Source organism: Brachyistius frenatus, unplaced genomic scaffold (genome assembly GCF_029030835.1).
Source record: "Brachyistius frenatus isolate BFR_SWC_R1_liver_20210118 unplaced genomic scaffold, ASM2903083v1 Contig_36, whole genome shotgun sequence".
Lineage (NCBI taxonomy): Eukaryota > Metazoa > Chordata > Actinopteri > Embiotocidae > Brachyistius > Brachyistius frenatus.
The window spans coordinates 1,280,240-1,382,441 of NW_027210635.1; the positions used below are offsets into that span (position 1 = coordinate 1,280,240).

The 102,202-nt window shown below is 41.9% G+C and overlaps 4 protein-coding genes across 5 annotated transcripts; 1 reads left to right on the forward strand and 3 right to left on the reverse strand.

The window, feature by feature from the left end:
* Positions 1-4,761: 4,761 nt before the first annotated feature.
* LOC138622348 (bMERB domain-containing protein 1) lies at positions 4,762-13,987 on the reverse strand. Its single transcript, XM_069701070.1, has 6 exons — positions 13,724-13,987; positions 11,117-11,237; positions 8,214-8,287; positions 6,894-7,008; positions 6,030-6,100; positions 4,762-5,450 (listed from the first exon to the last, which is right to left on the reverse strand). The coding sequence occupies exons 1-6, from the start codon at positions 13,800-13,802 to the stop codon at positions 5,332-5,334; spliced, it is 579 nt and encodes a 192-aa protein (XP_069557171.1). The 5' UTR covers positions 13,803-13,987; the 3' UTR covers positions 4,762-5,331.
* A 1,138-nt stretch (positions 13,988-15,125) lies between these two features.
* mfsd6l (major facilitator superfamily domain containing 6-like) lies at positions 15,126-18,525 on the reverse strand. The gene is made up of 2 exons (XM_069701234.1): positions 18,418-18,525; positions 15,126-17,603 (listed from the first exon to the last, which is right to left on the reverse strand). The coding sequence occupies exon 2, from the start codon at positions 17,550-17,552 to the stop codon at positions 15,696-15,698; it is 1,857 nt and encodes a 618-aa protein (XP_069557335.1). The 5' UTR covers positions 17,553-17,603; positions 18,418-18,525; the 3' UTR covers positions 15,126-15,695.
* An 894-nt stretch (positions 18,526-19,419) lies between these two features.
* Positions 19,420-27,518, reverse strand: LOC138622436 (phosphoinositide 3-kinase regulatory subunit 5-like). The gene is made up of 17 exons (XM_069701241.1): positions 27,180-27,518; positions 26,709-26,809; positions 26,550-26,618; positions 26,283-26,421; positions 25,150-25,219; positions 24,875-25,052; positions 24,618-24,783; positions 24,428-24,496; positions 23,474-24,309; positions 22,860-22,985; positions 22,165-22,299; positions 21,978-22,071; positions 21,693-21,769; positions 21,493-21,586; positions 21,315-21,394; positions 21,114-21,232; positions 19,420-20,070 (listed from the first exon to the last, which is right to left on the reverse strand). The coding sequence occupies exons 1-17, from the start codon at positions 27,304-27,306 to the stop codon at positions 19,923-19,925; spliced, it is 2,628 nt and encodes an 875-aa protein (XP_069557342.1). The 5' UTR covers positions 27,307-27,518; the 3' UTR covers positions 19,420-19,922.
* A 5,453-nt stretch (positions 27,519-32,971) lies between these two features.
* Positions 32,972-75,618, forward strand: ntn1b (netrin 1b). 2 transcript variants are annotated; one of them, XM_069701242.1, is made up of 7 exons: positions 32,972-33,222; positions 33,386-34,430; positions 58,565-58,753; positions 62,813-62,962; positions 64,158-64,211; positions 66,877-66,951; positions 72,577-75,618. In XM_069701242.1, the coding sequence occupies exons 2-7, from the start codon at positions 33,416-33,418 to the stop codon at positions 72,894-72,896; spliced, it is 1,803 nt and encodes a 600-aa protein (XP_069557343.1). In that variant the 5' UTR covers positions 32,972-33,222; positions 33,386-33,415; the 3' UTR covers positions 72,897-75,618. The 2 variants fall into 2 exon arrangements, with proteins under 2 accessions (XP_069557343.1, XP_069557344.1); XM_069701243.1 differs by having other exon boundaries at positions 32,972-33,197.
* The last annotated feature ends 26,584 nt before the right edge of the window (positions 75,619-102,202 follow it).

Consider the following 102,202-nt stretch of genomic DNA (forward strand, 5'->3'; position numbering starts at 1 on the left):
AGAGTTCTTTTACACTCTAGTATGGCTAAATTTACTTAACTGAAGGATCTAAATATTTCTTCCACCTGTGCAATAACTGCATAAGACAACAAGCCAACACTTATAGCTCCCCTTTCTATATTGTTCTTTAGATGGAAGGAGCCAAATAGTGTTAACACGGGTGGGGAAGGTGGTGGGACCATGCAGATACATTTGCATGGCAACTGAGAAAATGTAAGAGAACTGTAAAGTTTGACAGAAAATATGTTTGATTGGCCTGAGGAAGTGACATTCTCTGTAAACCTACATGCTTGTGTGGACTCTGCCACATGGGGGTGCTGTTTGATTTTGTATTCCACCAGGTTTTACTACCTCAGATGACTTCCAGTTAAGGCTGGACTGCTACCAGAGCAAAACCACAAACTTCAACAGGGACCCAGGACACCAGGCAAATTTGTGCTCATTAATTTGCAAGTTTGATTGGGAGTATGTTACAGTACAAGATCAATTAACAGTCCTGATTCTTTACCTGATCTCGAGGTCCTGTCCTGAAAAGGTTATCTGTGTCAAAATCTAGTTTTTAAGACTTTATTATTTCAATATTTTTGTATATTCCTAAATTAACTGGTGATTAATTGAACTTTCACACAGTAAACCTGAGGTCAGGTAATACATCAACACAGAAACACCAATTGCACAGCAAGTGGAAATAACAGAAACCAAACAGGAGCCCTGCAGTCTACATTTTGCCTCACGTAAATCATTCTGCTTTTACTTAAAGTACACAAACACACCTGAACTCTTTAAGACCTCTAAATATTCACCATGTGTCAATATCACACATACATTCCAAACAACTTCCAAACCCTCCACGGCAGGACCAAAATATAATAATAACCTTTCTCTCATTTTCAGGAAATAAACGACTGTTGTCTTACAGAAATGGCACTTGAAGCGACACTGGGGAAATACATTTGTTGTGTTTGACCATGGGCGTGCTGGTGTGAGTGTGTGACTCAGACACTGTGACTCACAGCCCAACAGAAATGATAGTTTTTACTCTCACGGCTGATGCACAACCCACTCGACTGTTTACACCAGCAGATGATACAGTTCTGCCCATTAAAAAGAATCACATGTAGCATAATGTGGGTGGTTGGACAACAGATACAAATGCAGAGAGTGTCTCTTCCTTCATAAAAACGTGTGATCATTTTTACCTTCAAAGCCTCGTCTAATCAGACAGGCAGTGTTTGATGTCTGAGCAGAAACAGCAGTGAGCCTGTGGTTTGTGAGAGAAAAAAAGACAGTTTGTCTGAGGAAGTTGCTGTAAAATCCTTTTCATAATCTTGTGGTGAAGGAACCTTCACTGCCTATACAGTGATGCTGCAGCGTAGCTGCAACCACTGTGCACAACAGGCCTGTTGCTATGCTACCATTGAGGTATGAAGACAAATGTATGTGATGACCATCCCTGTAACATATTAATGGGAATAAAACAGATATCTCTGTTGATCCCTGTTATTAAGAGTATTTAGTCATGTTAATCTTACTTGTGTCTGTATTCATACTTTTTGCTGTCAAATAATATCAACTTCAGCTGTCTAACACATTATCTGTATCTCTATCTGTAGCTGTGCTGATGATACACTTCTTTATGTGTCCTCTTATACCACAGCACCACCTTAATGGACTCTTTAGATGCATTTTTAATATTAGCGCCTGGATGTTGCAAAATGTTTTACAGCTCAACTAGAACCAAACGGGAGTTTTAGCTGTTCATCTTCAGGGCTCACAAAGAATACTCTCAGAGCCAATCTAACATGAAGCAGACCAGACTTTTTCATGCTGACATATATCTGGTCGACCCCCAAAAAAATTATAAATTAGAACTGCAACACAAAATTAAATTCATGGCTCACACGTAGTGATAATATTGATAAAATTGCCATTAATATCATTAAACAACTCGTAACTGTATTAATAAAGAGCTGACAGTTTTCTAAAGAGTAAACTGCTAAAACTATTTCCAACTGTGTCATGGCAAACATATTAACTCGATAAATGAATATGGTCCAAAATAAAGTCTCCATTTGTTGTTGTGGTTCTCTTGGTCACAGCTACAACCTGTAAACCCACATTCTCAATGTGAATGATACTGGTTTATGTTGGTTATCATTATGTTTCAAAGGTATATAAATCATGTTAGTGCTAAGGTTAACTAATACACAAGTGACTGGAAATGGCAGGTTGGTGTTAATCCAGCAGGTTGAAATGTCAGTTATTACATCATCAATGTCAATTTGATAAACATCACCTGGGAACATGAACAGATTTCTTTCAGTTCAGCAGCTGATCTCTGTCTGGCAGGTCGTATTTCTTCTTCTGCAGATATTCGGCCACAGCTCTTTGTTGCATGACACTAGAGAGAACATGCATGCATCGAATGTAAAGTGGGTATCTTCAGAAAGGTAAAAGCCTGTCAGTCAGCAGCCATCAGTGTTGATCCAATTAGTTACTGTTACTCTAAAGAAATTTGGGTTTTTAAATATGCTGTATGAAAGTGCACTTGCATGTCAATGAAATCATCTAAGACAGACCTGCCACAAGGAATCCAACATCAAAACTCCTTCATGTCAAAGATCTGTAAAAAAACATTCTTTTAACTTTTGTCAGCATTCATTCCCACCACTTTTCACTTTATTTACCACTATTCAGCCCACATTTCCTTTTCTCCTTAATCTCTTCTCTGGTACCACTCTGTTGTGTTCCCTCTCACAGCTCACTGTGGCTGACATATACACACACAGGAATCTCTTGTTTACTTTCCCCTGGAGTAAATGTCAGATGATTTCCAGAGGGACAAAACAAAGTGCTGCAGGGTGGTGCAGCCTTTCCTATACGCAAGGACACAATTAGTTTGGTTTGCTTGCTCTATGACTGGAGATTATTTAGTACTGTTAGAAGAACTTTGGAGTCAATGCTTAAAAAAAAAAGAAAAAAGAAAAAAGAAAAAAAAAGAAAAGAAAAGAAAGGAAGGAAGCACATAATAGGCAAAGCATAATATAACCTTTCCAGGGACTGTTTAATGTCTCAGCGAACGCTTCGTACAGGAACGAGCAGCTCGTCTTTTTCACTGGCACCTAATTAGAGTGTGTTGGCAGTAACTTGTCTATATTCACAGTATGTAGTCCCTGATTAGCCTTCTCAGCCTGCAAATTAAATACAGTGGAGAGCGTTGCTCGCCTGTCCACAGGTCTATTTATCTGCAACCAGCTGTGACGGCCTTTATCAATTGCCACGAGTGTGGAGCCACAAAACAGACCACATCACTGCCTGGGAAAGAGGAGCCGGCAAAAGCAGTGCAGACAATAACAACAGACAGTGAGTGTGAATGGATATGCATTTATCTTTGCCACAATACAAAAGTGAATATTCATATCAATCACCCTCCTGTTTGGCTTCATGTGTCCATAATGTCTTCAGACAAGGTGGTCCATCAGGAACCATTTGCTTGACAGTGGTCCTGCTTTAGGAGGCAATAAATCCGCTGTATGAGTCATCAGTGACCGCATTATGTATTATTTTGTGTGTGTGTGTGTGTGTGTGTGTGTGTGTGTGTGTGTGTGTGTGTGTGTGTGTGTGTGTGTGTGTGTGTGTGTGTGTGTGTGTGTGTGTGTGTGTGTGTGTGTGTGTGTGTGTGCAAGGCGAAGACAGGCAGCTGAGGTAAGTTGTGTGGAACTGAGACCATCTGGTTTCTTCCTCACAACAGTGAACATTAACGCCCCCAAGAACCACAACGCACACATACTGTATAACACCATCTCATCCTGTTGTCATGGCATTCATAATCTACAGGATGTTCTCCACTGCCTCCACTGCTATCTGGTGACCAGTTGAGATATTTTCAATCATAAAGTCAAACACCACCTGATATGATAGCACTGTAGAGCTCATGCAACATTAAAGAGGTGAGAGTATCTGAAGATCACCCCTTGATTGTACATCAATTGCAGTGGGCAGAAATGTTGGGCACATATTGCAGTACAACTGGAGGACATATCAGCCAGAGTGAACATAAAAGCAACAGCCGTGAATGTACAAAAGCTGAGAAACTGCCCAAATATAATAGAAAATATGAATCAGCTCTTAGATTTGAGTGACCTCTCATGATGATGTGGGTTATGTGCTCCACTGCACTCACAGTGTTTGACATTATCAGTGTTCGGAACTTAAGTCTCAGACTCCTGCCATGTTTATGCTGAGTTTGTCAGCGTGGCACTTTCCTCATAACAACCAGATGTCTCTAAGTGGTGTGTATGTAGCAGGGTTGGGAGAGGAAGATATGTGTTAAGATTCATAGCAAAACTAATTAGACTGAAAATCCATTATTAGTTGTTTGTTTAATAAACCTTCTCACGATAGCTGATAGTGTTGATAATTTTCCATAATTTTTACAGTCGTGTTCAGTTGGAATCATGACGTCCATGATAAAGACAACTTCTATTACTAAATTCTCATAGCATTTCTTATCACAGGAGCATGTCAGACCACACTTGAGGACTTGAGCAGAAGGTTTACTCCAACTATCGACCCAGATCACTTCAGCACTTCAGTGATCTTCCCAGTTCAAGTGACCGTGTGGTGAAGAAACGTGTAAAAGGAAAGACATCAGTGTGCGATGACCTCATTTGGACCCAATTAAAAGAGGAGAAGAGTGAACTGTAAGTTCTAGTAACCTACGCATCTAAAGACAAAATATTGACTACTATGACAAAAGAAAAGCATTAAAAGTCTTTATTATAACAACATTGCCAAGATGCTACTGTAATAATTATACTAAATTATACTACCTGGAATAAGGACATATTTAACTGTAAGGCATAATAATGTAAAAAAAATCAAATATTAGCCAATAATCTAAATAATGATCAGTTAAAGTCCAGATGGTGTCATTATGTCATTCAGCTACTAAAGAAAATGGCAAAGGGAGACTGGCAAGTGTAGTTTGTTCCCTGAGGGGCAGCTACACTTGCAGTGTCTAATACATCACAAATAGATAATTGCAGTGCTGGAGCAGCCATAATAATATTTAATGACCTAAATTGGGCAGGAATCATTAGTATCCATAAGCCTCCCTGCTGCAAAACCTATAAACCCTGTACTTCACACCAGCAAATCACATCACGTATTGTATTACATGTCCCTTACATTATACTCATATTAATGCACATAATTCTTCTTGAAAGGCCAGATACACAATAGATACATGAAAGCACTGAGACTCATATGTGTACACAAAGACACGCACGTTTGCAGGTAGAAACCGCAGGTTTTCCTCTGGGCGGTGTGTTACATGATGGAGCAGGTGAAGCCGCAGCAGTCTTTCAGTAGTGTAAGTCCAGTTTTAGTGATGAATGGCGATGATGTCTGCTGGGATTTGGAGGCCACTTTCTGATCTTGCAAAGCACCTGAGTGAAAAGGATAAGAGGTGACAGGAAACACGTATTCACCACGGCATGTTCACACTCATCTACAGCTTCATGGCAAGTTGGATATTTTCAGTAATTCTGATTTTCTTTTTTATCTGTATAGTAATTATGCAGGCACATCTGGCAGATGGTTAGCTTAGCTTAGTATAAAGACGGAAAAAAAAATGAGCCTAGCTCTGTCCAAATGTCAGGAAATCCACCTGCCTGGCAACTGGTCCCAACAAAGAAACAGTGTGGTACATAACCCACATTACACATTTATGTTTCGAACGCTGCGACTTCCTGTATCAATTTCAAATTAAAATTCCTCATTTCAAAATAAAAGCCCTCAAGCATGTACTAGGCTTTAACGTAGTCTTGTTTCAGTATTAGGTCGTTGCTGTATCTACCTTTAGTAATTCAAGTAGCTAACAGAGCTACAACTGTGCTACCTGACTACCTTCATCCTCTTAGACACAATGTCATGAGTAGGTATAAATGATGGCAGCAAAGACAGCTGCAGCCCCCGACATCTTTTTAATTGAAAGCTTTAAATGGCAGCTTTCCAGTTAGACTCACCTTTTGCGGCCAACGCTTTGGGAAATTTGGACTGTAAGAATGCAGCCATTTCTCTGTCCTCCTCTCTTTCCCTGTGGAGGAGAATATTTCCTTGTTTTTTTTTTATCTGTGAAGTAGCAGTGAAGATTTTGTGTCTTTGAAAGAAACCCAGGCTGCAGGCTGCCTGACAAGAGAAATCTCCAGGAGAGAATTTTAATGCACTGTAAATGTGGATTCTATCTTCATTTCCATTCTCACATCCACGTTAAATAATGAACGGAGATTGCCTCTCACATCCCTGCAATCTTTCTGTGAACAATCAAAATGTCACTGAAAGATATTTCTTCACAAAGACAACCGCCTGCTTATCTCCAATGACAGCTAATCTAGCACCACAAACAAATAAGATGAGTGATGGTGGACTTTATATTATTATTCAGGGGTAACTATACGGAATGTCAAGAATGAAAAGAGACCAAGGCTTTATAAGACCAGAGTTATTAAGGTCCTACGAGAGCGTTTTAAAAACTCATTGGATCAGTAGTCCAAGACGGAGCAAATAAGTAAATAAGAGTTTAAGACAGACAGTAGGGACTGTGTGAGGGCCTTTCATCAATGTAAACATCACAGGATCACATTGTCCACCACTCAAGTAATTGATGAGAACCTTATCATAAACTCATAAATATGCTAAAAGTTAAATGTTTCAAGTTAAATAACGATTCAAAAGATCTAGACTTTTAGAAAGGTACACCTTTGCCTCAAAGAAAATATATTTGCTCTCTGAAAGCCATTATCTTCAAACAGACAGCACTGAATGTCTGGTTTGCCTGTGCGTGAGAAGATCTTCACACAATAATGGTCCTTATGGTTGTTTTGCCTCACCTCAGCCTTTCAAACTCCACATCATCCACGAGAAAGTCTCTGGTCTCCACCAGCTTGTTGATCTGCTGCAGCAGCTCCTCTTCCCTCTCCTTGTCCTCTTTGGACTTGTCTTTGTCTGTTCAACAGTCACAGGGACAAGTCAGCCGTCAGTGACTGTTAAAATCATAAATTAGTTTGAGACTGTACAGTTCACTCCAGTTATTAGCTACAATATAGTTTCTGTGGCTTCTTATGGAAGGTTTTCAGAATAATGTTCATAAATGAAGAAACCAACTTTACTGTTAACTGAAATATTTCCCATTTTTACCAGTCACTGACACTGATGTTAGAAAAATATAATGTTTACCTGTCTGTCATCTTAGTTTAATGCTAACATACGTACATAATGAATTAGCTCTAAGAACAAAATATAGCACTAAGTGCAGCCTAAGTACCAAAGTATTGAACAAATTGAATACTTTTGACCTGATAGCACTACATAAAAGTTTAAAAGTCATGGGTTTCATTCTCTGAGGGACCATGAATGTCCACCAAAAATGTTACAATAATATCCAACAGTTGTCGGTACATTTCACTGAAAACCAGAAATGGAGGAAAGAGGAAACTTCAGGGGATCAGCAAATTTACTTGGCTTGATGCTCACGGCACCATGAATATCTACCACATTTCATGACAATTCACTATTCATCCAATAGTGGTCTAAACATATCACAATCTGGCTTGATGAAAAGTCATCAAGGATCACCAAAGTCACCACGATTCACCCTCTGATGACCATAATGTTCGTCCAAAATCCTCTGACAGTCCAACAGCTGTTAAGCTATTTCAGTCTGGACTAAAGTGGTGGACTGACTGACATCATCTCTAGACCCCTTACATTATTCAATTCTACAAGATATTCAGAGAATTTTGAAGGCTACCAAATAATTTGGGTAACTTGAGCTACTTAAGTTTTCAGTTGCCAGAGCAACCTTTTTCTGTACTAGGGCTGCTTTCTAAACTTAATGAACAGAGGAATGTGAGTGTTGGTCTGAATATTTTCACAAAGATGTATGAAGTCCATTGACCTGAAATGTTTCCTTTCAAAAAGTCTTGGTTTTTTATTCACAACAGGCTCATTCTGGAGATGTTTGACTCCCTCCAGGAAGAGGTAATTGCTGGTTGGAAGGACACACTGCATGGCTTCAGTCAGCTCGTATCTTTTCAAATCACAACACAGCAAACTAAAACAGGATGGAGGCCATTCTCAGAAGAATGTCTGCAGGTTAAATACAACGTGACAAACACCGCAGGGAGAGGCAGAGACTGCTGTTAATTTACCCGGGATTGAGACAAGTTTCTGCAGCTCCTGCTTCAGCCTTGTGATTTCTTTGCAGAGCTGGATGTCATCCATCCTGAGAGGTAAACAAACAAATGGGGAAAACATTTTAATAGACATCTGCAGCAAACCAGCTGAGGCCAGTGCAAATTATAATTAAACTAGAACTCCAAATATTTTTTGACTGACTCTAGTTTTCCCCTCATGCAGATCCATAAACAGAATGGATTTTGCATCATGGGAGCAAAACAATTTCCCTCCAAACTTTGCACACAATCGTCAGTGTGAAATTAGATGAGCATATCAAACAGACAGACGCTCCAATTTTAGGCTCAGATTAAAGTGAGGTCTGTGAGTTTATTAGTTGAAATAACACCGCCACGCTGCCCTCTGTGAATAAATCACACCTGACAGTATCAGATCTCATTTCACCCTCGGACTCTGATGGTGATTTCAAAACATCAGGAGTCGGTTCCGCCAGTGCTCTGTCCGTGTGTGTGTGTGTGTGTGTGTGTGTGTGTGTGTGTGTGTGTGTGTGTGTGTGTGTGTGTGTGTGTGTGTGTGTGTGTGTGTGTTGCCAAAACATATAACTGATGGTATGAAGAGGGAAATGAGTGTAATAGATACATTCTGAGCTGCTGGTTAAGTAAAATAGGTTGTACTTCAGCTGTATATATTTCAGGGTGACTCATGTCGGCTCAGACAGGAGTGTTTACTCACATATTTTTTTTCTGGTCTGTCTAAATGTCACAGACAACCAAAGGATGGAACGACGTCAGCCACCTAGCAGGACGTCGGTAGTGAAAACATACATGAATGATTCTTGGAAGACATATATATGAATCCAAACATGCTGTATAATTACAGTTCTCTTCAACGGATTGTTTGACATGTTGGAAATACGCTTATTTTCTTAATTGGATGAGGAAATTGATTTCACACGTGTCTGCACCGTGAGAATAAAGCTGAAGTTAGCAGCTGGTTAGCTTAGCATAAAGACCAAAAACAACGACAGGAAACAGGCTGGCTCTGAAGGTTACAAATACCACATTTACTCTCAACCACCTTTTTTTTTTTTTTTTCTTCAAACATTAACAAACATACAAGCTAGATAGAATCGGAGCCCTGAATAAGACTTTTACCTTCTTTCTACTGTAGATGGATAGGTGGCTTAAAAAAAATAGTCATCATCTACTATTTTTGGCAGCTATCAGGTTCTGGTATAAATGTGAGATGTGAACGAAGCGGAGCACCGTGACGTGTACTGAATGTTTTCCCTTTCAGACTTGGGACGTCACAGTAGAACTCAGTGTTGACAGTCTGACCCTTCACAGTGTAACAACCCCACGAATGTCAAAGATAACCCACGCTCCTGACTCGATGTGGCTTTTTCTCAAAACACCTCTCCGGGCTCATTGCGCATCACGCTGCTGCACACCGTTCATGCTCAACAGACACTGTCTGAAGTCTGAACTTTTTGTTCCACCGTCGAAGACCGGCCGAAGATTTAAATGTAGCCGATGAAAACCAAAACTGATTGCAATCAGATGATATCCGGATGGTTTAAACCAGTGATTCCCAAACGGTGGTACGCGTGGTAATGCAGGGCACGCCTGACATAACGCCAATATTAGTTGTATGGAGTCAAATTAAGACTCCCGAGTCTTTAATCTTAGAAAGCAAGATGAGTGGGATTTTGTAATGGCTACAAGGTCCAAAAAAAAACAGTCGAGAGGACAGTGACAATTCTGCACCAGACAGGCCAGAACAAACCCTTTCATGCTGAAGAGTTGGAGTTGGCATTTGAGCCGCCAAGTGGCGTCACTTCTAGCAGAGTTGTTTCTTTGATTCTGAAAGTAGTCTTACATTGTTGTTAATAAACCTTTCTAAAGCATTTGCATGGCTACCTCATTACATTTTAATTCATGGCAAGTTATACTTGGAAAATTGGGTTTGGTACATAGTGGCACATGGTCTGAAAAGCTTGGGAATAAACCAGATATATCATGTTTATGAGCTTTACAGGTGCTGACAGGTGGGATTTATTATGTTTGGATGGAGCGTGTTTTCTGCTGTTTGCATTCTGCAGACAAGAAAGCAATCTATTTAATACATTTGAGAGAAACTACAATATCTATTTTGTTGCAGTTTGATGTAATGCAGGTGAACATATGCACACCCGTGGAGACAGAAATGATCAATTATTAGTAGTGGGATTGTGCATTGCTTTTCAATGAACCACAACACTTATCAGACTGGCAAAAACAAAACCCTGAACAAAAACAGCTATTGTCAGTTTCTCTGATACATTGTGTGTCCACGTTATGCAGTGCTGGCCTCTAGCTCACACTCCGCCACCTCCGTCATCATGTGTCAAAATAATGAGGAGGTCTCCACAGAAAAGAGTGAAATAATGAAAAGTCAGGATGAGAGAGAAAGGGCATATTTCAAAAGCTTTAAAAACTGTGTGTGTCTGTGTGCTGGTAGTCTCCTAAGACCTTCAATAGCACGGCTGTTTTCGTCACTTTTTTTTCTGTCATGCACATGGCTGCTCCCACTGTCGGGGGCTGACAGTTGTGGTGCATCATCTCTTTCTCCTGAGGGCTGCTAGTATCTTTTGTGTTGTACAGTTTGACTGTGTGTGTGGTAGCAGAACAGTTAGAACATCAGATGACTTAACAGAAGCATATCCACTATTATCCTCTGGGGTGTCATGTCATGAATGCCCTCCCCTCCAACAGAGCCCGATCTGGAGAATCATGAATCATTAAAAAACAACAACACCAAAAAAACATCAATTGTGGTCTGTGGGGATAAGACTGCGAATAGAGCTGTTTGTTTCTATGTTTGAAATGTGTGTAAAAGTAGCTGACATGAATAGTCCGATTGAAGAAGCAGATCTTACATGTATCTGAGCTCCGATTCTCTCCGTACCAGGATGTCTTGTATCCGCTCAATTCTGAACAGCTCGCCTTCAATGTCCTCGAGAGTAATGGTGGAGTCAGCCATGGAGACAGTGTCTTCTGCTGAAAGACAGACAACACCAAAACATGTTTATTTGGGTCTAAAACATCAAATTCAAGTATCTTCTGCAAACCAAATTACAGTTTCAATCAGCAGAGCAAAGAGAAGAGTGAGCAGTTTTTACAAAAAAAAAAATGGCTAACATCATGTGCGGAAGGAAGTTACCAGGTTAAACATGGTCTTTGTCTATAACAAAGTGCATAATAGTAGACATTTTATTGTTTATTGTTAGGAAAAGCACAGGTGTAACCAACGGCCTTACTAATGAGTACATTCTTTTCAGGTGATCCAGGTTGTTGTTTGCCAGCTCACTGGCATTACTGGGACACTTAAAGGAACCGAGCCCTCATTCACGTCATCAGTTGAACTTGCTTTTACTGTAACGACATGGCAGAATTTCTCGGTTCTTTCAGCAGCAGCATCCAGAAGGACTCTGAACACTTAGTGGTCACAAGCCATTGAACTGCTCTAAATGTGGCGACAAAGACCATCTCAGTTTTCAGAGCCCGTCAGAAAAAAACTGTATAAAATATACATGCATTGTAACAGAATTATTGCAGCATCAAGATTTTTAAAATAGGCTTATTTTACCGCCGTCATGTATTTTCGTTAAACATGAAGCAGCCAGTTATCTTAGATTAGCATGCAGACTGGAAACAAGAAAAAAAAACTGCCTGGGTCTGTTTAAAGATTAAAACAAATTCTACCAGCACTTACAGTAAAGCTTTCTGGTTCACATGTATTTTGTCATTTGTTTTATATACCTTTGGACAGGCTAATTGTTTCTCTGTGTTTCCAGTGTTTATGCTAAGCTAAAACAGCATACATACGGCTGCTGGCATACAAAATGTTAAACTACTGAAAGTGTGCTTTTTGTCATGTCACGACTTCTGTTAGCATAAGAAAGGCATAGTATTGAATTGTAGCCAAGTCATGGGTGAAACTCACTTAAAGTGACAAATGTGCTTTGAAGTATCCTGGCTTCCTCTATACAGGTATAAATGACAAAAATAATCCTGGACAGGAGAAAGTAGGTATAGATAACAGATGGATGGACAATTAAACCTGCAACGCTGTTAATCTCCATACATTAAAACTATCCTGGATCTGATTTGACATCCTGATATGACCCCCCCCCCCGAACCACCACATACTTCTTCCAGTGTCCCTGAATAACTGCACTTCCCTCCCTCCTGCAGCCTCCTACTCCTCACCACCAGCGATGAGTCATCCAGCAGAGCCCGGATTGGCTTTTAATTACCTGTACTAGTGTGGAAAGACATTAGGCTCACCCTGAATGACTGGGATGCACATACACACAGCCCCTCAAACTCCTCACGTACATCTGCTGATTCCACCAATATGTTCACCTCCACGTGATAACACACAATGACATGCACACACTTTTTAATTATGAGCAGGTGATTTGATGTTTTGGTGCTAAAAAGGCTTGCGCTTGTTTTTTTTTTTTTTTTTTTTTCATTATTTAGCTCTGACAGGCTCCAAGCAATCTATCAAAACTGGTCTTGGCTTTAAATTTCACACTGTTCATTTTAATTAGACTTGTTATATAGCAGGTTTATGTGATTATACAAAACAGGTTCTGTATTCTTCTCACTTCTTAAATACTTGCATGTCATTTTGATAGACTACGGAAATATTTAAGTATAAAGTCAACCATGTGTTATGGGTTGAAAGGAGCCAGTTGGGGTGGTTGGGCCATCAGGATGCCTCCTGGGCACCCTCCACTGGACGTTTTCCCGGCATGTCCAACTGGTAGGACAGCCCGGGGTAGACCCACAATACACGGGAGAGATTGTTTAACTGAAGTGGTCTGGGAACACTTCAGGAGGAGCTTGGGAAAGGGACGTCTGGGTTAATTTGCTCCAAGGCAACCTGATCCCATATAAGTAGCAGAAAATGGATAAATGAATAAATAGACCAACTGAACACAACATTTTCCCTACAATTTGCATCTAACTACAGTTATTGTCAGGAAACATGTTGGGCATGGCATCAGATTGTGGACCAAGTTGCATTATCATTATTTCTGAATTTGTTTCAGTGTATTTAAATTGAACTATATTAAGGCATTAAATACAAAATAAATGAAATGTAATAAAAATCTTTAAAAAAAAAAAAAAAAAAAAAAAGAAAAGAAAAGAAAGAAAGACTATTGTCTTTAAATAAATAATTGACTTCATTTTAAAATCATTTCTTAAATAAATACATTTATTGTAGGAAAACCGTCACCTCCACAATATGATAATATAGCTACTGGAGTTGACAAGACCAACCCGGGTGCTCATATCTACGTCCCTGCTAACACAACTTTGACACGGTGCTCAGTGAGGATCTGCAGGAACCTGAAGCTTAAATTCTCAACTGAAAGTCTTCTTCAGTCGCTCATTATTTCAGGCAATTACACTGTTGCATCCAGTCAAATTCAAACACAAAACACGAGCACTACATGACTCTTAAAACTCACTTGATTTCTCCGTCGCTTCATCCACCTGCGTCTTTTCCAGCGCGCCGTAATGCTGACAGGATTTCCCCTCTTTTTCCATATTCTTCAAAAAAAAAAAATGCTTCTCTGTTCCGACACTCTGCTGGAAGAAATTCAAAGGAGGCACTTGTGCAGCCTGAAAATGAATTTTAAAAGGTTAACACCGAGTCCATGCAGCATCGCCGGAACGTGTGGGGGGGAAATAAGAACAGAGCTGCCAGCTGATGCTGAATCCATCCGGTCCTCCAGAGGTGGATTTCTCAGCGCGGAGGAGCTCATCGACAATTATATGAGGTCTGAGACGCCACCTACCGGCAGAAACACATACTGTGACAAGGAGGACAGTGAGAAGTACACAAAAAAAACCCTTCTGGACCACTTCTGGGCCAGTTAGGTGGCTGATATGATGTGGCACATATCTACCTTTGCTTAAAACAAAAATCATACCAATAATGAAGAAAGTATTCATGTACTCTAAAATGCTTTGTTAAAATATATAAACATACAGTGTTTCCTTTCTGTGGGGAACAGAAATAATGAGGATGTTGTTAACTGGCCAAACAGTCAATTCAAGCTCATGACTGGTAAAAAACAACAAAAAAAGTATATCTGGTGAGGGAAACTGCAGCTCAAACATACTGACTGTAGTTTTAAACAGAGGAAGACACACTTAATTATATTCAAGTAGAATTTGAACACTGGATACTAGGCTGTAGGTATTCTGTAATCAGGATGAAGCCACAAAAACCCCTCTGTGTCGCCTTATTTTGACTCTTTACTGTTGTTCCCCAATAACACCAGCAGAGGTCCCCAAATCATTAGAAATGGTCATTTTATTTGAATTACTTCAATTCAAAAACTATCCATTGGGTCAATGTTTATATTATTTATATTTACTCGATTTATATGAATTCAGAATACGCACTGGGAAAATATGTCAGCAGTGCCGAGGTACTGGCTACAGTAGCTGGGCTAACAAGAGCTGTGATATCAGAGTCAAAATCCGAATATGAAATTACTTTTAATTAATGAAGGAACGGTGACAGTGGCCTTCCACTTTCAAGCAGCAGCTGTTGCTGGTAAACAGCATGTGAGGGTGGAATACGTTGCTGCACACGTTGCTGCACCACCAACAGCTGCTTTTCAATCTCGGCATCTCTCACAAAAAGTCTTTACGCAGCTTGTTCCACATTTCTACTCCCAGCACCTGTAAACAGTGTTTAATGGGGAAATCAATGCGCTGCTGTTTAAGAAGTCGGTTAGGAGGTCAGCGTGTTTTGAAATACAGGTTAGTCAAACATTTTCTGACACAAATTACAACTCAATTCATTCATGCGGAGGTCATTCTGAATGTATTTACCGCGGTTAAATAAACATAACAGAATACTTGGCAGCTTCTTTAATCAGTTTTTTCAGTTCACAGTTTAAAGTGCAAGAAGAGGCATGCACATGATACCAGACAGCAGTCAGTGGTGAATTCTCCGGAAGATAAACAACTGGGTGTGGTGGAACAGGATGACAGTCCAGTTCAGCCTCGCCTTGTGCACACGTCTGAAGTTTACACTACTTGTAAGAAGCTTTACTGTTTCAATTGTCCTGATGCCTCCTTGTTCTGCCCACCCATTATCCTTGTTTGCTGCTTAAATGTAAATGTGCATTAGCAAAAGCTCAGGAGGCCCAGAGATGAATCCCAAAATCCATCAGGGCAGCCGACACTTGCATACTGATTAAATGGAAGAACAGATGGGACGTTATGATGTTTAATTCTGATGAAAAAGTAATGAGTTAGAAGCCAGGGTGGGAAATCAATTATCCCGCTTGATGATGAAGAGTGGCGTGTTTGGAAATGATGCTGCAAACCTGGTGTGGGATAGAAATGATTCTGTGATTTGGTTTTGTGGAATTAAATCTCTTCTCCCCACAATTCATTGCACCCTTTTGTGTTCTCTTGGTTTCAGTGGTTTATCCTCCTTCCGTAGTTGTCAGTGCTCCGGTCATCTTCCATTGCTTTATCCAGCCAGTCTCTCTCCTGTTCAGACTCGGTGTCGCTGGCTTCACTCGCATCTGCTGTCAAAAGGCGGGAATAGTTAATCCTGCGCTGGTGAGGGGTTTTCCACTGGAGCAGCGGCAGGCACACACACCACAGCATCAGACCCACTGCCACTCCTCTGAACAGCCACGTCAGCCCAAACCTCTGCACCACGAACCCTCCTGCAAAGCTCCCCAGTCCACTTCCCAGGTGTAGAGAGAGGGAACTGAAGACCCTCCTCACGCTCCTCTCCGCCCCCTGCGTGGCAACATCCTCACACTGCGCCTTCACGGCCCACCAGAGGGCTCCGCTGCTGAAACAGCTCAACACCTGCGCCGGCAGCACGGTCCACGCTCCCCAGAGGAAGGAGTAGTAGAAGCACTGCAACCCGAGGCTCGCGGCCCCGACCGCCAGCACCCTCCCCGGGCTGAGGAGTTTGGACAACCGGCCGGCCAGCAGAGGGAAGGCAGCCTGTGAGAGGAGAGCGAGCGACAGAGACAGTCCCATGTGCAGCTCACTGCTCCGGTGATCCTGCATCTGCCAAAGGAGGAAGTTATCCACGGCCGAGCTCGCCGCCCCCACCAGCAGGGTGGTGAGGGCGCAGAGCAGAGCGCGGGGGGAGCCGCGCACCAGCTGCACGGCTTTCAGGAGCCCGTTGGCCCTGTCTCCCTTTTTATTCAGGTACAGAGGGAGGTAGGCGGCGACAGGCAGAGCCAGAGCTGCCAGGCCGGCGTAGCAGTAGAAATGCACGGCGCTCCTGGAGGTCTGAGCCCCGATGGAGCAGCTCAACTGGCTGACCAGTGACCCCGCTGCCCCGACGCCACACACTGCTCCGAGTAAACCCCACACCCCGGTGCTGCTGTAGTGGTCGGAGGCATCCGCAAAGTCCAAATATTCATACAGGCCGTCGTCCACCGTCCACTCCAGAGGGGCTGACGCACACTCCCACACCGACACGACGATGAGGATCAAGTAGAAGAGTTGGTGCTGGGGGTCCATCACCTTCAGGCTGCCCAGAAAGTCAAAAGTGCCCTCCTTCGTCTCCTCCTCAGGCTCCTCTGACTTCAACTCAGACCTCTTATTCCTCACCGGAGTCGCCAAAGAGCTGGTGGTGTGATACACAACAGAACTATTGAGAGTGTTGACCCCCGCTGATGCACTCTGTGGTGAGGCTTTAAGAAAAGATTCTTCTTTATCATTCGGATAAGGTGAAGATTTGCTTGTAATAACAGGAGCAGATTTCGTATCAGCGGGTGTGTTGGCAGGAAAAGTGACAGCAGGCTGGGAAACAAGAGCCTTTTGGTGCGTCCTGGTGGTGGATGACGACGATGACGATGACGATGACGACGACGATGATGATGATGATGATGATGATGTTGATAATGGTCCTGCGCTACTCATGAGCAGGTTATCAGCCAGTCTTTGGGTCGGACCGACACTCAGATCAGACGTGTTGCAGGTGCCAGTCTGCGTGCGCACGTCTGTGGGCGGGACGACCAGCAGAAGCAGAGCGACTGCCACCGAAGACATGACGGAGCCATTGATCACCACTCGCCTCTTGTTGTAGTGTTTGGCGAGCAGGCTCGCCACGGGGCTCCACACCAGGGATATGAAGTGCTTGGTGCCCATGATGATGCCCGTCATAGCAGGAGAGAGGCCCAGATGTCTGAAGTAGAGGGTGAGGAAGGGGAGCAGGCACGCTTTGGCACAGGACCACAGGAAGGCGAAGGTGCCGGCGAGAGCGAGGGCGCGCTTGATGTCGATCTGCTTGTTCCTCTTCATGGTTGAAAGTCTCCTGATAGGTGTCACATGGAGCAACTGGTTGGATTCAAACTGAGGGAGACAGGAAACGACACGGTGAATACAAATACTTCCCGTCCTCAAACACTACTTCAAAAACGATTTGAAAAGTATGGACATGTTATGTTTGCGGCTGCAAGGTTTCTACTAAGGCTAGTTATTTTCATAATGAATAAATCTGATGTTAGTCCCTGACAATGTCGAAGAAATTGAAAAAAATAAAAAAAAAAAAAAAATCGTCACAACTTCCGTGAGGCCCAAAGTGACGTCTTCAAATGTCTTGTTTAGTTTGACTTACAGTCCAAAAGACAAAGATATTCAGTAAACAAAGATAAATGACAAAGAAAAGCAGCACAACCTCACATTTCTGACGGTATAATCAGAAAATATTCAACACTTTTCTCCCAAATTTTTTTTCAGGCCATCGAATTCAGTGTATCCTTATTAAAATCTTTTGACGCGGTGGTGCACTGATCAAATGTCTTAAGACATGGTCCTCATTTATTTCACTGTAACACTGATAACCGGACTGTCTGGGTTTTATTTGAACTTATTTGGACAGATAAGTGAAGCAGACTGGCAGAGAGAGGCAGCGCATATATGACACCAAGATGTGAAGTATTGAACTATTTAGCTCCATAAAGTGTGAAGTCCAATCAAAAAGACAAGTAGTTTTCTTTGACGAGACACGCAGATAAAATAAAGGAACCTGACGGTCAGGAGCACCTGTCAGGTAGAAGGCACCTGCCTCTACAGGATATCAAGATCTGGAGCACAAGTCCACGTCACGTCAAATTAGTAAGATAAAAAAAAAAGAAAAAAAAAAAAGACAAAGTTAATCATTTACCTTTTAACTGTCCGCACAAAGTTTTCTTTACTCTTCTACCGATCATTTTCCACCTCTGGCTCCGACTTTACATCCACTAGTTTGTCTCTTCGGTGTTTGAAGCGTAGGACACCTGTCGCAGTCTGAACGGTGTGCACGAGCTGGTTTACACCTGGAAAGTCATTTCCATGACTACAGCGCCTCCTGCTGGTGTGGATGCCTCTGTGCGCTGCAGAGAGGATCCACCCGAGAGACATAACGTGCGGGCTGACTAATGAAACCGAACCGGTCAGCTTTGACTGGAAAATGCAAAACAGAGCTAAAAGAGTTCAAAGAAAAAAAAAATGCATGGAGAGTTTAAAAGGGCAGCAGGGTGAGCTGCGTGTTTAACATATTAACTAATTCGAGCGTTTTCACCAGGTGCAGCTACCTTTCTGGGAAACACTTTGACTGCTGGTCTCTTTGAAAAGAACATCGACATCATTGTACAGGCTGCACTCTGTGGTGGGGAAGAGAGTCTGCCAAAAAAATAACGACAGATGGGTAGGCTAGATAAATCACATTGTATGTTCTGACTGAGACACCGAGCTTTAACCAGCCAGACTAGGCGGTTTATTGCAGTGACATCAGACATCTCAGAGATGACAGAACCTACCTGTCACATCTATGATCTTTTCTCTTAAAAAAATGTCAGGACATTTGTATTTTCAGCTCCGTAGACTCCAACCAGTGCAAACCACGTAAACAAAATGAAAATCTGCTATATTTACTTCATACTGGCGCTCTTATCTCCTCAAAAGTCTAACAGACTTGACTGCATTTGTTTTTGAAAACTCAGCAGTGAAATGACAAAACTGGAGCCAAGCACACTTTAATTCACAAAGGACGCTTCCTGAGGAAAATAACCGTGATAATGGGAGGAAGTATTTGTTGTGTAAGAGAGACAGACTGTGATCGACTCCAAACAGGAAGCTAAAAAAGAAACACTCGCTGTCTGAAGAGTGAGAACAAAGACTAAACAGAGCTGACTGAAGATCTTTATTTCAGTTGTGACATGCAAAAAATAAAAAATAAAAGAAACAACCGTTCATCGCCATTACTTAAAAATAAATAACTTATCTTACACATTTCGTTTGTACTCTTTCATGGATCAAAAATTTACACATTAGTACTCAAGTAGTCCGTTTTTTTTGTATTTCTATAACTGACACGTTAGCTCTGCCGAGACACCCAGTGAAAACGTTCAACAACAACACCAATGTCACTGAAAACACAGCGAGCCTTCTGCTGTGATAAGAAAGACAACCCTCTCAATCTGATTGACATTCTTCCTCAATAACAATGTATCGCACCTTGTCTTGAAACACAGGACAGAACTGAAATATACGTGGGTCGAGAAATGTTATTACTTTCATGTTCACTATCTATGCAGCATCACTATCCTGCTTCCTCGTTGTTTTGGTCCCTGTGTTAGGTGGATATCACTCCCGTGGTTTGGTTCAGTGCAGTGGGCTGCCAAGTGTGTTTCATGGATATGCAGCAGAGAAAGCGGTGATGGGAAGGCAGAGCAGAGAGCAGTAGGACGGATGTAGAGGCTGGACCTGGCCTGGTAACGGCTTGTAGGACCTCCAGTCCAAAGCGCTCCCATGTTTACAGCAGAGTGACACCTCACACCTGCAGAGAGGACAGAGCATCACTGAGTGTGTGTGTGTGTGTGTGTGTGTGTGTGTGTGTGTGTGTGTGTGTGTGTGTGTGTGTGTGTGTGTGTGTGCGTGTGTGCGTGCGTGCGTGCGTGCGTGTGTGTGTGTGTCCGTACATCCATGTTTGGTCATTTTTGGAAAAAAATCAGTCATTGAAAAGCAACGCATAAGTACAATTTCAAGCACTTGACTATTTTCTTTTCACGTCACTTTGTACTGAACTTCTACTTCAGTACATTTCAGAAGGTAGTATTTTTTTTTTTTAACATACTGACAGCTGTTAATGACATTTTTTTCTGATACAACAAAACAAATAAGCTTTTGTTGATATGCTTCATAAACTTGTATTGCCTAGTGACTGCTAACAGCGGTAAAAGACAAGATTCAGAAGTAAAAGTAGAAATACCACCAAAAATGGACGCCGCCCACAGTGAAAGAAGGTGTTCTGAAGAAAGATTTACCAAAGTTGAAACGGAGTGATTTTATCTAAGTGGGCAGGCCACTCAAGTAGAACTTTTGCATGGTAAATGCTGTGATTTCACTGACGCTGATCAGATTTACTCTTGCATGAACAGAGCAAAAGTTTATGTGTTGAAAAAAAACAAAAAAAAACATTTTTGTGTGGATGTAGGCTGTGAATCAAAATTTAGAACCACATAACACATTTTTTGACACTTGATAGTGTCAAAACAATTTGTGTGGTATCCAGCCCTCCCCATGACATGAAACCTTGGAGGAGGCCCAAACCTTGGAATAGGAACTTCTATAAATAGTATAACGTATATCATAGATCAGTCACAGGGGCATTTTTTCTCAAGAATACTTTCATATTTTTGCTGATTATACTTTACTTTTCTGTAAGTGTGGTTTTGAATACAACTTTTATTTGTAAAGGAGTAATTTCATGCATACTTCTACTTAAGTAAAGGATCTGAGCACTTTTTCAACTGCTACAGTAATAATTTCTGCCTTTCTCTCTTGCTTTCTTAAGGAGTCAGACATGATGCTTCGTTGTACCTGGTGACACTTTGGATGAATGTCTTTTCGTCCTGATCCAGACACACGGTGAAAGGTGTCCCGTCACCTCCACTGCTCATCTGCACCTTGTCCACTTTAACCTCTGTTGTTGAGATGTGCTGCAGAGGGAGAAGAGGTGTGAGGAGGGGAGTGTTTCAAAGAGGATGAGTTTAGTTTCCGTGTGTAAAACTTATCATTTACCTGGTTGTAACCCTTTTTAGACTTGGAGCACTGCCTCTTCAGGACTTCTGCCATCGTCAGCTGCAGACTCTCTGCTGAATCTGGACAAACAGTACTTGCTTGCTTAGAAAACATATGTAAGACGTGATTCAATTCATGTGATGAAAAGTGCTGGACTTTATTAATCAGTGTCACACACCTAGCTGGTCTTGCTTCCCGCAGGTTTTGTGAAGATTAATCGATGTGCACACTATTTCTGTCTGGATCCACTTACTCCTTCCACTAACAGCCACCTACCATTCAGTGTAAACAGGACAGTTTTAGACAGAACTCCGGCAGTGAACTTAAATATACGTCTTATTGTTTGTGTTGCAGGAAATCAGTGTGTTGGAATAATACCTTGTTGTAGGCAACACTCAGTGTTAAAGGGACAGCCTCCCATTCTTCATCAATTCCAAACCTTTTGCTAGCGGGACCTTGAAACAGAACACAATACACATTATAGAATGTGTGTGTGTGTGTGTGTGTGTGTGTGTGTGTGTGTGTGTGTGTGTGTGTGTGTGTGTGTGTGTGTGTGTGTGTGTGTGTGTGTGTGTGTGTGTGTGTGTGTGTGTGTGTGTGTGTGTGTGTCTGTATGGTGTTGCTGCTGTCTGGGAACTGTACGTCTTTCAAAGTGTGACTCACCCATGGCCTTAACGGCTCTGGTTCCAGCGGTGTGTCCGAGCTCCAGAGAATGAATAAACACTTCCTTTCTCCTCTCTCCTCCTGCCAGGGTCAGCTGTGCAGAGGAAGGAAACAATATTTAAGTCTGTGAGGATTAATTAATGGCCATTGAATCTTTGTGTGTGTCTGTGTGTGCTGCTCCTCTGACCTCAGCCTGGTAGAGCTGCACCAGAACAGGCTGGTCTGCGTGTCTGCAGTAATAAAGCACCAAGTCGGCCAGCAGGGGAAGATGATCCACGCTGCTGCTGCTGCTCACTGAGACTTCTTCGTCCTTAGACGCAGCCTGAGTTAAGAAGTTATAATGTGATAAAGCATTATATGCATTCAGTTACATAACAATAACCAATATAAAGAAGGCTTGAAATGAAAATGACATGAATTTCAAACTAAAACACAAAAGTTCTCAGTAGAATTTTTGTAAATGCAAAGATGAATTCAAGCTGTTTGCAATGCTGGCTGGTAAAAGACCCTACGCATATACAGAATGTGTCTGATGCAGAAAATCCATCACCAGTGATGACATTTTATCACCAACCATGAGCACTTAAACTCCAAGTGTAGTAATCACTTTCATAAAAATAGTAGACTCGTACTAAACAGATTACAGTGGTTAAAAAACGAGCAGCAGAGATTCTAATTTTAAGAATTAGTTTCAGTCCTGACTCTAAAAATTGAATATCCTTCACTCCATATAAAGCTGCTTTTTCATTAATTCCTTGACTGATAAACAACCATGTCTGTTTTTGTTTCCGAGCCCCAGCTGAGATGACTCCTCTACCATCGTCAGCGGCTGTGTTAGACTTGTGTTAGGCTGTGAGAACGCCAGTGTGACATGTAGGCTACCTGACAGAGGACGTCAGTGGACAGGCTGAGCAGACTGAGGACGTTCCGCTCGTACCAGGGGTCCATGATGCCCAACATCTGGGCAATATCTGTCGTACTGTCCTCCAGTGCAACGCTGTTTGACTCCTGTCAGAATGAAAAAATAAAAGGTACTAATACCTCAGCTTAATAAAACAACATTTTATGTCACTACATTAATTCTCCTGTTAGCAAGTCTCAGAATGCAATATTACAGAACTGCAGTTTCTAATGAGAACCCTTTAAAAAGCCATCAGCCACAACTTTATTAGGGGTCAAATAATTATGCACTGCTTATTTATTATAAGCTGTTAATAATTATGTGGCCTCATATCCAATGTACAGACATAAGATTGGTATCAGTGTGTTCATGTCACATGTTTGTTCCTTTAACATGTCATGAGGAGATTTTCACTACCTGGCACACCACACTTCGATGTAATTAATGACCTCTAACTGATCCATAATGGATGAGTGAATGTTTTATTAACATTTATAGGGGCCTTTAGAAAGTGGTCCCATATTATAAATGTATACTTTTACATCTAGAGGTGGAAGATTGAGTGAGATGAGATGTGACTGGCAGATGTTCTCACCACACTGGCGATGGATTTGGTTGAACTCCCCGTCTGTCCCTCAGTTGGTGTGTGTCCTCCTCCTGGACTCCCAGCTCTCCTTTTAGTGGGAACAAAGTAAAACTGCAGTTTGCACATCTTGGTGAGTCGGGGGCATTTGCTCTCTTTCTGCTGCAGGTCGCTGTACGCTCTGGCCAGCCTGCCGGCCTCTCTGTCCCCTCCGAACACCACCACTTTGACCAGGGTGGGACGCTTGGCCATGCTCCCCTCGTCACAGCTCAGGATCGGCCTCCTGCGGATGCACATGTGCTTCTGAGGGGAAAGGGGATCTGAAGGAGCAGAGGACGTGTGCAGATAATGAACCTGTCTAGGGAGGGACCTGGAGTTGTTGAGCTGTGAGCTGGGTCTTTGACAGTCTCTGCTGACATCACAATGGTAACCCATGCTCTGAGCTCGGCGGCAAACGTTAGGACTGCGTGGATTCTTGAAGAGCAAGGAAAAGCGCTCTATGCCGAGGAGGGATTTGGACTTCTTTTTGGGTTTCTTTCTAAGTTTTGGTTGGCTGTCTTGTCCTTCCTCCGTGTCCTCGCTGAAGTCGCTCTCCACACCTGATGAGCCTGAAGGCACAGACCAGCTGGAGGACAGAGAGTAGCTGGAAAACATGGAGTCCCTGGAGGACGAAGAGGCAGTGGAGATGCGATGGTTTTGAAAGTCATGATCCTCTTTGTTTCTGTCCAGCTCGTCTTCCTCGTCCACGCTGGTGTCATTACCAACATCCTCGTCCAGTCCAGTTTTGAGGAAACAGTCTGGAGGTGAGTCCAGGTCGAAATCAGTTGGAAAAATATCATTCAGAATATCTGCATGAATGTAAAGAGCAGAATGAAACAGGTGCCTGTTCAGCAGGTGGATAATAAAGTGGATTATGAATAGATTATAGATGTTTAGTTTAAAGTTTGTTCAAACTGAGCTAATTACCGAAGTTATCGCTTTCCCACGGGCATCTGTGGCATTTTGGGAAGGGCAGCATGAAAGTCTCAACAGCTCCTAATGAGAGGAGGTGATACGGAGATTAAGCAGTGATATCTGACAATATTGTCAATCCACAGCAACAGTTCAGTCATTTAACCATCTACATCCAGTGTGTAAATGGTATTCTCTGTCTCACCAGTGTCTGGGCAGCCCTCAGCAGGAGCAGCAAGGCTTTCTCTGAGCCTCTCCATGCTGTGCAGCAGATCCTGTCTCGCTGCTCTGAGATCTGCTGCAGATGCTGCTGTCTCCATGCGGTCAGTCACTGCCTCCAGGAGCAGCTCCAGCTCCTCAGGCTGCTTTCTCTGGAGGAACATGAGGAAGATTGTTTTAGGGGGAAAAAATTAAGAGGAACATTGCATTAAAATAAAGTGATACGCTGTGTTGGTGTGTCACCTGCAGGGCGGTGTGGAGTGCCTGCAGGTCATGTTTGGTGCCCAGAGCAGCCTGAAAGCTGTGCAGGATCAGAGTCACAGTGATGTCTCTGCTGGAGTGATGAGTGGTGCTCAGCTGCTCAGAAACAGACTGGACCTCCAGAGGAACGTCATCATCTGGGCTCACCAGCAGCACCATCCTAATGAAGACACACACATGCAAATATACATGATATTTAATTATGGCCTTTTTAATGGTGTTTATAATTAGCTGACATTCAAATCTGCATTACTCACATGGTTTTAGAGCAGTGGATCTCATGGGAAATACCCTGCTCCATCCTCACCAGTCTCTGAAATGAAATACCTATGACAGAAAAAGGCAGACAGGAGCAGGTTATGAGTATCAGCAGGTCAACGCTGCCCCCGTCTGGTCACAGGGTCACATGAAGAGGCGAACCAGTGGTTCCTGTTATTTCACAGGCTGCGTCATCAACATCAGTCGTCTTCCAAATGTGTTCATATGAACTGATTTTTCAACTGATTGTCATTTAACACTATCAACTATTGAAAAGTGGATGTTGTTACATTTTTTTCCATACAATTAACTCTTTAGTGAAGACCATTCATCTATGACTTTTTTCTATATTCATCTATCAATTTGAGTGGTTCCTAACTTATTTGTTACTTTTAGCACTTTTAAGTGTTTCATAAGTTTCAGTAATTTATTTCAACCATTTATTTATTATTTTAGTGATGTTAATCATGCGTTACTCTTAGCTAACAATTAAAACATTTATTCATGACTTTTAGCACCCTACTGAAACTGTTTTGATTGAGGCCAACTCTGGCGCCACTGTTGTGGCTGTAAAATGGCAGATAAACAGTGGATAAATTAAACCACCCCCTCAGGATTTGATTTGGTCGGATCACATTTGGAAAGTTTAGAAGGGCCACACGATTGATTAAATTATTTTATAGCAATTCACGCTAGCATAGCGCTAAACGAGAAGTTAAACAGTATGCATTTATCCAGCCAGCGTGGGAATGTCTCATCAGACACTAATTTGACAAACTCTGTATACAGAGAAACACAGAGAGATTTATCTGGCGATAAAAGGCGTGATCAGCATGTTTCTACTCATTTAGTGAGGGCCTGAATGTAACAGACAGGCTGGCATCCCACCAAAGTGGTAATACACTAGAGAGCACTGTGACAGTGTTATATTCTGCCTCACCTGATTGTGAAAACTACAAACATGTATGACCAGCCCATTGAGGAGGTCATGTGATGAAATACAAGGAGTGATAAAGTCCATGTGGTAAGGAGGTTGGAGTTGGTTGGATGGAACAAACACCGGTGCTTGAAAGAAAACATCAACGTGACATCGAGCTGATTTAATTGCTGAACTTATTAACTTCAGTGTAACCTGGTGCTCGGAGTTCCTGCTGGATGATGTTGATCAGGCGTTTGCAGGCAGAGCTGCAGGGCTCAGGCCAGGACAGGAAACTGTGGAACAGCAGGTAGGCCTCCTGCAGCACGCCGCAGTCTGGAGCAACGTGGGGAGTCTAAGAGAGAGGGAGAAGAAACCTGATTATAAAGGACACAAAACACTGACTGTGCAGTGAATAGCTAAAAGTGAAAATAGAGGAGTTCTTGCTTGTTCTTCTACTGATTATAAATGACACCCACTCACTTTGAGGAGGGTTGAAGAGAACAAGAGCGTGAGGGGCACCACCAGCTCATACCGACATTGCTCCAGTACCTGCGAAAGACAGAAAAATCGTGAATTGAAACAGGCTGTCATTCCTCATATTACATTGAGCTCTTCAGAAAATGATGTCGGTTTTTTCACCTCTTTTGTTTTCTTCAGTATTTTCTGCAGAAGGATGAGGAAGTTGTGTGGATCTCGCTTGACAAGTTCCTCCAAACACCAGCGGTTTATGCACAAGCCAGCTAATCAGACAGATAAAAGCCCACAACATGAACTGGTGTGTATTTCTCCTTTTAGGTCTCATTGTGATGACGATGTCTATAAACGCACTATTTACACAGCGTATTTCATAAAAGGTGCTGGATAACAAAATGATAATACCATTTTTCTCTTGGGGTCAAATTTCTGGGTGAAACTCTTTCATTAAAACTAAAGCAACATGATACTCCCTCACACTGTGTGTCACCACTTTCAATTCCCATTTTTCTCTATAAGATGGACAATATGTTCCCAGTCAGTTAGCTGCGTGTGTGGTTGCAAAACTAGCTAAATTAAGATCTATATGGTAATATACAATATATACTTGTATATTAATAAAGTTTTGGGCCTTACCATTCCAGAGTTGTTTGTCAGGAGTGTTGAGACCCAGGTCACATAGACAACGCTCGAGGACATGCTGGATCCGATCCTCAGTGCACGAGCTCTGCTCCACCATCTGCATGATCTTCTGCACGGGCATCACAACATCCACGGTCACAATTACAGAGGATAAACCAGCAGGAAGTCTCAAAATAAAAACAAGAATTGCAGCCTTTTATTGTGCTCTGGTTAACCAATGGGTCTCTTTAGTAGTCCAAACTTCCTGTTACTAATGTCACCAACACTTCATAATCATTGTTCTTCCCTTCCAGAAACAATCAAACACAATCCAGAATAAAAGACTCGCTCGCAAAACGCAGAGGTGCAAACACAAGTGTGCACAGCCAATATGTCAGAGCGGAGCCCAGCCTGACACTTCCTACCAACAGCAGTGAGTCACAGACTGCATGAGTAGACCGGAGATGAGCTGGTCAAAAACAGAGACCACAACTTCAGCTTTTTCATTCTTAAAAATCAGCTGCTCACACTGGATTTCATATGACTCAGAGCTGTAGTGGAAATGAATCTTTCAAAAGGACAACTTCCTATTTGATCCTCTTAAACCAAGACTGGAATTTTTTTTTAAATTTTTTTTAACAGCAAGGAATTTCTGGAATTTGGCTACTACAGAGTACATGGCACCAGTAGTCAGGGTGCACACCCGTTCAGTGACTAAAACCACAATGACAACACAATGAAATAGGCAAAAACTTAAGACAGGGTTTACTGCAGTGTTACTTAAAGTGAAATCAGACAGCTCTGAGAATTATTATAAGGAGTATTTTTCTGCCTGCTACTTCTTTATTTTTGGCCTCCAGGATGTAAATGTGCACAAGGAAACTGTAACTGGAAAACCGGGGTGTGGAGAGGAAAACACCTGTGCCTATCCGAGCAGGAAAAGACCTTCCGGGACATGCAATGTAAATTAAAGCTTCTTAAAATATTAACTGATGTCTTTACATGAAACAGGGAGAAACAACATCTTAACTAGTTGAAATATAAATTCAAAAAAAAAGAAAAAAAAAACCCACAAACAACACTGTTGTGTTTGCTCTCATTTTTCACGTGACCTCTTTTGTGTACACAAAAGGTTTATTTCTCTCAAATGGATTCTGGATCATAAAGTTGGTCAAACCTGTTAGTGAGCACTTCACCTTTGACAAGATAATAATTTTTTTTTCCCCAGATATACTCCCACAGTCCTGTCACATGAACTAACCCTTCATTAACACCACCAGTCAAACAAAGATATTCAGCCATTTATCCATCACTTTTGGCCACTTCTTTCAAGTGTTTGCACATTATTACAAATAACCATTTCAACCTTAAACACACATATGCACACTCTGTTTGGAAATTACAGTAATAGAGGATACATAAAACAAAAATTAAGGGGCAATATATGATGATATTTAGCCACGCTTGTGGCATTGTAAAAACCAAATAAGCTTAAACTCCAAAACTGTAAAGCACTAAATGACTGAATGTGTCCGGACATCAAAATAACAAAAAGGATATGCAGCAGCTCAGCACTACCTGGCATACAGGATCCTGCTTTAGCAAGCAAACCCATTTATTGTGTACTGAGGAAGCAGGTGTTAATCCATTGTATGTTGGCAGGCTATTTTGTCCCTCCACACAAACTTAACCTGTCACAATGCAACAACACTGATCTCTGCTGGGGCTGCTTGAAAAATGACCATTTATTGTTCATGTTGAAGTGGAGGAAACACAAGAGAGGGGATGATGTGCAACTACCCACTCAACCATAAAGACTTTTGGGTCATACTTACTCACTCGCAGCTCTGTAATGAATTAAATACATGTTTCATTGCGTGGGAGCCTGATTGACATCAGCTTTCTGCATCTTTTAAAAGAAGGGGAACAGGAAATCTGCAGAGTTTGAATAACACTTTGCAGTTAGAGCTGATGTAAGTTGTGTGGCAGAAGCTTGTTCCTACTAAAATATACGAAACAGTGACATACAAAATGGCACTATGACAACCTGAGGCACACAGAGGACATATGATACATGTTGCACTGTAAATATTTTTACACGATTAAAAATGCAGAATTAATGAGCAGACAGAGACTCTTACCTCTAAATGCAATAATCAGCGTCCTAGATCATCCCGCATCAACCACAGATGAGGCACACTAGTGAAGGGAAACAATACAGAGACCACATCTTCCTGTGTTGGTGCTTTTCAAAAATAGACCCTCCGAATGCTCAATGACGAGAGTATGTGTTGAAAACAGGAACTGAATGAATCCTAATGGTGAAGGGATTTACGTATGACACTGAGCTGCTGCTGCTGTTGTAGGAGGAGTCTTTAAATGACAGACATCATTAGAGACAAGTGGTTTAGAACAACAAGCCTTAATAGTGTAGACTAATGGTTTATGTTGATCAATGTTGGTATTATAAGGGTTTCTTAATCCTTTACAGGCTTGAAATCAATGGAAGCCAGCAATGAAATAATGTTTAACATTCAGATGAGCTTCAGATAGCATCCACATCATGATTTAAGCCATCAATTCCTCCAATGATGTAAGTGTACTCTAAGTGCTGCACATATGTGTGTAGAAGAGCGTGTGTTCTTGAACTTTGGCAACAGTATGCTAAACAATCTCATCTCAAAGATCCCTTTCAGTCTTCAGTGAATATAAAGACTGGTCTATTTTCTCATAAAATGGCAGATACAGTCAATTGCGAGCCACTGAGCTTAAATCATTCTGTTGTAAAAGATGCAACTTGGTTTTATTTTTCAAAAAAAAATATTCAGAGTAGTCAGAGGAGAAGGCTTTGTAGGATGTGTTTCACTCGTTACATTAGGTTGCACTGCATTATGTTACATCGTATTTCCTCAGGTAGATCTGTCTCTATTAGTAATGTAAATGTAAATGTAATGTAAAATGTCCTTTGTTCTTTTGGGTTTAACTTTGTTTGAGTTTGAATAAAGTACTTTTGTTTGGCCTTCAACCTGCGTCTCCTCAGTTTTGTCATGGCTTTTGAGCCAGACCGTGACCGAACTCTTCCACTATTTACCTTCACAAAGACATGTAGTAGCCTGAAAATACTTTTTAACTGTTAAACATTTTGAAGAAGAAATGTTTGCATGAAGATTTGAGACCAGTTTTATGTTTTAAAAAGTGTTAAAGGTTATAAAGGTTATTGCACATACTACTTAAATATTTAATTTGGGTATTTGGAAAATAATAAATAATAAGTCTTAATTTGATTAGATATCTTATTTTCAGATGGAACATTTAGATAATGTAAGACTTTTGAATGTACACACGAACAGTTTGCCTGCCAGGAAATGGTTTACTGTACAACAAATGTTTGCGCAACAAATTCACTTCCACTTACTGCAAAGAAAGTTGCATCATCTGCTGCAACATGGAAACAGTTACATACAGTGGGTACGGAAAGTATTCAGACCCCTTTAAATTTTTCACTCTTCGTTTCATTGCAGCCATTTGCTAAAATCAAAAAAGTTCATTTTATTTCTCATTAATGTACACTCAGCACCCCATCTTGACAGAAAAAAATCAGAAATGTAGAAATTTGTGCAAATTTATTAAAAAAGAAAAACTGAAATATCACATGGTCATAAGTATTCAGACCCTTTGCTCAGTATTGAGTAGAAGCACCCTTTTGAGCTCGTACAGCCATGAGTCTTCTTGGAAATGATGCAACAAGCTTTTCACACCTGGATTTGGGGATCCTCTGCCATTCTTCCTTGTAGATCCTCTCCAGTTCCGTCAGGTTGGATGGTGAACGTTGGTGGACAGCCATTTTCAGGTCTCTCCAGAGATGCTCAATTGGGTTTAGGTCAGGGCTCTGGCTGGGCCAGTCAAGAATGGTCACAGAGTTGTTCTGAAGCCACTCCTTTGTTATTTTAGCTGTGTGCTTCGGGTCATTGTCTTGTTGGAAGGTGAACCTTCGGCCCAGTCTGAGGTCCAGAGCACTCTGGAAGAGGTTTTCTTCCAGGATATCTCTGTACTTGGCCGCATTCATCTTTCCTTCAATTGCAACCAGTCGTCCTGTCCCCGCAGCTGAAAAACACCCCCATAGCATGATGCTGCCACCACCATGTTTCACTGTTGGGATTGTATTGGGCAGGTGATGAGCAGTGCCTGGTTTTCTCCACACATACCGCTTAGAATTAACGCCAAAAAGTTCAATCTTGGTCTTATCAGACCAGAGAATCTTATTTCTCATAGTCTGGGAGTCCTTCATGTGTTTTTTGGCAAACTCTATGCGGGCTTTCATATGTCTTGCACTGAGGAGAGGCTTCCGTCGGGCCACTCTGCCATAAAGCCCCGACTGGTGGAGGGCTGCAGTGATAGTTGACTTTGTGGAACTTTCTCCCATCTCCCTACTGCATCTCTGGAGCTCAGCCACAGTGATCTTTGGGTTCTTCTTTACCTCTCTCACCAAGGCTCTTCTCCCACGATTGCTCAGTTTGGCTGGACGGCCAGGTCTAGGAAGAGTTCTGGTCGTCCCAAACTTCTTCCATTTAAGGATTATGGAGGCCACTGTGCTCTTAGGAACCTTGAGTGCTGCAGAAATTATTTTGTAACCTTGGCCAGATCTGTGCCTTGCCACAATTCTGTCTCTGAGCTCCTTGGACAGTTCCTTCGACCTCATGATTCTCATTTGCTCTGACATGCACTGTGAGCTGTAAGGTCTTATATAGACAGGTGTGTGCCTTTCCTAATCAAGTCCAATCAGTTTAATTAAACACAGCTGGACTCCAATGAAGGAGTAGAACCATCTCAAGGAGGATCAGAAGAAATGGACAGCATGTGAGTTAAATATGAGTGTCACAGCAAAGGGTCTGAATACTTATAACCATGTGATATTTCAGTTTTTCTTTTTTAATAAATTTGCACAAATTTCTACATTTCTGATTTTTTTCTGTCAAGATGGGGTGCTGAGTGTACATTTCATGAGAAATAAAATGAACTTTTTTGATTTTAGCAAATGGTTGCAATGAAACAAAGAGTGAAAAATGTAAAGGGGTCTGAATACTTTCCGTACCCACTGTATAATTGAAGGTAAAGAAGTCTCCAATCCTTTGCAGCTTACTTAGGCAACAAGAGAGCAGACGCTGTCCTTTAAACAGATACAGGAGATCATTCCTGCCGACCGCAATAAGACTGTACAATAACTCACCTCTGGCAAAATAATACTGTTGACTGTGTTTTTTGGATGTTTGTATATAATATTTATAGATATATACTGTACTGTATACACTGTATATACTGTGCATTTTATATTTTATATTTATATTTTATAATTTTACTGCTATTTTATTGCTTTCTATTGTTCTATTATTATCTTGTTGCTTCTGTATGCTGCTGTAGCGAAAAAAATTTCCCCTCGGGAATTAATAAAGTAACTACCTAACCTAACCTAACCTAAACACATCAGGAGATGATGATAAAGAAGAGACTTGAACACCAGCAGTTAAACAACAGTTAAAGGATTTAAAATGTATCCTGTTGTTTTCAGCTACACATAAATGTTTTAGTCTCGTACTGTATCTTCAAATCACTAATTGAATTCCAGCACATTTCTCCGCATCATTTGGACCAAAGTCCTGTTCCCCCCTCCCCACATGCAGTTCCAATAAGACACCAAAAGATGTCGCTGCTCCCTCTCCCTCAGCGAAGAGACACTCGCCAAGCTCCTACTCCTCTGAATGAGCGGACCCCTTTTCTTCTATTATAACAGAGAGGGAATGGGACAGAAAGAGATAGAGGTGGGCAGAGGTGTGACTGAGTGGACGGGCAGAGGCAGAAGGAGACTCAGAGCCAACTGGGCATTTGCCATCTCATGTTTTTATTTCGTAATTTTTCAAAGAGGGGGAAAAGTTGAACTTCAGCAGGAGTTTTTTCCCCCTGCGCAGACGGGATAGGCTGTTTCTCCAAATTCTTTGGAGTTCTGCGACACTTTGAGACTGAGCAGTATATTTGGAGGTCTGGGTGGAGTTTTCTTTGCCTCGTAAGAATATTTCATACACATTTAGTGTCTTCCAATGCTTCGTTTCGCGTCCTTTTGTCTCCAGTTTTCCTCGTGTCTATCTGAGCATCATCATTTTTTAATAGCCGTTGTAGTTTTCTTTTAATTGCTGGTGCCATTAACTTTTGTCTCCCTCACATTTCAGCGCCAGAGTCCCTGCGGTGCGCGGATTACAATGCAAAGGATTTTGGAGATTTGGGTCACCTTGGTGACAGTTTCTGCGCTAACCAAGGATGTCTTTGGAGGATACGGGCTGAGCATGTTTGCTGCTCAGTCGTCCCCTCCGGACCCGTGCTATGATGAGAACGGGAACCCCCGGAGATGCATCCCCGACTTCGTCAACTCCGCTTTCGGGAAAGACGTGCGTGTGTCAAGCACCTGCGGCAACCCGGCCACCCGGTACTGCGTGGTGACCGAGAAGGGAGAGGAGAGGGCGAGGGACTGTCACACGTGCGACGCCGGGGATCCCAAGAAGTCCCATCCACCTGCGTATTTGACAGACCTCAACAACCCGCACAACCTCACCTGCTGGCAGTCTGAAAACTACGTGCAGTACCCGCAGAACGTCACGCTCACCTTGTCGCTGGGGAAAAAGTTTGAGGTCACCTATGTGAGCCTGCAGTTTTGCTCACCCAGACCCGAGTCCATGGCGATCTTCAAGTCCATGGACTATGGCAAATCCTGGGTGCCGTTTCAGTTTTATTCTACTCAGTGCAAGAAAATGTACAACCGGCAGAATAAGGCGACAATTACCAAGCAGAACGAGCAAGAGGCCATCTGCACGGACTCCCACACGGACATGCACCCTCTGACAGGTGGCCTCATCGCCTTCAGCACCCTGGACGGCAGACCGTCGGCGCACGACTTCGACAACTCCCCGGTGCTGCAGGACTGGGTGACGGCCACGGACATCAAGGTGATCTTCAGCCGGCTTCACACTTTCGGAGACGAGAACGAGGACGACTCGGAGCTGGCCCGCGACTCCTACTTTTACGCCGTGTCGGACTTGCAGGTCGGAGGACGGTGCAAGTGCAACGGGCACGCGTCGAAGTGCGTCAAGGACAGAGAGGGGAACCTGGTCTGTGAGTGCAAACACAACACGGCGGGACCGGAATGCGACAGGTGCAAACCTTTCCACTATGACCGACCCTGGCAGCGCGCCACGGCCAGAGAAGCCAACGAGTGTGTCGGTAAGGCATCACCTCTTTTTGTGCTTCACTGTGGAAATATTTCAGTGTTTAAAACTTACCCCACTTACAACTGATTCGTGTCACGGGTGGTAGAACAAATAAGTCAATTTGTCATCACTGATTTCTACCATTACGCGCAAAAACGAAGCACCAATCTGTCGTTTATTCGTTGACGTGAATTTTACTTTTTTCCCTCTCACACTGGGAATTTAACACAAAAACTGCTGTCTTTACGAATTCATTTCAATTATAAAACATGTTACAATGTCTAATCCAAGTTAAATGTGTACTCGCACAGGCCGAGATTAATAAATGGTTCTCTGATTTTAAATGAGGATTTAATCAATTCTAATATGGCTCAATAAATTCTAACAGAGGCAAAGGGCAACGAAGGCCTCATGTGTCCTGAGCAAGCTGAATCTAAGGACGTGCACCATAACAATAACACTGAGCTGAAGAGACAGTTTAATCAAACGAAATACGACCTTTAATTGAATTACGTACTTGAAAATTAAATTATCTTCTTGTTAATGTATTTTATGCTCTTTATTTGTCCAAAACAAAATAAACTATTGCTGATACAAGCACAGAAACAAGTGATATGTATTTTGCAGATATGTAAATAGAGTCAGTGTAATTTAGGTCTAAATATAATAGTTCCAATAAATTGTAGAATTTACTAATTTAACTTGTAAGAAAAATATTATGAAATTCGAAGAAACAAACAGATCAGCTGACTTATAGCTCATAAATAAAAAATAACTTTCAGGAGACGGGGCTGCACGTTTCCGGTGTGCAAAAATAAAATTAAAAGAATTTTTGTTAGAAGTGTTGTTTCCTATGTTTCAGACGCAATCAATTCCGTTCAGTAAAAACACTGCGTGCACTTTGTTATCCCTTGATTTTTATCAACAATTCTTGCATAGAAAAGAAAAGGCCGGAAGTCATTTCAACAAAGTGTGCCTGCCCAAATGCGTAATTGCGTTTTGACCCGTGTTTCCGACTGTAGTAGAAGGTTTAATGGGAAGGAAACATTGCAGCTGCAGAGATAGACTGCAGGGGCGTGTTGTGTTTCCACAAGCAGGTGCTATTACAGATTGGATGGGCGATTAGGGCGGTTTTATTGACATTTTTGGCACGTAGAGTATAAACTGCCACTTTAGAGGCAGTAAACTATTCAGAGAGGAGGACAAAGCCAGAGGTAATTTGAAGCCAGATCTCAGTTTTTTTTTTTTTTATTGTAGCCGCACAGCGCGAGTGTATTTGCTGTGATGCTTATTTTCAACAGAGCAGGAGGGCTTACATCAACAGCTCGAGCCCCCCCTGAGCGAACTAAACCTGGAAAAGTAACAAGTCCCTACACTGCCATGGTTTGCTCAACCAAACGGAACAAGTGAACAAGTTGTTCCCCTTGGCCTCCGCCTTTTGCCTCTGCAAAGCCAGCATGTGAGTGTATTTTACTAAAACAAAAGCTTGTCACTTGTGGCATCCATCTCGCTGTCACTGGGAGGCCCCCACCCCCCTTTCACCATCTCACTTTTTGTGTGAGTGGTGTCATCAGATAAAACCGCAGAAAAGCCAGACTGAGCATGTCTTAACAAAGAGGAAATAATAAGGGTGGCCTGACACCTTAGCGTGAAAGAAGACCCAGGGGAGGGGTTGTTTCCATTCAGCGCTGGGTCCATATGGTCTGGCAGTGGGGAAGCAGAGAGGTCGGTGCTAACGATGTGCCTGGATTCCTCCTCCCTGCTGTTGGACATCAGGATATTGAGGGAAGAGTGAGAAAGAGAGGTGCGGTTATGGGAGAGTTGCTTTCACTTATTGGCGGCAGGCATCAAGGAAGTGAGACCGAGTCCTTTTCTCAGGACTTTGCATGTAGGGACGCCATCATTTTGTCATGAGGCATTTATGTTGGCAGCCCTCACATTCCAATCAGCCAGAGGTGCATGATCGACAAATTTATCCATAAAACAAGAGCGACACGGTTCCCCCTGTGGAATGTGATTGTCCAACCTTTGGTACCCTTCCCCCCAGAGTCAGAAGGTGTGGTTAGTTAGCTTTTTAGCATGGATGCAATACAGAACGACCAACCAGGCACAGACCCAGTGGCATCTGGACCTGAACTCCTGTATGAAGTAAATTAACATTCACAAAGACATACAAAGAGATGCATGATGACTCCAAAAATAGATGGAAAAAGTGATGCAAGATGTAAACTGACTAAAAGGAAATGCAAAATGGCAACAAGGAGACACAAAATAGCTACAAAGAGATTGCAATTGGACTGTAAATAAACTGTAGAGTCAAAATGACTACAAAAAATGCAAAACAACCACAAAGAGTCACAAACTGCCTACAGAGAGATACAAAATGGCCAAAAACAGACGCAAAACGTACATAAACAGCGCTGCTAGCTTTTTAGACTTACAAATAGCAGGTTTTTTTTATTATTATGTATGGATTTATGAAAATAAATATAATTTTATATTTGAATAGCAGTAAAAGAAGAAATAGTATTTTTGGCATTGTAAGTATTTCTAATTTCTTTTTTATCTATTATTTTTTATTATTATTATAAACAAGCTTTAAAGATGAGTCTTAATACATATTTTTTTAAAGTGCAAAAGTGTCGTCACGCACCATTGTGTGTCCCACGATCCAAAGTTTCTTTCTACACCTCTGCAAAAAAAAAAAAAAAAAAAAAGTAAACAAAAAGCTCTCCACTTGTTTTATTTATTAATGCATGAGAATGTTTGACCACGACCTCTGATCATTTCTATAAAGAAGTGAATAAGCTTTGGAAACATATGGTGACACGTCAGGCTCTGCCGTACCAGGCAGCTGCTTCATATTCTCTCCATGTTCAGCGTAGCGCTGACCCCTGACAGTCAGGCCCCCGCTCCTCTCCGGCCTGACTGATGGGCTGTGAAGGGAACTGTGGGAAACTTGTGCTTGCCAAGTGGGTTTTGAGGCAAGATGAAAATGGTAGCCTCGGTCACTCATACGTGTAATTTTGCACTTGTTCAATTTCAGCTTTGTTTTTGCTGTCAGCCTGCCATGAGATGTTCTGTTTTATAATGGCTATAAGTCATCTGGAGGTCCAATCGGTCCCATTTCCTCACACTTTTCAAGTGCTTTCAGAGTACACTTTGCTGCACCTCCACATGTCTGCTCGTACGGATGGCAGGCTTTTATGTGGCTGTAGGTGTATTTCATGTAAAATAAACTTTAAAAAGAGAGTCTTAAATTCCATGAAGCCATGCTGTAGTGTAGGATACAGGTCTGCGCACCTCTGTTATAGAAGAAAGTAGCATTTTGTTTTTTATGAAACATATCTTTATGAGCTAACATGTTTGTCACCTACAAGACAGCTGGATTAAGACGTGATTGTATGAATTACCTGCTGGCTCTGCTCACAGTCTGTGCAGCACGTAATACTCTCTATAATAGAGAATCTAAATTCAGGCTTGTATCTCTTTAAAGAACCATTAGGCTTAACGGTAAATATGGTAGAAGTGTGTGTCAATAATACAGCTGCTTAGCAGTCATTGAAATGTAGACCAGTCGTGCCAAAACACGTCAAATGAACAGCACCAGTCCTTTTGAAAATGTATTGCAACAGTGAGTCTCTGGTTCAATTCCCAGCCGGTTGAACCTTTACTGCATGCCTGTCACTTGCCCTGTTTTAATACATCCACAGTTTATCTTTAACCCCCTCAATAAAGGAAAATACATCTTTAAAAAGGATATTATTTCGAACTATTACCCGAATAAAAGTGAATATTGTTACGTTTGTCATCTAAACAAACTGTCAGTGATGATGTCAAATAGATCTACCAGCTGCTTAGAAATCACCGATTTACACACATTGAATCAGTGCAGACGTGACTACCTTTAAAAAACACCTTACACACTCGCAGAGGCAGGAGGAAACCAGACTCTGACAATACCAGGACGCCATGTTCACCACGGACGTTTTTACACAACCACTCCACATCTGAGACAAGTTTTACTGTTTAGTTGACAACTAAGGCGCTATGATTTAGAGTACGGGCCAGTCTTTGTCCGCGTGGCTGAATGGGACCACTGACACTGTTTCTGCTGACGGTGACGGTGCCACCCGCCTCCCCCGGGGTTGCCAGGTTAGGCCAGGCCAGACCTGCGCCACCATCTGGATCTCATTTCAGCAGCGGCCCATGTGACGGGAGAGAAGAATTTCTGTAAAGCCTGATGTCATAGATTTTCTTGTTATAGAAACTGCTGCATTTTGGTTCCTTCACTCTCCTGCTGTTCTTCTCCTTTAGTGTCTCTCATGTTCTCTCTCCCTGTCATTCTCTGGCCCACCACTGTGTGCCAATGCCAGGAGGACACAGTCAGCCATTCCTGTTTAGTTTGTAACCTGAGACCCATTTGTGGGTTTTAATTTTCTTTAATATGAATTTAGGCAACAATAGCCAGAGGACACAAGTGTTTCTGGGGTTGATTTTGTTTTGCTGACTTCTGTTTTGATGGGTTTCATGTTTGAATACATTACCTTAACATACTGCATTATGCAGTAATGAAAACAGGCTGTGTTTGCAAATGATTAGAGATTTTGTTAAACAAGGGAACCTCAGTCCAAGTGAAGTACCCACAAGCAAGGCATTGAGAAATTTCTCCTTTGTTGGTGATGATAATATTAATATCATCATAACAAAATCCAGTAGTAAATATCTGAAAAAGATGTCTGAGAAAAATGAAAATAAATAAATGTTATAGTGAGCCCTTTTGCTTTTGTTGTGACTTGTTTGTTTAGAGCCCCATTAATGATTACAATGATTTTCCTTTCGGCTTCACAACAGATGTGCTGTGCAAAGACCTTGACCCGAAGACAACACCACAAACTGCATTTCATGAAGATAAAAGGGAATAGTAGTTGAATTAATAACAAGAAAATAAGAATAAACACAAGTATGTGTAGAAAAAAAAAAGCATGGTTAATGGGAAACAGGTGTGCTGCAGGTTAGGAAACATTCAGGAAAAGTTTTGGCATGAAGGCAACATGGAAAGTCAGACAGCCTTGACAGAGTCCCATCAGGAGTCGACTGTCAGTTAGATGGACTGACGAGTCCAAGTCATCTAGAACGTGTCGGCGCTCGAGTGCAGCTCCGAGGCACAGAGGAGGAAACTTTAAAATGTTTGACCAATGGCAGAGGAGAGAAAGTCATTATTGTGACGAGTGACCCTGCAATATTCATAATAAATCAATCAGTTTCAATCAACCGAATCAAAGATGAAGCAGACTTGTTTGGGCTCCTCTTACGACCATGAAAAGAGTATCTAACTGTATCAGCACATGACAGCTTCCTCTGGAGATGAACGGATTCAAACCAGCAACAGTCAACTTTGTGACAGGATCCATCGTCACTCATGAGGGGAGTTTTTTCAGTTTCATACACTTTTAAAGGCCATAATCTGCATGATTTAGCCAGTAAACTACAAATCAGCTTCTCCCTGTGCCTGCGTGAGTTCTCTCCGGGTACTCCGGCTTCCTCCCACCATCCAAAATACATGAGTCTCAGGTTAATTGGTGATTCTACAAATTGCCCTTAGGTGTGAATGAGAGCGTGAATGGTCTTTGTTTCCGTCTGTCTCTCTGTGTTGGCCCTGTGGTGGACTAGTGACCTGTCCAGTGTACCCTGCCTTCGCCCAATGTGAGCTGGAATAGGCTCCAGCCCCCCGTGACCAGGGTAAAGTGGGTATAGATAATGGATGGATGGATAGTTTAGTGATGTTTATATTTCATTGTTTTAGTAAATTCTTGTCTTACATGATCAGATTCTATTTACTCGTGTGTTGACAACGAAGACCTTAATTCAAAATGATCAAAATTCAAACCATTTTCCACAATATTTAACAATGGTTTGTTTACATATCATATCTCATTAAGTGTGATATAGAATTTTCTTGACAACTAGACATGACGGGATTCAGAGTCTTGCTTCTTGCATCTGAACAGGTCATCCAATTAAGCACTGATATCCTGACATTACCCTTTCAGTCCAAAAGCTCTGCGCAGTCGGACCTCAGATCGTTGTCATTTGAAAGGCGGTCAATGCCAATATCTTTCAAAGCTGCTGGTGTCACAGAGATACACTGAAGTTGGCCTTTTGGCATCGATGAGGTAACCACCGCATTCGAAGAAGGAAGTCAGGTGATTGAGTTTATGTGACAGAGTCTGTGTAGGGAGGAGGTCGGGTACCCGGAGGCCGGTGTTCGAGTCCGTGAAAAAGCAAAAAAAAATCAATGAGGATTTATTTTAAGTAAAGTAATCTTGTGTAACGTATTTAATAACGTCTATGCGTAACGTTTCTTTGGTAGTAACGAACTGATATTAACCCAAACCGTGATCTTTTCCTAAACCCCACCACAATATTTTTGTAACGTAAAACAATGTATTTTGGTGCCTAATCTGAACCAAACTGTTATTGTGTCACTTTTATCCTAAACTATGATCTGTAACCCAACCACGAGGTTTTGATGCCTAGACTGAAGGCACCTCGTGCTAATCTCTGTGACGCCTGTGGGCTTTGAGAAAACAGCAGTATTTGAGAACGAGTCGTAAACCTACATTTCTGCGTTTCTCAGTGTTTGGTGACGCTCTTTGCGGTTAACACGCTAACACTGATCACAGGATCTGTAGAAATTCCAAGAAAACATCCTTAAACTCCATCATGATTACAAACGGGGAACAATACTTCTGAAATTGACCCTCGCGCTGTCGCCTCAAGTCTTTCTTGCAACATAAGCCTCTGCGACTTTGGTAGGAGGTTTCTCTGTTTACAACCAGACCATAAAACAAAGAGATGTATTTGGGGGATTTAAAAAAATCCACGTTCTGCTACGATCCAGTGTCCTCTGGGTGAAGGCTGCATGTTTTGAGGATTTTGTTTTGTTGAGCTCATAATTCAAGACAGACATGATGGTTGGAGCCAGAAAGGTTTCACTTAGGCTTTTAAGAGCACACTGAAAAATCTTGTTCTGCTAAGTTGTGGATGGTGGTTTTGGGGAGGTTACTCAATGTTTTTAGAAGAGTGTGTTCACTTTGATTTAATGTTCGTATCCTTCACACATGGGCTGTTGGACATAAATGTTGACCAGTATGGAACATCTGCAGTACAGTGGGCTTATGTGAAACATACAGACCATTGTATTTTACATTTGACTGAGAGGTGGTAACGCTCAGCTGGCTTTAGTCACACATTCCTTGTGACACGTTGTGGTGGCTGAGGTCCTGTGGGAAAGATGTTCCCACACAGTAGCATTAAGGCATGATGAGAATGACACAGAACAGTCGTTGGTTGAAAATACAGAGTAAAGGTCTAAACAAATAGTGTTCTCAGTTTAACAGTTGTAATCTTTACCTCATAATTAGATGTTGAAGTTTGTCTTTTGGCACAACTTGGTTTTGAGATTTCCTCAAAAGTGCTGCAATAAAAGCAAAGAGTGATTTTCAGATTTTTGTTAATAGCACATTTCAGATCAACTGTAACTTCGTCTGGACCTCTTCTTGAAATATAACATATTTGAGCTACAATAGCTGGTTTTGTTTTGGATTTTTGCAATTCAATTTTATTGTTTTTAATCAAAGAAACTTCATACTAAGTTTACATTCTGTTGGTCCTGTCTTAATTATATCCACATGCACAAACTCCAGATTAAACATTAAAGCAATTCATTGCAATTCCCCCACTGTTAAAACTTTGTTAGAAAAGGTCTTTATGACTTTATTCCAAGAGTCACTGTGAGACTGACAGGAAATATTGGGAAATAGAAGGGGAAATCAGAAAGTTAGGAGACTGCTCTTGTTGCGCATGAACAGAGCGCAGTACTGTGATGTGCACGGAGCAGGGGGGGAAGTATAACCTTTGTGAATAAGTATTCCAAGTTACACCGCTTGCAAAATTAGCACCGGGGTTACAAAGTTTTGTGAGATGTGAGATGTCTGACACTTGAACAGAGAGCGCACACCAAATTTGTTTGGGAACAGGACGAAGCAGCAGGTAGCAAAATCCGGTGAGTAGGAATGGTGGGGAGCGACGATTGTGTGGTTGAGAGTGCAAAACTTGCACCTTGTTAAAGTGCTGTGAGCAGGTGCATTGTAATGTTGGAGAACCAAAGTGCTTTGGCACCACAGTTCAGGTTGTTTTCACTGAATGTTTTCATACATCAGAACATCACATTAAAACTCAAAGTCACGGTTCACAACGCCACAAATGTCAAAGAAAACCCGCCCAGTTGTGCTCCTGACCTGATGCGCCTTCTCTGGTCTGGTACAGTGATGTTCTGCCCCTCTTGAAACAAAGCGAATGTCACTCAAAACACGTCCAGCATTTCAAGGCTCTCAAACACAACATTTGACGTGCACTGTCTGGTAATGTCCGTGGTGAAATCGTAGATTCCTCCGCACAACTGGTTACAAAATTGTTTGTAACTCGGGTGCTGATGTGGATCAAGCGACGAAACTTGGAACACTTGTTCACAAAGGTTATAGCTTCTCCATGCACATCACAGTGCACATGGCGTTCACACTCAACAGAAGCAGTCTTGGAACTTTTTGATTGCCCCTCATAGGTACTGTATATGACCCACTATTCAGACTCAATTTTAGATGTTCTGTGGTTTCAACTTAAATTGTGTTTTGATCATTATTGATTGATTATGATTGTCTATTTATTTGACAACAGACAACAGTGCACGGTGCAGTAAGTGGATCCTGAATGGCTGCGACAGTTTAAATTGTTTGTTTTCTCGGCTGTTTATTTTTGTTTGTTCTTGGGGCGCCTGATTGTTCACTGAGCCAAAATGAAATACATGCACATGTTTGTGTGAACGCGTGGATGCTCAACTCTTTGTGTCCACCGTCTGTCTACATGGAGCAGACTGGTGCTTCCAGGGTGGCATCGGGACCACCTAGTGCGTGCACATCAAGCCCCTTTGAGGCGCTGAAACAGGGCAGGCTGGGAATGATTAATGGGCCAGCGGAGTGACACGCTCCGCAGCTCAGCTTCAGACCCCCAGCCAGCTCCCCTGCTGCGCTGCCACCCGACACAGCCAGCTCAGTGACAACGCCGCTTGTACGCCCACACACAACCCACTTCTTCAGTGTCACTTACCCGGCTCACCCCCAGTGCAACGTTCCCCTTTCCCCCAAAAAGCATTAAGGAACTCTGCAGTGGAGGCGAAGCTAAGCTCCTTTGGCTGGGGCCGTCCTTCCTGCTGCGCTGTCGACACAGGGGTCTTTTTACTGGAAGACAAAAGCAACAACAGACAACTGGATCAGTCATAGATGAATCAAGTCTTGATCTTTATTAGGACAACATTTATAGCTAGTCTGCAGGGGCTTCACTACAGTCTTAGGGACCTTTTTAAAATGTTTGGAGCCTTATGCGTGTCCATTTTCAGTCTTATTATCTCTATAACATCATGTAAATTACATGTGACTGCTGTTTAATCCTTCACCAAGCATCAGGAATGTCAACAGCTAATTGGCCGACTTCAGTTACTTCTCCAGACCACTTAAGTGTAGACACAATGAAGAGGACATGGAGCTGTTGGTTCCTGCTTCGTATTTATTTTTCCATATGATGTCTGCGAGGGCGTCTCAGAGTGGCTCTGTCACTCCATAATGGATTTCTACATCCTCCTGAGCTCTGCCTCCATCCCTCACATACCCTGGTGTCCAATTCTTCTCTGAGAAAGAATGAGGAACCACTTATTGGATTTGAGGGGATATCCAGCAGGATAGGTAGAGGAGAGGAAAACTCACTGGCTACCAGACATCATTCCCTAAATGACTATAAATATCCCTGGGTTCCACATCTGCACAAAGGAGGTAGAACCTGGGGATTCATCAACTGCGAACCTCCCTCTGCTTGTGGTGTGTTTGTGTGTATGTGACTGAGGCCGACGTCTTGGTCAGACTGGGAGTCGGCAATCATCCACAGGCGGAGGATTAAGCCGACTTCCAGTCTGCCGTAACTCTTCCAGCCTGAGTGGACATGTAGACGGTTCCCATCCTCCTCACAGCTCTCGTCCAGGTCACCACGGCTACTGTGGGGCAGATGGCTCACGGTTCCTTCACACGCTCACTCCCAAACAGTAGAAAGTGACTTCCTTCCGCCTCTGATCGGCCCAGATCTGAGACGCACAACAGATGGCTTCCTCCCGTCTCTGCTCACAGGAAAACCTTTGGCGCTGATGTAAACTCAGTGAAACAGCCCGTTGCATGCCTATATCTGCATGTGTGTGTGTGTGTATGCGCGCCATGTGGTTTATTTACACAGATAGTGAGACTCAATTTCTCATGATAGTGAGTCGGAGATAATACGCTGTATCTGGTACCCACTTGGGCAGCTGGGAAAAAGGATGACCTCAGAACAGTGAACCCAGAGACCATGTGAGATTATGCCGTAATGTACAACAACCCGTGGGGTACCTGGGCTTTGTCGCAGCAGCTTTTTCTGATCTTTAGTGGCACTATGCACAAGACAGTAAAGATACTGGTGACTGCTAAGCCTTCGGTTTATCTATGCAAATATACATATTACAAAGACTGCATCGCACATATTGCAACTGGTGTGTCAAACAATCAACTTGTACTCTCCCACAACACAGCATAGCACCAGAAGCTGGTTACATTGCTGAGAAATTGCAACCCTGCTCATTATCTCTGTTTGAGGCTGGCAGCTGAAACGGAGACTACTAAAGCCACTACCGTTGGCAGTCATGCTGCATTCTGGGTAATGTAGGCACATAGTGAGGCAAAAATCAGCGAGATAAAGTTAAAAACTCATGCTGCATTGTTTTCTGTGAATCCCTTGTACGTCTGGTGAGAGATGATTGATTATTGTGGAAAGTAAGTGGAATGCTCCTTTAAACATAGCAAAAGACTGATGCTGTGTTTATTATAAAGGAATTAGAAGCAATAGATCAAACAGTTAAATAATGTGGGTTTGATTGACAGCTGAGGCCCCGTTATACTGGATGTCCTCATGAGTCTGAGGCTCGTAGCAGCATTTGTTTTCCTCATTTATTCAATAGCTTAAGGTTCACTGAGTTCCTGCTAAGTATGGCTGCGTGCACTTCAGGAAGAAACCAAGCCTTTTCCTCTTTAACTTAACACCACGTCCTGGAAGCCACCTAGCAACCAGGACAAACTTTGGGATAAAAAATGAACACAGTAGTAACAAAACCATGACAGTGTCCTCTCAGTGTTTCCACAAAAACAATAATTAACTATTAATTCCATAACGTTTTCCTTCCTACCTGCAGAAAATCGGACTGTATTTTTTTTCTTGGGGTGAGCTCATTAATTCACATTACGAACTTAACACCTGATCTTACTTGGGTAGGGACCACACATACCACTCACTCTAAATAAGATTTAAAAACCGCTGCAGACAGGGAGACAAAGGGTTAAATGTGTTGATCCAAACTAAAAACACACAGGAGAGATATTTTTGAGATGGGAATGCTGCCAGTTATGAACAGGCCTTTGGAGAAAAGCACAATAAACATGCCACAAGAAGGATGGATTGTCACCTCAGCTTTATGATTTACAGCCAAGCGGCTTCCTGCCTCTTTCTCCCTTATTCCCAGTGCACGGCAGAACACAGTGGAGCTGCCGCGTGCCGGAGTGTTAAAATAACCTCCCTACTCGGTGGGGGAGATTTGGACCTCAGCCTAACTCTGGAGTCCCGCAGCAACCTGGTCCTGTTTACATGTTTAGGACAGGTTTAGTCTGGAGAATGTCCCTTCTGACCACAAGCTCAATCAGGCTGCATTCATATGATGTCAGGTTTACTGTAAATTAAAGCTGCCAACTGGAGAAAACGATTTGGGTCAGCCTCGAAGTGGTGATTACAGCCGGGATAAGTGGGTGATTTTCCGAACTCTCCCAAGTGTACCAACACTCCAAACAAAAATCCCATTATCCAAAATTACTCAGAGGACACAATGAGTAAGAAATATACAGTGAGCTAGACAAAGGGGAGAATAAGTACAGAAATAATATGGTGCTACAATGACTGAATGACCATAAAATCTCATGCTGCATCTGTAATAACATTTTTTTTCCACCAGCTAACCTTGTGAGTAAACTTGTAGATGAATAGTAGTGTTGAGATCGTTGGTAATGATATCTACAGAGTCAATGTTTCTCAAACAATAGGACATAAGCTCTTTCTTTGTAACACTGCAAAATTTAAATAAATATAAAGAAATTGATAGCTTAGAAAATTAAACGGTGACTCCCAACAACTTTCACCTGTTCCGCACATTGAAAATACATATCCACGTTTGGAGCTGTAACACCTGAAAAACATATGCTCAGGATTAGGAGAGTGTGAAAACTAACTAGCAAGTAAGAAGTCGAAACAATTTGCTTAAAGTAATGTATACACAGTGGAAATAGTGAGCTAGAAGTAAAGAACAGTTCAAATAGTTTACAAAAAGCTGGATAAATGGTCACAATTAGCTGAAAGTAAAGGTTAAATAGTTCAGCAAGATAAACAAATTTCTTTTTGATAAATTATCAAAATAGTTATCTGAAAGTAAAGGATAATTATTTCAAATAAATAACTAAGTTTTTGTTAAAATGTCAAAATAGTTTGTTAAATTTATGGCTACTTAAACAGCTACCTTAAAATTTGCATTCGTTTTCTAAATAGGTTGCTTAGAGAAATGGAAAAATGGTCTTAGCTTGAAATTTTCAAAATAGCTGAAGGTAATGCATAAATCGTTCAAATTATTAATTTTTATTGTATTGTCAAAATACTTAGCTAAATCTATAGTTAATTTTTTTAAACAGCTAGCTTAAAATTTGTATTAATCGTCAAAATAATTCGTTAATGGACAAATGTTTGTTATACCGACATTTTTAATAAATTGTCCAAATAAAAGAAAGCAATGCAGGAATAGTTCAAATAATTAACTTAATGTTTTTGATAAATTGTCAAAATGCTGAGCTAAATGGATAACTACAGTGTTTAAACAGCTGGTTTAAATTTTTTTAAATTGTTAAACTATTTTAACAATGGATGAATGAACAGTTCAAATGGGTAAAACATGTCTGTATCCATAAAATCCACACACTGCCGGAGCTTTCTTTAGAAACAGAACAGAGGGATTTGAATTTGCTTCTCAAGCTTAATGACCAAAGACCTTTTCATCACCTCTCCCATAAACTTGAGGAAATAAACTTGAGGAAGGAAAGGAGCAACACTCCTGTCAGCCTGTTTCCACACCTACAGAGTGCACTCCAGTTCATAAATGAAAATATACAAGGCATCAAACAAAAACATACAGATATATCAGAAACTAATAAGCTTTTATGAGAATATTACTCAAGAAAATAATTCAACAACAGTCATAGCAGACATATTTAATTGCTGACGCAGTTGCACGTCTGTTCACATTCATGCATGCGCGTGCACACACACACACACACACACACACACACACACACACACACACACACACACACACACACACACACACACACACACACACACACACACACACACACACACACACACACACACACACACACACACACACACACCATAAAAAGGAAGTATAATCAGATGCCTGAAAACCAGTGACAGCAGGATGTGTCCTGACAATCCAACAGCTTTAGGCTTTAACTGGTCATTGTAAGTCCACTCTTGCTTCTAACAATGGTCGATCATGAAGCCAACATCAAATATTTGATCATGTGACTTAGTTGAAGATCTGGCATAATGTGAAAAACACTTGATCTTTGAGGTGGAGGGGTCAGCTCTTAGTCAGACCTTGAGGACAGACTTGGACATCTGAGGAAAAGCTAACCTAAAAAGCTAAAACACATGCTCCCCTTTTCTCCTCCTCTTTGGGTCTTTATGTCCCATTTGTTGCTATTTCCTCCTTTTTTTTCTTCATGATATTGCAGCTTTGATTACTGAGTTTACAAAAAGACAAGACAAAAGTGTGATTGAAAATGGGTGATGCGCAACAAAGATCCCATGCGAGATCGTTGCAATTACATAGTGTACGTTCCAGCAAACCGAACCAGCAGTACGCCCACTCCCGCCTCCCCTGGACCGCTCCCAACCCTATAACAAGAGGATAAATGGGCTGAGATATGCTGGCCATTATGCATTATTATTCATAAGAGAGGGTGTGTTATCATTGGCATCACCTAGCAGCGGCTGTTTAGAAAGGGGAGTGAATGACTCTGGTCATTACTGACTGCACAATTACAAAATGTCCGGTCTTTTTTTCTTGCAAGTAAAAGGGTCATGGTTCAGATCAGACAGGATTAACATAGAGGATAAGAAATATTTCCCTATACTATTTGTCTCTTTGTGAAAACATCTAACGCATTTACAATATAGTATAATTCTCAGATTTATTTTGCCGGTACAGTCAGTATGTTTGCAGATCACCCAGCCACCATTAAAGCCCGTCAGAGAGAACTACTGTTCTTGTGAGAGTGACTTCTAACAGGTCATTACCTGACCCACGCAAATTATTACCAGCTAATCTTAAATTACACCGGCTAATGGGGCGTTGCATGAGCTGATGTCACATTGCATTACCTAATGACATACATATACTGTACTGAGAGGGAGCCTGGAGTGCTACTTTGGCCAGGCAGACTTGGGTGGCTGTTTATGTTGAGGCAGTGCATTCCCCGTTCGCCAGGCAACCGAACGGTTTACGAGCATTTACTCACACAAAAGCACGGGGTGGGCTGATTGCTCAACTAATTGATCTCCACCAGAGATCACAGAGCTGTGCTCGTAAAGAAAGGGAACGCCCCCCCATGACATCAGCGCCTGATGCACGGCGAGGGGGCCTGCAACTCGAGGGAGAGACTCATTCCCACAGAGAGACAGTTCACAGAGAGAGGAGGGGAAAAGTGTCAGGTGGAAAAGACACACACATTTTTCAACTATTAATCAACGGGAGAGCACTCTGCTATTAGCCTAGAGTTTCGGGGGGGGGGGATAAAGACGTCCGTATCAGACCTCACAAAAATAAAATAATATACACGAGCTGCATGGCAACATTTACAATGCCAGATAGATTTTCTACAGAGTAGTGGTGGCACTAATTTCTTAAGGAATGTTTATAACCAAATTCTTGATTCCTCTTAATACCCACGGGCAAATTCCTGGGAGGTCAGAGGTCAGCTATAGCTGATAGGTATTCAGTATCTTTCTCAAGGACACAGGGGTGATTTGACCCAACATGACAGTTTGAACTGAGTGTTGACCAGTTAAAGAGGTCTCTCTAAACACCAGGGCACCCTGATGAATTAAGTATAGTGGAATAACATAACATAACATACAAAAGTTTGTGGTCACATTTTTTTTTAACATAAATTAGTAATGTTTCCCTTGATGTGATGGATTAATAACCGTACCCTTTACGTGATGCATTCAAATGGTAATAATGTCAAGTATTGTCATAAAATATCTATCTTGATGTCTTAAAGGGTTGGAACAGATTTGTGACAAACTACAGAAAACTTAAGGAACAAGACCTTTTTTCCATATATTACAAGCTAAAAATGTTAGCTTTTATTTTGGTTAGTTTTGTACCTACATAATTCCAAATCTTTTCAACAATGTTAAAACACAGACAACTTTGGAATTGTCAATTGTCAAAAATGTCAGTTTTATCAGATAGCCTGTCAATGGCATCATATCCACTTTACCCCTTCTATTTAAGTGAAGGGGAAAACTCTCAACTCACATTGGCTACTAGGGGCTGGCTAACTACGATTGAATTTCCATGGTGGGAAGCTGCATTTGTAGTTCAGAGCCTTCAACACAGCAAATAACCTACATTTATTACATGTACAATTATCACTGGGGGAGGCAGAGGAATTGCTAAACATAAGACACACTGACCAAGAGACAGTAATGGTCCCACTGGTTTGTCAAAGAAGGTAGTCATGTAACAAAGTGGACAGACTGGCAGTGTCGGGAGGAGGTCGCGCTGATTGGATGGATCAGTTTATGTGTACACGAATGTTGAACACAAAGATGCAGCAGATTTTTACACACACATGGGAACATGCTCAGACCCTGTGGTGAGGTGGATGAGTGAGCTGGCTTTCGATCATCTTTCATCGTGACGATAACTCAATTCATTAGCTCAGCTTCTACCTCTTCATTTTTTAATCTGGTCCCAGGGTACAGAGTGCCCTCTCTGTGGTCTGACAGCTCCTCAGAGGGGAAAGGTGAGCTGAATAATGACTCATTATGTTTCTCTGTGTGCTGTTATGGTAGCAGAGCAGACACAGCTCCCCACAGGGAACAGAGGTGTTACTGCTAAATTGGCCATGATGGCATCATTAGACTGATAGCATCTGTCCACATACAACCAGGCAGGTGCAGCTACACTGATCTGTTACCCTCTGGGCTTCACATCCATTCTGAAGAGGACAGAGCACTTGTCAGCTTTGCTTTGCTGTCACAGATTGTAAAATATCTGATGTGATGTCACCTAAAGGTTTCTGTAAAGATGATTTGAAGCCTGAAAATTTGGGGTTACCACTTGCTGCATCTGGTCAGTGTTTTCCAGCCAAAAACTCAAATGGCCCCACGTGTAGTGCTGCTGGAGCGCACCTGAACGACACTGTGATGGCTTCTCCCAAATGCTGAGTGTAGTAAAGTGAAACGACATGTGCTTCTTTAAAAAGGTTAAAATAATGTCTCGTATTAAAGGTCCAGTGTCTAGGGTTTAACTTCAACTTTATTTATCCCCGGAGGACAATTGGTTTTGCAGCAAGACATAAATATTTAGTGGGATTTATTGGAAAAAATGGAATATAATATTTAGAATTATGTTTTCGGTGGTGCACAAATCACTTGAAAGTAAAAACCATTGTGTTTTTATTACCTATGACTGAGCCCTTCATAACTATCTCTTCCACAGAGCTCGCATAACCAGATCTATTTCGTATCAGTGCCAGCGAATGGTCAGGCTGCATACATGTGTAAATATACTGTATATCGAACTCAGACGTTCCCAGCTTACTGTTTCCACAGATGTGTAAAAACTAGGCTTTGAAAATTGTGCAAAATAGCTGCAATAGTTATAGTTTCAGTTTGACCTTAAGATTTAATTTTCTCGTAAGTCATCATTAATTAAGCAATGTTACACTAGAGGATGTGCTTTAAACTTGATTATTGGCACGGCAGTGTTGCGGTCCGTAAGCATCACTGAAGTGCCAATAATCACATTAAAGCACACCCATACAACAAGTAACCACCTAAATAAAATATGTAATCTAAATCTAAATGTATTCATATTGTGCGGCAATTCGCTCTCAAAATACAAAACATTTTGTGAGTGTGATCTCCATTTCCATGGCAGTACATGGGGTGAGACTAACAATTGGAAAACAATCAGTCGCCTGAATAGAAGTGAATGTAATATATCAATGTTTACCACTCCAGGAAGTAGTCCGACCCTTAGCAACGACCCTAGCAACAGAGACGAGATTACTAGAGATGGTTTATCAAAATGAATAAATACAGCACATAGAAACACTAAACTGCTACGCTCGCTCAATCTCGTTGTAAGTAAGATATCCGCTGAAAAAAAGATATCGATGGACTCGTATATTTTTAAGGTTTTAGCACCGTGTCACGTGTTAAAACCAAACCGGTCAAACTAGCCGGGGCTATCATTTTAAGTGCCCGACTATCTGTGGTGTTACGGTACACGGGTGCTCGGAGCTACAAAAAAGGACCAAAAGAGACTCGATTTCACCAAATGGGTCACATTTAATAGACCTGTAACAAGTAAAACAACATTATACTGCACATTATATGAAATTCAATTCCAATTATATATTCCCATTGAGAAGGCGGAGTGATATTTCTAGTGATGAGCACGTTCCAAATGTACCGTTGACCAATCAGATCGCTGGGTCGGAACTACTTGTATAATTTGCAGCATCAAACACCACCGGAGACTCACACTACATGTCTCTATAGATCCAAACTTCTTGTGGAAAAAAGTCAACAGAAGTTGATGTTTTTTATTTTTTTGTCACTTGGGGCTCCTCAATAGTGTTTTTTTTTAAGCTACCACCTGGTGGTCATTAACAGAACTGCATCTTTAAGCAATGGCAACCTTCACTGGTTATTCACTTGCAATGTGTTTGTTGTATGACAGGCCTTAAGGTTAATTCTGTATGCTGTTGTTTAGAGCATGTTGCTTCTGCGGTTTGTCCTTAAAAAAAAAAAAAAACATAAAAGAGAAACAGTGGAAGAAATCTAAAGTAAACTGCTAGAATAAGGTGACAGTAATGTCACAAGGCTCTGGCATCGGCCCTTTCAGCACACAGGAGAGTGTAGTAAAGTTTGCAGTACAGTATTCTCATTTTTCAAACATCCTCCTACCTATAATATGTGTCTGATTAAAACCACATCACACATACTCACTCCTCATGTTCCAATTCAGTTGTTTGTCTCGTTCATGTCTTTTCCATTCTGACCTGATCAAAGAAAAGACTCTTTAAATCATTTTCATATTGGCACACTGTTTTGATGCTCTATTTGTTTATATGACACCAAGGTGACGGGGATAAAGGTCATTGCGCAAACCTGATCCATTCTGTGCGAGATAGAAATCTCCCTGTCTCAGCTCCAGTTGTCTTCCTCTCACTGTTTACATTTTTTTCTAAAATCATCAAAAGCAGCCCGGAACTTGTAGAAGGATTAATCATCTGGAGAACTTGTTGCCGAAGTCCTTTGTTGTTGTCTTTGCCCTCATCAAAATCCCAGCTGCTGCAGTGATGTGTGATCGAAATATTTATTCTGGGAATCGTGTGTTTGGTGGAAGCAGACCTGGAGGCAGCTGAGTGGGGGGTGGGCGGATCACGGCGCTGACTTTTTATGTTTTTGCATTACACAGTCAAACGTGCTTTATCAAAGAAAGTCCTTGAATGCTTTGACAGAAAAGCTTGTTTGGCTTCAATAAGAATTTGTCACAGTGCATCATTTTAGAGCCACAGCAGCTATAAAACTGTATTAATGACAATTATTTATTTTTGACTTTCACAGCAGAAATCATTTGTGATTTATTCAAAGCCTTCGAGTATAATAACAACGATACAACATAATGTGATCAGCGACTCTCGTGTCTCTATAATCCTAACATGTAATTATTTCCAGATAATAAAGCAGAATCTTTTGGTCAACTCATTAATGAAACAGCATTGTAGTTAAAAGTAACAGTCAGTCATGACTTCATCCGTCAAAGCTCCATTATAGTTCTCTTCTTTTCGTAAAAGTTAAGACTACAGATCACAAATTACTGTAAGTATTTGTAATATATACATCCAATAGTGGGTACATATACAAGGACAAATATGTAAGAAAAACTGAACTACAAAGAGGTGAATAGAAATGGTAATTAAATTATAATGTGAATTGATGATTATGATAAACTCACAAGTAATATAATTAGGAAGGTTACAATGTAAAAAAGGAAAATACTACTTTTTATTATGGATATAGGTTTAAATTTCATATATTACAATTGATTTTTATCGGTACTGGGGAGAAAAAAAACATGACGCTATGCCTGTAAAGAAGGGTGTAAATGTATAGCTGTAGTTCTATAATAGTTATGCGCCTTCCCTTAAAATTATATTATTATGATGTTATGTTATAATGTTATAATTTTATAAAAAGTGGATCCACTGTGGAATCAATCTAACAATCAAAGCTTATGTTAGTTAGTTTTAAATGATACTACACGACCAGAGGCAGACAGCAGTGAAAATGTGAGAGAAAACTCACTTTTCTTTTTTTGTTCAAGTTTAGGGTATGCAAGCTATAAAAGTACAATTTAGTTCCCAGGGTTTATTTCTTTGGTACTCCAAAATATTCATAGTGTAATTACAAAGTTTAATTTAAAGTATTAACTGTTTAAAAAAAAAAAAAAATTTTTTTTATTTTATACAGCATAATACAAAGGCAGTTCATGGGTATTAATGAACTCTTGTAACACTTCTGAAACATCGCCCACATATATAGCACAGGTGTGATGCAACCATTGTATAAGCTCTACATACTGTGCAGTGAAAGAGTCAGTTTGTGTTTGTGTGTCACTAAACCAACAGTCGTCATGAAAAAATGGCTCTGTAATGTGTTAAGCGCTGTCTTTTCCTCAGCTCACAGGCTGTGATGAAAACGGTTTGATTTGGCTCACGTCGTCAGCTCATGATATGAGTGACTGTTCAGGATTATGCACAGTGAGAAAGGAACTGGTTCTGGATAAACAACAATTGTGCAGGAATTTCTTCCTTCTCTGACTCTGAAGAAGCGGCGCATTCTTTTCCATCCAGATCACGCACAAACCCTGCCGCAAGTCGGCCTCCCTCACGCGCACACATGCATGTTGTATGGTTAAACTTAAGACACCTGTTGACAGGGTTGGTAAATTCCTGCTGCTGCGACGCCGAGTTCTTCAAACCATCCGTAACCACATTTCATTAGAGGTCATCATGTACAGACGTGTGATTGTTCCTGAAGTGTGCTCTCTTCTGCAGACAGGGCGAAAAACCGCCTCTGCCGAGCTGTGGGATGTGTAATTTTCATGCAATATGCACACCCACCCAGAGCGCTTCCTTCACTAAGCCTGATAGATGGCACTTGAACATAAATAGATTGGAATAGCATAGCTCTAAGTAGCCCCTTGAAACCAAATGAAAGCAGACCCAGAAAAGACAGCTTGCCTCTTTGGATGTCCAATCACAGCAAGCAGCTGCTTTGCAGTAACCATTTCTGTATAGATCTATCAAAGTCAGAGCTCGGTCCCGCCACTTATCAGAATATTGAATAGGCGGTTATCATCACACATCTGTCACAAACATCTGGGCTAGTAGGCGCTTACTAGGCCTACTGGTAGGTTCAGGACGCTGTTATCAACAACATACACCGGCCAGCCATAACATTAACAACACTGACAGGTGACGCATTAATACAACAGCCCAGCAACGAATGTTCCCATTGTGAGGATTATAATGTTCAGTTGTTATTCAATCTGATGATGTTGAATTATTTTAAGGATCATTTTAGAGAGTGTCTTTTGTGTTGCTGTTGAACTGAACTGGGTTATACTGAGAGCTGTTTCCAATATTTTGTCTACGTCTGGAGCCCGGTGCTCCACACACGCCTTATCGTTACTCGAACTATTGTCACTGCGGGACAACCACTGCGGTGACTGTGTGAGCAGACTGGGGATGTGTGGATGAGATAGCACAGCGCTCATTAGAAGGCCCTGGGCACAGCTGTGGCGATAGCTCCTATATATCTCATGACGCTCTCACACAGAGTAGAACCTTTTTTTTAAAATTATTTTTGTTTTACCTTCGTTAGAGACTGTCTGCAAAATGAAATTTATGCTTAGGAATAGCTGACTTCATTTATTTGACTTTGTTGGCATTCTTGTTGGCACCAAGAAAAATATTAAAATAATGATGTATAGCGTGCTTTTTTTCCCCATCTTTGACTGTTCAGTAATTGTATACTTTAAAGTGACGGCTGCAGTGTTACAGTAAACACATCTGTCTCTGAATATTAAAGATGAAAGTATAGTACCAGCATCGGCTTTCTTCAGCGCGGAAAACTGAGGGCATTCTATTTCCTATTCATGAAAAAGAAAATCCCTGTTGCATTTTCCCTCACACTTCCCTTAAGTGGAGATAACATCTGGGATAAGAAAGCAGCAAAGACTGAGAGGGAAAGGGAGGAGGGAGCATTTGTGTGTGAGAGAGAGTTCTTCAAAGCTTGGTATGGTGCGTGTTGGATCAGCCTTGGGGAGGGAAGTGTGGAAGATAAGCCCGTGACAGCTGCCAAACACCTCTGTGTTGTACTGTGTGTGTGTGTGTGTGTGTGTGTGTGTGTGTGTGTGTGTGTGTGTGTGTGTGTGTGTGTGTGTGTGTTCGTCTGGGGCCCCCCATTCAGAAGGAGTGTTTCTGAATCCCAGCCACCTGCCAGCTCCGGTCCCTTTTCGCAGGTGTGAGACACTTTGTACGCGAGTCAGGTCACTGATGAATACGGAGCATATGTGACAGTCTTATCGCCTGCATCTCTCTGTAATAACATTAAGACGGCGCACTGATGGGGAGATTACTGAAATGTGAGGAAGTGCTCGCTACGTGCCTGATTCAGCCAACTAAAGGGAAAAAAAAAAGTGAACTAAAAAGCAAAACTTAAAAACACAAGGATTGTCAAATAAGGAACCCAAAGTGTTTAATGTTAAATAAGTATTTGATATAAAAGAGACACTTTTATAGATTGTGAAACAACAGCACACATTCCCCAAAAAACAATCTCCTTTGAATTACTTTACTTTACAAGGCTGCATTCTACCTAGCATTAATTCTAATTAGCTTGAACAGACGCACACATCACTTCACATCACTGCTTCACATCACATGAACACGCTGCTTCACATCACATGAACACGCTGCTTCATATCACATGAACACGCTGCTTCATATCACATGAACACGCTGCTTCACATCACATGAACACGCTGCTTCACATCACACAAACACGCTGCTTCACATCACATGAACACGCTGCTTCACATCACACGAACACGCTGCTTCACATCACACAAACACGCTGCTTCACATCACATGAACACGCTGCTTCACATCACACAAACACGCTGCTTCACATCACACGAACACGCTGCTTCACATCACACGAACACGCTGCTTCACATCACACGAACACGCTGCTTCACATCACACAAACACGCTGCTTCACATCACATGAACACGCTGCTTCACATCACACGAACACGCTGCTTCACATCACACGAACACGCTGCTTCATATCACACGAACACGCTGCTTCACATCACATGAACACGCTGCTTCACATCACACGAACACGCTGCTTCACATCACATGAACACGCTGCTTCACATCACACGAACATGCTGCTTCACATCACACGAACACGCTGCTTCACATCACAGACACTGCTTCACATCACATGAACACGCTGCTTCACATCACACGAACACGCTGCTTCACATCACAGACACTGCTTCACATCACATGAATACGCTGCTTCACATCACACGAACACGCTGCTTCACATCACAGACACGCTGCTTGACATCACACGAACACGCTGCTTCACATCACATGAACACGCTGCTTCACATATCATTTATTCTTATTTACTTTAACTAACATTCATGTGATGAGCTGGGTTTTAATATTTTCTTTAATCATTCTACAAGATCATGTAGCCTATTCATTTTATTCAATTTTTTCATTCGATTATCTATTTTAAAATGAATTCCTCATCGAATATATGTATGCATGAGGAATATGAACTCAGGGTCAATATTAACAAGTAAAAATAGCAGTGACATTAAATCACAGAAGTCTCAGATGTGTGGGAGAGCGGAAGAAAGTTTTCTTGCCTGACATCACCAGGGGTCAGAGGTTAAATTCACAAGCAGGTGGCTGAGCGAAAGAGATCCTGAACCAGGACGTTTCTTTTACAGGCTTCATTATTCTCAAGCCAGACCAAAGCAGGCCAAGCCACGCCATCTGTTTCAGTAACCCGTTGTCTTAATTTCACAAACTTGTACCAGGAGATTGAGACTTTGTGATGTCTTTCAAATTAGTTTTTTTTCTCAGGATCTCAGCCAACTGCATTTGGCTGTGCATCACAATTGAAGGAAATCGGAAAGCGTGTAAATGTTGTTTGTTAAGTTCTTCGCTGTCAGATAACGAGCTTCTATTTCCAAGATGTCAGCAGTTCAGGAGCTTAGAAAAACAGTGCTGTTTTTTTAGCTTGATGACACTGCATTTGAATTCATGAGTCCAAGGGTTTGAAATTTCTAAACTGACCGGGGATAATTATTTAACCATGTAACTGAGCTAAAAAAAAAAAATCTAAATCAGCAAAACTAATCAGGACAGTGGACAGGACAGTGATCAGGACTGTTTGAAACAGCATATTGAGCTTATTATGCTTAGCCAAGTGGTAAGATGTCAAGGTTGGAGTTCTTGTATGAATGTTGAATGTGTCTCTCTCTGTCTCTCCGTCCAGCCTGCCACTGTAACCTGCACGCCCGTCGCTGTCGTTTCAACATGGAGCTGTACAAGCTGTCGGGCCGGAGGAGCGGTGGGGTCTGTCTCAACTGTCGTCACAACACGGCAGGACGCCATTGTCACTACTGCAAGGAGGGTTACTACAGGGACATGACCAAGTCCATCTCTCACCGCAGAGCTTGCAAAGGTAACGGGATGAAACGAAGGTTGAATGCTATATAACTTTATCTGAGCACAGTCACCAGGATTCTTGAAATAGAAATTCTCCTCAATCTTTTTGTCAGATATATAAATTCTAATGATTTACACATCTGGACTGCATTTCTAGTTGCAGTCGTTAAAGCAAAAAGTAGAGATGATTTTAATTTTATAGCACTTTTCATTCATAGATATACAAATAAAGCAGCTTAAAACCTACTCTGCACTCACAGACTTGACTAAGTAATGAATGTTGCCTCCATAGCTGGTAAAGCCTTTGTGGGGGTGTAGAAATTAGCATTATTATTACATAATTATTATTATCAGTGTACAGACATCACCAGTTTGAGCAAATAAGTCTACAAGATAATATATACAAACTTTTAAGAAGAAAATGATTTTAACTTCTAAACCCCTCACCGTGCTCAGGTATTACAGGATTTCTTTAAAAAGTTTTGAGAAAAGCAGCCACCTGTCTTGGTGTCAGTGAACAGACCCGTGCAACTCCCAGGCTATTTGAGGTTCTCTGTGAATCCGTGACGAGACAAACATAACAAACGGAACAGAGGTGTGAGCTGATCCACCGAGCAGGGCAGTGGAAACAACTCGCTAATCACCCCTCTCCTCCATTCATACTTAACAACGCACATACACATGTGCAGAGGCAGAAAAAACAACACATACACAGGTGTGAGCACATACGTCAGGTTTGAGACCAAGCTGCCAAGGATTAATGTGTGTGGAGACAAAAGCTGCACTCCTTCTGTCTCGCTGCACCTCTGGGAGAAAAGGCTGGCTCCGAGGCGCTGAGCAAACAAATGGCTGTCACTCTGGCTAAACTTTCCCTGGCAAAAATATCCCTATGATAAACAAAATGCTTGTCCCTACCTATACTAAGAGAGTTCTCTAACAACAAAGGTAGATGGATCCTTGGATCTATTCTAACTTTTACTACTTCTGATTGCAGCTTTTAAACAATATTCCTGGCTGCCATTGTGTATTTACACTCCAATCTCTCACCACATACTAATGAGAAATGAGTGACTTTGGCTAGCTGCACATATTGCGGTCTTCCAGCCACATCCACTGCTGAGCTGTGATTGGCTGGTGACAGCGCTTCGGGATGCCTGTCCTCTGGTGCCCCTATCATTGGTGCACCGCTGGCTATTTAAATACAGGAACAGCAACATGATATTTCCTATCACATGCCACAACCTTCCTTCCAGCTTAATTCTCTTTGACTTCTTCAACCCTAGTAAAAGGATGATGATGGTATGAGAAACGGGGCCTACAAATGTGTTTACAGAGGCATTTTATATCGGAGACAGTCGGGGATCACTCTCCAGCAGAGCGCCAGGATCGATTTACGGCATGTGGCAGTGTTCTGCTGAACACAAGCTTGATAGATCATCTCTACTTAGCTTAAAATGTGACAAATGGGTCTCTGCAGCCTTGCTTCGCTCTGCCAGCCTAAACATTTTCACAAGCTATATTTGGGGAGTAGTTCAGTTCAAAGGGTTGCAGCTAAGAGCAGGTTAAGTTTAACAGAGGCTCTCACTTCGCCTTATGGTGTAGCAACATCCATACATCTCTGCGAAGTCTTTCCAAACAGCTGGATCAGTAACTCGAACAGTTCAAGCACTTCTCCACATCCCCAGCTCATTGCTCTGGGATCAAACCCAAGCAGCCTGATTGCTGCCTTTCTCCTCAGGTGACAAAAGCAGGGTGATGTGACATCAGTTAAAAACCACTATATTTATTGTTCAAATCAACCAACCATCCCACTCTGCTGTTGTTGGACAGGAAATACAACACTGCGCCAAAACAGCCAGGAGGAAGTCTGCTTTCATTCCCCATTCCTGAGCCCCCTCTTCCTCCCCAACACTCCACATCTCAACAAAATGTCCTCTCAACAATTTGCTTAATAGCTGGAGGTTTAGTGAAGAAAAAGAAATGCCTCTTCTGCTCCTTACAGCGCCTACATCTCCAGTGGCAATGTGGAATGCCTCATGCTTTATTTCCCAGATTAACAACTTCACCCCTCATCAAGCGCAGTGTAAACATGGCTCTTGGAGGACCACAGTGCCCTCCCCTCCTCCCCACCCCAAACAGTTTTTTTTTTTTCTCCAGTCCCACTCGTACTTTTGACAGACTAAGCCTTTAACAAGGCACAGCGAGTCCACAGAGATGGAGCTGGTACATGGATCACTGCAGCGCACTCTCCAAACCTCTCCACAACCATTCAAATCTGCGGCCCCCCACCGCAGGTTGAAATTAATTAATGTTTCCAGTTTGTAGCACCCCCCTGTGCAGGCTGGAAGACTGTGGTTTTGCATTTGAGGTTGACTTCTGAGATTACAGTGGTTGGAAATACATTAAACTACTTGTCATTAAATTTTTGAGGAGAAGAAATGCACTGAATAGTTGCAATAATGCCTCGTAAACCTGTCCTGCTTGTTGAAATTGTGTCTATTAAAAACATATTATTATATATATATTTATTAATATTATATTTAAGTAACAATGTTTTTAATTGTTTTAATTATCATCCTTATCTAGACACATGACACAGCTCTCACAGCAGCCTATTGATCTGTTCCAAGCCTGGATTTTAAAACAGCATTGTTACAAATGTCAGTGGGATTTTGAGGTTTTATCTGGAACAGAACTAAAAAGTTACACCTTCAGTTCAGCGCTCTATTAGTTGCAAATACATGACAGTAATATCAATCTTTTCATAAACAGATTTCTAGTTTTTGTATTGAATTTAATTGCCCTGATTCCACCTTGAAATATTATTTGTAAAAACTGAAGCCTGCAGTATAAATGTGCCCAAAAAAACAGTTTATTTTATAGATAGATATGTAGCAGTGGCCAAAAGAAAACCGCCCTGGTTGAAAGGTTTAGTGTGAAACAAAACATCTCCCCATGTCATTAAGTTTTGCTGTGTGTTTTAATGATTATTTTATTGTCCTCTTTTTTCCATTAATCAACTTTTCCTCATAATTGTGTAAGGAACATGTTGGTGTTAAATTCTCACAGGAAATGAAGTAGATCCGTAAAAATGTCACCATTAGATTTTATTTCACAAATATATTTGGCAGAAGCTTTTATGATATAAATCAAGCAGAACAAAAACAAAGAAGTCAGACCTTTTTAAAAAAAAAAAAAAAAGATTTCATAAGCATCTCATTATGTTCATAAAGCTCCATAAATTCCAACTAAAAGCAACTCCAACGTCCACTGGACCACTTCAAGCAAATTTCGAATGACTCTGCGGGTACATATAACACATGCAGGACTAATAGGGAAGGCTGGGCTTCCACTTCAAACACGGGCTTTATGGTAAAAGTTTGGCAGAGCGCACGCACACACACACACACACACACGCACACGCACACACGCAACAATTTTCTCACATTTAACGTGCGATCCTCCCAACTAACAGCTTAAACAGACTTTGAAGTGCGTTCCACTCGTCCATTAATGGGAAACATTATTCAGGCAGTATTTGCAAGGAGCTCTTTGCCAAAAGGCTTTACATTGGAAACTCACTCTGATGAGCACACAACCTGACAGATCACAACGGAGCGGAGGACACCAAACCGGCTCTCAAGAAGCTCACAGACGCTCACACCCTGATGCATAACACACATCCGTATTTTGTTGTACACACAAAGTGAAATACTGTAATTAATCAAGTTATTTACTCCTCTGTGCGCTGCCCAGAGCAGACCTAATGAAGAACCTTATGGTCATAATGGGTGGAGGAGAGCTGTGCAATTTGATTGAGGTTTTATGCTGGTGCAAGGCCCAGTTCTCCATCTGGGATGGTCTGGAAGGAAAACACAGCCTGCTCTAATGTGAATAATTTCTCACTAGGTTTTATGTTGTAAAGGAATATGAAGAATCAGAGGAGGACAGGCCACAGACAGACTGTCGGCATTTGTAGGCAAATATTTGTTTTGTACGCTTTCATTTTTCAACTCATGTTGTTTTACTTGTGTACAATCTAGCTTGATGATCTTTTTGTCCTTTCTCTCCGAAGCATGTGACTGCCATCCAGTTGGAGCAGCGGGGAAGACGTGTAACCAGACAACAGGCCAATGCCCCTGCAAGGACGGAGTGACAGGGATCACCTGCAACCGCTGTGCAAAGGGCTACCAGCAGAGTCGCTCTCCCATCGCTCCCTGCATTAGTAAGGACTACCTGTTAATTCCACCTTTGCACAAAACAGAGGATTCACTCAGATGCACTTCATGAGTGAATCCACAGATTTTTGACATTTTATATTCAGGTTCAGGCCGGCCTTCAACCAGGTTACTTTCTACATATTCAACAGCCTCATATAAAACAATGTCAAATTCTGCCTGAAGTGCTTATGAATAGGACCTGAAAAGGACAGGACATGCTTGTTATGCATGAATCCATGGCTCAAACTCATCATGGGTTATTTTTATACCCTGGTTCCATTATTTTGGATAGATATTTGGCTGTTTAAACCTTAGTCTGGATAAACAGACCATTACAGCTTGACTAACACCGCGTTGTTTGCCTTCAACGCCGTTAACGGTCCGTTTCACAATAAATCCTCCCGGAATGAGTCCAAGGGAATGATGGCTGATATGTTTATTGGCTGTATCTTCTGCCTGCAGATTCCAGGCCCTCGGCAATAAACGCCAACGCCTCATAGAAGCAGGAGATGGGTCACTACTAGCTGCTTTAGCTAGGAGCATGAAGTAGCTGGCTGGCATGAATAGATAAGATAACAGTGATGTCTGGGAGGACGTGTGCACACTAACAATTGTCCACTATTTTACTTGGGGTTGACATTCCTGATAAAGTCGTGCGTGGACGTTTAATGTGTGTCTCTGGGGACTAAGAATCGGAGCGATATGTTTGGCCAGAATCCACAACGATAACTTAAACTCGTGAACCTGCTGGAACAGGATTTCTTTAATTTTGCCGTGAAGGTAACAAATGTGGTGTAAAAGTTGGAGGAAATCAGGTTCCTGAAGAGTAAAATGGATTTGGTTTCTCGTATACTTTTTTGAGATAATCTCTTTGGGTCTTAATAGTATGATATTACATTTTTGTGATATCTAACTTCCTGCCAGCTCCGACTTTAACAAGACCAGCGGCCCTTGGCTCTCCGTACCAACAGCATACCACAATCAGTAGGGAGCAGGACATTCAGAGGAAATTCAGCACATCTGCGTGTTAAAATCAACTTCATATCTGAATGTTTTTCATGATGCTCATGGGGGAAATTCTGGTCTTACAAGAAGAAACTTTAGCTCCTATATTTCCTCATCGATGTAACCGTCGCTTTCTATTCAGTAACCAGTGCAACATGATGACAGTGTGAATCTATGTGTGTCTCTTTGTCACAGAGATCCCTGTTGCATCTCCGACAGCATCGTACAGCAGCTACGAGGAGCCGTCAGGTGAGTCGACATAGCTGTCTTCCACTGCTTTGGCACATGGCATTGAAGCAGATAAACATGGAATTGCTTCCTTAAACTTGGACACAGCTTGGACACAGCATTATCAGACAAACATCTACTGTAATGGAATTTAGTCCCACATGCTTTGTAGTCCATTATTGTAACTTCAAATGTAATTAAAAAGTGGTCCGACAAAAGAGGGTTTTGAGGAAATATGATTAAAGTTTCAGTTGAACCAGGTCGAGGGCGTGGTTACCACAGTGAGTGGGTTTATTTACATGTTGAGAAAAGCCAATTGAGTCTAGTAATGAGCTAAATGTAGAACTGAGGCTTGTCATTGTCCACATCAACATGAATGTTAAAGTCACCCACTATCATCACTTTATCTGAACTCAGCACTAAATCAGATTAAAAAGTCAAAGAATTCAGTTAGAAACACTGAATAAGGACCGAGTGGACGATAAACAACGAGCTTTATAGGTGGGATTTTTTTCAATCACTGCACAACTAAACTAAACTAACTGTTCCTCCATGCATGTAATTATAAGTGTATTTCAAGCACACGCATGTTTTTCCACCCTGCTCGACTAAACACACGTCAGTGAGGTCAGACGGTCGCTGATGTAAACTCCAGATATTTTGCCAGTGCTCCCTGTGGCCTCGTTGCCTGTATTCCCAGCCTGCCCAGCAGCCTCCCCGGGGTCTCAGCCCTAATCTGATTACACGCTTCATTTGCACCAGTTTGTATTTCAATCAAGGCTGGCTGCACCAGCAGCAAAGCCCTGCCGGACCCTATTGTTCGTGTGCTCTGACAAGAGTCTCCATGTTGCACCGCTGACATTAGACGACATGTCACACTATTTACCTGTAGCTTTAATGTACAGTCATTTCTGTGTCTGTCTGATTATGACAATTCTTAAATTTACTTGACAAGCAACAAACAACTTCTAAGCCTGTTTTTTTTTTGTTGCTGTTTTAATTTACAGTGAATTAATTAGTTTCCACCATGATGCAGGTTTGTTTGAATAGGCTGAGTCACCTCTGATCATCGATCAGTGTCTGACGAGAGTGGCGCCACTGACTTCATTGAGCTTTGTTGCGAGTCCCACTTCCTGCTGTAGTGACTGCCGAGGTTGGGGGGAGTTTGGATTCCTGTCAGAAACTCCAAACAGACACCACCCTCCAAATTAGGAGCAGTGTGGTCCCAAGGGACCCCGCAGAAAGAACGTGGCACTGCTGCAGAGACACACAAAGGGGGCGTTTGTCCTCACAGCGGGAGATTGGACCTTAATGAGAGCCGAGGGTGTAATGGCCCACTGCGGCGTTTGCGCTAAGGGGCTAATGGGCAACATCAGCTATCGAAGGAAGGTATGATGAAGGCCCCCAGGGGCCAGCGGGAGATAAAGAGGCCCCCCGCCCTCACCACTTCATTTACATGGAAATCAGGCATGCTTGATATGGACCCGTCAAATTCATTTACTTTAGGATTTCCTCTTTTCTTATTTTTCCCGCCACCCCAGAAAGCAGCCAGGCATTCCAGCAGAAATGCTTTCTCTACATACATGAATTCGATCCCCATCCCACGTCCCAAACCGCTCTTTTTTTTTTTTTTTTTTTTGAGAGGGAGGAGAGGGGCGTTTTTTTCTTTCTCCATCATTACCCAGGCAACCTCATTCACACAGAGTATAATGGGAAAGAAAGGGGAAGACTGGACAGAGGGCTGGAAGAAATAATGAAGTTTGTCCATATTCAGGCAAGCTGAAAGGTCCCCTCTCTCTCTCAACTGCCCCCTCCTTTCTCTTCAGACTGCCCAGCCCAGCTTTCCCACCCCCCCTCAGAAAAAAGCACAAGGCTTATTGCTCTGGGAGAGGCAGAGTGGGAAGGGAGGTGGAGGGAGGGAGGGGGGGGGGGTACACTCTCAGATGGTCTGGTTCCAATTTGTGTCAGTCAGTGGAAAGTGGAGGGAACAAATGATTTCAATTTTCAGTTTGGCCTCTAGTCCCACCACCAGCTTCCTCATTACAAAAGGTACCTGGCGCCGTGACAGCATGACAGAGTGGCCATCGATAAAGTCCTTTGGCACACAAACCCAGGCACACATTCAGCGGTGTGAAGGGGTTCCTGCTTGGAGATTAATCATAAGTCTGTGAGCTTCTCTCTGGTTGCTCTTCTCGGGGGGGACACAGATCACTTAGCCTCAGCCGGCGTTGGAGTATTTACTTTCTCGCCTCATGTGGCTCAGAGGTTGCAAAGGGGTCCCTGCTAATTTTTTGGTAAATCTCTGGCTAATTTCCCCCCCATGACCTTCTTTTGTACAGGAGTGACCTCAGTAGCCGTCACAGCTCACACAATGCGTGCCAGGACACTGACGAGGGAGCGGGCTGGGATGGAAAACACGGGAGGGCGTATAGTAGGAGTGTGTTGACAGACACAGGAGGATCTGTGTAAGCTTTAATCGGTTTCACAGTGGCACTTTGAAGTCCTCTTTTGGACCCCGGGGAGGGGGGCACAAATAGTGCGACACAAGGGGCCACATATAAAGTCTATCCAGCTGGAGTCGTGCCGGATGATGCTGAGACGCGTTTCTTGGTGTTACAGGAGACATTTTACCATTCGCATTGTTTAAATTTGTTTACTTTCTCTTCGTCTATCTTCTTGTCCTCAGATTGTGAATCTCACTGTAAAGCCTCCAAGGGAAAAATGAAGATCACCATGAAGAAGTACTGTAAAAAAGACTACGGTGAGTGGGTCCAGTACACGGGAAGGTGGTCTGTCAGATGTTAGGCAACAGTTATGAGGTCAAATGTCTCAATTAATCACATCCCAAGCACAGCCGATCCACACCCTGTCGATGTGACGTCAGTGTCTTATTCGAACAGCCTCAGGTCAGCTCCACTAATACTCATTCATCCATGTGGATTTATGTGAACACTAAACTGACATTTCTACCCCCTGAAAATAGTCTTTTTAAAAATGTGAATCATTTTTAAGTGTGTGCAGGAATTTGTTTTAGCTTTTTAAGATGTGTGATTGTCAACATCTTGTCACTCATAAAAGTTCATTTGATGAGCTGATCCAGCTAACGCTGTTTGTGCAGTTGTATGACCATAGACATAAAAAAAAAAAAGAAAAGAAACTAAACCAGTCAATACATTCAAACCAGATGTTTGTGTTAAAGAGTGTGGCTGTTTAGGTAAAGTCATGAAGCTATACAAATCTATACAAGAACATCTATAATTTCTCAGGCGTGTCTTAGAGCAGCTTGACAGTTTGCACAATATGTTTGTTTTGCGTTTTGCAGAGAATTAGATGAGACGCCCGATAGCACAATCATCTCTGCACAATAAATATGAAGCTGAAACGAACAGCTGAATTAGCTAAAGTGTGAAAGCAACAATTTGGGGTTCATGCATGGGACTATTTCCTTGGCAAGAAGCCGTATCATGTTCAACCAACAAGAAATCCAGGCCAAGAGTTAAAACTAGATATAATGTAATAATTAAGGATCTTTAGAGTAGGCGCGGGAATGCCGATTTTATTATTGTTGGAACAAAACCAGGCGAGCTGCTTCCCCCTGTCTCCAGTCTTTTTGCTAAGCTAAGCTAAATGGCTACAGCTAAATGCTTACTGTGCAGGGGTAAGAGTGGTACCGATGTTCTCATCTATCAAGGGAAGGGCTGGCTTTAAAATGTTGTTGCAGCTGACACAATGAAATACGAGGGAACGAGAGTTCTCATGCTTTAATGCAAGTGCAGTTTAGACTTGTGTTTGAGGATGTATTACTCATCTACTGTTATTAAATGTATTCAGTAAAAGTCTCCCTCCCGCCTGCACCACCTATTGTCTGAGCAGTATTAAAAGTGCCACAGTATGAAGGTCTAAAGTGTTCAAATGACAGTAGATTTGCACGCAAAAGACAAACACATCGTACGAATACGATCGGGCTTTGCCCAGCCCAGCCAGTCTGAAGCAAATTTACAGGCATTTTTTTACAAGAAATCCCAAATTAATGAGAAGTCAAAACACATAATAATCCCATGATGCTGTCAGCACAGGACACGCAGCTGAAACACATCCATAGTGACGGGTAGAAATATGTTAAAGCACTGGCACCACCAGAATACATCAAATGCAGCTGTGTCTCACAAACCAGCAGCTTGGAACAAATTTTTGTTTTATCCGTCAAACAAAAAACACAACTACGGGAGGATACAAGGGTAAAGCACAGATAAAACACTTTCCTGTGAACCTCTCTACATTTGTCCACATGGCAAACAATCTAATTCTGCACAATTTAATCATCGCAATAAAATCTGCTATCAGTGGATTCACATCTGTAACCCACAGAGACAGAAAAAAACAACAACTCTGAGGCATCCAGTGTTTATCAGAATATAAACTGCTTCCAGCCAAGATTTTCCAAATATTATATAGACTCAAACGACTGCACATTTTTATTAAAAATGACCCAAATCGATTTGTGTACTTCATTGAACTGTTAATGTAAAGTTGTGCATTAAGAAGGTTTGTCCCTACAACTCTACTCTACTTTCAGCTTCCCTGATGTTGATCTATTTCAGGTCCGAATACGTTTTCTCTCATTCAAATTCATCATTGGTGAAACTTCATCAATCAGACAGAAAAGCAGCTCTACATACTTGAAACGGCATCCAACTGAAAATTGGCCAAATACATTTTATTCCCCCCTTGCAGTTGAGCAGACAGTAATTCAGGCCATTTGTCGCATGTTGCTACAAAGCCAAATGCAGCCATTATTCATATTTCGATTGACTTAAATCTTCATCATCAGAGCTGAGGCAGGCTGTGTGACTATAAATCAGTCAGGCTGATTCGAGCGAAGCGGGCGGTTCCTGTTGGTTTCCTCTGAAGTCCCCCTAAAAAACTCTGGAAGCAGATGATTGTGAGTGAGCCGCGCCGAGGCGGTATGGCAGACATCATTGCTTAGCATGCATTCCCTTTGCCGAGGTCTAATTCATTTCTCAGGCCTGTCGCCTTGCTTTTGTGGGGCTTCAGAGTCTCTTCTCTGTTCTTCGGGGGGCCACAACCCCCCATGTGTGAGTAGTGATGCAGGCCCCTGGGGGTCACGGGAAGGGGCTCTCTGTTTAAACACAGTTGTGCGCTCTGCCGGCACCGAGCATTCCTCAGGGCACAAACAGGTGGTAAATTAAGCAGACGGTGACGGATTGCCACCCCGGAGAAAAAGAAATATGTTTTGTTTATTCAATTTTTGTTTTTCATCACTGCCGTAGCTACGGAGACGGCGGACACAAAGGGATTATATTCTCGCCTGACACCCTCCTCTGCACACACGTACCCTCCCTCTCCCTGCCACAGCGGGGACAATGAATCAAAGGGCCGCGTGTTTACCGACGCTCCGGGATAGTGCTCAAAGGCAGGGCCCCCCCAGACCCCCCTTGCCACCTCTCTGCGCTCACCCAAGGGTAACAGGTCCCTGATCATTCACTCAGCTGATAACCGGAGGGGACAGGGGCCTCTGCGCGGTAATTAAGCAAGCTCTAATTTCATTAGCCCCTGCCTGTTGGTGGCATGCAGTGTCAAGTCTCAGCACACCCGAAGAAGATAAACCCAGTGGGAAGCTTGGCTGTGAGGGAGCCTTGGTTGGCAGCCATTGTCCCGAGTGCTGGATCATCTCACACTTCCTCTCACACTCCGTCTCACCAAACAGTGTGCACTATTTTCTAATAGATTGCTTGACCCCGCGCTCCCGTTCTCTCTCTGCTGTCTATTTAGCTCAGACCAAGTGGCAGAAGGTGTGTGTGCGTGTGGATTTGTGTGTGTTTAAATACGCAGCGTCCACTGAAAACATACTTGAGAGAGAAAGAAAGCGGGGCAGACACAGGCGGAGAGACTGTGCCTGGGTGTCGTAAGCGAGACCCCTTCAGCAGAGTTCATGGTGGCGGCTCGGGGTAGGAGAGCGCCGTCTCGGCTGGATTCTCACGCTGCAAAGTTGGATGGGGCTCTGGGAGCAGAACCCGGACAGCTCATGAGGTCGGAAACACATCCCGATTTCTCCTCCTGGAACTTTTCGCTGGGGCCGTGAAGACAAATAGTCACAACCCCCTCCCACCCACCCCCTACTCACACACCCTTTATGTGTTGTCTGGATGGAGGAGAGGGCCGCAATGAATGGCAGAGCTGTGAGAGCTTGCTCCACTCAGCCCAACAAACCGTCTTTCTTCTGAAATTGTGTGCAATTTGCTCACACCATGCATTGACACACACAGTTAAACAGCCGACTCCTCCAGTTCTCTTCATTCTTGGCAGCAACAGGGGATGACAGAAGAACAGAGAAAGTGATCATGTTAAGGCACAATAGCAAAGAAAAGGCTAAAGAGGAACTACCAATTTAGTTATTATTGTTATTATTACACACTTATTTCCACTCTAAATCAAATGTATAATTCCCTGACTTTACACTGACTTTCACTGATTAAAAGACCAAAATTCTATGACCAGTAATAAACAGAAAACCCAGGGTGCTGAGCAGACAAGAAACAGCCACATTATTTTATTCCCATCAATTTGCAAACTCGCACACATTTTCAGTACTAAAATATTCATTGCTTAGACCTACTGCCCAATTATGATGACACACCAAGCCTACGCACCCTTTTTAACATCCTGACCCAAAAAAAAAAAAAAAAAACTGTTGGCGTGGCTGCGAAGGGCTCCTTCTTCCATATTTGATATATATATATAGTCTTTGAATTATTTTTGTAGCCAAAGCTCTTTAAATATACATTTTCCTGGCATGTTTGCCTTCCTAAGCAGGTACAAGAAAAGGCCTATCGTAACTGAAGTACCTGCCACTTGCTGACAAACAGAAAGAGGATAAACCACTCATGCAGTACGGGAAACACTTGAAATAATGCGATTAAATAAAAAATACTACATGAAAAGTATATTTCGATAAATGGCAACTAAAATTTAAACATGCCAGCAAAAGTCCTTGATATTTCATGACTTGGCCCAAAACATGATCACATCCCCTGACTTTCCCTGTCTGGAAAAGAGGGTTTAAAATTCCCTGATATTCCATTAAATTCCCTGATCTGTGGGAACCCTACAAGAATTTGGTTAACTTGCAATTCAAGAGCCTTGTTTTGACATTAAAAAATAAAGAAATTGCATCAAGCAATAATTGATTAAGTATTAAATTAGTTACACATAATAGACCATCTTGAGTGTTTCTTATCATCTAATCCAGTCTTTTCCAGATTAGATTGCTTCTCACAGTTTTAAGTGAACCACTGCACACACTTAAACGGTAACAGCACATTCCTAGCTAAACCCATGGGATAAAGCACTTCGACTTCAAGCGCAGATTATCTCCGACACTGCTGAGCTGTTTGCCTCTTGTTGCAATCACGGTGATGAAGTAATGGCTGCTGCACTAGACGGAGAAATCTGCGCAGGGGAGCTTCTGTGAAGGGAGCTTTTACTCATTTCCTGGTATGAAAATGTCAGGTACAAGTGGCATCCCAATAGTTACCAGGTTGAGCTTGATTTCGCCTGAGGTTGCCTGTGTTCAGATGTTCATACTGCAGTTTAACACCTGACAGACCAATCGGAAAGAATTTGTTTCAGAACTTATATTAGTTGCAGATGTGGATTTTTTCTATAAAACTTTCTTTTGGGCTATTTATTTTTGAAAAACAAAAACAAAAACTGCTTCTTCTGCCTTTAACCCAGCCGGGCAAATGAAAAAAACTGTCTCTGGCCTTCATAGGGACGTGTGATTTCAGATGTTCTCCGTCGGAAGCCATTGTGTTTGCACAGGGAGACAGGGAGCTATGGAAACTGTTGCTGTAGTCGGGAGAATGCTCAGGAGCAAAACCAGAAAAGGTCGTAGGTCGGAGATGAAAGGGCGGGGCCGAGGACATGCAGCAGATTTCTGGGTCGTGTTCAAACAGACGTTTTATTGGCTCTTTTATGCAATGTTGTATAAAAGTGTTTTGAAGAAGAAGGTGCTCGTCTGTCATTCCCATGCCTACCATGTGATATACTCCCACAGATCATCTCAAGCACCCGTTCCTCAAATGAAATCATTTTGAAACAGATGTTTTTTAACACCATTATTTAAAAATAGACATTATTTTGATATGTTTTTATAGTTCTTCAAGTCTTTATGCCAGTTTGGTTTACGTTACAAATGTCACTTGGAGTGGTACAAGTTGGACACTTTAGCTCTTTATGTGTATTAATTTGAGCTCTGTAGACTTTGCTAACTTTCTCAGTTCTAACATGTTAGGAATAAGTGGTCTATTCAATTGTTTTACTTGTTCATGTAGGTGATTTAACTTCTGCTTTTCTCCTCCATCAGCTGTCCAAGTGCACGTTCTGAAGGGAGACAAGGCAGGTGAGTGGTGGAAGTTCACCGTCAACATCATCTCCGTGTACAAACAAGGTGAGCACCGCATCCGCCGCGGGGACCAGCTGCTGTGGGTGCGCGCAAAGGACGTGGCCTGCAAGTGCCCTAAGATCAAGCCCGGCAGGAAGTACCTGCTCTTGGGGACGGACGACGACTCCCCCGGGCAGAGCGGCGTAGTCGCCGACAAGGGAAGCCTGCTCATCCCGTGGAAGGACCTGTGGGGCCGCCGGCTGAGGAAGTTCCAACAGCGTGACAAGAGGGGAAAGTGCTAAAAGTGGGATGAAACCGAGGAAGAAGAAAGGATGGATGAAAAAATAAAAATAAACTGGAAAATTGAAAATAGAGACACAGGTGAAAAGTAGGAGAAGTGGGGGAATGACTGAGTGCTGCTGCTCTGAGCTGGAGCGAAGAGATTAGTGTTTTTTTTGTTTTTTTTTAGGAACTTTTGTGAAGGAGCTCATTCTACACTTCTTCTGTTTCTGTACGTCTTTCGAGGTTTGTTTTGTTGTATAATTGCAGAGTTTGCACCTAATGTTACAGATATGTCTCACCCTGACTCTCTTACCCATGATGCCATTTGTTTATTAAAGTCCTGTGTTCAGTTATTTTAAAGCATCTTCTGTACTGCCCTTTTGTGTCTTCAGAGGATCTGTTTCCATTGTGCTGTGAAAAGAGTCGTTAGATGAAGATTTATCACATGGCATCGAGGGACTCTGCTCACGTATGATAAGTTGCTCTTTGCAACCTGCCAAACTTTGCAGAACATTTTTCAACAGGTAAAAAGTTAAAAATGGTGGACTTGTTCACAACTGTGGTCTCAGAGTGCCATTTTTCATGAGAGCTCCAGGCTCATATGTGAGTATTACCTCAGTGTTGCGGCAGAAAAATGCCATTAAGATCCTCTCCTCGTTCTGTGTAATGGTCTTGTTACGAGAAAGTTTTTGCTCGGCGCTTATCGATATTTCAACAGTATGTTGTGGTTGTGACCTCTGCAATATAAGTAACCATATGTGCATACATAGACATTATTTTTAGTAGATGATGCCATAGCATCAACTAGACGTAGAGTAGACTTCTCAACCATGCACTTATTTTTACTAGTCAAAAGTTTTAGAACATATGAGATATGTTCACAAACCGATCAAGAGGGGCATCCAAAAAGACAAAACCTGAACCATTTGATGCAAAAAAAAAAAAAAAAAAACTTAAAAAAAAAAAACTGTCTAGCTGGTGCAAACCCTGCTCGCCTCACTGATGACTCAATGGGTTGATGTTTCTGGGGGACTGTTCAAAGAAGCGTAGTGTTTATTCTCTACTAAATGTAGTTTGGACGTCTGAAACATTTGTAAGTGACAGAACTGATGAAGTGAAGCATCCGATTTTCATAGAAAAAGAGAATATCGACCTATCAAGCAAACCTCACACCACTGACTAGGGCTGGGTACCGAACTTTAATACTTTTATACCAAATTTCAATGCTATTGCTACATCTACACTGATGTAGAAAATCACTCAGTTTGGACCCCTTATGTCACCGTTTTCAAAATGATTTTTGGCCACATAAATGCCCGATTCGCGGCAGTACCTGGAGGCTTCTCTTTGCGCAGCAGGCTGGCTAGCATGTACCGATAGCCTGCATGTGAGGCGTATAGGAAACATTGGTCAGTTTTTGCATCAAGGAATAGCTTGCACGTGAAACGTGCAGGAAACATCTGTAAATTATGGTATCGAATGATAGCTTGCTTGTGCGGCGTTCAGAAGACTTCTGTAAATTGTGGCTACAGAAAATAACCTGGTTTACACTTTCCCTCTCTCAACTGCATGAAAACTAAAGACTTGTACCGTAATGTGTAATATATTCTTCTTTCTGTTAAAAATGAATTTTAAAAAATTGGTATTGAAAAAAAGTATTGTTCAGGAACCAGTATCGAAGTCAAGATATTGGTGCCAGTATCGAAAAATTTTTAAGGGTACCCAGCCCTATCACTTGCATACTGCATGCTCACTATATACTGTAGCTGACTGGCTAATAATGATTGTGAATTATGTACACATTTAATTTGTATACAGTATTCAATGTTGTGGAAAAAATAACCTGTGGAGTGATAAAGTATCACAGATGTTTCTTGTATAGTGCGTTAAGCACACTGTGTCAAACGTCCGTCACCTCAAAGCGACTGTTTGAGGACCGGATTTCATTATCCAGACTTGGTACTCGACAAAAAGGCATGACCGATTGTCTACATGTTATATAGCTGTATAGTATTACTTTTGTTGTTGTTGTTTAAAACATTAACTAGATCTATCTTCATGTGTATTTAACCAGAGTTTTAAATACTAGAGGCTTATAAAGAAATAAATGAATGTCAGACAAATTTCTCATATTTACCTGAGTATGTGCACCCAGAGGATCTCACAAACACACACACACACACACACACACACACACACACACACACACACACACACACACACACACACACACACACACACACACACACACACACACACACACACACACACACACACACACACACAGGTCCACTTCAGTGCTCTGTGCATCATACTGTATGTATTTGAAGATTACAAAGTGCTAATAAAGTCTCTGCCAACACAACGACACATTCCAACTATTTCTTGCAGGCGTTTGCAGAAAGGTACTCACAACCACACTTTTGTTCTCCATAAATATTATTTCTGAACAATTATCTGCTCATGTTTATACATTGGCTTGTAAATGTTGTTTAGCAGTGTCCTTGCAAATGGTTATGTAATGTCTTGTAATACTAATATATTATGTCTATCACAAATGAATATATTTAATGACACATTAAATTTGTGGTGTTTTCATGTTGACCTTTTTATTTTTTACTTTTGCATTGGATTGTAGCTGGCTGTAATGAACAGTATTGGTTAATGTTTTTCAACGGTCTGATAGAACTGAAACTTAATGCGTCTGAAATAAAGCTGAATAAAAACACAACACGAAGATGATCCAGGCTGCAATTACATCTCTCAGGATCAAAAGCATTATTCATTGCTTCCAGATTCTGTATGAAAACATTTCTATGCACCGACTCACACAATGTACTTTAGTACAATTTAAGGTGTAACTGTTGGCTACTTTGTGTTATGAAATTCTGCTTGAAAAACATTGGAAGCCAATACAATATGAAATAATATGTTAAATCTTCTCAAAATAATGACCTACGGAAATTCTTGCAAAACATAATATTGTAGCTACATCCCATCTTGGTAACACTTTAGACAACAGCTCACATAATGTGTAATTATTCATTCCACACAAGGTATTAATAAAAAAGTAATTATTGCATTATTAGGGGAGGAGGACAAGCAGTTCAGAAATAAAAGGAATTTGAGTTTAGGGATATATGCTAAAGAACAAAATAAAAAGCATGTGCCTGTACAGAAACAGCTACAGTATAAAATAAGTTGTATTTAAGTTTTTTAAATAATGATAATAAACTGGGGAACAGTAATTCAGTTTTGGGATCCAATGTCAGATTCATTTAATAAATCAATACGAATTTTAGAGAAGAACTTACAAGCAGATGAGCTTTTATTTCCTGACATATCATCAAATCATAATCCGTTGCATGTTTATATCGAGCTTTATAGTAAAATGTTTGGTATAAATAGTGTGCAGAAAAAAAATATCACAGTGTATGTGTGGGGTATATAGGCTGTATGAGGTTAGTTTTACACTGTAACTTAAGTGTAGTTATACAGTATCTTAAAATATATAATTAAGTGCCACACATTATTCAACTTTTCATGACGTGTATGCTAATGTGCTCTATTTTTTTTTCAATATTTATGAGGTAATTTAAAATGTACTTGCAGTACAAATGAGTTCCCAAACACCATTTTTATGTCTCCACATTAACCATACGGACACAGGACTTTAAATTACAGCTTTAATATTTTGTACATATGCAGTATAAAGGCTGTAATGAAAGCGTCACCTCATTTTCTGTGCTGAAAAGCAACAGGCAGGAGTGTAACTGATAATCACAGCTCAGCAGGGTCAATGAGCATGTTTATGCTGTGCAGTATAATGATTAATAAAAAAAATACAGGCTTTTAGGCCTCTAAAGGAATATTATCCTGCTGAAACGTTTCTTAAGTGAGAACTTTCTCAGAAAAAAAATTGGAATTCTCTGAAGGGAAGTTTTCGGTGTGGCATAAAAAATGTGAAGCCAACAGTGAAGCAATAGCAGCAAATTGATTAAAACATTAGCTGCTGGCAAAGAACTTCAACCATGTATTGCAGCGCTGATCATCATTTTTGTTGGATCCCGTGCCTCCATAAACTTCACAGACAATAAGGACTGGCTGTAAGATTGTTATAATGCAAGCATATTACTAAAAGGGTGATATCACCGACGTGTCTAATCCAAACCGCAGATGTTATTGTTGTAGCTGGGAGGTTTTGGAATCAGTGGAAACCCTTAACTTATTCCTGCGGGACTTTCACACAAAAACACACAATTCTGAACCTGCTCCAAACGAGAGTCCGTCTGTCTTGGCTCGTGGACGGGGTATTGATATACTGCTCCTGCGATGCCCAGCGCAAAACACTCCAAAGGGGCCAACCAATTATACAGTCAGTACCGAAAGTTTAAGCTGCGTTCTCCATTAATATCAGGCCACAAGGACGGTGAGCTGCAAAAAACACTTTTAACAATCAGTAAAAGGAGAAAGGGAGGGATGAAGAGGTCACTGGATGAACGCATGATCGAGGTAGAATAGGTGTTGTTGTTACAGGTATATTTAATTGGCTTGTCTGACAATGAGGTCATCAGGGCCTGCAGGACAAGACCGACCTCACTTCAGTTTATGAAGGCTGAGTGTTGCACAAGATCACTGAGATTTCTCTCATGATTCAGGCGGGACGGGAGAGCTGAACAGAGATCTGGGAGTGTGCGTACTTCCCGCTCAGTATGCGCAAAGATGAAGCTGGGACAACAAATGCGTAGACACGACATGACCGTAGTTCTTTGATGGGCTTCGGGTTGGGCTCAGTTTTCCATCAGCAACACCGACTCGGAACTTTCCGCACAGATGAACCCCCCCAGTCACACTGCTGCCATTGTCCTCCTCGGAAAACAAAGCCGGGCAGGGCGGTTGTGATAGTGCGACACGCTGAGGCTGTCCTAGCTTCGGTGGCAGGGTGGCCTTCTGCCCTTTAATTGTGTGCTGCGCTGACAGCTGCCAGGAAATGGAAACAACAAGTCGTTGAGTGAAAAGGCTTCAGCTCACATGACATATACTCTATACATGTTTGATGATGATGACAGGATGGAAAAGAGCCTGATTTCTTTGTCAGATTGAGCCCATAAAAACAGTCAGAGGATTAAAATTTACTGCTTTTTCCTTATTGTTCCTTGTCCCCTTGTTTTTCACCGACAGGTAACCAGTGAGCGTTATGAGGCCGCTGTGGCTGTCTGCAGCGCTGAAACAACATCACATCAGGGATTATGTGACTTCCATGTGTGTGTGCGTTTTATAACTCTGTGGGGACACTTGCAGTACACTCCAAGGTCCTGAGACCCGAGTGGCGTCAAATCAGTGAACCGCCTTAGAAAGCAAATGTTCAAAAGGAGTATTCCGCAAACTTTCTGCACTCAGGAAGAGTTCACCCACTGAGGTGACATTCCCCCTCTCTTGAATGGTATCAGTCCATACATTCAGAAATCTATGGACAACTATGGAACTCCTAAAAAAATATATTGAATAAAATGACCACCATGGTGGGGCGGGAGGCATCACAAGCAGCCTTAATCCCATTCACAGACCCTCATCAACAGGCCCGACTCATTCAATAGCAAAGGAAAAGAGAAAGGGGGGCATTCCAAATGGTCGAATAACAATGTAATTAGCAAGTAATTACAGAGTTTTGACAAGACATTCATTAACTTCAGTGTTAATGAACAATGTTTTAATGACTCTGATTGGGCCTTTATTACACAGCGCGGGAGAAAAACTCATTACTGAGATCTACCAAAATGAGTTTGGGTAGCGAGCTGAGAGGCCGGTGACACTTAAGTGGATTAGCTGTGTGGGATGGAGGAGGAACACCGAAGAAGATCACAGAGACTGATTAGCATCCAGCAGCAAGAAACATTTAGAGCCATCATTTCTAATCTTTATTCACATTCCAGGCAAGTGACTGTCAAAGAGGGACTCCAAAAGTGCCACCACATTTCATTTCAGTCAGGGAGGCTCAATCATTTCAATCAAGTCAGATTTTAAATTCAGATTTTATGCATGAGATCTCTGCATACCTCGCTCAGAGCAAAAAAACTATATATGCAATCACAGGCTTTTTGTTTTGCTGAAACCCACTTGGCCTCACGCTCCATCTTCTTAACCCTCTGCAAAACTAGAGCTGCACCACAGATGCTGTTTTGTTTGCTTTAAGCACCCGACTAAACAGAGAACAATATAACTGTTTTCTCAGCTGACTAAATGTATTTCCAAGCCCTGTTTGCTTTGCCCCCTCACGGGGACGGGAAAACGATCATATAATTAACAAACGCAAAGCGATTTTCAACTTATAATTATAGAAATCTGCATGACGATTGACAGAACACATCAAATAAACAATCAATACTGTCAGTATAAATTTGGCTATACATGCACAGGTGGTGTGTTGCATGTTCCTCTGTCTGTCAGCTTCCATCAGTCGATGGCCACTCTTTTACTTCCCAGCATTCGTTCCCAGTCGGGCTTCAGCTGAGTGAAAGAAAGAGGCTCCATGAAACAAAGCATGAAGCACCTTTAGGAGATGGAAAGAGGGCTTAAAGAGGTGCTCGATGGATGCCCACTGTGTGACCAGCACACACACACACACACACACACACACACACACACACACACACACACACACACACACACACACACACACACACACACACACACACACACACACACACACACACACAACACGGGCGCACACACACACATGCTACAAAAAAACATATATGTGCGCGTACACACATACACAGACACGTATTGTATTACACCCTCTGCTTTTGACACCAACACCTTTAGAGCCCCCACCCACCTCTCCACTCCCCCACCCACTCCACTCACTCATTCACTCTCTCCAAAACTTGCCTCTCCATTTCTGTCTTTTCTTTCAATGCACATGGTTCAAAAGCTGTATTTCTGGCTTACTAGATTGAAGCACAAAGGCTCTTCTTATGCATCCTGGAGAAACCCCACTAGAGAGGCCTCCATCCCATCCTGGATAGGAGAGCACACACAGACAGAGTTAGTCCTCCTTTTTTTTTTTTTTTTTTTTTTGTCTCATTACCATTTCCATACAGGATTAAGGCACTTGGCTTTTGGATGGTGTGTTCTATATTTTTCACCCATACCCATCCCCCCTACACTTCTGCATTCTAATGGTCCCAAGTTAAATGATCAGTAAGACAATCAGCTCATAAACTAGCTCTTTTTCATGTCTATTCGCGCACACTGCCGGGGACGCAGAGGATGCCAGAGTGGATGGATCTCACTGGGGTCCGCGCCATGAGGAGAGTCCTTCAGTCGGCTCACAGTAGAGCCCTGTCCTCAGGCTTTTAATGGGGACAAGAGGACACCGAACACAGTTTAGCAGCAATTTGACTTCTCATGCCGTTTAAACATAACCATTTCCTGTAATACGACCCCAACATAGACTCCACTCACATCGCTCTTTTTCCTGCAATAGACCTTCAATTTAAATTCATAAACTGCTACTATATATAGTATCTTTTATTGTCCTGTCATTCCTGCACCATATAAGCCACACTGTTCATTCTCATACAGCTGTGTCAGAGCTTCAATGAGCTACTGATGATGTGAACGGGCAAAACTGCGATCTGAAGAATTACGACTTTAAAAGCACAAAAAAGGCACATTGCATGGAGATAATTTGTTGTTGCAGGTCAGCTTGTACACGATGATGAGAGCTGGACCATTAAGTCATCCGATATTAGCATGCTGTAGATATATCAGGTAGAAACAGTGTCACCAGTTAGTTCGTTGACCAGAGAGCACTGACAAGTTGATCATGATGAGAAATTGACAAAATATGGATAAAAAAAAAAGTCAGAAAGGTGTGTGAAATTCTGGTTTCCTCTTTCTTTCTTAGTGGTATCCCCTTCTCCTTTCTCTCTTCCACCCTCCCTTCCTTCGCATCCGAATACATTAATATCTGAAAGTGTTGGCTCCAACCAGAAATACTCATGGACTAAACAAAGTGCAGAGTGACTTCAGGGTCTGGGATCTTCAAATAAACCCAGCCTGGGTGTCATGGGGACCAGGATGTGGAATTAACTGCTATATTAGCTGACCTTCATCTTGTTGTTTGTCCCAACCTGCCTGGCTGGGCCCCGGGCTGGCCCGTAACCACGGTCTCCGGGCCCAACAATGCGGGCATTTCCCTCGGCGAAAAAACACAGGCTTCGGGGGTTTACTGAGCAAACAAGATGAGCCCTGCCAAACACTCCTCGCTCCCACATTTCACAATCGCTTTCTATATCGCCATTTCTCCTTCTTGTCTCTAACCCGTCCACGGAGCTCTAAAAGGCTAGCAGACAGTTCTGGGTCGAGTGTGAGACAGAAATGTACGAAAACAGAGCGCTGACCTATGCTCAGATTTAGTGCTAGAAAAGCTGCTCATGTGGATGAAGCAGACCTATAACTCTCAGCACGTCTCGCTTTAGTTTCCACAGCGGCTATTTGGGAAACGTGAAACTTTTTTCTGTCATAAAAAAATATATATATATCTATATATATATATATATATATATATATATATATGTGTGTGTGTGTGTGTGTGTGTGTGTGTATATACTGGGCACATTATTTGGAAGTTTCCGTCAATATTTTGATTACGGGAAACTTGTAGAGCAAGTATGTGCCCTGAAAATCCCTTAAAACAAGCATTCTTCTAAGGGATCAAAACATTTCTTAACTGGGAACATTAACACAATAAATAAAATGTAACTTTCGTGAATGGATTAAATGAGCTACAACATAGGCTTGTGTCAGCTGGGATTCAGATTGATTTTTGAGAAGTGACAATTGTTTATTATAAGTGATCACCATTAATCAGCACAAGTGACTTGGCGCCATAATTTAAAGTAAACCATTTACGTTCCTTTTTCATCCTGCCAGTCTTGACAAATGCAATCAGACAAAGCCCCGTGTTTCCACTGCCCATGAGCCCGCTGCTGCTGCTTGATTGTAGCCAGTGTGTGAGCGTCCACTATAGATCTGTGAGCTGTGAGCGACCTCTGATCTTCTCTATCGTTTCCGTCTATTTCTGCTGGCCGGACAGAATCTCGAGCTGCAGCCTGCAACCACTTATGAATGTATACAGTATGTAGATGCCTACGGTTGTTGTATATCTCATTCATTATGTCTTACCATTTTTCATTATGTTTTACCACATGTATCGCAGTTTATCGTGCGCATAATCAGAGGCATACAACCGGCTAAAAAAAAAAGACAGGAGGAAAAAAGCTGTTACGGTAAATAAGCACATTATTCTATGATAACCACTTTGTCTAATAAACTAATTTTAAATATGAATGTCAATGACAGCAGCTGTGCTCGGAGATGAGCTATCTTGCCGTTTAAAATGAGCGATGAGAGACAAAGTCAGGGTGATATGAAAACAGACAAAAGTTGGTGGGCAGGTAGTGTTTATATCTGAGCAGAATTAATCTTCTCATCTACCTCTGGGCCAGAGTGCACGTAAGCAAATTTGCCAAAATGCTTTTACATTAACAATAAATCACATCCAATGAAAATGTCTTCATATACTTTGACTAGAATCTGCTGAATTCCTTTTCAACAAGCTGTATGTTTCAGCAGGTTTGACTCTGCTGTAGCCATTAGTCAGTATGTTGTTCCATCCTACTGAACCTGACATAAAAGCACAAGTAAAAGTGAAGTAGTCCTGCGCTGCTTGTAAATCAGGCTCCTCGCTTGCTTGCATTAATGCGGGAACACTTCAAACGGTGAGGAAACAGAACTGCTGTACAAAAACCAGCAGAGAGCAAAGGAGAAAACTGCTGTTTCACTGCAAGGCTATGACTTCTCTGTATTTCCTGTGGTTACAAAAAAGCACCGTTTGAATTGGTCTCAAAGGAAGATAAATCTTTGTCAACAGGAATAAAGAAATATAACTAGATAATAAAATATATGGTTTCTAAAATTTGGGATTATAGCCCAAATTCTTACTCGCAGGTATTAAATTGATGGAGGGATGTCAGAAATACGACAAATATCACTGCTCAGGATCAAAGATGTGATATGAGGCCGGCAGGTGCTATGTGGTCAAATGTGTATGTGTGTGTGTGTGTGTGTGTGTGTGTGTGTGTGTGTGTGTGTGTGTGTGTGTGTGTGTGTGTGTGTGTGTGTGTGTGTGTGTGTGTGTGTGTGTGTGTGTGTGTGTGTGTGAATGTCTACCTGTGTGTATATTTCACAGAGGGTGGTTGGATTCAATCATGTCGCGGCATCAAAGTGGTGTGGCCATCAAACAGGGATCAAACACGCCTCAGTCGCAGTAATCATCGGCAGGGTCACAGGAGGAGCACCCGGGTCAGACCGCTGGCCGGGAGGAAATCCATCTGCAGACACCTGCACACACACACACACACACACACACACACACACACACACACACACACACACACACACACACACACACACACACACACACACACACACACACACACACACACACACACACACACACACACAGATTCACCTTCAGGATGGCGACCTTGGGATTCTTTCTGTATTATGATGCGGATTATCATAATGTAGGAGGAATGATCAACAGTTACAAGTATTCAAATCTGCCAATGCAGACTCACAGATGTCACCTACTGTATAGAAAAAATCTTGACAACTGATTTAAGATGAAAATGTCAGCTCAAGTATTAGTCTTTACTGAACAATGTGTCTGACTGTACTGTAGTCAAGGTCTATCACAGGCAGACACCGCATTGTGTGTTTATGTAAGAGGTCATATTCAGAGCAGTCCTCGTCACGCAGAAGACGACCAGCCGGCTGCAGCTTCATTATTGTCCCGTATTTTGGTTTCATAACTTCCATCATAAATCTTTAGCAGCTGTCAGCAGGTGTCATCCCTTTTTCCTTTGACCACACACAGCATCCTGCTGAATTAGCTACGCCGTCAATGTGTTGATAAAAGTCCAGGGTCACAGCCAACAGGTGTTTGTATGCTATGTGGAGATTCTCTGGGAGGTCATTTTATGCACAGTGTGATGGCAAATGAGGAAGTGTCCTATTGTTTTCTTGTAATGATGAGATAAATCCACTTGTTATCTATCTACTCTTTGTTATCAATAACAAAATCATTAACTTCTCTCAAGATAACGGCATTAAAAGAAATGATTAAAAACACAGATGTTCTTTGCTTCCATAATTTCCTTCCTTGTGTTGGCTATGCCAGGATTTTGGACCGTTCTTTGGGTTGTCTCTTGACTGTTGATGGCTGCTGCAGTCAGTTTTGTTGGATTTTTAGGGGATTCAGATTAAGGTTGGGCTGATGGACAACGGCATCGTCAGATGGGCCTGAAGATGAGTGTCAGAAATTACATACGACGATGGCATAAACCAGAAAGCAGAGAGAAAAAGCCAAGTAAATCATCAGCTTTAATTGTCATCAATAGAGCCTAAAAATGAAACCTACTTGACTTGAAATTAAAGTGATTTTCTTGACACGTGTTCAGTTACAGTATTCTCTCAGTTACAGCACTCAGCTACCAATGGGTGACCTGTTTCGCTCAGACCTCTGATCTCCAATTAAGAGTTCATATAGCAGCACCAACACTTACCTAATGAGGGATCTTAAGTAAATAAAATCCTTCAGGCCCATCTAAGAAGAAGCTCTCTGATTCCCACTGACCAGAGGCAGAGACCATCCTGCTCTCCACATTATACACTCGTCCTCTGCGACCAGGAAAAGAAAACTCATGAGTCACACTTTCTGCTCATCCAATCACATTTAAGATTACTGCCGTCTGCTCCCATCTGGACAACAGCTCCTTTTTCCAAGCTGAAACAAAGCATGAGGTCGACCTGGAAATCAGAAAATGTCTTTGTTTTTTCCTCAAACCAAAGAAGACACAGAGATTATGAAACAGCACAGGGTGGTCGTGACTAATGTGAGGCGTCAACGTGCACACACAGGGCAACTAGCCACCCTGGTAAATCAACAGGTCCCAAATTTGTTTTGCTTGAGAAAACAAGCACTCCATGCTCAGACTAATCTAAGAGCTAAGATTTGTTCGTGTGGTTGGGAGAAACGTTGATAAAGCGAGTACTTCTAATGACACGAACCCATTAACAGAGTGTGTCAGTGCATTTTAATGCATGTGCATCTCAAGGGAGGAGGGCTGAATCTTTTTGCACTTTAACAAGCTGCATCTAGACTCATGTGTCCTGCCAATTACTTGAACTGATCATTTAATTCTCAGTAAATAAAGAAAGCCTTTGAATATATCACTGAAACAATGCAAATGCAATTTGTTCTAAACACACAAGGTGTATTTTACTGGGGAAGTTGAATGGCTTATGTTGCAGACAATGGATCTTATTCTCATCTTTGGACTCATCCTGATCTTTGCTTTTGTTATTTAGCAGTCACTATAGGGTCTTGCTGCCCTCTTCCTTCACTCAGGCATATTTTTCCTACGGCGAGCATCGACCACTTTAGCGATGACTTGGACTCAATGACGCCTCCTAAACAGCCCCTCTCGGGTTTACTGAGAATGTGTGCGAACCATCTTCGCTTTGATCCAGACAGAACTAGAGGATGTTATACACAAGAAAGGAAGAGGGTGGCGTCGCATTATCTGTGTTCTCTTGCCTGCGCCAGTCTTCCGCTTTGAGGACTGATGACAGACGCGTTCCCTTTTGATTTTACCGAGGAGTTTTTTCTCACCGCATCACCACTGAAGATTGCGGCTTGTGTGTCACGATATCTTGTCTTTTAAACCTTACTATGTCTGTGGCCATTTAAAAACATCCGTTCTTGTGAAGTTTATTGAGTGCTCTTTATTTACAAGCCAATTCTAACGGCGTATTTCTTATAATTCTGAGTCTATTAAAGAAAAAGCCTTGACAAATAAGACAAAAACATGGTGAGGGGAGACACAATGAAAATATTAGTTCATAGTGAAAACAGTAAGTCATGAAAGCCCTTTGATCCTGTATCCTGCAACTAATCTATGTTTCATATATCCTTCTCATCAGATCAGATTTTTTGTGTTAGATTTTAGGGATGAGCTAATGACTGACCATTTGTTTTGACTCGGGGGATCATATGGGGTCAAAACAATGGCCCAACCTTGACAATCCACAGAAACAATCCCTCCAGTAGAGTGCGAGTGCGAGTGTGTGTGAGTATGTGCATGTTGGGGCAGGATTACCGGTGCAACAGCTGAAACGCATTGAAAGATGGTAATCATTAACCACTTTGAATAAGACGTCAGATCAGAGAGGTCAAGACTGCATCAATAATACGGCAAACCGCAGGCACCGGACTCCGTACGTGACTTTTACTGGGGCAGGCAGATCATATGGAATAGATAGATGTGAGCCCTGAATCCTTTTTATTAGACTATTTCACCTTGCGTGCTGCATCAATGAGAAGGAGAGTGGAAACAGTCTCCGTGTAGACTCAACAAACTGAAGATGTGTGTGTATGTGTGCCTGTGTGTATCACAGCGAGCATTCCTGTCCGTACCTAACCAAATGAACATGGGATGTGTATCTGTGTACACTGATTTCTATGTCCAGCATGCGTGTGAAGCTCGACTGGGTCCCCCTTCTCTTCTCTCCAGGGGAGGTGTTGTGAAAAACTCAATGGACGTCTCTCTTCCCAGCATCTGGCTCTCAGAAGTGTCTGCGAACACATGGGCCCATTAGTTCCACCTCCGGGTGGACTCCTGCCCGAACCACGCTGATGTGATCTCACAGGGGCCCGGGCCAGCCCTCCCCGGGGACCCATAACCACCCAGGCACCAGAACAAATAGCTCGGCGCTTACGCACACTTCTTTATGGCAGGTGATTCCTTGCCCTGTTTCCAGAGCATGCAGGGACTTCAAAGTCTCACACCCAGACCATTGTTCTCACCCTTGGCTTCCCCATCTCTAACCTGCCACGTAGTTGGCCATAGCCAGAGTAGAGGCATGTACAGGTGAGGTCACTCAGGTGGGTGTCTAGGTGCGCTTTGAAGCTGCACAAAGGGGATGTGTGTCCACATACAGTGTATTATAGAAAATAAAAGAAGTTGCAGCCAAAAAGTAGTCTGGAACACAGCTGCCCATGAAAGAAAGAGAATAAGCGTATTTTTAAAACACAAACTATATAAAAGGGCAGTGTGTAGGAATTAGTGGCAGCAAGCAGCGAAAATGCAGATTGCAACGAACTCAACACCAACAGAATCAATAGTGGCCTCGAGAGCCAGAGTTTGGTTTGTCCCTTCTGGGCTGCTGTAGAAACATGGCGGTGCCACATGGCGAGCTCCCCAAAGGGGAGATATAAAGATATAAAGGGCTTATTCTAAGGTGACTAACACACAATTCATAGTTTCAGGATTATACACTAATGAAAACATAAGTGTAAATATTTTATTCCATATCTGCCAATAGATCCCCCCCCATTTTGTAATTCTGAATAAAAATGACACCATCTCATTCTCTAAAGTCTTTAAGTGCTGAGTATCTTGTAGCCTCATAAACTCTGCTTCAACATGTGGGGAAATCCTGAACTTGACAAGCCTGTAATGCCTTGTTAAGGTTGGTAAGCTATGACTTGCTCTTCAGTGGAGGGGTTTCGTGAACTGTCAATTGTCTGGAAGACCTAAAAAGGTTCATTACTTACGACTATATTTCTCTGTCATATTTGATTTAGTTTGACTTGAGCTCACGGCGGAGACTGTGTGCCACAGTCAGTCATGCTGACTGCCCGTTCAAGTGCTGAGAGATGGGCCAGTAGGAGGCAGAGAGGAGGAAATGGATGGCAGAGGGAGAGATGCGTGAGGAGTAGAGTTTTCCTCCAGCTGAGGAAACATGACAGCTGGCAGGTCGAAGCTTTTTGTGGTGAAAATAAGTTCTGGGGCCAATGAAAATGTTTGTGCAGAAAAGTTTAAAACATCCTCAGGAAATAAGACTACTCTTCACTGACAGGAAACGTACATCCTCTTACTCACACAGTCGCAGTAAAGGACAAATTCTTCCTGACATCATGGGTACAACTCAGCGGTAAATGTGTTTAACCTCCACCAGAGGAATTAAGTGTCACGATAGCAGAGTTCCCTGTTGAAATTTTCGTGTATCGCAATGCCGCGAATGAAATACCAAATACAATCATCATGTGTATGAGTTTTCAGTTCTGCTGTGCATCTCTGCACTAGTTTCAATTCACACCACCAAAATTCCCACAAACGACTGAAAAAAAACAACCAAGCAGGCCTGCTTTATTGCATGATCCAAATATTCATCAGAACGTGCCGTTTTCAGTGTGCAGGTTGCTGTTCGGAGGTTGTTGTTGTTGTTGTTGAGTTTTGAAAGCGGTACCACACAAATAGCGGAAAGGGAGGAGGATTTCGACTGAAATAGTCGCCTTTACATCACTCTATATCCAGTGAGTCAGACTATATTTCTCATCACACACGACAAAAAAAGATTTTGGACAGTACATTAAAATATGTATTATTTTTTAATTTGGGGGTTGGGGGAGAGGTTGGGCAGATTAATAGATGATTTATGCTCCACATGTTGGCATTTTGTATTTATAACTGCCCTTATATTTAAGAAAAAAAAAACATGCATGCAGCAATAATTGCAAAGATATAACCTGGAAGACTTTCATTTAAATAAATGTCTGTTAATTCACAACCTATCGCACAGTAAATTAACACAGTGTAGTAACTGAGCCTGTGGCCCACTGATGAAAGCCCATGCACTTGCATCATTACCAAGTGAATGAGCTTGGTGTCTGTGGGGACATTCCCCCGTTTTGAAGGTATTAGGTTATAAACCAGAGTACTGTATTGGACAAACTGAAATTTTGACCTAATGATGGCACTACATTAAAAGACATCTAGGTTACCGAAGTGACTGCAGTTCAATCTGTGGTGAATGAATGTTGGGACCAAATTGAATCCATCCAACACGTGTCGAGTTGTTTTGGTCTGGACTAAACCATTCGAAACAGCTCGCATACGAGTTTCAGCCTCAGGAACTTCTTGTTCTTGTGGGCTTTTAGATCACCGATCATCCTTTTTGTCTCAGACACTACTTCACTTCAAGTCTTTGTTCTCAAATCAGTCACATCAGAATTAGGATAACAATTCTAAATTTCCTGAGGCATGAATGGCACAACAGCTCATGATACAACAGAAACATGCTACAGATGAGAATTAAGTTTGTATGTGCGTTTTCTCTTTTCTTTTTGAGATCAACTTTAAAGCCTTGTAAAGCCCTCAACTGGACACCATAGCAGGGAAAATGTGTCTCAGAGTAGAAGCCACAAGAGATTCAGGTCTGTTGAACCTCTACATAAAATGGAGGTGAAACAAACAGAAACTGTGGACCTGGAAATGACATCACCAGCCCGGGATCTGTTGCCAGCCGCTCAATGTAGGGAAGATCTTTTTTCCAACACTTGGCAAGGGTAGCATGTACACTCCAATCCCCTTTTATTGCTATTTACCAAGCTTTGTCGAAAGCACATAGTTTCACAAGATGAATGTGAAAGTGAAAAAAGAGCCTACAGTGCTGCTTCTAGAGTCACCCAGCCCTCCCTCTGGCTTCAGCTGTGCTGCTAGCTGTCCTGAACCCAAGTCTTTTAGTGTTGATTCTTCCCACTTACATAGGTTCCCTGCATGGATGTGCATTAAACTTCTAGTGCTGTTATCTCATTAAGCAGCCACAGAGGCGCAGCAGCATCACAACAGAAAGCTCAGGCGGTTTTAACCCACAACCGAACAGCACTCAGCTACTCCACACTTTTTCTAAATATGTACACAAGTGCACAGGAGAGCACCAGGGAGCCCAGAGGAGGCCGCGCTGGAGCTCGCTGCTACACCCGCGGATCATAAATCCACCGTCGGACAGGCAGGCTGAGCCGGAACGTTTAGACACCGTGGGCCAGGTGATTTATGGATCGATGTAACCTCTGGAGTTTAAAAATAACAAGAGCAAATCTCGCCTGGGATGGAATACCTCTGCACTGCACCGATACTGGTAAACCACTTTAAAGACATTTCATCCACTCAACAGGAAAGCGCGAGTTAAAAAAACTGGATGAGTGATAGAGAAGGTTATATATTATAAAAGACCCCAAGCCCTTGTATATTTTAATGAAATACTGAAAGGGTGCCGGTGTAATGCAGGGAGCTTAAAGCAGCTGAAAACAGGGTGAGTTTAATGAGAAGTCGTTAATGGAAATATTATTGGAACACACTGTTAACAGCCTCTTTCGCCGCTCAGGCCAAAACAGTTTCCTTCTGACTCCTTCATACATGCCGTTCAGATCGGAACATCACTCACTCCCCGTGAGGACCTCCTGAAGCGGCCCCCGCCGGCTCCCACCAGCTCCCCGCTGCACAAACCAGCACCTGCAGGACAGAGGAGAGTGCCGGTAACTCACACTGTGGCAGCTCCCCGCTCCAGCCTTTCTGCGTGAAGGCCTTCCTGCACATCAAGGGTTTAGTCTGAGGATAGAGCCCACCACTTCCTCACTGGGCCTCATGTTTAATGGTGTGCAAAGTTCCCTTTAATATTTCTACAGGTGTCAGGGACAAGGATACCAAAGCACAGAGGTCTTCTTTTAATGGAAAGCCTCGTTACAGTTTCCATATAAGTTCCTTTAAAGAGGACAGAAGATATAAAATATAGAGCAAAGTAAGCTATAAGAGCTTGACTGGTGTAAAATGAAGATTTAATATATAGATTTTTCTGCAGGTTTGTTTAAAGAATTTGTACTCAGCAGCTTATCATTTATTTCAGGGCTTTATCTGCTTGTTTTATTTATACTCCTGGAACGGCCTGTTATTTCTTTTTCCTGAACAATTTCAACGAAGTAAACACAATCCTGTCTGTGGTACAATAAATGCTAGTTAGCTGAGGCGAAGATACCCGACTCATCACTCTGCAGGACAACACAATTTGTCTTCATTTGCTCCCAGAAATCACGTGCCCTTTGATAACAAAGACCACACACTCGACTTAAAAACGAGGGAATGCAGACAGAACGCTGTTCTCCTGCTAACACTCATTTCTGAGCTCACACAAGAAGCTTTCACTGTGGTAGGTGTTGTTATGTTTAAAGACACCGAGGAACAATCCAGCGCTGTTTCTCCAACCACATACAGCTGTCATCATCCCCATTCACAAGGCCCAGATGAGCAGGAAAACACTAATCATGTCATCACTGTTCTGCATTGGAGCGAGATAGCAGCTTGTAATTACCCTGTCCTCCGGGCCTGCGGCATTGTGGTGGGCCCCCGGCCAGCGCCAAGAAAAGCAGCGGAGGAGCTGATTTACTTGGATTCACATCTTGCGTTCTTCTGCAATGTCATGTTGCACCGAGCGGCTGGTGAGCCGCCAGCGATCGTCGCTACCGGTGTTCATTAATGACAAGTTTATGTTCCCGAAACACCTCCAAGACCTGCGCACGCACACACACACGGCGTAAACACACAAATGGAAACACGCTGCCACGCATACATTTTTATGTCTGTAGTTTGCTGGTTCATACACAATATGCTGACACACAAATAAAAGATAAGTGTGCCGTCGGTCACACATACACACTCACACATGCTGCTGCTCTCCTTCGGCCTGAAAAACTTGGAACTTCTCTCAGCCATTGCTAAATTTTGACGACATTTTTTTTCACAAACATACATCAGCAAAACAGTCTGCAGCTATTCAAGTATGCTTACGTTAGCTAAATGCTAATATCAGCATGCAAACATGATTGAAATGGTTCACTTGATGAGATTAGTCAGTTGTTGTTATGAGTTTGTTATGTTCACCATTTGCTAATTAACACAAAGTACATCTGAGGCTGATGGGAGTGCCGTTCGTTTTGCAGATATCTGTTCAAAAGCAAACTACCGGGCAAAAATGTATCTAACGGCACCAAACTCACTGCAATTCATAATCAGGGAACCAAGAATTCATCAAAATGTTATTGAGGCGTTTCAGTGAGAACCACAAATGTCATCCTCGTGGTGGTGCTACACCAAGGCCTCACAAGAGTCTTCTGGGGAACATGAAAGTCTGGTAAAAAAAAAAAATGTCAGAGTAATCCACGTAATGGTTGTTGAGATATTTCTTTCTGGATTGCAGTGATGGACCGACTAACTGACATCCAAACAATCAAACCTGCATTACTCAATGTATTTTCTCCACTTGCTCCATCTTTGCTTCTTCTCTTTTGTGGCTCCTCAACACAGTTTAAAGGTGCTTTCACACTAACCTTGTTTGGTTCAAGAGGAAAATTACTGCCAATCATAATGTAATGGCACTAATATTATTGTGGCAACAAAATAAATCTGATCATTAATTTTTCTCTTTTCAAACAAAAAAAAGGCTACCAACAGAATTGACGACACGCAGACATCAGACACGTCATCTACAAACTAAACTATGTAAAGTATTGGGACATAGGTTTGCCATGCAAAGCTCTTCAGAGTGCTTGCAAAATTGCAATTGCAAAACCAAAACAAACTAAACCAAATGTAAACTATGTAACAAAACCATGAACCCTGATTCTAACCTTGGTCCGGACTGTCAGGTGTGAACACACCCGAAGACATCAAATCAGTTTAAAGCACCAAAACCTAAAAGCCTTATTGGTCAAAATCTTAAAACCCACAAAGACTTGCTGGAGGTTTAGAGGAGCAACACAGAGCTTGTGAAGACAGATTTGCATCTTTATTTTGGGGCTGCGCTAAACACTAACCTTGACGTTTATTAACACATTGCCAATCCAATATTTACAAGTGCACATACCAGACAATAACCCAGCTATCACCAGGGCCACCTCGTCTTATTGCTTCTGGAGAGACATGTAGACTATTTACTACGTGGTTTAGTCTCAGTCTTCAAGAGGATTCACTCCGCCTCTGCTAAAACACGGTCTCAGCAACATGCAGACTTGTGGTGGTGACATTAACTTGGACTTCAACACGGACACAAACATCTACAAGGACACTTCCAACACGTGGTGGGAGAGGAACCACCACCCAGCCATACTGGTGAAGGACGAGGATATCCTGGTACAAGCTGTTATCGTGGCATTCTTGGCCTGTACACTAATCATCTTTTGTAGGTAATTTGTATACATTTTGAAAATACATAGATATAGTCTGTGTGTAACGGAAAAACATATCTGTGGTTTTGATGAATAGATTCTTTAAAGAAGGAGTATACGCTTGTAATAATAACAAAACCGCCTCCGAGAACATGCTGCAGACGCAATCACAGTTATGGATCACAGTGTTTTACATGCGTGGATTTTCCTGCGTAAACATCCCTGTGTTTCGTCAGTGACAGCTGGTTCAGGTTCATCTTGAGCCAAAAGTAAAATGAGGAAGAGCCCGTTTTGTGCTTGTGCAAAAACATAGCAGTGAGCTGCCTCTACATCATGTGAAATTCTCTGTAAACAGAGGTGATCCAAGTGCATACCTGACTTTTCAACACATACAGTATCTGCTTTATGTCCCGCCACAACAGCATCAAATACCATAATCCAACACGGGTAACAAGCCAAAACAAATACTGTCTGAAAACAGGTTTTTAAAGTTATGTCTGCAGTTTTGATCCTCCTGTCACATTATTTGAGCACTTTAGAAAATAATAATAATAAAAAAAAAACAATCAACAAGACATCTGCTTCATGCACAGCGTGTTCACTGAAATGATAAGCGTGTCCAAAAACAATGACTACGGTTGTTTTCCCACAAGAACACCTGTGCTTGATGTTTAATTGTACCAAACAAACAATTTTACTTCCACCTTTCACCTAAAGCAGCGTAACGATGGCGTGAAGAATAGTAGTTTATCCAATTAGCCGTGTGCTCACACCAGCTAAACCAATCAGTTACATCTAAAGGCCACGGTCTCACTGAAGTGCTGCCAGGTCGCCACAGATCAGCAGAGCCACAGAGAAGAGTGAGAATCCTGAACACAGAGCTAAAGAAGTGTTCTTTTCTCAGCTCATATTGAATATATATGGCATTTCTCAAACTGGATTTGAACACCGGCATTAGAGACAGGAAATTGAAGCATGAAAGAAATTGCAGAGACCACACACTATGTCATCTTTGTGACTCTCAAAAACTTTGATGAAAAAAAAAAAAACAGAAATCGGTAGGTTTCATGGGTGATGAGAGTCTTGTGACGCGTTTTAAAATCTAGATTAAATTATAGCCTTGTCTATGCAATTTCTTTGATGAGAAAATTTTTGGTTTTGAGAAAAGCAGTTTAAATGTGACAAACTGTGACAAATGTTTATTCAAACATTATGACAAAGACAGAGGAGACTCAGTGGTAAAAAATATATATATATATATATATATATCCTGCAATTCAAGACAAACCACTGTTGGGCTGACTCGCAGCACAAATTACAATAATTTGCCTTAAGTCGTTCATAATTAGAAGATGAGCTGTGCCAAAGCCTATGATGCGTGATTCTGGGCCACCTCTGCGGTTTTCACTCATGGATTCCCCACTGTGACATTTCCACATGTTTCCTATAGGCCTTAATTCCTTGCTAAATACTGCCCTCTGCAGGACTGAATAGGTACACATCAATGAGTGGGAACAAACTACTTTTGAATTGATGTGCATAAAGGAAGACAGTGTTTTTTGGTCATGCTACCCACTCAGAGGTTAATGTCACATACAGGGAGTTTTGTGCCTTTCATGGTTGGCATAATTCACCCTGCAAAGAAGCCACCCAGGAGGTCAGCTGCAGGGCGCAACTGGAGGCTCTTTGATTGGAGGTGCCACAGGTCATTTATGTCCAAGAGAGAATTATGACTATTTTTTTCTCATTTATCATGACAGCAAAGCTCGGCGTGCATGTTCATGAATGTGTCTCCACACCCACACAGCTGGGTGGTCTGCCGGGACAAATGTGACCCCAATAAAGACCTGTGTGCTGAGCGGCTCTGAACGGCGCCTTCTCTACCATGAACCTCACTTTTGTTGATGTGTCAGGGGGCACTGATTCACGACACAGTATGCAAAAAGACAAAGGAACAAATAAAGGCCCTATTTGCTATTGAAATGAATTGTCAATGGTATCAGCAGATGTTTTTTCAGTGGTGAGAAGTAACTAAGTATATTTACCCAAGTACTATGTACAAATTCAAGCTACTTGTACTTTACTTGAGTGTTTCCATTTTATGCAACTTAATAGTTCTAGTCCACTAAATCTCAGAGGTAAATATTGTACTTTTTAGTGCACTACATTTGTCTGACTGCTTCAGTTAACAGTTACTTTTAAGAAAACAGTTTTTCATGCTTTTTCCTGTCCAATGAAAACCATGAATTTAAAAATTCGGATAAATTGAAGGATTAAATGTTCCTTTATGTTTTGAGAGAATTCCGCTCCAAAGTTTTTAACATTGGCAACAGCTTTCACCCACGCTAATCGGTTTATTAATAGTATTGAAGGATTTAAACTTTTGAAAATGAATGTGTTATAACGGTACGCTAATTTCACTTTGAAACAATGGCACCATCAGCAACTGATATTTACCTGAAACCTTGTTTTTACTAGAAATTTGACCAGCCATAGTTGGAAAAAAAAACACCAAGTGTTTTAGTATACATTTTTATGTTTGTAAATATTTCTGTTCTAATAAGCTGACAGGACGTCTCATATTATGGCATTATGCAAAACTAAAATACAAGATGGGCACAAGTTGGGGTTAGCGAATACTAAACATCAGCAAAATGCAGCTGTAATTAATTTAATCATTTACACTAAAATATTTTCTTTCTGTGACATTTCATAGTGGCTTGTGACATGTGTCTGTTGTATTTAATAGAAAATAGTTTTAGATGTATATTCATGACTAAGGGCACCATTGTTTCCGTGTGTGAAATTAGGTTAATTAAAAACAGCTGCTGACCATCTTTATGCAGACAAAAATCACGACATCTGAAAACTAAGCTGCAGGCAAACCACTTCTGGTGTTTTGAGGTTTTCCTACAATGTGGCTTAACTACAACAGCTGGTTACTAACCACATCTTTTATGAACAACATCTGTGAATTTGTCACCCTCCCACAACAAAGCATTGTCCACCTACTGGCTCCGCTGCTGTCTTACCTTCTGAAGCCTTCAGATTTGTCCTGCGATTTATGTTTATTTACTGATTTGGTTGAATTTAAAGATAATAGCAGAAAGTGTGAGGATGTGTTTCTTGCACACTTTCTTAGTAAATTCAATGTTCAAAATCAAACTCCGTGAGGATGGCATTACTAAAAATGAAAGTGGCCTCCATGTCGGCATAAACTATCTAATTTGCTGGTTTATTCAACTTTTTAGACTGCATATTTCTTCCCAGCCACCATGACAGTTGAAAGTTAATCTGGGAGACAGATATGAAACAATGCTGTCTGACTGGTTCACACAGAATCAGCCTTCGGACCGCTGAGGCTACAAAAATCAAAAAAGGAAATACTCTAAAGACAAATGAACAGGAAGATTTCAGTGCAGGCAACATGCAAGACATGCCTCATATAGATACTTTTCCCATTTTATAAAAAATAAAAAGCCAATTGAAATCAGTGAAGTCACTCTTTAAGAAGCAAATGCTTGTACGAAGCTGCTTAAGAGGAACCAAAGTTGTTTTCACGATGTTTAGATAGTGAATGTGTTTTGATGTGCAGGTTTATGTCGCACTGATTGCGTTGCTCTATATTATACTTAGTGTAGGCGTGTGACATCAGCGAACCAGTCAGCTTTCATATTTTACCGGTTTACTTTACTGGTTGACCTCCACCTGCTCCGGTGGCTTTAAAGCTTAAAATGTCTCTTTCCTTGTTTTGGTATGAGCTTGTGGTGAAACTGGAACGAGCCCTAAAACTGGACCCGCTCTTGCAATTATGGGGTCAAACTTATAATATCGCTGTGCTTGGGGAAATCGTCAGCACAACATTGCATGTACAGGATGTAGCGGTTTGCATTTTGTGCAGGTGCTCAGCGTACCAGGTGGTTGTGTGTACATATGCTGACTAGGCAGAAATCATGTCTCTCACTTGCACAGACTTCTGAGCCAGTTTCATCTCAACCAGGCTGAATGTAAACAAAATGGCGTTTGGAGCAGATGCTCATGCACTGACAGTCCTGCTGCTGTGAGCGGTGGCTCATTGTCAGCGTGATCGGCAACACCATCATCTGCTAAATAGTCAGGTTTTTTTTTTCTTGTTTTCCTTTTTCGGAAATGGAAATAGTGGCGTGTCAGATTCCAAACTCAACACTAGAGGGAGCCATAACACAATTAATTTGAAGCTGCAGCCTGCACGTTGTAGCTTTGTATGCACCCTATTAAAGCTATATTTTTCTTCAAACAAAAGAACCCAGAATTTTCCTAAAATATAAAAACATTGTAGTTGAGAAATGATTTAGTGTTGCTTTCTTTTTGTGATCTTTTTCATTAGCGCTATTGACAATTACAAGTTCTTGACTTCCTGCACCCATCGTTGCCTGCAGCGCTGCAGTTTCTTATAGATGTAAGTATCATTAGCCATCGGATTTCATTCATATAGGCCCTAACCTTCAGAATCAGAAAAGAGATTTACAGTTCATCTTGCAGTTTTTCATTCAACTTGCAGATGCTGGTCTACCCTCCATTTCCTTCTTTCTTTGAAATGTTAATAAGCACAACAACTTCATTCCAAAAAAAAAATTCTCCATCTATTCATTTGCACGTACAAACAGGCAGCACCTGTCTATTTCCAGACAGGAGTGATGGCAGATTCCTGTGTTTGACTGCTGGAACGGGACAGGAGAAACTGCCTGTTCACACAACACGCAGCTCAGGATTGACAGCTGTGGATTTTAACAAATGAAAATGTAATGTTCATGATTAGACTACAGGCCTACTGTGTTACAGGAATAAAACGCCTTGAGTGTTTGATGGGAGCTGTTTTGCTTCCTGGCTGCGTTTGTGTGTCCATTTTCGTGCCGTAACAGTTCAGATACAGTGAAAATAGGACTGGTGGTGGATGAAATAGGGCATGAATAGAAATAGCTCTGGAGCCTCGGCTCCACAGTCTCTGGAGAGGAGTGCTGTGTCAGTTGCCTCGTGTGCTGTAGAGCCGATGTCTCTTTATTCTCCGTCCAGGTGTGTGTGTGTGTGTGTGTGTGTGTGTGTGTGTGTGTGTGTGTGTGTGTGTGTGTGTGTGTGTGTGTGTGTGTGTGTGTGTGTGTGTGTGTGTGTGTGTGTGTGTGTGTGTGTGTGTGTGTGAGATCCTTCATAGGACTTGCAAGCTCCTGGAATCCATGAGAAAGCATAAGGCCTCTGCCAACTGCATTAAGATTAAAGGCATTGACAAGGAATGTGTTATCGCCAGCTCAGATGGGGCCTGCATAATCTGGGACCTGGTGGGAGCCAGAACTCGCCCACTCAACCCCTTCTGTTTTCTTTTTTTGCTCAAACTAAGTCACATCACAGAAATGAATTTCATTCCAATGACGGCGATCGCGCCATTAAACTTCAGTGGAACATCGTATTCGGTCAGCGCTGTAAAAATACATGAAGCAGTATTGATTTCCCCCTGGGGTAAGCTGTTTTCTTCCTCTGTCTGTGTTGGCATTTTGTGAGGCCTCGTGTGGTCCTAAATAACAGTGATCAGCACTGCCCGCTGCAGCTCCCAGATGAAGAGCAGGTCATTATTAGGGGAAGAAACACAGAGAGGTTGAAATGAAGCCTCTGAATGTTCACTGTGCTTTATTACATGAAAGTTAGTTTTCATAACCCACAGAACTTGTGTTGTCTTGCCTCTGGTTGTATTTTACTGTATCAGGGCAGTGTGACAGTGGTAGTAGTACATTGTTCCTGCAGTCAAGGGAGTGTTTGTTCCCAGAGCAGACAGCATATATGACTCAGGCCACCAGATGGTCTCTGTTGCCTCCTTCATCTTTGGGGATGATGTTTCCTTCTTTGCTGCATCACGGAGGCAAATTACCTCTCCATTTATAGGCATTGCAATACTTAACTGTGAGGCCACAACACAGCAACACTGATGTAATCATACATGCTGCAGCACATGAAATACACTTTGCTGTGTCTTTGTATAATCATAAATTTGATTTGGTACTAGATTAATGTCCAAAGGCCTGTATGAGATGTAAAAGACAATGAAATATGGGCCATAAAATAAATCCATCTTCTGTATATCTTTAAGGTGGTGCAGCTAATTTTTCATAGTCAGGGGAATTAGATTCTTTTTTTTAGCCACAGGAGAAATATTTTTTTGCATAAGCAATGTTAAAAGGTAAGGGACTCTGAAAAAGAAAACGTAGACTGGCTCTAAAAATAACATCAAATAATTGAAAGAGGAGGCTGAAAACAAGGAGGAGACGACTGCCAAACAGAGGTGATTATTGCTTTGCCACAAACAGCTCAGCACTATATGATGGATGGCAGCAGCTCAGACGTGTCCCCGGGTCATTATTCTAAAAGTTAAAAAGCGGGATGACAGTGTGATGTAGTCTCTTGTAGCACAATGATTAAAATACTTCGGCCCGTGGCTATTGGCAGCTTCATCACCAAAAAACAAAACAAGTATCTGTTCTCGGGTTTCTTGGGAGAAGCAGTGGAGGAGATTTTTTTTTTTTTTTTAATTTGGGGAGCAACTTTTATTTCCACTGTCTAAAAAAACAAATTTGGGGGAAACTTTAAGTAGCCCAATTAGAGCATAAAGTTCCTGTTTTTAGTCCAGATTAAAATGCACACATTATTCACCAACTTGTGTCAACAGGAGTAAATAAAAAGCTGCTCCAAATAAAGGTGTGCAATCAACCTTGTGTCTATAGTACACCATCTGTATGTGTGAGAGAAAGCAGGAGACAATCCTGACTATAAACCCTTTTATTTAACTCTGATTAGCCTTCTTATATGCGTAATGCATAAGTTAATAGATAACTCAAAACTTAAATTGTAACCACTCCAAGTGCAGAATGGCCTGGTCTCTGTCTGATATCATAACAGGATTATGTACAAAACTGTGTGTGTGTGTGTGTGTGTGTGTGTGTGTGTGTGTGTGTGTGTGTGTGTGTGTGTGTGTGTGTGTGTGTGTGTGTGTGTGTGTGTGTGTGTGTGTGTGTGTGTGTGTGTGTGTGTGTGGGGGGGGGGGGGGTTATGCCAGATTTGGATACTGGCCTAAACTTGTAAATGTAATTAATTTATCATTATCATATTTTGCCCCTCGATCACAGGTTTTAGGGGCATTTTGAGATTTCTTGGGAGAAGTAATAAAGCTTGTGGATTTAGGTGCTTGGAAAAATTCGATGTTGATTACTGAAGTCCCTCAGATACTGTAGATATCCCTGTGGTTTGAGGCAGGTATCCTGGTATCCAGGTATCGGCACAAGTTGGGTAAATGTGAGAGTTTTTTCTTGGAAGTTAGATTTATTTGATAATAGATTGCGTTGGCTGATTTGGTTCACATGAAGAAGTGGGATGTTCAGGACACATTGTGTAAAGAGAGACGTTTGATATTTGCCTCCTCCTCCTCCTCCTCTTGGAGCCTGACGCCGTTTAAAAAAGAGGCCTTTGGCTGTGATTTGTTACGTACAGACCTTGAAAATTCAAGTTCTGAGCTCCTGACTTTTCTGCTTCGTGCACTCGTATCTCTTTCTGGCTCTCAGCCTGAAGGATTTCATGAGTTTCCTCTCTCTTGAAATTGAGCCTCCTGGTGGGATTGTTGCTCACCAACAACAGGTACTCCACATCACCATCAGCAGCACTCTGAAGGGAAGCAGAGTAGGAGGCTCACTCTCTCTGAGCAAAGACTTGGCTCAGTCTCACTCTTCAGGTTGCATTAGCAGTGAGGAGGAGTCAGTCATAATGTTTTTGCTCACTGTGATAAATCTGCAGTTTTTAGTGTTATTGTATATGACAGCCCTGTGAGATTAAACATATCTATGCAGCAAGCAGAAGAGATAAGCTCTCTCATACTTCACGGCCCAGTAATGATGGTAATAATCCAGATCACTGTAACCCGTGATAAATGCCTTCCAAGGCCTAGTTAATGAATTTTCACTGAAGGCTGCACGGGGTCACTCACACACATTCACAGGAGATATGCCCTCTTCTTGCCTTGTTTTTAATCAGAATTGGCAGAAATTGTCTCGTTAGACTACCAGTTTCATTAGCTGCCGTTTCTCCACGGAAGACGATTAAAGGAGTTTATTTACTGGCATGGCACATCGGGAAGAAACGTGACTTTAAATTGACTCTTAGTGCGTCTGCAAGGAACTCTTTGACACTGATGGAGGCAACCAACTGTCCATTTGAAATGACTGTTTGAATGCCATTGAGACTTGAATGACTGACAACCAACTTCAGTTAAATGCGAATAAAACAGAAGCCCTGATAATCGCTCCTGAAGATGTCATTCCTGACATCAAGCAAGCACATGGGCTCACTACATGACCATGCCAAAGAAAAGCTGCCAAACCTGGGTGTCATCTTTGACCAGTCACTCTCATTGGATAATCATGTCAGTCAACAAATAAGCGATTGTTTTAACAGTTGAGAAACATAGCAAATCTAAGAAATGTTGCGACGGAGATGATTATTCATGCTTTTATTTCTTCTCGTTTAGACTATTTTAATGCTGCTTTTAGCTGTTTAAGTCAGGCCTCTTTTAAACCGGCTTCAAACTGTTTAAAATGCAACCGCTCGCCTTTTAATGGGTCAGAACAGGAGATCACGCATCGCCCCAATTCTATCCACACTTCACTGGCTTCCGATAAAGTTCCTCTTTTTATTGTGAAGCGCTTTGTGATCTTATATCTGTGAAAAGTGCCATACAAATAAACTTTACTTACTTACTAATACCCATGTAGCTAATGTTATCCTCACGAAAAGATCACAAACAGTGATTTAATTGTTATCCTGCATTAAACTCATTACCAAAGGCCTAAACATTTTATGTAAGGATTCTTTTTTTGGCGTTTTTCCTTTATTAGATAGTGACAGTAGTGGTGGTATGTGCCCTACCCACCTGGCTTAGCAGGTCACCCTCCTATAGTTTTTTCTAAGATAGATTTTGGCATGTGGAAATGAGTGTTGGAATGTAACTGACAACATTTCAGTGGGATTCAAAATCTGGGCCGTGAGGCCTCCATAAACCTCCCACTTGCTCTCTGAGACATTCCTTGGTGGATTTGCTTTGTGCTGAGGATCATTATCTTGCTGAAAGGTCCACTTATGTTTAACTTCAACTTTCAGACAGATGGCCTCATATTATCTTCA

Excerpts from the sequence above, each read along its gene's own strand:
- LOC138622436 (XM_069701241.1), bottom strand. The coding sequence starts at position 27,306 with ATGCCCGTGCAGAAGATCATGCAGATGGTGGAGCAGAGCTCGTGCACT. Across the intron at positions 26,619-26,708 it reads TACTGAAGAAAACAAAAGAG|GTACTGGAGCAATGTCGGTA; the intron begins GTGAAAAAACCG and ends TGTCTTTCGCAG. Across the intron at positions 21,233-21,314 it reads CTAAAAAGGGTTACAACCAG|CACATCTCAACAACAGAGGT; the intron begins GTAAATGATAAG and ends CTCCCTCTGCAG.
- ntn1b (XM_069701242.1), top strand. The coding sequence starts at position 33,416 with ATGCAAAGGATTTTGGAGATTTGGGTCACCTTGGTGACAGTTTCTGCG. Across the intron at positions 34,431-58,564 it reads AGAAGCCAACGAGTGTGTCG|CCTGCCACTGTAACCTGCAC; the intron begins GTAAGGCATCAC and ends CTCTCCGTCCAG. Across the intron at positions 64,212-66,876 it reads CAGCTACGAGGAGCCGTCAG|ATTGTGAATCTCACTGTAAA; the intron begins GTGAGTCGACAT and ends TCTTGTCCTCAG.
- mfsd6l (XM_069701234.1), bottom strand. The coding sequence starts at position 17,552 with ATGAAGAGGAACAAGCAGATCGACATCAAGCGCGCCCTCGCTCTCGCC.
- LOC138622348 (XM_069701070.1), bottom strand. The coding sequence starts at position 13,802 with ATGGAAAAAGAGGGGAAATCCTGTCAGCATTACGGCGCGCTGGAAAAG. Across the intron at positions 11,238-13,723 it reads TGAAGCGACGGAGAAATCAA|CAGAAGACACTGTCTCCATG; the intron begins GTGAGTTTTAAG and ends TCTGTCTTTCAG. Across the intron at positions 6,101-6,893 it reads GTGGAGTTTGAAAGGCTGAG|GGAAAGAGAGGAGGACAGAG; the intron begins GTGAGGCAAAAC and ends TCTCCTCCACAG.